Genomic DNA, 144,179 nt, shown 5'->3' with positions numbered 1-144,179 from the left:
AATATTTCTACACCAGCCTCCATTCAAAAATATTAGCATCTCTTTTATTAAATGGCAATATTTGGTTATTTCCTTGCTAAGTATTACCAACATGTAGGATGGACCTTCTTCAGTGTTACTGCCCATATGCAGTTCACCTTAGAACCACCTTATTTTATTCTCATTAAAAGCAATTAACTACATATGTAATATTCACCCTTCCCCGATAGTGTTCCTAGGCTCCAACATTTACCCACCAAATCTCACATTTAACATGAGAAATCAGGCTATTGAAGTGATACAGAACATTATCTGACTTTATAATAAATCTCTCAGAATTACTTGAATTTCCATTTAGAAAAGCATTTAGACTTTTCAATTTAAGTCTCTGTGGCTATTTGTCTTTATCTGCCTATATATGTTGTGGGTTTTTTTAAGGGTCTCTCTTCCAAACCACTGCACAGTACTACTTAACTACTCTGACTACCCGGTGTAAGGAAAAGGGAACAGGAACCTGGCAATGGTCAATGACTTTGCATCTCAACATGTTTGAAGATATTACACAGTTTCTTCAAATAGTGTTGTGAAACTGGACTGTTGACAATAATATAACAGTTTATAATGGCTTTATTTCTTGAAAATAAGTCCATTGCTAATTTTGCATGTGTCAGAACAAAACTCTCTTCTCGAAGCTTCATATAAAAACTCTGCTGACATTGAAGATATCCTGTGCTACTCAGAACCCTAATTCCCTGTGTGTATTAGGATGTCAAATTCCTCTCACATGACTGCCTCAAAAGAACGGACTGATTATGTGGGAAGTCATTGGTGAGTAGAAACAAGGTTTTGTGATAGAATATGAACACTTGTTATTTCTAACCAGTTAAAGAAACTAAAATCCTAGTATTTTCTTTTCATTCCCACTTAGAATATTAACTTGCCATGCAGAGTCCACTGCTGATTAAAAATATTAGTAGTGTTAGCACTGAAGACTAGCTAAGTAATTTGTCTTAGTAACAATTCATCCAAACCAGAAGCAAGAAGAGGGAACAATTTTAAAATTAATTGCCTAAGATTATGCATGTCAATCTTATGATGAATAGATGGTACTGAATTCCATGAAATAATTTAGTACATAAGAGTCTATTAGCTAGTTAGAAACCATGACCCCATTTAACAGTTATGGACCACCATAGCATCTAATCTATATTAGTTGATTTGTATATCCTTTATGATCTGAACCAGATCCCATAATGTCAAAAATCATAGCTATCACATTGAATTATAACCCATTAAGAATGCAGGATTGGCAAAATCAGATATGTTTGTCTCAAGAGTGAGCTCTGCTAGCATATTTACTCTACAGCAAAACAGATTCTGCCCATTGCATTTAAAAAAAAAAAAAAAAAAAGAATCCATCCCCAAGTGCTTTTAAAATGAAATGAAATGGAGCACGGGGTAATCAGTTTAAACTACTTTTAGTTGGCTTTTCACTGCAGTATGCATAAAAAAAAAATTAATTATTATTTATATTTTCTTTTTAAGAGCTGAATATCAGTAGATAACTTCTAACATTCTGTGCATATTTGGTTGCCCACAAAATTTAAATCAGCAGATCATTTTAAACTATATCATGCTTCTAAATCCCACAGCAACTGTAGTTACCTGTGATGGAAGAAGAAAACTATTGATTCTACATAAAAATGTGGTAGAAAAAAGAAATACATCCCTCAACTTGCTCATTAAAAAAACCAGCCAACAGTACTTCAGGACAAAGTATGGTGGGAATACATGACATACAGAAGTTAATCACAGAGCTTTAATTTAGCAAAAAATATCTTAAAACTATTATAATTATGTATGACACTTACATTAATATCTCATGCTTTATTCCAGAACCTCAGCTTTTTGGAGATATAAACTGAAAGAGATCAGCATAGTTTATTTTGGTATAGTAATAGGTAATATGATTCCTCCTGACAAGGTGCAACTCTACTACCTAAATATACCAGGCTAAATGTCGACATTTAATAGTTCCACTGCATTCTATTTTCACAGAAAAATCTAGTAATAACTTCTTTCCTTTTCCCAATGGCTTCTAATACTTGTCCAGATTGGGAATTTAATTAGCAAAACTGATATCACAGAGGCTGTTGATATTTTTTTATTTTTATTTCAACCCTACAAATCCTGATGTAGGTTCCTAACTAGAGGCAGAATGCAAAATTGTATTCAATTCCACGTAGAGTTAAATATATTAAAGTTCTCTCAGCTATCAATTTAAAAATAACAATGAAATTAAGCTGTCACAGAATTTGTAGTGTCTTGGACCTAAGCGACATGGGGCTTTACCAGCTTTCCTACAGCCTCATAGGTGTGTATATAAAATAACATAGAAATTGAAACTGCAATTTTTACTTGAAGAAATTTCTTTCTTATTTAGTATACATATGCTAGTTTTTTTCAGTGTATAGTGCATATTTAGTAGGTAAATACAATGTATTTGTATTTGGACAAAATGTATTGTATTTGGGCAAAAATGTGCACATGAATGAAGAAGAGAAGTAGAGATGAATACGAAAACTGACATAGGAGTGAATTAATACAATCATTAATAACCTTAACTATGTATATGGAAAATAGCAATCTAAAGACAGCATCATCAGATATTTCCGAATGAAATATGTATTTGAATGTATGCATACAAATACAAAATGCATACAATTTCTATGCAATGTATGTTCTTTTTAAAACAGGTTGCATGAAACTTCCAAGCAAGGAAGTTTAGCTCTCTGTGTGCTGTTTAGTATGGACACATCCACAGAGCAAGCTGCCCTTCTGTATGTAGTGATACCTTCCTGCTCCTCACAGAAAAGCAGGCAGAATGTTGTAACAGCCTTGGAGTCCCCTTCTAGTGTCCTTTGCACATAGAGCTATGATAACATACTTTCAGGATTCAGTTTCAGTAGACTGGGACTAGATTTGCACTTCCTTCATAATTTTTTCTCATGTTATAAAACTTCATATCCTTCTGGTAATGTGCTGATTTATAATACAGTTGCCTGTAAGACAGATCTGGAAAATACAGGTGGAGGAAGGCATATGTATAATTGCAGGGAGGGGCATATATAGCTAACGTTCTTTGACATTCTAGGCCATACCCACACACAGTAAAGGTTGAACCAGTGTGGCAAGTGGTTTTGCTTTTACAAATAGATAACTTGAAATCCCTACTACGAAGTAACCCTTTCCAATAATTCTGTAAGTGATCAAGAATGCAGTGTGCTGAAATTATCACCAAAGCCTAATCACTTACTCCCAAGTTTAATGAAGTATTTAGGCCCAAACTTCCCCTTAATTTAAATGGGAAATCAATGGAAGTTAGGAGCCTAAATGCTTTGTTGAATCAGGGCCTCCGGGCTCGATTGAGATTCCCATAGTGATCACTGGAAAGACTTCCATTAAGGCTCTGGATTGTGTTAATCACTTCCATATCTGTCTGTTGGTACCCACCTGGTTCATTTACAACATCTATTTTGTGGGCTTTGTTAAGGGCTAAAAGTGATACTTTCAAAGCATCTAAGACAGTCAGACACATAGTAGGACTTTGAGTAGGATCTAAAATATTTTCTAAAACCTTTCTAGTGCCTACTTGCATTTCCAAGTACATATCTACAGCAAAAGCTAGCACTAGTGATTAAAATACCCAAATCCTAAATTATACTTTCTCTCCTTTGTACTTCAAAACCATTATTTTAGAATTTCTATCTTCAGTGCAACCAAGAATTTGAAAAATTATTGCAATAATTTTTCCTACCACTGTGTCTGGTATCAATCAAAGACATTTTGAAAATTGGCCTCGTTTGTGAACCTTTCTAATGGAATATTTTTAAGATGTTGAGGAATCTGGAAAAAGCCAGATTTCAAATTTTTCACTAACTAGAAAATCTGATCAATAGAGATAGATGAATAATTAATTCTAAATAATATCTCCTGGTTTGTTACTTTAATCCTACTAAGTAATTAGTCAGTTTTATATTCCAGTATTCCCCAGCTCATACTAACTGGCTTCACTTAAATAATTCACTATGGGCCAAAGCTTGATTGCGCTGAAGTCAATGGCAAAAATCCCATTTTCTCCAGTGACAACAGCATTTAACCCTGAGGAACTGACCTTAAGGTTAATTAAATGTTTGAGAAAACCTGAGGTGATTTATAGTTTCACGCTGAAAGCAAGAAAAATTCACAGTTTTGTTAGGTTTTGATGTAAAACAAGATAAAATCTAGTGCTCTCAAGCTGAGTTTCACTTTCAGTTTTTATTTTCTTTTAAAATCTGAAACTCAGAGAAACTCAGGTTGAGTGAAATGCACTATGTGGATGGCACGCAGATTATTTTTTGTTTTGTTTTGTAACTCCTTAAGAAGTTGGACCCAGAAAGTTTCGTACACCTTTGCTTCTATGAGCTCCTTCACACATCCCTACTAATAATCAGTCTTTTTATTACAGGTTTGTTTTCATGGTACTTTTTTACTGGAACTACTGCTAGCAGTGCTGGGTATATTTCTTCAATGTGCATGTAAACAGTTATGAAAGAAGAAAAAAAGAAAGCCTTCTGTATATACTTTTCATGGAATGGATAGCATTAGTTAAGGAATGTTATATACTTGATTTGATTAATGAGTTTTGGGGAGATTATTTCTCAGCTTGATTCATGTGCTTAAGCACTGTAAAGTAATTTAGAAACTAATTGCAATGTTTTCCAGAATGTTATGTTGCTTACATTATCCTTATGGAATACAGAAATTCAAATCCATCCTCTTCATAGCTTTTTGATACACAGTAGCATGATTCATTTTACTAGAAGATAACTAGATTACACATGCAAATAAGTTATTCATTTAAAAATATTAAACTTTCTTCTGTATATGTTGTTAAAAATACTCAATACCAATATGTTAATATACAGATTTCTCAAGGCTTGCTGTACAGTTCTGCTATTTACTGAAATCAGGAAAATATTTTTTCCACTGTAATTGCATATAGAATATTAAAGATTAGACTTTCTATATAAAAATAATGGTAATTTTTCCTTTCAATTTCCTCAGCTAGTATCCATTCAGACAGAATTTGACTATGTGTATCTATTTGAGAGTGGAAAAGGTACTGCTATATGCAAAGTCTATAGGTGGGAAGGAGAATTGAGGGAAGTATTTATCAGCAGCTATACAAAAGAACACAAGCACTGAAATCATCAGAAGCTGTGTAAGCAAAGAGATCAAACTGAACGCAAGCTGTGATGTTGAATTAAAAGTCACATGCACAGAGTTCAAGACTTTATAACTTTCCTGATTTCATGAAGAGGCCTTTTCATGACAAAAAGAAGAAGAAAGCACCTAAATCAGCTCACCAGGTTGCATGATTCAGCTGATCTAATAGTAAGATGATCTTTGTCCTCAGAGCAAAATGTTGAGAATAGGAGAAAGCATGTTCAAGAATTGCTTGAACATCTCAGTTTTCTGAAGCTCTCTGTTGCTTGCCCATGCTCTAACATCACTGCTGTATTCTTCATATTCCGTAAAAGGGTCTGGATTTTTTTTCTTTCTCTGTGACCCTGACCAGGAGTTAGCAGAATGAAATCACGACCATAGACCCCAAAATGGATGACCTTAACAATGAACTAGATGTAGACACCCAAAACAAGAGAAAAGGTAATGAGCTCTTATCTTCTAGCGCATTGCTTTATCTCCTGTTCCTGGGTATCTACATCTGGCTGGTATTTTATATTTTTCCTCTTTCCTCCTGAAGGACATTTTTCATGTTCTTTGCCTTGAATTACTGACCTTTAAAAGAAAAAAATATATTTCAAGAGGAATTTTCTGAAACCTAGATATTGAGAGAGAAGTCTTCTACTGTCAATGTCCTTGATGATGCAGAACTGAGACCCAGGTTATGAGAGTAAAACCTGCTTTTTATAGAGACAATAGCTTTTTTGACTGTATATCCACTATTTAAACTTGGAGTAAGCTAATTTAAGGTTGCAACCTTTTTAAAAGAGTCTCTCAATGTCATGAGTTTCTCTATTCTTACTTGGGGCTGATGGGATGCTTTGGCCTCCTGTAGATTCCATGTCTGTTTTCAGAAATTCCATCGACCTTCAGTTATGTATTGTGGAAAAGAGGATGCCTCAGGAAGATACAGCACAGTGATCAACACCATTCATCATCATCAGTAATTACCACAAAACCAGGCAAAATGTAAAAGAGGAAGAATACTTTTGCTTAGATTCTTGATAATTGAAGTTTCATTACTAAGCCTTTTAAAATTTATTCTCCCTGGAGAACTGATTATCTAAATGCTCTGTACTCCTTGTCTTCCTTTCTCTTGAATTTTTTCCCAGTTGTTACATGGCACTAAAAACTTGACTCACAGATTGAAATCTGGGAATTCCAAAGAACTGGGAATCTATCTATGCATTATTAGGTATTTATAAGCTAACAGTAAATATTTTATATATATTTGGAGATTAGGAAAAGAGGAGGAATACCCTGGGTTCCATCTCATTATAATCCACATTTGAAGGCTTCTTTTGATATACATAAAGTTTTAGTAGATGTGTCTGAGTATAGAATTGGGCAACATATTTCACATTATTTTACACTCCTTTCCCCAGAAAAGTGAAAAAACACACTGAACCATCTTTGCATCTATAAAAAGACACTGGGGGAATCATTGATAACGTTCCACTGCTAACGACTACACTGTATTAGGGAACAAACTTTTCAAGTTTGTTTTTTCAGTTTATGCAATGTTGCAAATTAGTGCATTACTTAACTATGCTGAGGAACATAATTATGAGAAAATGAAAAGAAAGAGAAGGATTTTAAAAGAGGATTCAGTAGCCCAAGTCCCTAGTCTATGCTGTACCCACTGGTGATATTAGAAAGCATCTAACCCAGAGTGGAACATTGATGAGGTTTTTAGGCTTGGATAATTTAGGCACTATTTGCAAATCCTATTATGGGAACCCTTCTACTTGCTCTGAGTCAATTGCAGGTTTAAGTTGCAGCTGTTCAACAAAAGAGTATGAAATATTCAATTCTTAAGAGTTTACAGAAAAACTTTCTAGCTTCTGTCCCTTGCTCAGGAAGTTTATAATTCAGATGATTCTTTTGTAAACATTTTTGGAACATATATCAAATTTGAGTGTATCAAAGTTTTTGTTGGTACTTTTTTATTGAGGAATATGACTGTAAGTTTTGAAATTATCACTTTTGATGAATAATGAAAATGTTCCCATGTTATTCATCATTGAACCATAAGTACTGCTGCAGTTTTTGCTGTTGTGTAGTCATGGAGATGATCATAGCTGATCAGGCAGCTAAAATCTTTGGGTTGGATATGATCTTACACACTGAAAGCACTAAATCTGGGAAAACCTGACTTTTGCTTTCTGTTTCATGTTTAAAGCTGTGGAGTGTGATCAAAACCTGCACAGATTTTGACCCTTGGTACTGAACAGTGAGTTAAAAATCTGCCAATTTTGTTGGCAGATGGGGAACCCCTCTCCATTTGGGGGTACTGTGATCAAGTGGGTTTTTAACTGGTGCAGCACATCTTTATTTACAACTGTTACGTACTCAGCACAACTTGTAAAGTGTGTTTTTTCTAAAACTTTCCATGTGATACAGCTCTATATATTATATTACACTTATAAAATCCCACCAAACCCTTATGAATTAAATGATAATTAGTGGTTCAAAACACATAAGACATTAGGCCAGAAGTGTCAAAAATGTCATGAAAGGCCATAAATCATAGTATACTTGCATTGATCCCTTATATAGTTAGTTTTTAAATCATCTCTTTAACACCTTGTAAATGTACAAACAACTATGAACCCAAGGGAAACTTTAATATGTTTTTCATACATATTTTAATTTCATCTCAAAGTACTGGCTGCATAAAAATTAAGTCAGACTCACAAAAACTCATTGATTTCCTCTGGATAAAACCCATCTGTCCAAACTAATTTAGAACCTTTTTGAAGCTGTAAAGTTAGTCATGCAACACTGAGGTCATTATGGACATCCTGTACTGTAGGAACTCTAGTGTAATTTTAAGAAGGTAATTTTGTTATATTTACTGTATTTAAATACAGTGCTACTTTTAAGGAACAAAAGCCTTACTGTGTAACTGTATTGAAAGTAAACCAGAAGCTGTGAAAAGTGAGATCTGTTCTTTTCCTTGTGATTAATGCACCTTTCTGCCAAAATTGAAACTTCTTAACTGAGCTCATTTAATACAAAGTAAACGAATTCTGCTCTTTGGATTTGATCCGCTGGCTAAGCTCTATAGATAAGGGTCTAACAGTGAATAGCTTTCATTCTAAACAAAGGATGTTTTGATAGAAAGGTCAGAGCTAAGGTCTTTTATATTGTGATAACAGGAAAGGGAAATGACATATTAATGGCAATTCATGCCATGGTGGTCTGCTGAACATGGTGGATCCAAAAGAAAAAAAAAGTCTGCAGTGTTATTTTTTTAAGGACATCAGTTTTTAATTGGTCTTATTTTGAATGACAATTTCTTTCATTGCAGTTCGCAAGACAGAGATGCCAAAATGTACAACACTACTACCACAGGGAAGATTGAAAAAAAAATTGTGTGTATTGATCTGGATTCTGCTCTCGAACATTTTGCTGCCAACCGGAATATTAAGCAGGCTTAGCCCCTGTGAGTCACTCTTGTAACAAATGGTGATCTGCAGCTAATTTTTATACAGCAATGGACTTTAATTACATTCTGAATCACTTGAATAGGGCGAATATGTTTAAATTAAGAGGTTCTCACTATGGTCTAGGACACATACATCATGTTGCGTGCTTTATGTGCAGTGTTTGTGATTTTGGGAACAGAATTTGTCATAGCAGAAGCTTCATAGCTTCTGCAATAGAAAGCACAGGGAGTTTTAAAACATTTCTGCACATTATAAAAATGAAAGCTATCATGCAGTTGCAGGACTAATTCTACCACAGAAATCTTTATTCTGAGATAAACACAACAATGTGATTAGGCGAGTCAGTCACTTCAGTGAAGATACTCAAAACAGTTATTCCACTCCCCTTCCCAACCTCCCAACCCCTTCCCTTGGGGCAGGCTGCTTTATCTAGAGCCAGCTGATGTTATCTATAAGGCCAGCAGCTTCTTACATATCCACATTGAGTCCAACAGTTTCATGACATAGTATGATAGTGTAGATTCCCATGTTACCTAATGAAGTCTGAATTTAATAGCATTTCTTTTATCCTTAGTAGAGAATCAACACAGAAAACAGCAGGATCAAGTATTCCAGAAGCAGTGAAGGATGACAGGAGAACAGTACATTTTTTCTGTTTATGTCTCGCATCTCCAGAGAAAACTTCCCCTTGCCTGCTTCCCTCCCTTCTCCGTTGAGAAGCTTTCCCCAGTAGTCAGTCACTTTGCATGTCAGACAGCAACTGCTGAATTGGCGATGTTAACAGAAGATGCTATCCCTTGCTACTATATCCAAACACTGTAAGCTGCACTCTCCTTTTCTAAACTACCACAGCACAAATAATTCCATTATATTTGCTTGTGAAGGCCTGCCAAGCACTTCGATGACACCAGATAAATCTGAAGAGCATCACGTAGGAAAGACACCAGAAACCAAACAACCCCCACCACACTCATGTCTGCTATTTAAATAACCTCCCACCCCCAGACAGAAGATTAGAACCAATCTCATTACTTACAAATTGGGATATTGCATGCCATCTCTCTAGATAATCTTTGAGAGTACACATGCCCACCTTAGCAATGCTTTGTCATGCCATCTGGAAGCAGCTCTGTGAGAGTTCTTTTAAAAAAAATTAAAAATTCGCTGCACACAACTGATTTAAGCTCCAGCAGAGAGAAATGCAGGAACTCTAAAAATGTTACTTACTCAGGAGAGAAGCTGTGTGCTTCTAAGCCACGTAGTGTGAAGATAGTTACACACCTGAGGTGCACACCAGGTTGATATAACCCAGCTATTAGGCAAGAGGCAATAGGAACTCAAATAATAAAATCCCCCTTTCAGTACATTAGTATATCCCTTTGTCCAGTGTCCATTCCCTTGCCTTAGTGCAGCCCAGCTGGATCGCTGTGTTATTCCTGCAGGGAGTGAAAATATAGGACCTAGAACCAATAGCTTTTCCTGAATCTTGATGGAATCCCAGATCAAACTCTAGTCATGATGAACCTCATCTCCACATCTCCTCTCTTCCCAGTTAATAATTCTCAGAGATCTCAAATAGCAGGCACTACTATCTGTTCACACAATTTGCCAGCTATCCTGCTTATTCTACTATATTTCCTACTATTTGCCCATAGTACCTGGTATCTCCCTCAGTCTTTCTTACTATACCTTACAGTGGCGTGAAAAACTTATTTCAAATGGTTCTTACTTGGGCAGCCATACACTCTCATTTTACTAAAGTGTGATTGTAACATAAATGTTTATGTTTTTACTCAATTACATTAAATGGTATCCGAAAAAATAAGATATCAGCTAACATTTTGTTTTAGAGAAAGCTTTCAAATGAAGAACAATCTGCATAGTAGCAAAATATACGCTAGTGAATAAATGTGATATCTGCAAATTTTTTTTAGTTATAAAATAATAAACAGCTCTTTATGAGATAGTTAAATTTTGTCAGATTTCAATCTAGTCATGGAATGAAAACCATTTCCCCTTTTGTAGTCTGTTACCAAGTAGTAGTAACTTCTTTCAAAATCGGATTTCTTCCTTTTAATAGGTAGCTATTTAAGCACCATAGGAACAAGGCAGTAGTGTTTTCTAAAATGTTTTAAGAGTCTTCTGGATTTTCTTCAGCTCTCATTACAGATATGTAATTTAGCTCCTGCATCGGACCAATCATGCTACAAAAAAATAAACCTGATATGCAAAGTTTTTACTAGTGCCAAAGTTCATGAAAGTAAATGAAACTGCATTTATTTATTTGCTACTTAAAAAAATTAAGAGAACAGAATACTCAGGAAACATGATTTAAGATATGACTTGATTGTGAAATAACTTCTTGAATAACTGTCACAATTACAAATGATTGTGCAGTTGTAGGTGACATCAAAGACAAGATCGTTGTGAAAGTCAGTGTGTATGTGCGTGCAGCACTTCTTCTATAACTGTATTCTAGAAGACAGAAGAGGTATCTTTTGAAACCACACTCCTCTTGACTGAGCAACTAATTATACAAGACTGATTTGGATCAATATGCTTAAATGATGGACAATTTGTTCTTCCATGGTTCCCACTTCACTCTGTAAACTGGGAAGAGAGCATGCAGAGCTCAAGGGATATGTAAGTAATATTGTGCTACATAGAAGGGTGAATTTAATCCTCAGAGCTGACCCTGTCACTTAGAGACAGCATTGCAATCTTCACTCATCAAATCACTTTGCAAGTACAAACTAAGTAGGATTTTCTTTAGCAGTCTTTTCCACTAGCGAAGATTTCACTCTTAAGCTCTAAAAAAAAAAAAAAAATAAAAAAATCTAGTGGTAAAATTAATAATGGAAGAGTAATGTGCTTGTAGCAAATGTGTCAAAAAATGCCAACATTTTTACTGAATGGTGAAAAAAAGGTGGATTCATTTACCCCATCTTATTTTTCCTGCTTTTCCATACTTTTTACAGCACTCTCAAAAATTCCTGCCTTATGCTGTCCTATTCAGTGTTTCTTTGTCTCTATCTTTGAGGGGATAGTTCATCATAAAAAAGGGGAACAAATTGGAACAATACAATTGTTCCTTATATCTCCAAAAAGAGTCTTCTTATGCAAGGTCTTTTTTAAACATGCATCTGTCACACTCTATGAAACATTTTATATGACCTCTGTTTTCATATCTCATAGTCCTAATGTTTCCCAAGACATAACTGTGATATAAGAAGGTACTACTGTCTCTGTTACAGTGAGGGGAAATTAAAGTACAAAGTGGCTATGCGAATTGGCAAAATCACAAAAGAGGCCTATGGGGGAGCAGGAAATTGAATACCAGCCTTGTAGCTTAACCAGCGTGTCAGCCTTCTCTTTGAAAGAATAAATGGTCCTGGAACTACTGAATGGTTATTGAAATCAATATGCAAGAAATAAAAAATAGATGTTTGTTAGTTTTTGCAATATTTTTGCTCCTGAGCTAAGGTTTATATTTCAAAACTGATGTACTTTGAAATGACAAAAATAGGCAGATCTTCAAGCAGAAAAAGCAAAAGATATTAAAACTATATAATTCCGAAGAAATCAATGTAAATCACAGTCAGATACATATATTTATGTAATTTGTATGTGTGTGTGTGTGTATACACACAGATTCTATTCCGTAAGAGTTGTCCTCCTTCCATCACTTCTGACTTTATTGTTAAAGCCATTTTCTGTCAAGGCAAGATATGTTATTAAAAGTAACTTCAGAATTTTGTACAATGCCTTGATGACAAAATATGCCCTCTTGTTCCATGTTAGTCAATACTTCATGCGTATCTTACATAACTTTATCTGTTAATATTCATGACAGAATTAATTTCTATTTTTGATTGATAGGATTATAACAATTGAAAAGTAACCATAGTTTTTAGAAACAGATTCAGTATCAAATATCTTTCTAGTTATAAATTCCAAATGTACACACTTGCTAATATTGCATGTTCTTCTGGATCTTAATTTAACAATCTTATTTTAGTACATCATGGTTCTGAAATGCCACAACTGAAACAAAAATCAAGAGGCCAGAACATGGCATATTTCTGTATGACATTCAATGCTAATTATTAGCTATGTCGAGGAGGTCTAGAGCTTTTTATAATACTGAAGTCATTAGCCTGACTGTTTATAAGCTATTATTTAACTACAGCATAGCATTAAAGAGTCAGCTAGCTACATTTGCTACTCAGGGAGAGACATTTATCATCAAACAGAAATTCATACACTGTGGTTTTCCTGATGTTTTGCTCAGCTGTTCAGTAATCATTGGAAACCATGATTACTAAATCGTTTGTTAAATCCAACATAAAGTTTAATAAATTAGAGAAATATACTTTACTAAGAATTATATTGAACAGGGATAAGCCTATGTTCTAACAGTAATATTTATGCTCAGAAGGAAAGAGAATTTAGCAGTAGGCAGCTTCCTACTATGAAATGAAATGGCTAAATACAAAATAAAAGAAAAAACCTTCTACTTTGTCTTACCCTGATTTTACTTTTATGGCTAAAATCAGAAATACAGATAGATGAAATCTTAATGTCATTGCAATGAAAATGTTTTGAAACTTTATTAGAATTTCATCTTCTTCTCTCTTTGGGCCATTTCTCATCCAGTTCATTTCAGACAATGGCAGCCCTATAGTGATCTTCTGTTGACATTCAAAGAACTTTTTTCCATTGTCCTGTCATTCAATTCATCCATTTTTATGATTCCAAGGATTTGTTTACTAAAATCTAACAATTTTAAGGCTCTTCAAAAGAATTTGCATCTTTCTGAATCAATTTGTTCTGTTCTCATACATCTTCAGTATTCAGACATTATGAGAAAATTTTACAATATGTCATGAGTTAAAGCTGTAAATTGAGGATTAGATTTCCACCTGAGCAGAACCATTTGGGTGTTGCAAAATACCAGTAAGTTTTGTAGCTACATTTATTTGATGTCAGGAAAAAGGAAGAAGGATTACAAGTTGCAATAATTAGTATTGGAAACTAATCTTCACGTTAAACTCTAATGGAAATGAATGGGGGAGTTTTTGAGAGAGACTTTTAATCACCACTTTTATAAATAGCGAGCCTCTTATCACTGTCTCTTAAACCCTTCATTATTTTTTTCTTTTCAGACTTTTCCTGTTCTTTCAGACTTTGAACTGGTTCTTCTAGTACTAACAATGGACAGTTTAAACACACAAATAAAATCTAACATCTTTGAAAAAATAACTGGAAGGGAAAAGATCATACTTAGTACAATACACATTAAACTCACTATAACCTTGAGAACAAAATTAGTATGTGCAATGGCCATCACCCCAGTCCAGTTACCAGTGAATGAACTAGTAATCCCTGGAGTTAAACTCATGACTTTCTAAAGAACTTTAGCTAAGTGGTATTACAAATCGGTATCTTCTCTGAATTAGGGTTGTAAAGGATACATCAAAGTTGCCTGAACCTTAGAGCTCAGTAAGAAGTTCAGTTCCATGATAAGCCACGTTGGTAGAGGATAAGAAGAATATGATAGACCCTTGCAAATTTAAGTACCTTGAGAAGCTATCAAATTTGGATGAGTTAAAGTTCATATTAATGCACCCCAGTGGTAGCTATTTAAGTAGGTATTATATAGATATTCTATTCAATTATATTTTATCTTAAAAAGGTAACACATTTCTGATGCCAGAAACTTGGCATCATAACTGATAATACATTGATCTATACAGAGTGAGAATTTAACACAAAAGATTTAATGCCTTTAACACAAAAATGAGGAAGTATCAAAGCTTTTAGAAATGTATGAAAATTTTGTGCTACCCAATTTTTAATCTACAAACATTTTGATTTACAGGAATACTTGCGTCCTCCCATGTGTTAGAGGAATGGTTACTTTTTTTCTTCAGTGCTATTTATCTCATTGTAATAAAACAGTACATCCTCCCCTACTGATCAACATTGATATCATATCACTGGTAATAGAAGCTACTTCTGATGTGTACGGAAGATCAGTATAATCGAAAATCAATGATCTAAACTGAGGCTGGTTGTTCTATAATGTGGTTTATGTAATTTGATAATGCCAATCCTAATGGAGTTAAATATAATCCATTGAAATTTCAGGATGCGAGGGTCAATAGGGAGTGCAATGCCTCACTTCCCAGCAATTACCACTTATTACTGGGGCAGTGCTTTTTCTTTGCTGTTCTGCTTGCCTCAATAAATAATATTTGGAGACCCTGCAGCTGGAGTCAATAGAGTACAGTTTTATTGTCACAGCTTCATAGTCAGATCAATACCAACTCTTCTGAGACACAGGAGAGAACCACCACACGCCAATCTAATGAAACCATGTGTTTTTATGATTCTGAAATTATACATTTTATTCATTGCTCATGCTTAATGTCACTGTTGCTTTTAATAGGGCCCTTTTGACTAAACTTTTATGTGCCCCTCACATGACATTTATGCATACAAAGAAAGAGAATTTGTGTTCTGAAAATGAGTTATAGTGAACCAAAATTGCAAACATTTCCTGATTTTTTTCCTGATGCTGTCTTCAGTTACAAGATTTCTCTATGTCGCTGTTGCAGAGTTTGAGAATAAGCCAGAAAATAACCAAAGTGTCTAAGTGGACCTCATGCTGCAGTTCAAAATCCATTAAAGGACAATGTAAGCTTCACTCTCTCAGGAGTATGATTCTGGGCCTCAGAACAAAAACTGGTTAAAAAAATTGATGATTTTCAAACATGTCCAAAAAGATGTCTGCATCTTTATGAAATTTTACATGTGACAGCTTGCTCTGCAAACACTGGACTCAGAGGTTGGCTATGCAACTCTAAAAGAAGTTTACATAATTTAAAGGAACAAGTTCCATCAAAGCAAGCTGGTCTCAATTCAGGAACTGCATTTAAGATGCAAGTTAAATTCTATTGTGCAAACATCAGTAGTGATGTGAATAAGCATCAAGGAGTGTGAGCTGGTGTAAGGAGTTCTGATTTAAATCAAGAAGGTATTGATTGTGAACTCATTCAAGAGTTTGGAATCTTTTTCTTCTTAAGTAGGACATAGACTTTCCTACTATGCTGTCTAAGTAGATATAAATAGCAATGGACAATATTTATATTCTGACATTTGCACAAACAAGACAAGTGTTCTTTTTACCAGCCTCCTTTTTATCCTGCTTTTCACCACAATTGTGTATAAGGTGCACAAAAAAAAAATGCATTGACAGCTCAAAATTAAGACATCAAAGAGGTTCTGGAAGTATCAGAAGAAAAGTACAGCCCTTCTAGGTTAATGACAAATACAACATACAAAAAGAGTCAATACAAAAGGAAAGGTACAGAAAATATCTTTACATTGCAGCTGTTTTCACTAATGTTTGCTTTTAAATTACATGACCATTTTCCAGGAAATACATTATACCATGGAAGCAATTTTCTTTACAACTATTTTTCAACTATTACTTGTATTTTTTACATCTTGTGCCAGTGATGATTCGTCACAGGATTACAGAAATAAGGTGATCAGTCATTTCCATTGGGTTAACATAGACGTGCTTTCAGTGAATGCTTTGGGAACACCAAAAGCTCAATTTTTGCTGCTGGTAAAAATCCCACAAGATGTGTAGACACTGAAAGTCTGTTCGATGATTTAAAGTCAGGTAAAAAAGGTGAGGAAGGATTTCAGCATTTTTTTAAAACAGAGACCCTCTTTCCACCACCTTCAGGAGGGAGTTTTCCTTTGCAGTAGCATAAATATTTATAACACTCACCACCACCTGCACAATCATCCCCATAAACTGATATGCTCTCATAACTACTGGTAATGAAACGTGTTATACGCTACAAGCCTTTGGCAATGTGTCTATACAGTGCAGACGTTATCAAAACAAGAGCAATAGCAAGCTTACTACTGTGGCACAGCTATCGGCTATTTTAAGGTGTTTTCTTTCCCAGACAGACATCTCACATGCACATATGTATGTATACAAAACTACAGGAACCAGTGTTGTCTAGAAGCTAGGGCAGAGTCTTGGGATTCAGGTTCCATTCCCACTTTTTTCTGCTGATTTACTGGTAAATTTGGGGGAATCTTTTCATAACTCAAGTGGCTACTTGTAAAATAGAATACTGATACCTGATTATTTTATGTGCTTTGAAATTAACGAATGAAAAATAGCATGTATGACTTAAAGACTCTATGAATAATGTATTTATATTTGTATGTACCTAGGTTTTTAAATTACCAGTTTGGGGTAGACAAAATATAGTTACTTCGTTGTAGAATAACTATGCCCATTCTCTTTGAGACACCTAGAATATAATTGTTACCAAAGCAAAGTTACTTAACTACTTCAGCAACAATTTGGGACAGCTAACAATTTTTAAGGCATCTAGAATAATTTTGAGTTTGAATAATGTCAAAACAGAAAAATGAAAATTAATAAATGTCTTAATTTCAAATCTTTCTAGAAGGTATCATTATTTAAAATCATGGCTAAGACTCAAAATTATCTCTGTAATATATGAGTGGTCTTTGTGGGTTTGTTAGTCAACAGCCAGTTTATATAGTTTCAAAATTTTTATAATAGAACAAGCAGGATAAAATTCCATGTTTGCAATAAAATTTTGGCAGAACAGACATTCACCTTTATGTTCAACTGTAAAAATCTTCTCACTGTACATAAAAAATAAAAAGCAACTAGTTATGTACAATGAGAAAAGAATCTGGATAAAGATCATACAATAATAAAAGTTGGTCCAAAGCTCACTGAAGACAATAGAAGTCTCTTCCACTGATTACAATGGATATTGGATAGGATCCTAAATGGGAAAATTAAGGCATTCATCCAGTGAAGCACTTAAACATGAGAGTAATCTCACTTAAATCTCATTGAAAACCTCTTAGTTTTTATTTCAGCAGGATTAATTGCAGGGTGAGAAATGACTCAGTATGAGGAGGGGTAAGAGAACACAGGCTCTGGTGTCATATACCTAGACCAGATCTTTGTGTCAAGGAATGCAGAGTCTGTATCCACATCTTTAAATAGCCATAGAGGCTACTTTAGCCTAGCTGAAGTACAGTTGATGAAGTATTGCCAAGCTGAAGAATGGAGTAAGTCTCATAGCATGCCATTGCCGCCTTCACAGAAGGAGGTTGATCACTATGCTATGTCATGCACAAGGGATAGCTGTTCCCAGCCCTCCACTACCATGTTAATTCTGCTGCTAAGTTTGCTAGATCACTCATATAGGTGTTTGTTTCATGATGAAGAGCAACCAAGAAATTTGCAGGGACTTTCCCCATGAGTAGACCTTTTGACCATCTTTGTACCTTATTTCTTCTCTGACAATATGATAGGGAAGTTTTGTATGATAGAACAAGTTGTATCTTAGCAAGATCACACATGTTGGCAGGAGGGAGGCTATTATTTAGCTATGCATTACTAAAGGTGAACAAGAAAGCATGGCTTATTCCTACATAAAAATAATCTGTACTGTAAAAACTGAGGCCAAGATTAGGATATTGCTGTAAATATAAAATCCTCCACTTTCTAAAGAATATACCAGTGTAAGTTCACTCCTTGGTTGTCAACAGAAGTACACACAATACATGTAGACATTAGAGTTGTGTAGTATTTTCTCTTTAAACTGTCATATATAGGCATAGATTATTCAGTGAAAACAGGACAGCTAGAAAAGCTCTGCTCTGCCAATCCTTGTATCTCTGACATGCAAAACTTAAAGGTGGAAGTAACATAAAATGAAGGGACCGTACATTAATTGTTGAGAAAAGTAGAATCCAAGAGCAGAAGAGATACATTTTAGTGTTTTTTTTAATGAATCACAGGGCAAATGAGATTACTGTTGCATATGGAAGTGTTCTGTTGTTCTGATACTTTTTCCTAACAAAAACATTTTTAGGTGGAGAAATGCTTGTATATTTTACAATGAAATGTTATTGAAAATGCCTATGTCTTGGAAAATGAATGGGATCTTATATTGTCACTGAACATATTGAAAGGGACTAAAGACCATAAGTTAACTCCTTATGGTTCTCATTTTAAATGTTTCAAAGCATCACTAGAACTAGATAATTCATTACAATCCAGTGCAGTTAAGCACCTCATAAAGTTAATATTCAACACTTGTATTTACAGCACTTTCGCTTAAGTAGGTTTTTAGGCATGTTGTTTAAACCAAACTAGTGTTGACACAATTATTTCATTTTGCCTTGTGTCAGTATGAGATAATCATATTTTTCTTTATTGAATGCTTTCCCAAAGTCAGACCAATTAGTCGTGTTATAACACAATAGAGCAACAACTGAAACACCCCATTCCCACTGGAGAGGACATGGCACGTATGAAAGGACCAGAACTTTCCATCTTTTTTCTTAGTCCTCCAAGAAATAATGTCTCCCTTCCACTTTATAAAAAAGCACAGTATGGGACTGGGGCACAATTCCTTTTTTTTTCTTGAAAGTTATACAAATTCTGTTTTGCTATACAAGGGATTTAAAAATTTTCTATGCTTTTTATAATGAACACCAGAAAATAGCCTGCGGTTTTCATCTTCCTTACCCATGCAATACACAGAAGAGGAGAAAATATAGTCACACCAGTAGGTGTATAAAATATTTGCTATTGTCTTACCTTTCTCCCCCAAAATGAAAATATTTTGATAATGAAGTGATATCCAGGTTGCCTAGATACATCTCTTAGTTATTCCAGAGTCCTACTGCAATCCACTTCATCATTTTGCCTGTAAAATTGTAAAAAAAATATATATATTAAAAAAATCTTCCTTGTAAAAACAGGCAATAGTTCTGATCTTTATACTGTTTTTTAATGATGTAAACATTCCAGAAAAAGAATATCTTGATATTCTTTAAAATGCTAGCACATGATCTTGGTTTGGATGCAAATAATAATTTTTTTTAGTACTTTTTTTTTTTTTAAACTACTCTGTTGTTTTCAACTTTATCCATTGGCCTAAGAAAAGATATTGCTACTCCTTAAATATCCTATTGTGAAAAATGAATAGTAATAATGATGATAAAGTATCATTGAAATGCTTCTATCTAGGATTGTGTAAAATTATGATGTCAGAAAAGAAATAGAATGAAAATTTTATCTATACTCCATTGCAATTGTTGCTCCAAACCACAGACAATTACACATGATTTGAGGGTGTGCAGTTATACTAGTTCTGGAATTAATTCACGCATTGGTTTTTTTATGTATACTTTGTGATTCTGTTCAGTGTCACAAAATATATTGAAAACTCTTAACACCTTTTAAAACTCGATTCACTTCTGATGCAATAACAGAGATTGGTCCAATAAAGTAGAACGAAAATCCATTTGTGAACCTTTTCACTGAAGTATATTAAAAAAAATCTCCTGTTATTTGAGCTTACCTTATAAAATGTTTACATGCCATTAAATAGTACTAACATCTCCTGTGTAAATTAAATGGGCTGTGATGTTCCCTATGTCCTAAAGAGCGGTAGTACTTGAGGCTATAAAAATACCTTCATGTAATAAATCAAATGCTCTGCTCCTAAAACTGGAATTATAAAAATAAAGGGACATAATCCCTGCCTAATTAGCTTGTCTGTACCTGCATTGCTCTGCAAGCACTATAAACAAAAGTATGTTTAAACTACAGTAGCTCCTACAACTCAGCATATTTTAAGAGCTAGTACCTGGTGCAGGAGGAAGAATTTACTTTTCAGAATAATTTTGAGAAAAAATTTTAAAGTGTGTGTGCTAGTTTGTTAAAGATTTTTCCATCCGTATAAAAGGTAGCGAGTAGCACGGTTTGACAGCATGGAAGTCTGACACAACAGTATAAACTCAGAGGAGAGGCAGGGAGTGAAGTAAGTTGATCCTTTTCATGCTCACTTAAAATATTTGCTTTCATCCATTTACTGATGTGTAAGTGGAAGGCAGCCTAACCTGGCATGAAGGCAGGTACAAATGTTAAGCTGAACTAGAAACCTTTTTTCCCCTCAGTTTGCATGTTTCTGCATGCTCTCTTGGTTGCTTTCTTTGTTACATTCCTCTCCACTGAACCTTCTGCAAATAAAGTTTGCCAATGTGAGAGTTTGCCAAACCTTTCTGTTTCTATTTAGTTTCACGTTTGGAAATATTTTTGGCTCTAGTTGCATAGACAAGTAGTATCTTTAGATAAGCCTATTCTACAAAGAATAAAATGTATGTTGTAGTGTCTGAGGGGAGCTTACCTGAGCCATTTTACCTGCTAGAGCTGCTTTTCTGTCTACTACAAAATTGAGCGTTACTGAAAGTTAGCTAAGGGCTGGAAGAATTACTCCCGTCAGGAAAAGTTTTTGTATAGTGCATATTTTTTACATTAAAATATAATTTGACATTAATTGGATCGATATACAGTAGTTACCGTAAATAAATGGCACGCATTCTTGCTTAGCTCTCACCTAGACTGATCCTTAAATGAGTATTTATTGACTATAACCCCACAAGTTGTATTATCTCAGGTTAAAACTGTTCCCGTCTGTGCTAACGGTTGGTATAACAAAACGTTGTGGAGGCTGCAGGCTGAACTGCTCTCCCATTTCCTTGAAGATGAGCGCACAGGACAAGTGCTCCAGCTACGAAGCTAGTTTGTATTAGAATCCGAGAAAAATAAACTTGAGCGAGTAACTGTTTAAAGATGCAAAAAGATTAAATAGGTTGAAAACAAATCTCCCCTCTGCCCACCAGGGCTTTGCAGAATCCCTCCTTTTCTCTATCCTGCTTTCCCATCCAGCAACATTAGTGCCCTCAGGGCTTATAACAATCTCTGTGAGGTTCCCTTCTGATCCCTAGAAACCTCATCTTCTTCCTTCCATTCCCTACACTTGCCTGGGAGGCTGATCCCTCTCTTGGCCTTGCACTCCTGCTGTGGGATCGCCCATGCCAGTGGGCACTACGGAGGCACCTGCAGCCCCACACACTGCCGGCATGTGTTGGGCATGACTCTGACCCCGACCCTCCCTCTTCTTTCTGTGGACTTCCCTCGCAGGCCTTAAGTGTTTGGGGGGGGGTGTTTCCACAGAACAAACAATAAATTACAGACAAATAGAGCCTGAGCAAATGTTTTTGCCACCTAATCGCACGTGGTGAAGATGACGGTCTTTTCGGTGACATTTTTGCAGTGTTTTCCTGACAGTGTTAGTGAAGCTGTTCTGTGGTCAAACACCATCCCAGTACTTCTCGGCCACTCATTTTTCTAAAGAGCTTTAAAACCGTTAATGAGAGGCAGCTCACTTGATCTACCAGATGCAGAGAAGAGAGGCAGGCCCACCTACCATTAAAGTCTTGGGCAAGCCTCTTGGTGCCCCCCCACCAGCTGCAGCTCTGCAAAGTGGTGAATCTGCCCTGCTGGGTGGTAGTTGGTGGTGTAGCTGGAGCGTGGAGGAGGAACGCAGCCTGAAAGCAGTAGTTTCTCTGCTACGGTGAGTGTGGGGCTAAGCTGGTTTTCTTCCCATTGAGGCTTCTGGTTTGAGCAGCTCAGAGGCCGCTGTTGTGGGGGTGGTATGTGAAGGAGGCTGGCTTTGCCCCTCCTTAGCACAAAAGCTGAAGGAAATGCTTTGGTGATAAGGTGGTCCCTTCTGTCCTCTGGCTGCCCGTGGTGTGCAGGGTAGCTGCTAGCTACTGGGGCTGGGCTTGGTGCTCCCAGTGGGGAAGCCCGAGGGAGCAGACAGGAGGGTGCAGCTGGAGGCTGTGGGAGGAACCTCCTGGAACACCGCTGGTCTTGGGCAGAGCTGTGTCTGCCAGCGGTTACTCCTTTGTGCCCTAGTGAGAGAGAACCACCATGGTTATTTGCTGTGCTTGGTATTCTCTTCTTTCTGTGTTTTGTACCTCTCGGGCAGCCTGTCTGTGACAGGGTGTGTGGGCAGGGCCCCGGAGAGTCCTCCACGGTGAGGCCTGAGGGGCCGTCCTAGAGTCCGCCCTGGTGCACTGCTGTCAGGGCCCCATCCCCGCTGTGTGGGGAGGCTGCAGGCGGGCCCTGTCCTGCTCCAGGTGACGTGCCCAGGGGGTTTTTTGTGTGTATTCGGTGTAGTTCAACAGGGGAAGCAACATGCATTGAAGTTTGACAAGTGCCAGGTGAAAATAGCTGGCTTGTTCCTGTTTGAAATGTATAATTTTGCATTTTGTTTGGTACATAAACTTTGTGTGAGGTGTGCACTGCTGTTTAATTCCATGCCAAAAGGTGTCTGTGTTTCTTAAAAAAAAAAAAAAAAAAAGGTGAATGGCCTTTTGGGGTCTGTGCTAACATGTTTTTACAAGTCAGTTACTAGTGTTTTTCTACTGCCAGTCCAGTTTGAAGGTCAAATTAATTCTATGACACTCCCTTCCCAAAATAGGGCACAAGAACAGAGATATATGTTTTTCAGATTTAATTTGCCATTTCTATAAAAGGTACTGTTAATAACATACATGAATAAATGAATTTACAACTATAAATTAATACTAGGGTGGAATGGAAAATTTGAGGCCTTAATATCTTTTACATGTAAAAAACCCTAATTTTACCAGCAACAGGTACTAATTTACTTGTAAGCAAGCTGTGTTTATCTTTGCATATTGATGTTATTTGTCAAAAAGCCTGCAAAATATATATCCTTGATGCCCTAGCCCAAATTTGCCTGTGAGACTGCAAGTGGCAGAGGGGCTGCAGTGGTGTTTGGGTAGAGGCTTGTATGGGCAGGTAGGGAGAGAGGAAAAGGCCAGGCCTTTTGGCAGCAGATCAAGTCTGACTGGATTAATTGTATCGTGAAACTTTAACACATAATTTAATTGTACCTTTGTAAGGGAACAAGAAAACTGCTGTAGCTATGTTCTGAGTAGTACTCTTGGTGTGGCAGAACTTTGAATTCATTGATATTTTCAAAAAAATCTGAGAGGAATAATGTGCTCTTCTAAGATATTTAAGTTCCTTTTAGCTTAGAAATCATTATATGAGAAAAGAGATGGAGTCTTAACTACTGAGGTAACTTCAGAACTGCTTTCTTGCCCTGTGTGGCCTGATGTACATGTGTATGATGATAAATACAGTTGGTGAAAGGCATTATTAAATTTCACAAATGAAATCTGTGTCTTGGATGACCTGCATAACAGAAAACAGAGGAATTGGCATGTAGAAAAGCATGGGAGAAGTTCTAGAGGCCTTTGAGTTTGAAAGAGGTGGAGAGGAGGCAGAGGCATGGTTCTCTGCGTTATGACTTGGCAGCAGCTGGGTATCTGAGAGCAAAGCTAGGCTCTGTGGCAGCACACTTCTGCTGCTGTACATTGATAATGTTTTTGCTGTCCACCTGGATATACAGTGATACTTGATAATTTTAATGACTTGTTACATGATGCTTCAAACGTGATTCTCGATTAACTTACATGCCCCAGAGTTGAGTTGTTGTTACAGTCTTTCCTGCACGTTTTCCATTGGAGCAAAGCTGAGTATTTGGGTTGAATTATGGTTGAGATGTTACTAGCCAGTTCATTTCTAGTTCACTATAGAAAACCTGAGACGTCATCAAATTTGTATTTCTTAACGGGAAGTCACGTATTATTTTCAGGCAGATTTAATTGTTATGTTACTGAAAAACTTGACCTGTCCTCTATAGAAAGTTATAGTATTGTATCACTGAGTGGATTGTGGGAATGTGTATTGATGCATGGATCACAATTATTTTAATTCCATAACGTTATCAGCAACAGACATATGACTATAATAATGCAATTCTCTTTAACGCAGTCTGTAAAAACACATTGATTTTATAGCTCCCCAAACTGATTACATTAATATCTGTGCATAATTAGTTTACACATTACTAAATTACTGACAGATTAAAAGTGAAATAGTGCAGTTCATACATGGCCGCATAACTGCCAGAAAGGAAATTAATATGGATTCAAATGGTCCTTGGAGACCTGCACTGAAATAGCAGAAATCTATAAAGACTGCTTGCGTTAGGAAATTTCCATCACCAACATGTTTGTGGTTGATGCTTTGCTAAGTCTGTTAATATGGGTAAAATTTAGTACAGGAAATGATGTTTGAATGATGCTTTTACTGTTACCAGCTCAAGAATGTGTTTATTAAAAGTAAATTCTTGACTTAAATGGCAATTACATTGGATGTGAATATGAATTTTTAAATACCTTTTTAAGTGTTCCTAATGAAGTGGTAGTAGCATAAAGTAGCTACTCCTTAAGATGCATTTGAAAATTATATTGGTTTTAGATACCATAAAGATTGAGAACTTACTATTGGTGCTTCTCTCTCAGGCCAAACACACATTATTAGAGATCACCCCATATCAAAACTTGATCTGTTTATACAACCTCAAATGCTTCCAGACAATTTTCTATCTTTAGAAGAATTTTGACATAAGCTGTATGAACCAACTTTACGCACAATTCATCAACTGTCTACAGGCTTTTGCATACTGGATACATCTTGATAAAGACTGGGCTATTTGGATCACCAGTCCCAGCTATCATTATGGAAAGCATTGTAAAAGGAATTGGTTGTGGTTCTTACAGGTTGGTTGTAGCAGAAAGTTGTGCTAATGTATTGGTTTTTATTTTCTTTTTTTCCTCTTTTTTTTTTTCCTTTTCTTCTTAATCTCATTAGACCTATGTGGACCATGTCATTGAAAGAAAAATTAGAAGATAATTGAGAGGCTATGCAGCCAATACTTCTTGCTGTAGGCTTTGGTGAAGGCTGGAGGATGTGATCTCAGTGAATGGGTAGTGTTGGTTAGTTGAACACGACGGCAAGCGTGTATTGTGTTAAGCAAAGAGCTGCATCCAGATTTACTATTCATAACTGAATACAAAATGGAAATGCTAGCTGAATTTAGTCTCAGTTGTGTCTCTTGAGGCACAATACCCTCCAAGGTCAACCGGTGTGATGTGCCTAAGGATCTGGTTTCTTGGAAGTCTCAGTATTCATAGCTCCCATCGCCTTTAGCAGAAGCTGTGGATGTTGGTGGCTGACAGCTCTAAAAGTCATATTACAAAAGCAGAGCAAATCTTTTATTTTGGGGAAAGATTGCTGCTGCTTACCTACCTTACTCCTTCTTTATGCTAGTTCTAGTTAACCCTTTCTTCCTAAGCCTCAAAAAAAAAAAAAAAAAATTGTCTACATATAAAACATTTGGGAAGACTCATAGTACTAAATATGCCTCTTTTTTAGCATTCCTGTAGTTCTTCAAGCAGATTCATTTTTTTTATTTTAGAGAGGGCTTGTTGGTTCTTTTAGAAATGTGCTTTCTTTAAAATTAAACTTATAGAATCTTGGAATGGTTTGGGTTGGAAGGGACTTTCAAGATCATGTAGTTCCAACCCCCTGCCATGAGCAGGGACACCTTCCACTAGACCAGGTTGCTCAAAGTCCCATCCAACCTGGCCTTGAACACTTCCAGGGATGGGGCAACCACAACCTCTCTGGGCAACCTGTTCCAGTGCCTCACTGCCCTCGCAGTGAAGAACTTCTTCCTTACACTAATCTAAATCTACCCTCTCTCAGTTTAAAGCCGTTACCCGTTGTCCTATCACTACATGCCCTTGTAAAAAGTCCCTCTCTGGCTTTCCTGTAGGCCCCCTTTAGGTACTGGAAGGCTGCTGTAAGGTCTCCCCGGAGCTTTCTCTTCTCCAGGCTTAACAACCCCAACTCTCTCAGCCTGTCTTTATAGGAGGTGTGCTTCAGCCCCCTGATCATCTTCAAGGCCCTCCTTTGGACTCTCTCCAACAAGTCCATGTCCTTCTTATGTCAGGGGCCACAGAGCTCAATGCAGTACTCCAGGTAGGGTCTTAGAAGAGCAGAGCAGAGGGGGAGAATCACCTCCCTTGACCTGCTGGTCACGCTTCTTTTGATGTGGCCCAGGTTATGGTTGGCTTTCTGGGCTGCAAATGCACATTGCTGGGTCACATTGAGCTTCTCGTCAACCAACACCCCCAAGTCATCCTCCTCAGGGCTGCTCTCAATCCACTCATCACCCAACCTGTATTTGTGCTTGGGATTCCCCCGAACCATGTGCAGTACCTTGCACTTGGCCTTGTTGAACTTCATGAGGTTCACACAGGCCAACCTCTCAAGCCTGTCCAGGTCCCTCTGGATGGAATCCCTTCCCTCCAGCTCATCGACTGCATCACACAGCTTGGTGTCATCAACAAACCTGCTGATGGTGCACTCAATCCACTGTCTGTGTCACCAACAAAGATGTTAAACAGTGCCGGTCCCAATACCAACCCCTGAGCAACACCACTTGTCACTGGTCTCCACTTGAACATTGAGCCGTTGACCACAACTCTTTGACTGTGACCATCCAGCCAATTCCTTATCCACCAAGTGGTCCATCCATCAAATCCATGTGTTGTGGTTTAACCCCAGCTGGCAAGTAAGCCCTATACAGCTGCTCACTCCCCGCTGGTGGGATGGGGGAGAGAATTAGAAGGGTAAAAGTGAGAAAACTCATGGGGTCAGATAAAGACAGTTTAATAGGTAAAGCAAAAGCCTTGCACGTAAGCAAAGCAAAACAAGGAATTCATTCACCACTTCCCATGGGCAGGCAGGTGTTCAGCCACCTCCAGGAAAGCAGGGGTCCATCACACGTAACGGTTGCCTGGGAAGACAAATGCCATCACTCCAAATGTCCCTCCCTTCCTTCTCCTTCCCCCAGCTTTATATGCTGAGCATGATGTCATATGGTCTGGAATATCCCTTGGGTCAGTTGGGGTCAGCTGTCCCAGCTGTGTCCCCTCCCAACTTCTTGTGCCCCCTCCCAGCCTACTCGCTGGTGGGGTGGGGTGAGGAGCAGAAAAGGCCTTGGCTCTGTGTGAGCACTGCTCAGCAGTAACGAAAACATCCCTGTTAATATCAACACAGTTTTCAGCACAAATCTGAAACATAGCCCCATACTAGCTACTATGAAGAAAATTAACTCAATCCCAGCCAAAACCAGCACACCATGTCCCTCCAATTTAGAGACAAGGTTGTTGTCTCTAAATTGTGTGTGACAGTGTCAAATGCTTTGTACAAGTCCAGGTAGATGACATCAGCTGGTCTTCCCTTATCCGCTTCAATAGAGGGGACAAACTTGTTGAGCTTACTTTCTGGATGTCAGATTCAGCATGTGACCTTTTTTACTATGAGCTTAGAGCAAAAATAAAGGTCCGAAGAAAAGTTGTTAATGTATATTTCACCTGTTTGTTGCTGGTGAGAAAATCAGTTTATTGGTCTGTTGTGAATGAAAAGGGAGAGAAAGGGAGAAGGGCTAAAAGTAGACTGTGCTGCGACTCTTCAAGTAGCAACACGGTAAAGAGGGTCACATTTCAGATGAAGCACAATAAAAACAAAGTTCAAATGACAGCCACTTAGGTATCAAAAGATTTCATTGTGGATGTGTTACTTTCTTTCACTTGAATGGTAACAAATATGTGGATTTGCTAGATAGGAATTATGTCTAGGTTCATAATTTCACATGGAATTGCCTGGACATTTCACTCTGGGAGGAGATAGGTTTCATGTTTAAGATAACAATTTTAACGTCAGGATCCATTTCACTGAAGTAGTCGCTCTGACTCATTAGAACTGTATTTATGATTATATAATAAGTACTTCAAATTCACTAGTCTTTGCTGGAATTAATCACATGTACATGCCAATTTACTTTCTGGATTTGGAATTAAGATGGATCTGTGTGAAGCATGACTATTTTGTTTGTAAGTATTTTTTTGTAAATGTTTCCATCAGTTATAACTCAAGCAGTGAAATGCCATATGGGAGGTCTGCCAGATTTCACATAGACCATATGAAATGTGATTGGCAGACCTGTTCTATATTACTGCTGGGCTGTTGTATGTCTAGCTGAACTATCATGAAGCGCTTCTCTTTTTGCTAGCCAATGGAAGCTACTGTTGCACTTATTGTCACATTGGCCTTGTGGAGAAAGCAGTAGCCAAAATTTCTAGGAGGAAGCAAGGACTGTACATGGACCTAAGCGAACCAAAGATATGGAGCTAGGTTTTTACTATTGGAGAGATATTGGGAAGCAGAATGAAGATGAACTGTAGTTTTGTTTGCTACTTGGTGTTTTAAAATTAGTTTAAAGAATAGTATCTTCAGCTTTCATGGATAGCAAACTTATGCAAGGTAGAGCTGTTATCATTTGCTGTATTAACAAACACAACGTTATTCACCTTCGCTATTGGCACCAAATCAGCACTGTATTCGCATGGTATTTCAAGTGGGAAGGGACAAACTATATTACAAATGTTGTAACTTCCTTGTTTTAGGCAGAATTTTGAAACACCTGTAATGCTTAATGTGGTCTAGATATAGTTTGAATTATATTGTCAAATAAATTAAGATCTTTGTTCATGCAGGTGCACTTAATGCATAAAAAATTTAATGTGACCAGCTATCCTGTTTAAAACTACTTTGTGGGTTTTGAATGCTTTGTTTTGACAATGAGTATACCTTGGTATATGGTAGTGTTACTAAGAATTGAGTAATTCCTACTTTGTGATCATGTCCAGTAAATCACTCTAAATGTTATGTTTGGTATATTTTTTCAGAGTTCCTTTGATTTTTAGTGATACGGGGCTCCTGGAATTATTTTTCTGGCAAAGAGGAAAGTTTTGTTTACATATATTAGATATTTTAGTAGCAGGTATAGTGAAATAGGAGAAAAGATCAGATTAGTAGCGTTTTGCTTATTATGTTATCCATCTAAGGCTCTATAGGTCTGGAAGTTATATCTTTTGTACTAATAACATGGTTCTAAGAAGAAGGTATGTAAAAAAAAATCAAAACAGAACAGCCCCCCCCCCGCCCCCAAACCCCAAACAATTTTCCACTTTTCATTTATTATGAGCTTTACGCTGCTAAAGCAGAGTTAAGCTTGCTTAGGAGCTGGTCACAAAGACTGTTTCTGTTTAATGAGGTATGTGAGTGTTGGAAAAATTGTGAAACATTAGACTGCAGGTTCCATAGATGTTAATCTGACATTTTTACAGGAGTATTCTCTTCACTTGTCTGTATCAAACAGGTCTGTAACTAAGTAATTATTTTGTTTTAGAATTTCATTTGCGTCAGTACATTCTTGTTTTCATATAGTCTCTTGCAGTTCTCCATGTAAAGCTCCCTGCATTCAGATAGTTTGAGCATCATTGTTTTACCAGCTCTGCTGGTTTATTGACAAGTCTTACAACTTTGTGGGTTTTCTTCCTTGTATTAACTCCAGGAAACCTAAGATCATAAAAGGAGTTTCTTGCCATAAGAGGGCAAATTAACTTGGCAAATCAGTATTTCCTGCTAAGGTTGCAAAACTTTCCCAGATGAGATATGATTAACATTCTCATGGATGTCTTGGACTTCCAATTTTCTAATGTGCATGATCTTGAAAAGTGTGATGGTTAGCAATTGGATCAATAGTTGAACAATTTTTCCCATAAGAGTTAATGTATTAGATGGGGGCTATATACGTGGACTTAAGAAGTATGCACAGTTGAAATACATATGTGAAATGTATGCAGTGTGAAGGATGAAGGTGCAGTAGTAGACTGTCAGGCTTGTCAAGTGGAGGAGAGAGTTGCCTTTTAGTGGTTGAATTTTTGGTGCCTGGAGGTGCTGAATGCTTTCTAAAATAAAAATCAAGAGGTGATGTTCAATATTATGTAAAATAATAATACAGAACCCTGAAATTTGGGTGGAGATAATGGTGGAAATTAGTGCTCTTTCATGAGAGCTGCCATTATAAAATGTATGAAATCTTGATTCTTGTTAAATTGTCACTGAATTCAACATAGTCAATTTGAAATACTAATTGCTCATTTTGAAAGTTTATCAACAAAATTTTTTTTTCTTAATGACTTTTAGCCTTTTTAAAAAAAATATGGGGGGTTTATTTGGTTGGGGTTTTTTTGTTTTGGTTTTTTTTTTTTTTTTTTTTTTTTTTTTTTTTAGAAAAAGCAATTCTGCTCCTTAGAAAATCTCTCACACTGGCAGTAACTGTAGCTGCAGATCCACTTTAGTGGAAGCAATCTTGTTACCTTGTAATAGCTGCATTTCATTGCTGCTATCTTCCTCAGGTGACCTGAATGTGAAAATTCACCATTTTTGCCTAAATCACCTGCCACACTGCAAGATTCTTGAGCATGTTGTTAGTTCTAGGTGCTTTTTTAAATATGGGAGTGCAAATAGTCAGAAAGGAGCAATGCTTCTATTGGTATTGGCTTATCTTCCCTGGATAATTGTACATATAGGCTACTGGGCATTTTGGTCTTTTTGGAGACAGCCTTTTTTTCCTCTAACTATTGCTATTTGAAAGGAAGTCAAACTGGGAGATACCATTTGAAATGTGAATTCCTAGATTAATTTATTTGCCTTTCAGTTGTATTTTAGCTTTTTCATTACACATCCAAAATTCAACAGTGCTAAAAGTTTACAGAATAAGAACATTTCTTCACTATTACACTATTTTGGGAGACAGCCATTGTACAAAATAGCCTTGATCTGAAGATGTTAAGCAGGTGTGTGATTGTTGTCGTGAGTTGGGAAGTATTTTAAGGCTTTGTTTGTCTTCCATATTGGATATGGACAGAAACAAGGAGCATCATTAAAACACTCAAAGCTCTCTAATTGGGCACCCATTGAATAATCTAAGAGTGTGAAGAGTTTTCCAAGGGGAGGTCAGAGGAAACACTTTTTACTAACACACTAACTAGAAGTTCATTTTTCCTAGGAAAGGACGTAGGAGGACATAGGCGTAAAAGGTTGATAGTGTGACTAAGGTGATTCTTTGTTTTGTTTTAAGTGGGATGTAAAGTGGGACAATACTTTCTTAACCTGTTTTAGGAGAATGGTTATCTTTATTTTTTTCTTCTTGTTATGCTATAAAGAGCAAATGTTTGGTATTTACAGGTTTCTTTTCCATTTGACTTGAAAAGAATTACATCAGTGATTTCACAGTCTCTTTGAAAGTTAATCTTCTAAGGCAAAGGAACAGTTCTAAAAAAAAAAAAAAAGTTTTCTTATTTCTGCTGTTACTTAAGAATGGTGAGAGTGGTTTTCTGGCTTCTATGAAATATCCCTGCCTTACCAAATGTAGTTAATCTTTGTTACATGATAGTTTCATCATTTTTTGTTTATACTGGGGAAAGAGGACTTCTAATTAGAGAACTATAAAAAAATTATACAATGATGTCAGGATGGAAGCATGTTTTACAGATGAACATTTTTTAAATTAAGTTGTAGGTACATTCTTATTTTTCAGGAATTTCTGAAAGGGATGAACACTGAATATCAGGAAGTTGTTATGTTTACAAGTACTATGTTTTCTTTAATTGTTGGAGTAAACTTTGAAAATCTATTTCACTTTTTAAAAAGTAATTACCAACTTAATGTTTGGATTCTTCAAAGAAGAAGGGTCAGGTGAAGACAGTAAAATAAATGTGACCCAAGGGTTAGCTGGTTGGCAAAGCTTTGACTTTAATGAGGAAATTTCATAACTTTATCTATGAATGGATTACTGGGTTGCCTGCAAATATTTGTATAGTTACATGCAAAAATAAATAAGGAGTAGGGAAATTGTTTTGGTTCCCCCCCAGCCCCCTCTTGACTCTGCTTCATAATTGATACTTTGTGGGACTTATTTCAAAATTTATTCTCTCTTATATTACGTGTGAGATGAAGGGGCCTGATGTTTTTCTTACAAAAAAAAAATTAACACAGAAGCGTGCTTCTGTTTATTCAGTTATCAAAATTGCATAATATGGTCTGTGTAGAACTATATTTACAGCTGTTTGGCAAACAGACGAAGCAAGTTTGCAGCCTAAGTAACAAACTGCACAGACATAGCCCTCCATTAAGAATTGCTTGTGTAAGCATATCACATTTCCTGGAATGTAAACTACATTAAAAAAAAATATATTTTATATGTTGTAAATCTCATTAAAGCACTGAAATTAACCCAGGTATTTTTTTATATTTGCTTCTACTTAGCAGCATTTGTAGCAGCACTTTCAAATATATAGTTGCTTTCCATGTGTTTCTGCATGGTAATGAGCAAACATGAATACTTGTTATTGTACTTTTTTTCTTGCAACAATGTACTTAAAAGTTGTTGTGCAATTCAGACTAGTTCTCCTAATTATGCTATATATGCATCAGTAAACAACATGAAGATGCAAAATGTAATTTTAGGGGAACTAATTAAATTTTGAATGCAAAGCACAAAAATTATTTGAATGTTTTCAATAAAGTTGAAAATCCTACAAGCTGCTCCAGTTCTACTAAATCCCTACCCCTCTGAAACCAAGGAAATGAATATTCAATATTTTTTCCATTTGAGTCCCTTGACATGCTATTGATTCACTTTATTTTCCCAACAATTTCTGACAGATTTCCCAACGTGGATTACTTATGTGCTTTGATATTCATTTTGTGACTGCCTTTGAAAAGCACATAAAAATTAAAGCTGCAGCAAACTGTTCACTACAGCTAGAAACTAGTGAACATGACCCTTGGAATTAGTGTGTTTGCTACTCCTGGCATGTGCAATATACTATTTTCAGCATCCAACATACTGAGTATTAACTGAAGGTAGAAAGTGTTGAGGACATAGGAATTAAAGACTGTTTCATTGGCTCATGGCAACATTACTGAAAGAAGTTTAACATTCCGAAAGGCATGTTCCTTCCATGTTCTGTCTCTGCATGGTATATTTCAGTTATGTTTAGTCAATACACTTTATGTAAGTTTTAGGTACATAAAAGATAAATGAGAGAGTAGTAGTAGACTTTCGGGTAATAGAGTGGTATTCACATGAATGCAGGCTGAAAAACGTAGCATAAATCTGAAAGCAAAGACCTAATGCTGAATGAGTTGCTTGTAGAATTTCTGTGTTTAGAAGGTGGCTTTCTGAACCATATTTGTTGTTCTCAGTAACTGGTCTGAACAACCTTGTTAAGTGACATTGAAGGGGACAGGGTGCATTTTTGTTTTACTGTATGAGCACACACAAGTCTAAGATTTTTTTTAAAAACAAAAAAATGCCCCAAATCTCCCAAAATACCCACGAAGTTTGGAAGTATAACTCTCTTGACCCTGGGGTTAAGAGGGAGAATGCATGGTCTAGGCAAAATTTGAGGGTCACTGTTCCCTTCTCACAAAGTCTAAACACCTTTTTTTCTGCTATGGGCTGTCCATAGCTTGATGTTCCCATTTGCTAAGGGATCCCTTTCATGTGGAAGTAGGTCTTTTGCTGGCTCACTTTGCTAGACATTGAAAGGTGCAGCAGCATGTAAATTCTTAAAATTCATGAAGCTGGCCTGTTCTTGTCTTGCTACCAATGCTGGGGGTGGGGGAGAAGGTTGACCTCAACAAGTATGGTATCCTTACAAATGTCTGTCTTGAAATTTCTGCTGGTGGAGATTATTAGGTTTACTATAATAAAGGCCTGGACTAGATACATGGTGTTTTCTGCTCTGGGTTCAAATAAAATGGCTTTTTACCAAGAGAATTCTGATTCTTAGACCCAACCCTGTTCTTACTCAAGATCTCTGGAAATAAATGATGCGGTTAATCACCAAGAACAGTCAAATTTTTCACCCTTTGATGGGGCCTAGTCAAATCCCATACCTCCACAACAACTGACAACACTTGAATTGTTTGTAATTTTTTTTTACCTGGGTGACTTCATAAACCTTTAGCAATTTTCTTAATCTGAGATTAGCCTGGTATGATGCATGACATTTTGCTTGATTGGATAAATGTGTGCAAGCAGTTGAGATAAGAATGAGATTTGAGAACTGAGATAATTTCTACTTATATGCTTTTTGAGTTATTTTTCAAACTATTTTTTTACAGATATGGGAGTGTTTGTGAAAACACTGGAAGGGAAAGATGCTCTGAAGTTGAAGAACACTTATTAAGAAGACAGCAAAGCAGTAAGTCACGTACTTAATTTGTAGTGTGTTAATAACCACATCAAATTAGCATGCCTAAAGTAGCACCTGATGACCCAGGTCCACAGTTCTGGGTATACACATTAAAGGAACACCATTTCAAATACAAACCAAGATTTAATACCTGCAGCATTGTACTAGTTAAACAAACAAACAAAAAGAAAGGCCCCAAAATATACAACAAAACCAATCACAGAGTGTGAAGACAGTGTTTGCGTGAATATCAGGCCAGAATAACATTAAGCAGTTCTGTTTGATCCTGATTTTTTTAAGGCTTTTTAAGCTTTATCCTTATTGGGTTTGTGAACTTGGATTTTTAAAAATCTTTTTCTAGGTAGTTCCTTCAATTTTGGAACCAAACTCACTAAAGCAAATTAGGCCTTTGAAACTTGCTAATTCTCTTTAAGCTTCTTTATGAAGGAGGATCCAAACTGCATTCATTCAAATTATTACCTTGGCAATATCTAAGCACCTAATAGTAGTGTCAGTATTTAGAGTTCTACCTTGCATGTAATCTGTATCACAGTTATGCTTAGGTAAAATTTAGCTCCCAAGATATCATGATGATCATCTTGCTATATTCTCTATTTAGTATTCTAATGCATGACATATTCTAAATCAAAGAAGGAATAGTTTAACAACAAACACTTAGGTTTTAATCTATAAAATACACTGTTATTAAATTGAGAAAAGGGGAAGACCTGTAGGAATTCAAGGAGGGGAAGCAAATCAATTAGGATTGATATTTAATTTTGAAATTGAAATGCCATTTCTTTTCTGAAGAAATACATTGAATAATTCCATTTGTACAGTTTCTGGACTAGATTATTAAATTAAGAGATTGTTTTCCTGAAGTTCCTTAAAACATTCACTTCACTTAACAGTTTCATAGGAACAAACTCTTTGTCCTCTTTATAATAAGACTTTTCTGATTCATGATGAGAATTTTCTGGCAAGCCATCCTTTAAAGTCGTTTTAGTTTTCTAGACATCTAGATCAACTGATATTGACCAATAGCAGTTACTACTCTGAACTGGAAATGACTAAAAATGCATACAGAACTTCCAAGTTACATGGCTCGTTAATATTTTCTAGATTGAAGACATAGTGATGACTTCTTTTGGGCTGCCATGTTGGTTGTGTGTGAGGGTGTCTGTGCATCTATTCCTAAATACATTTTGAGTTTGGTCATTCCAGAGTAAATGTGATGGAGAGCTAGTAATCTTAAAGATATTTCTGTTCTGTGAGTCCTAGGAAAATAAACAATGATTAGAATTAAAAGCTTGTGTTCCACTGAGAGGAAAGGGTATAATGTAATCTCAGCCATTATTAGAAATCAGGGAAGACACATGAGCTATAAACCTTGGGACAAAACTCTGCAGGAAAGGAGGATTCATTAGTTTTGCTCCTCCAGAAACTGGTTGGCTTGGTCTGGAGTCACATTTACCTAAAGCAAAACCTCCTATTACTGTGGGAAAAGCCCACACAAGCAGCACAGAAACTGACCAGTTCATTTAGAAAACTTGACTATAAATAATATTGTCAAATGTGCATGCTATTTTGGAAAAAGATGAAAATATTTTGTCTAGCGTTTCTCTCTCTCTCACCTGTATGTTCACAACTGGTTATTCACAAACAAGCTACAGTTTTGGGGAGTAAATTCCTCATTGATGGTGTCAGAAAGTAGTTCACTTTCATGAATCCTGTGCTGGTGGGTTATATCTGAGAAAGTTTATGTAGTCCAACCTCCTGCTCAGGGCAGGAGTGATTTCCCAGTTAGATGAGGTTGCTCAGGGCTTATCCAATTGAATTCAGTCAATCTCAGAAGCTGGAGATAACAATCTCTTTTTCAGTGGCTGTTCTAATGATTAAAAGCTTAGTTCTAAGGCCTTCAAGAATTTTTTTCTGCAGAACTGCTACCTACCTACTTGGTCCTTAGCCTGCACTCCTGCATGGAACTGTTGTATTCCAAAAGAGGTCCTTTTCTCTGTGAGGGTTCTGTTGTCCCATTTTCCTGGCTTGATGAAATCCATTTGAATATAAACTGCTTCCATCCATGAGCAATCTAGCATTATCTGGAAACTTTCTGAAGGTACGTTACACCGTGCAGGTCATAGATGACATTGTTAGTTTTTGAACCACTTCACATTCCTCACCAGTTTCAACCCTAGTCAAACTTTGGTCATCCCAGTTCCATTCCTGCTCGCTCAGATGAAATATCACTTGGATCTATCATTTGGATATATGGCAAATTAGTCTGATTTGAAGAAGTAAACACTGCATCAATTACTAGGATCTGCTATGTTCCTACAGTGGGAAAAGCATCTCAATTAAAGGAGTCTGGTAAAAACTTCCGTTGTCATTGTGGTTTGTCCACAGACTACTATTCATCTTTGTATTCATGTAACCTGTAAAAAGAATTTGGGGAGATGGCATAGTTGTACCTCTGAATCATCTCCTCGTGGCCATGATTGACCATAATTTTGTGCTTGAATCTGCAGTTTGGCACAGTATGGTGTTGTGTATCTTCAAGGTTTCTGTTTCTGCTGACGCATAATTTGGGAAGCTTTGAATCTGAATCAGACTTGCTTGTTACTTCAAAAACATATGGCTAAATAGAACTGTCTTTTTATATTCAAAAGGCCACATCTTCTGGCTCAATTTTTTTTTTTTTCCTTAAGAGTTCTTGTCACTGGATTATGCATGTCCTTGATAAGAGCTATTCTTTATGGGCACTAAATAATATTCTCTACGCCTTATGCTTCTCAGGTGAAGATAGCAGCAACAGAGTCCAATATGTTGCCGGGGTGTATTTGATCATGTTCTACTTCACTAGTTAAAGCTGGGGAGGGGATTTGGGCTTAAGCAGGCCAGCCCAAAATTGAGAGTTGAAAAGTGTTCTTTCCAAGTATGATGTATCATATATGTATTTAGAGGAGTTAATACATATTAAGCTCAGAGACAGAAGGTATAAATTAGCATTCTGTAGACAGGTTTTAAACTCTCATGTACTGCTTGGGTAGTGTGACTTAAGTCTGTTCAGGAAAATGTCAAAGCATGGATGTTACATCAGAAAAACATTTTTCATTGTCCTTTCCACTTAGTATTTTTCTAGTTAGCAAATCTTAGAGAATTTAAAGATGGAATTTAGCCATCACTCAAAACTTTTGTTTTCTCATTTCTTGCTTTTTCATATTTTCTTTTTCATTTTTTTTAAATTTCTTGTAGTATTTGCTAATGTCTGTTGTAAGGAACTATGTTCTCCTTTCTTACCTTCTCATTCAGGTCAGATTTAAATAGCCAGTCATTAATTTAGCACAAGACAGGTTGTTCTTTGAGTTAGCTCAGCTGGTAGCACATTTATGTCTTCATAGGTGATTATACTTAATATTTATTTGAGAACTATTAATACTAAATTATTTTTGTGTGCTGATCTAAAACCAGAAAAATATTCAAAACCAGATTATTATTTCTGTATTTATACCAAAGCATTTTTCTGGCATGCTGTCAGAATTTTCTTTGAAGAAAATATTTTGAAAAGGCAAAGGTCTTTAGAGGCACTAACATGAATGGAACTGTTAAGCCCCTTATTTTTATGAAATAGAGTATCTTCAGAGCTCTTGCAGTAATAATCTTCGATTAGGTGAAAGCTTAAAATAGGCAAGGCATGAATGCTTTAAGATACTGTTCCATCAAATGACTAAACAATGTAATATATTTATCCTAAAAATGTCATTAGATTACCTAATAAGATATTGCAGTTTATGCCTGCTTATGATTGTTTGCATAGATTTTGGTAGGCCTGCTAATATGCTTAGACAACTGCTCATATATAACCTTCTCACAACTGTGGCAGTAGTTACACGAAAAATCAATATACTATGCTAAGATATTGAAAAATAGGATTTTCTACCAGTTAGATGCACACCATTAAGGTATAGTAAGAATTTAAGCTATCGAGCTTGCTGGGTAGGCCTCCAAGTGCAATCCTTGTTACTTTGCCAGGTTTTTCACTTTGTAATAAATGCTCATAGAAACTTGTAACAATTCCTCTTGTGACAATTCCTCTGTATTTTTGAGGTTAGACTGTTCTGACACATGGTGCTGCTGCCAGAGGAATCTGATAATCCTGCTCAAGGCTTTTTCTTATCTGTTACTGGACCACCTTAATCTTTTCCTATTTATACCAGTGCTAACCAGGATTATTGTATGTCTCCGTATCTTCAGTTCTATGGTATAGAGAAGTAGTGATGCATTGTCCTTTGGATTTGCAGAGCCTCGTAGAATCTTATGCTAGCTGCAGGAGAAGACAGTCATGCTAGTTTGATTCCTAGTTCACTGAATGGAAAAATAGGCTGCTCTGAATATTTTTTTATCTCAAATGTTACACTGGCTTAAATATGAAGTACTAAATCTGCTAACTGGAGTTATTTGTAGATGTAACAAAGGCATTTGACTATGAGTTGTTAGGAGGAAGAGGGAGAGGGATTCTTCTGACTCTTAATTTTTTTTCCCTTGAAGATGTGATCTAGCTCTTGCTGAATTTGGTAAGAGTATACTTATTTTACCAGGCATTGAACTGAGTTCTAACCACACTCTTAGCTTGGACAGCTCAGCAATAGGATTTCAAAGTAGCCTGTCCTATTATTTTGAAATGTGAGTTCTGCTAACATTGCTTACCTGTTTCTTGCTCATGTTGCCCAGTGTGCTCTGCATGTTCCACAAGCAGGCCAGCTGTTTATCGTCAAGCTGTCACAGAGCACACTGTGGCCAGGACCCCACAGTGGGTACTAAATGTGTAATATTTTTGGTATGCACATGTACCAGCTAAGGCCTCTACGCACCTCATGAAACAGGCATCAAGTAAACAAATTAATTTACAGGGAGCAGTCAGAGGTGTGAGCAGAATCTGGGTTTCCCATCTATAGTATCCTGCTACCACAGTTTGAGTGGTGTCACCGAGGAAGGACTGTCAGACCCAGTCCTATCATTTGTACTCTTACAGTGTGAGGGTGGTGCTTATACAAGCAGCTCTGCTAATGCTACAGTATTTGTCTTTAATTTTTACATCAGGTCTATGGCTAATGGTCATACATGAACTGCGTAGGAAAAAAGTTAACAATTCAGAGGTCTGGATAGTCCCATTTTTGGGGGGGAAAAAATGGGGTTTTTTTTGTGTTGATGTGGTAAACAATTCCAGTTAAAGTGAGACTGGTTGTATTTTCCTTTTAAATAGCAATAAAAGAATAAAAAGGTAAATTTAAACAGCTTCCTGACTTGCTCACCAGTCATTTCTCAGAAAATATTCCTAAGGCTGTTTAGCTTGTAACGACAGCATTCCAAATATAATTTCTTTTTAATCTGCTTGCATATGAAGCCTGGACAAAATAAAAATATATTCTTCATCAGTTATGTTTATACAATTTTTAATGTCCTTATTCATTATAACCTAAACTAAAATAACTGTTTCTGAATTTAACATTTATTAAGTAAGGATTAATCTAGGATAGAAACTGTTGTGACGTTCTTGCTTAAGAAAAAAATTCTTTCTACATCCAACAACCTCCTAAATTTCCTTCCAAAAGGAAAGGTATCTAGATTGAAGCAAAAAAATAATGCCCATGAAGCAGTTTAAAATGAGCACTTCCCTGGACTGGGACAAAGGAAATTCAGCTTTCTCTTTTTTCTTTTGAATAAGGCCCTCCTGCTCAGATTTCATCTCTGTATGATTTTCAGATGTCTTTAAGTACACATCTGATTCTCTGTGTGTGTGTCTCTCTCATTCTCTTTCAGTTTGTACAGTGAATCTATGCAGAATTCTACAAATCCTGTGGAACTAAGGTGAGTGGAATGTCGTCTTTTTAGATTTCAGATAAGAGGAAGAATAGTTGGACATGCTGTCTCCAAAGCCCATTGTTGACACCAGCAGATGGTGCTATGCAGCATCTTATGACTCCACATATCAACTAGAGTCATTTTTGAACAAGAAAACTACTTAAAGTTTCTAGTGCAATTCCTGAGCTGAGACAAATGTTTGTGGAATTAACTAGTGATTTCCTTTAAGTCTGGGGGACTATTTTACTGGGTATGTTTTCAGTCTTTAGATGTTAACATATGCCATATATTGTTTTGGTTTTTTCCTGATGGAATCAGGGGTACCCAACCACACTTAAACCAACTGTAACTGTTCATGTCACTTAGTAAAGGTTTGAATTTTCTGACAGAATAACTAATAAAACTTTCATATTAAGACCTAAAATGGTTTAGAAGAGAAGGAAATTCTGGGAACTGTAAGTAAAAACAGCAGCTAAGCATTTTATTTATGGAATACAGATGAGGGAAAGTTTGTTTTGTTTTTTTTTTTCCTTCAACAATAACCCTAGCTGTGTGAATAGCACAAAACAGTTGAAATATTCAATTCAATTATATACTGCATACTAACCGAGAGCCTAAAAAATATACAGTGAGGTAATGTACTCTGGATGTATCTTTTAGATAAAAAGTATCTGTAACAAATGAAATTATCTTGTATTTAGTTTTAAACTGTAGTATATCTGTACATTGCTCTGAGATTCAGTTATTTAACAAAAGGGTTAAGTAAAAATTCTGATGCAAGAATCAAATATGGAGCACTTGAATTGTAAATAAGATCGTTCTAAGGTTTCAATTTGTTATATTAGTCAGTGACAAGTACAACATTTTTAATGCATGCCATAAGATTAGTCTACCCAAAGCAAACAAGCAGTAGTCTGTGTGCATCTCCAGCAATTGGTTAGGGTTATATGTATGCAGCTTTGTTTCTGATAATGGATTCAAGTTCACCATAAATAAAAACAGGGTACATTAAGGAGGATAAATATCTAATTGCCATAATCTGCATCTAGAATTGAATGGATGTAAACATGCGAACCATAGAAACAATTCCTCAGAACAGAAAATAGCTAGTTGGATGATTATTAGCAAAGTATCTGTACTTCTTTTGTCTATTAAGCCTTTCCTCCTCAAAGATGGAAAATGTAATTTTTAGAACACTTTTTGGAAGTCATAGTGTTTGAGCCTTTTAAATATGAGGTGGAATTGTATTCTGTGGGCTGTCTACATTTTGTGACTCTGTAGTAAAATGCATCCTTTGTAGATTTTAAGATCAGTAGAGAGCAGACCTATGCTGTTAAAAGTTTTGGTATAATTTAAAAGAGTTTTCACATGCAGAATTTAATTTTAGTTCAGAAACTATATTGCTTTTTCTCTTAACACTTTAAAGAGTGAAATAATATTTTTATATCAATATGCATGAACAAGGTACAAATAGTATTTTATATTTTTTTGGTTATAAGCGATGTTTAAAAATGTACTGTACTTGCTTAGTTTGAAAAAAAAAGAAAAAAAAAAAAATGCAGAGTATTTGCTTTCAAAGTACATGATACAGACCCAGGCAGAATTATGTTTCTGCAGAGCATCCTGATTATTGAAACATATCTAACAGAATTCAAAACTATTAATACTTGGGTGAGCTGTTTGTAGGTGAATATATTGGTTTAGAAAACTACTAGGAAAATGTGACTTTGATTTGACTAACACAGACTGTTTTCTCAAGAACCAGGGGTTTTTTTTGATAACTGGATTACACATTTAAGTAGCTGCACTAACCTGTTTACTTATTTAAAAAAAAAAAAAAAAAAAAAAGCTGTTTGACAGCAAAAAATTCACTAATGATTTTTTTAAACAGCTTATACTGAAATGTATTTGGCTTTTAATAAATATACTGAAATATGTTTCTACCTTCTAAAAATGTGGGAGTCTTAGATTTACTTTGAAACATGTAAGACACTGCAACTACATGTCTTGTGTATTGAAAAGAATGAATGTGATAAGAATGTAGTATTGATAAGTTACCAAAGACAAGTATAGATTTGAAAAGACAGTTAAGCATAGTGAAAATGTTCAGATTTAGTATCTTCATGTCAGTGCTTTAATTGTCTCTTATGAAGCTGATAATTTTTTTTAAAGAAAATCTATCATTTAAACAGACATTTCAGAATTTGAAGCCTCTTTTTGAAATTACTGTAAAACTGTGATATTCACCACAAGTTTTAACAGTTTAAAAACTTCTAAAAGAAGAAAATGCTGACAAGTATATGGGTTAAGTTACTTTTGTCAGCTGAGTTATGTTTCTGTATAATTAAGCACTAGATTTTAAAAAATTAACAGTAGGTTTGCAGTATTATTGCTGCGAGATTAATGGATGAAAAATTGTAGTTAGGAGCTAAGAATCAGTATCACATCTTCAATATTGTAGTGATGCAGATGAAAATGTATTTCCAATATACTTATATAGGCCTGCTATCCCTGGACTGGAAAAATATATTTGCTGTCCACACGAAATTAAAACTGTCCATAGGGAGTGTTAAATCTTGTAAAGATTTCATTGCATTTATAAAAGAGAGATATTTCTAATGTTTCTTTTAGGGGAAAGTAAACTATCTTGCATAAGACAAACTTTTTAGTACATCTTTAAAACATTAATATTTCAGGAATATGTATAAATAACTTGTAAATATAAATTATTATTTTTGTGATAAACTGTGGTCTCATTTCTTCATGTATTTCCTATTTAATATCCTGAAAATGAGTATTGAAATGACTAACTTGCTTGTCCTTGAACTCATTGCATTACTACACTTCATCTCACTTCATCATTTAATTTGTATCGTTTCCAAATCGTAGTGATTATCATCTATTAGTACCCCTGGTGACAGAGGGCAGGACACTGTTGTATCAGAGTTAATAAAGCAGAAACACAAGCCTAATTACTATGGGAGGTAAGCCATGCTGGCAAGATTTACCTTTCACATAAGGTTTATATGTGGTTAATACTTACAAATAAAGATGGATAGATGGGCATCTATGTGTGTGTGTTTCTTTCTCAGGTTGAAATAATTCATTTTTGTATTACAATTTTTGATATATTATCCTTTTTTTGTAGGCTTCTGTGCATGTATTACCGTAATAGTTTTCAGATGCTTTATGTTCAGTTTTGAAAACTTAGCTATATATGGAACCTTTCATCTGAGTTAACTTAAATGATTATGCAAATACAGTGTAGATGCTCTCATGCATTGCTTCTACCTCTGCAAATTTATATTAAAAAGTATGCATACTGTATATATTAGCTTAAGATTTATTCAAAACTGGTCGGTGCATAACAAACTGAAAATACTTGTCATGATAGTATTAAATATAATGTGTACAGAATATTAAACATCATTTTATATGGATTTTTGATAGAGGGGTCTGTATATGTATATATTTAAATACAAGTATGTGCATGCACATATATGTAGAGAAATCAGTGTTGCAAACACTTTTTTTATTTTGCTGCCATTGTCTTATTACTCATCACTCAGATATACAGTGTTGGCCCACAGCTCTTATAAATCATAGTGATTTTAAAGATGAAATGGTTTAATCAGGTACTTCAAATCTCTACAGCTAATACACATATTTTTAAAGAGAAATAAATCTCACATCTGCAAATATAGGTGTATTTAATTTGCTGGATATTATGTGAATCTGGAAACTTTTAAGTCTTTTGTCCGAGTGGTATTTATGGTGATTTGTTCTGAAGTGATGCAGTCTTTATTCAATAAAAAGAAATACTCAGTCAGGTTTTTATGCTATGAGATTGAAAAATGTTATGGTAGTTTATACAAGACTTTATATAAAATGTTTTATTGATTGACTGTATGTCAATTTTAATTTAAGCTTTATGATTCAATCTGTGTCTATTTTTAATTTAAGTGGATTACATTCCGTAAAGATCCTTTTACTGTATTGACTTGGATGTACCATATTATTAGGTACTATGAGTTCAGCTTCTACAAATCTGTTAATACATAAAACCATAAGAAGCCTCTTATGTTCAAACCAGGTTAGAGTGAAGACATCAGATTATATTTGATCATGTAGAAGTGCCCTTAATCAGATTTACTTATTTCTCAGAGTGTTTCTGCAATTATCATAATTGTTGTGCTAAATATGTTTGTCTTTATATCTGGCTTTGGGCATAATCTTCTCTCTTGAAACCCTCTCATTGTGGGACTCAGATTCCTGCACAAAACCCAATTAATATTAAGATGACAGTCCCTGATGAGTTCCCAAGGAGCCAGCAGCTGAGCAGACTCTGTAACGTTCTTAAGTACAGACTACTTGAATGATCAAGAGCATCTGAGGGAGACATACAATTCAATAATCCCTTTCTCAGGAAAGTCAAGAGTCCTGTGAGATAAGAGTGAAATCAAAGGAACACATCAGAAAGAAAATGACTGGTATAGTCTTGTAGTGTCTCTATTAAAATGCAAAAGTTATGGATTTTTTTAGGGGTGATGGGAACCTTTTCTGTTTTATTGATTTCTTTTTATAGTTTGATGATTTCTCTAAGATTATCTTAAAAGCTTAAAGAAAAAAGAGACTTCATCAAAAGGTATTTTGTGTGACAGGAGCATACATACTTTTTGTTTCCATTATATTAACTAATACAACACATTTCACTGGTTCTTGTTTTTGAGACTTAAACTTATGCACTTTATGTATATTATATATTTGTTGTGGCTTTTATTCTGATGGTGACCCACAAATGATAAACAGGCATCATGTGACATACTCTGTAAGAATTGTTCCTTGGAAAAATGGAGTTGCAGAAAAGCAATACTGTTTACTGGGTTTTGTATGCATCAGAATGGCAACACGTGGTCTTTCCTGCTGTTCTCTTCTATGGTCTCATATCAACATCTAAATTTACTGTCTGATGGTAGCATGCTAACCTATTGATTTGTAATCAGAAATTGGTTTCCTGTCACTTTAAAAGGGAAGCGCTAAGGGGCAGTAAAAACAAGCCTGTCTGTTCTAGATGGAGCTCTGGTTCAGGCTCCATGCTGTACATTTTCTTTTAAAGAGTTCACATTTTTTTAAAAAGAAGATTCTACAGTTAGGCTGAAAAGGCCTATTACTTCTTATTTTATTATATTGTGCAGGGTTTGTGTTTAAATTGGTTTTGAATTCCTTCTTAACAAATACCTGTAATTAAGAGGGGTTTTTTTGGGTTTGTTGTGGTTTTTTGGGGTTTTTTTTTATGATTATATGGCTGAAGCTGATATTTCTAGAGGTAAAAAACACAAAACCAAACAAAACATCTCAATGCTGGTAAGTGTTCTTTCACTATAGATTTACATCATTAACAAAGTTTCATTATCTGAAACTTGTTAGACAGTAAGATAGTAAATGTTACTAAGTAATCAAAAATGCTCTTCTGTTCAAAAATGCTCTTTTATATCTTTGTTAGTGTTCCTGCATTGTCCCTTAGGTTTAAGTCTTATGTATTTCACTGAATAGACTTATTCAAATAGTTACATAAAGATTTTATTCAAAACCAGTGAGACTGTAATGGAATGCAGCACAAGCGCTTTCTAAATGCAGATTTTTTAAGTCTTGCTCATCCTCTGTTTTTAGTTCACTTTATTGTATATTATGGTAAACTTTGCAGCTGAGGACGTTATCCTAAGAAAGTCTGATATTACATTAGAAGTGCGACCTGCCAACATAAGCATTTTTGTTCGTTTTCCCATGCCAAACTAGACTAAATTATGAAGGATGTGGAATAAAATGTGCCTTCTAGGTTTTTTTTCTACCTAATTAACATTCAAAAGAATCAAAGAGGAAAAAAATGAATACCTAAATCATACATATGTATACGCCTTTTGAGCTTTATAAGAAAGGCAAAATAACCCCTTACTTGGTTAAAATCCAACTTAAGAGTCAACATACAAAGGTGACTGCTGTATATTATTAGACATATCTGTATTATGTGGGCACGTTACTGCTCCACCAGAATCTCTCAATAGTAATTATTATGCCAAGCACCCTGTTGGCACAATTACACTAAAGCTTTAATTAGTAGCAGTAAGATTAGAACCCCTACATGTTAAATCTGCAGAAGCAAAGCTGAGTGAAGGATTTAAAACAGTTTCAAAACATTGTATTGTCTTTATTACAGTCTTTATATTTCAGTAAAGAAGGGTTTTCTGTAAAATGCACTTAAAATAATCTGGTCCTGTCACTAAAAATAGGAAAGATAAGGTAATTGCAGTCAAACCTCAGTACTCTGCTTCTATCTAGGTGCTTTATATCTGAAGTGACAAATCCAGTGAACTCTAGTGGAAGTTATATGCTTCGAAGTTTTTCCTTCCATGAACTGATGGTTTTTTGGATGGATGAAAGTTTCCTGATGCCTTCAGTTAGTTATTAGTGACCATTGAGTATTCTGTGCCGGAACTTTCCGGCATGTGGCAAGTCTTATGTCAGAACTTTATTGGTAGCTAAACATGATCCTTGTTAATTCTCGCCTTTCTCAATTACACTCTTCACCGTTCTTCCTGTAAAGTAATGAAAACACAAAGTTCATTCTCCGGCTATAGCTTTATGGACAGTACACAAACACTGGGCAATGCCAGTGTGAATCTGTTCCCTTAGCAGGGAAGAAACAGTCAGAAGCCAGCAAAAACAATGTCAAAGGATTGATTTCACTATTTTAAAAGTTGTGGTCTTGCCACCTGTTCAATAGAAAGGAGATTTTAGCAGTTTTGAAATGACTAATGATGCATCTTCACCTAGATTTAGTATCTACTAAAACAGAGTTAAAAATATCTGCTTCTGTAGAACACTTTGTATATAAGATAAGATTTCCCCCCCACACCCCCTGTGTTGGATCTTAGATACAATATATTCAAGTAATGCATCAACCATTCACACTTAGAATAAGAAGAGAAGATTTGCATGCCTAAGGTTTTTTCCTCTGCTTCTGGTTCTTAGTATACTTTGTGTTTGAGGGGGAAAAAGCTGGTATTTTCTGGATTCTCTGTTTTAGCAACAATTTTTTTAGCTGTACTGAATTGTAATAATGATTCCTCTCATCAATTTAATTATTCTTATTTATAGCATATGCCAATTTCTCACTGAGAAAATGATTGTATGATTGCATTGTCTTAATGTTTATTGATTGTATAGTGCCACTGCCATTAATGAAGAAAGTTGGATGCAAAGCTAACTGAACCTGGTAAATATATTCCCACTCGTTCCAGTAAGATTTCAATTATGCCTCCAGTGGAAACAGACTTTATGGAGCTCTCCTCAGGCTTCCCCTGAGGGAAGGAGCACACCTTTTGTGGTTCTTATCTAGGTTACTTTAGAGGCAGAGTTATAAGCAAAACAGGAAGATGGGGACCCAGGAATTAATTTTATGAGGGATTTTGCACTTCAGCCCTTCTTTTTTTAGGATACTCTATTACTATTGCACATCTCACTAATTTGGTCTGACAAAAAAAGCATAAAGACAAAATTGGGAGAGAAGGGGTTGCCTACATTTAAAGGTTTCTACTACTGTGTTTTTCCACAGTAGAAGAGGGAGTCTTACATGACAGTACTATTCTGTTTTGTCAGCCCAGGAAGAGACATTAAGGTATTTTTCAGGATAGCTTCAGGCTGGTTCAGTGACTTGTGCTGCTGCAGAGAGAAGCACAGTCTCCATTACGTTGCACTAACTCAGACAGCCTCATATAATCAATCTAGTTAAATACCTTTCTTTGTAAATGCCTAGATGTTGAGGGCACAGGTGAAAATCATCAGTGCTCCAAAGGTATTGGGTTTTTATATGCATTATTCAGACTTAATTTATATACAGTCATTGCTATCTATAATATGTGGCAGACTCAAGAGCGTGCTGTCTTAGTTTCAATATTTACCCTGATTTTTTTTTTTTTTTTTTTTTTTTCATTTTTAGTCTCGACTTCAGGGAATAAAGCTTGTAATGCAAAATGAAAGTTATTTATGAATAGTAAAATAGCTGTCATGAAATAACAAGTTTTATGAATTTAAAGAATTTTAAAATTGTTGAAGTTCATGTTTTTCTCATTGTTAGTACTATTAAATGCATATTAGCATGGTCATTTTTGTTTAATGGAAACAAATAACAGTTAATCTTATTGGGAGGTTAAGTGGGTTTACTCTGTAAAGGGCAAATCCCAGATGAATGTTTTCTTTTTTAAAGAATAGCTTTAGTCACTGACAGATGGTCTCTGTCTGAGTCTGCTTGTAGACAGATACAGTTTCTTTTTACACATTTATGAAAGTTGTAGATACAGATATTCAGTAATATGCTGTTGTGTAGGACAAAGAGCAAACCTGGTGGATTGATAGGATTAGATTTCAGCACAGTGACATATGGTTGGTTTACCAAAGTGGACAAAATTTGAAAGGAAAAAAAAATCTGCAGTTGCATCTACTCACATAATGGAAGAATTTATATTTGGCCAAATGCCTCTTACAAAAGGCAGTATGATAGCTCTTATTTAACTCTGCACAGAGTTGGGTCTATCATTATTATGTCCTGAATGTGTGCATTTCTGGCTTTCAGATAACTCTACAAACAAATTGCCATGTGATCTTAAGTGCAGAAAAACAGTGATGCCCTAATTTAGAATATTGATTATTTGGTCCCTGACCCTAACCAATCAGATGTCAATATCACTTACATCTGTATTGCAAATTTATTTTATAAATACAACAAACAGCCTCCATAATCCTGCATGATAACCCTGCATTTTGCTTACCCTGTATGCTACATGTAAAGTTATAACTTCATTATAAACTTAGTCAAATAACTATAAGACATATTTAGTGGTAATTTGTCACACTAAAATTATTCATAGGTGTCTTGAGTAAGTCTGGTTATATTTATGTGTTATGCCATACCATGTTTTTTGGCAATAGAATTTGCTGGATTTCATAGATTTACTGTGTCTGCTTTTTTTTTTTATGACTGACATAGCAATAACCAGATTGCAAGGATATTTATGTTGTTTGTGGCTTAGCAAGATAATTAAAGGATATAAATTAATCAAGTGCAATTAATTAGAAACTTTATGTTCACAGCAGTCCTTCTTTGCATGTATAATTTATATGTATTGATTTCCTGGCTTTCATTAGCCTATAAGATAACAGCAAAAATGCATTAGAGAAGAAAATGTACAATTAGTGTGAGAGTGAACCCTGGCATAATTGATAGATCAGCACATGTTTGGGGCAAATATAAAGCTTTGTTAACTGTCATAAGCAGTTAGAATTGATAAGTGGTATTTCACTACATATCTCTCAGCTGATTAATGGTGTTTTTAAAGAGTCCTCTTAATGGGAAGCTGATAGGTTGGTTGAATTTACATTTTAATCAGAGTATTTATGATGGAGGTAGCCATAAGAAATTCATTGGCACAGTGGTAAGGACCTTCCCCTGAGGGATTTGGGGGAAGTGAAAGCATTTTAATATGGCTACTCACCTTCCCCTTCTTTGTGTGACCTGGTCAGCACATAGGAAGGGCAAGCTTATTTGCTATCAACTAATAACTTGTTGTTATTAAGGAGAATTTCAGTCTCTAATGTGCTAGGTAGTAAGGTAAAATGAGAACAACAACCTACAGAATACTTGCAAACTTATTCAGGAAAGACTAGCTCTGTTATCAACAGAAATCTTTAATGACTACTTGTGGATCCTTACTGTGTGAGCTGCTGTGTTTTAGTTGCAGTTTTGTTTAAACAACACATTCCTTCTAGACCTCTAGGCCCTTCTACTGTAGTAGAACTCTTAATCGAAACTTGTTTCTGATTATCTGTTGAACAAGGATTTAGAGTAGGTAGGTATGTTGGAATAGCCTCAGCCAGTTTACAAGTGGGGCTTATGATTCATTGTTCAGGTGTCCTTTGTTAAAACAACTGTTTATATGTTCCTTAAAAAACCCACATACATTTGTTACTTGCAGATAGTTCATTGCTTGTAACTAGAAGCTTTCATATAAAAATGTTTTCAAGCCATACTTTCTATTTTAGATTTTTTTCTGTTTTATGTATGCACAAACTGCTTTAATAGAAATATCTAGCTAATGCACATATTATTCTTATTATACCAAGCTTCTGTCTAGCAAATAAGCAGTTTATCTTACCTAGTTAAACTAGTCGTTCATATGGAACAGGAGAGCTAGACTACAAAGTATCTTGCTTTACTGTTTTTATTGACATGTCTCAGAAGTGAATTGGCTTACACACCACCTTCTGTCTTGATTAATTCTATCTGATATTATTTTGTACACCTGTTCCACAAAATGAACAGTAGCTGGGTTTATTTTGTACATAGTACGTTAAATAAAGTTTTGTAGTTTAGGTGTTTGGTTTTTTTTTTGTTTAACACTGCTAAATTAGAGTAACTGATCAATAAGACTAATTCATAGAATATTAAATATTTGGTACAAAAAAGGAAATGACATCTAACAGTGAAAATAAATTAAGCAACCCATGCTAAAAATGATAACTTATTTGTATGTCACATTAACCATATTGGATAAGAATTTTAGGCCATATATAGACACATTAGGTTTGCGTTATAAATGTCTTAATTATTCAGAGTTAATTAGTTTCCTTTTTTTCACAACTCAAAATAAATGAACGTTGGATGGGTTTTGCTATTCAGTAGCAGTAGCTATGCAGCATCACCGAATGACCGTTTCACAGACAGGGTGGAAATGGCTTATTCCTTTAGAAAGAAGGAGACAAAGTTATTATTATATCACTTATTATTTTAATGGAGAAATGAGGGTTTCCTACATTTGTGATTTAGATTGCCACCTCAATGCAAAGTTGTCTTTTGCATTGTGTCCTTGCTCAAGTCACATTGTGCCTGTTGCTTTACACTGTGTTAGGTTGGCTTTGTTGGCATTGCAAAGGTGAGAACTATTGTTTCATATCTCTGGTGGCGGCCACCAGGGAAGAGTAGTATCAAGCACTGCCTACAAAGTAATTCTTTTTTTTTTTTTTTTTTTTTTTTTTTTTTTATTTTATTTCTAGCAACTAGAAATATAAAGCTAGAACAAAATTACTTTGATATAATTTGGAATGAATAACATTTCTAAACTAAAGTGACTTGGTTGTAACCGTGCAGGTTTCTTTGTCCACAATCAGGAAAATGAATGCATTTGAGATACAGATCTAAACAGTACTCATATGATCTATGCTTGCTTTCATTTGAACTAGAGATTTCTTGTACTGGAACAATTCCCTTCACCTCTTTGCTGTTTTCTTTGATACATTCCATGCCCTTGTACCCATTAGTGACTGGTAGCAGTCTGAAATGGCAGGTGCTTGCTCCAGATTTTTGTATACTAGCCCTTTTCTCACATGTACCACTTGCCAGTCGTTGAGGGTCTAGGCAGCTCCTCTGCCATCCCTTGGTGGAAGCAGACCTCTGCAATGGCTGCCTGAGTGGCCCCAAGAAAGACTCTTTCTGGAAGACCACATGCTGGAGACTCTTGTTTCCCTTTTTTCCTCTTAAGAAACATTCTGCATATGAAATTTGTGGACCTTGCAGTGTAGAATTGCATGCTTCATACTGAGAACTCGCTTCCAAATGAACCAGGTTTATATGTAAAATATAAGTTACTATGGTAGTTAAAATTGAAGGTAAAAAAATATTTAAATCTCTCTATATGTAATTCTAAAATGAGTCAAATGAAAAAACTACTTTAAGCTATGGAATCTTATGGGGAATAATAAATGTTGCTTTGATTCTCAGTTTACTTTGAAAGTCAGATGTAAAATAAGATGGTTGTTGCATGGCAGGTACGTTGAATACATAATGATGTAATCTTGTTTGTTTTGGTATACTCCATGTCATCTTAAGAATAAAAATGAAATCTACTCAGAAAAAATATTCTAAGTTTTTTGTACCAAACTATGATGACATGTTCTTTTGAAAATATTTGACTGGATAGTTTTCCAGCTACATATGTATCTGTTTTATTTAAAATATTAGACAGGTAAGCTATGAGTAGACAACTCCAGAAATACAATTATCTGTTCACAACTGCTACGTTGTCAATGGATTGAATAAGCAAAGGTGGGGATAATAACTTTACCTGAGCAAAATACAGAAAATATCTATAATTCCCACTAAGTTGTTGCACATGTACTTTAGCGTTTTTAACTGAAAGATCAGGCACCTTCATTTTATAATGGTTCAGGTGCTCTCCAGTTTAATGCCAAGAACTCTCTGCAAGTGAAAATGTGACAGTATTCCAATAGAAAAGATGGAGTGGCAGTGGTGTAGTAAGGATGTGGTATATAAGTTGTTGATGTGAATGTATTAAATTAGTTTATATGCACCAGGAGAAGAGCTACTTGAGCAAGGTATTACTGTCTACTAACCACTATAAATTCTCCAGTCAATGGGAGCATGCATAGGATTTTACATGAGATTCTTTTTTGTTGTAGGATCTCCATCAGTGGCTGACTCAAGTGCAGCTTTATTCAGAGCCTTATACTGTAAAAGCAGTTTGAGAACGCTGCACTAGGCAGTTTGTTAGGTATGGGATACTGCAAACAGTACCTAAAGAAATATCTACCCGAATGTGATGGCTATGTTACAAATGTTGGTGGTGTTTTTTGCACAGACCAAAATTTGCTAAAATCTGTCTCCTATGCGGTAAATAGCAGCCTAACACTCATTTCTGAGACGCCGGACACTGTTCTAAAAGTTTTACTGGAATTTCAGTGTAGAATATGCTTCTGCTATGCCCTCTGCAAATAAACATATTTTGCCCAGAATTAACTGTCCAGTTTAATAGCTTACATAGATGTTGGCTTCCTCAGAGTTTTTACCTAAATTCTGTGTTCTCCCTAAAACAAAATATAATGAATGTTTCTGATCAAAGCTGCTTCCCGCACCTTTTATTTTTATGATAGCTGATTTAAATTCACAGGTTAAAGGAAGTAATAAGGATAGCACAACTCCATTGCTCAGGAAAACAGGCCATTTATTCTCAAAGAAAGAGGGATGCTTCATTATAAATACCTAATGTTTTAGTAATACAGAATTTGGTAAGTGACAAAGCAGCCAATCTAATTGGCCTGAATGATTGATTGAGCCAAACTTTCTGAGATTTTGGAAGACAAGGAAAAAACCAACAAAAAAACCCCAAAACCAAACATGCAAAAGAGAAAAGTATGTACTAACATGCAATGGAAAGGGATGTGGTACTTCAGGAAAACAGAAATATTAAGATGCACACTTAAAAAAAAAAAAGTCATAATTACTATTAGCTTTTTGTAAACAACCCTCTTCTAATACTGATTAGTTCTACAGATCTTGGTGAGATTGCTGGCAGTGGGCTTATGCTTTTATTTCTGCATATTAAGCTGTCACTTTGATACCACCTGGCCATTTTCATCACACATGAGAACAATAAAACATTTTGTTTGAAAAATATGACATGAAATGCAAAGTTGTTCTATTCTTCAGTTTGGATGTGTATGAAATGCATTGTCATGAGACAAAAATAGCAAAGTTTCCATGTATATTTAGCTTATGTTTGTCTCATCATGGTTAGTTCCAGTTCACAATGGAAAGTAAGAAATGGACAGTACTTACTTGAAATACCCAAGTGTGAACTTAATCCCATTAAGGAGGTTCCTTAATTCATCAGGGAGCCTGTGAGTGCTTCAGTGTGTGACTGCTACTTGAATGTGTTTGATGAAGTTATGAAATTTTTGGCTTCAGTGAACTTTACAGCATTGGAATTCAAGTGTTGAATGCTTTATATAAAACTGTAATGTTTTATAGAAAATTGTCAAGTATTGTGCAAGTTAGGACTGTGTGTTGTGCCCTTTAATGTGAATATCGTTAAGTTTTAATTTTTTTGTAGAATATTGAACATGACTGCAAGAGAAGATAATATCAAGATCTGCTTGTGCAAAGGTGAAATCCAAAATCTATTTGCCTTTGGATGATGAACTCAAATTTTGAAGAAATATCTGCAAAATGCTTGGCTATCATTATCAGATGTGGTAATTACCTCTTAATTTCTTTTTTGCAATGGTCATTCCCCTTTAATATGGAGGGAAATTTTTTTTTTAGCAACAGCTTTGTCTGGCTTGCTTTATATTTCCATCTATTTTTGTTCCTGGATTGCACCTGCTCAGTAGTTATCTAATCTTTCTTAGAAGTTTACACTCTCAAGTAAAAGCTTTGAAGTTTACACTGATTAGTGTTTTATGGCATAAGAGATATGTATAGATCCTTCTTTTGCAGTGTTAAAGCTATTATGCACCTGGTGAAAAGATAGGCATTAAAGTGCAGATGACAAACCTTTAAAATATTTAGTAGATTAAAATACTGAATTACTCCCTGCTCCATGTTCAAGGTCCTTAATATTACAAAAAAAATCTGCTAGTTTGGGTTTTGAAGACAAGGGCCTTTCATTTGTAGTTGTACACTGGCAGACATCAGACATTTTGCAAAAAGGTAGCAGACAGCTATAGAAAACCACTTTTTAACGAGAACTGTATTAAAATATTGCTGATTCTAGTTCTCTACCATAGTATTGCTTTCTGCCTTTTTTTAACGATTTGCATGACCGTTATTCATCAGATCTTCAGGCGGTTTTTGTTGGCAGAGAGCACTGTATTCAACAAACATCTTTGCAAGGTAGATCTGGTGTAATTTTGAATGTATAAGTCTGTGGAAGAGAGATGCTGTTTAAGCAGTTATTTGCATGCACTGAGAAAATAGAGAAATACAGAAATATAGGTTACCTGAAAACAACCATTTTTTCCTAATATTTAAAGGTTGATAAATATATATATATATATAAGCAAGCATTTTACTAGTACATAAGTTTGATTTTTGTTGTGCTGCCTCCTCTGAAAGCTAAGAACAATGAACTGCTTTTGTGGAGAACTGGGTATAACAAATACGAAAAACAAAATTATTATGTGTAAAAAGCATTAGGAAACTTAGTATTTGTTGTCATGAGACTTAGAATATACCAGAGCACAGCAAGTGTGCTATTTTAAAGATATCAGGGCTGACTTTTTAGAACTCAGATTTATGTTACTAGAAGAAGAATGTGAGGGGGAAAGTAGATAAATATTTTCAGGTGCAAAACAGGTCTTGAATGAATGTGAAATTAAAGGTGTGGAAAAAATTATCTGTGAATTTGGGATTCATTAATCACTAGAATCCACTGGAGAAAGATAGGTAACTTAAACATCAAAACATTCACTGTAAAGATTTTTTTTCCTCTATTTTATTTATATTTTAGGATAGCACAAAAATTGTACCCTTACCAAAGAAAAGATGACAAAAAGGCTGCAAAGACTCCACAGTTAATACAGAATAACATGCCCTTAGAAAAGCTTGTTGTTAAAAATCAGGTGAATTTAAAAATAGATATGGATCTATATGCAATCATTTCATTGGCTACATTTGACTATTATTTATCACAGTTTAATTATAGGATGCATAATTAAGTTGCGAATTTGAAAGATGTGCAGATGTTAGAATTCTCCTTTCATTAAGACAAACTCAGTAAACCAGCCCTGACCGTATGGAGCACTTCAGAACCTGGTCTATTTTACATTAAGCTGAATACAGTTCTACAAGCTTCCACCTATTCCCACGAGGTATGTTTGCTTCAGAAGTTGAGAGAATTGCGCTGAGAGTACTCCAGAGAACGTTGTGGTTAAGTGAGTGCTTTTAGTGGAATCAGTCTAGGTACCACCTTAGGTTCCTTTTTAAATCATTCTGTCTTCATTACACTACTTTTTTCTTTTCTGCCAGACAGGTAAATCTAAAATCACTTTCTTAGGCATCTTCTGAATTAAGAAGATTTGGTTTGAAAGCTGAGCTCTGTGTGATATTGTAACAGTAGCTGGAAATGACAAGAATCTTTTTGTTATTCAACATAGTAACAATGAAGCTCTAGTAAACAGTGAATGAGCAATACTAATTGTGTTCACTCTAAAAATCCTAGTCCTTTCCAACCCAAATGTAACATTTGAAACTTGTATCCTTTACCTGCTTTGTTCTGGAACTGAAGACAGATGTATTATTTTTTTAACTTTTTTTTTTCCCAGCACAAGCACTTTTTTCTGCACTTTTTCAGCACATCATTTGAAATGGTTTGATCAGACCACCTCAAATCAGAGCTTTTCTTTTTTTAGGCCTAAATTTGTGTGTACCTATATATGCCTTGGAACTGTCAGCACTGTGCAATGATTGTATAGTTGTTTTCTATGAATTTTGTAACATCTTATGCAAAATAGTAATAATGTTTTAGAATGATAAAATAGTCTTTCCTTGTATCCAAAGGCACACTTTATTACAGAGGATGATCAGTCACCGATGCCTGCAGTCCTAAGTTTTCTTATGAAAGTCCCAGAAGAACAAGAAAAGCCTCTTAAAAAAACCAAACCAAAACAACAAAAAAAACCCCAAACAAAAAACCCCAACCAACCCAAAACAAAACCACCACCCCCCAGAAAAAACAAAGCAACCCCCGCCACCCCAAACCAACAACAAAACATGACCACCACCCCCTGCCCCCCCAAAAAACCCCCACCAACCAGACAACAAAACCCAACCCCCAAACTCCCCACCATGTTTTCACATAATCTGGCAATCTGTGGAGATGAAGTTTTAGGGAAAACATCAAATACTGGGAAAATGTTTGAACTCAGGATATCAGCAAGAAGAGATTTTTAGTGCTGAGGCACTTAATTGGCCAAGAAGGATGAGAATGAAACAAGCTACTGAGAGTTCATCAGGCTGGAGCTCTCATGGAGCTAACTCTAATGGAAAAGGAGGATGACTGGCTCATGGAGGTCAGATAGCACAGTGAGAAGCTCAGTTAAAAAAGCTAAGAATTAAATGAGTTCAGGAAAGTAGCAAAGATTAGAGTCAAAGTAAAAGCTAAGATACTGTTCTATGAATGCCAGCTACCATAAGATTAAAGAAGAGATGAAGCAGCTGAAAACCTGCATATTGTTATGCTAGTGGGTGGTAAAAAGTTAAATAATCATATTGTTCTCCAAAAGTTCATAACAGGAGAAGGGGTTGAGGGAAAGGGTTCCTGTGGTGTGAAATGAGAAACCTTTTCAGGTCACTTGAATAAGAGATTTACCCTAGTGATGGGAATTCTGAAATATTTTTGATACTCTCTTGAGTTTATTAGTAAAGATGCCTTTAACTTAAAATGCAGTTTTGGGCTTCCTTAACCAAGTCTAAACTGAAGGCCACAAACTTCTGTGGAATCTTGAAGCCCAGCACGCTGAGCTCACAGAGTCTAGGTGCACAGACACAGGTTGTCCTTTGTACTTTAGTTGGGGTCCCACATACTTTGTTTTCCTTGTTTCTCAAATAGGACTTTTAAGAACTGTTGCTTCTTTAGAGTCTCCTGTGCTTTGCTTTAAAAATTGAGCATCTGTCTCAATGTTTGTGCTATTGTAGAAACAGTAAGGAATGTCAATGTGCCTTCTGGAATAAGCAGAGCAGGGCTTTCTGGAAACACTTGAATAGCATTAATTTGCACTAATAAACAGACTAGAAACCAATGTGGAATTGTTGACTGTTTCCTGTCAATCCTGGAATATCTTTTGGAGGTAAATAAATTTTGTTGCTGAAAGTATTGCTTGATAGTATTGCTATGAATATTTTTGGCAAAACCACAGGAAGCTGTATTATGCAATTAAAAAAAAAATCTGAAAAAATACTATTGTATGTGATAGCTTATACATTTAAAAGACTCAGTATCTTTGAATCATATTACTATTTTGATAATTCATTTAGAGTAGAAAATACTCTCTATATCTGATGATTAAATTCACATTTATGTTTTCTGTAATAGGGGCAGCAGCAACAGATCAGTAGAAATTTTAGATGATACCACTGTTCCATATATTTCAATGTAGAAAGAATTTATATGGATATAAACTGTTTAGAATTCTGTCATGGAAGTCTGTGTAAGTTGTCAGCTTCTCAAAACAGCTTGTTTATGACAGTTTTCCTGGTCTTGATTGTCATCTCTATTGTGGTGCTATAGTAGTTATGGAAGTGGGGTATTGTGTTTTCTATCATAGTTGCTGAAAGTGCTTGAAATAATTAAGCTCAATGGAATGATGTTTTGAAAGCAACTTTGGTCAGCTTTGACCCTTGCATGTACATTGTAGCTGGGCAAATATTTATATTAGCTTATTTGCGATGGCCTAAGACTGACTGAAATCTGACATTGATGTTAATGGAAGCATTCATATGCTCAAGGTAGCAAAACTCCAGATATTTTGCTGAGTTGAAATGGGGGGGTAGGGCAGAAGTCACATCTACAGTATCTATGCAATTCAGTGTGAAAAAGTAATTTGTTTGCACAAATCTTCAAATTTGCATGAAGAAATATTTTGTTACATTAATCTTGTGCAGGTGTTTTTTAAAGATCACATTGGTTTCTTTGTAGATTGACTTTTAAAGGTGATCTGTATCTTGAAAAGCTTAGTTGATAACTTAAATGTACAGTCTCTTTGGAAGCAATTTATATATGCATGGCAAAGTGAAAATGGGTGTTTGATCTTCAGTATTAGGAAAGTGGGCTTAAATTAGGATGTAGGTCAGATTTCACTGCAAAGTCTCTCTAACTTGCAAATAAATCCATATCAGTGAAAATATTTAGTAGACAAATTAAGATCTAAATGCAATAATTTCTATTTTAAGACCATCTATACAATTTTTGCTTAATAAAGCTAATAAAATTCAAATGTGAAAACATCCAAAATACCTGGGATTAAATGGAAGAAATTGAGACAGTTCACTGAAATACATGATTCCTGCCTTCTGTTTTGGGGTATTACTATTAGATGTCATTTTATATCTCAATTCCATTTATCCTAACATTAGTGGAGTGAGATTTTTCACTGACTTCAGAGCTTTACTGATGCTTGGATTTCCTCCAAATTCCACTAGTTTAAGGTAAGACTTTCTAGGAAAAATCCCATAGGTAAATATTCTTAAGGAATGGATTTTCTGTTGGGGTAGAACACCTTTCCCTAAGTATTGACAAATCAGGAGACAAACATGCTTTGAAAAAGAATGTATTGGATAAACTTAGTTTTGTGTTTTGGGGTGAGGGTGGTTCTGGTTTTGTTTTGGGTTTGGTTTTTTTTTGTTGTTTTTGTTTTTTTTTAATATATGATAGTGTTCACTGGAAATTGAAGTGAGGTATATTCAGTGTGCTCAGACTGCAGTTTGATCTAATCAGGGCTTGGACTAAGAATATAGTAAATTGTCAATGCAGGACTTTTGCTTTCATTTACACTAATATAGAGTGTCTCATTTCTGAGAAGTAAATCACAGTGGCTTCAATACTTTATTTTCCATCTTGTATGTAAGTAAACTGCAGGATCAACTGGGAGGTTGAATCAATCTGCTATTTATTACCTCGAAATGTGACACCCTATTTTAAGTGCCTTATTCCCTTATGATTTAGACCAAGTAGTGCATTACGTTTAAACAATATAGAAACCAGCTTTACTGTTAGGGGATTTTTCACTTTAGATGTGATGGATTTACATTTGTAGAAAACTTTCAGTGCATCATTATGTTATTACATAAAATGGAGTTTCAGACTGATATAGAGAGAACAAGGAAAGTAATTTCAATTACTTTTTCCTGTCATCTAATAAGTATTAATAATTCTATAGGGGTTTTGCTAGGACTTTATTTAAATACACAACTATTGATCAGTTGTTTCATTTTCATTTTTTTGTCTAGAGCAGTTAGACATTTCTTAGGTAATTATTTTCCAAGAAAGCCGTGGCTTCTTGCAGAGCATAGGGCATTTCAAACACCTTCCCCCAACTGGTTCTTGTGTTTTAATACCACTTTTCTCCATTAATTTATGCAAGTAAAAAGGTAAGGTTTATTGAATTATTATTGTTTTTCATGGAACACTTTCCTGTTCTTCCAACATTATATTCTGGGGCCATATACTGCTGTGATATCTAATAATGTTAACTTATGTCATTGGCTTTTTCATTATATCTTTAAACTGAATTTTCATGTGTTGACCTACTTTTTAAGGTACTGATGGCAACAGATAGGGAACTTATTGTCACATTAAAAATCTTACAGATTTATACAGAATAAGAAGAGAGTAAAACCCATAGTAATGAATGGCTGAAGAATTTTGACTTCTTGGTCAAAATCCACATGACTTAGTTGGGATGAAAGTCTTTCTAATTTTTTTTAATGTCTCTGCTCTGATTTTCCACTAGCAAATTCTATTTAACTTCCATCAGCTCTTGCTTACAAGATCAGTGTTATACCTTTGAAAATATTAAACTGGTCAAATTAAGGAAAGATGTTGAGAATTTCTCATGCAAATGGAAAAATAACCCATTTTCTCTACTTAAGCCTTTGGACCCCAAGTCACAATAACACTTGAACATATACTTTTTATTTCAGCATGTTAATGTGAAGTTTTAGTGAAGTTTTGTCAAGTCACAATGACTTTTTTTTACTACGTACTACTTAAGAACAACTTTTTTTTTTATGCTTTCCATTTGTAAACCTTAAGAAAGTTCTTCTGCATGCACTGTTTGCAGCTCTGATCTCTGGTGGCTTCTGTTGTCTTGGAAGTATATCTTATTATGTGGAGTAGAAATTTAATGTAAGGAGGAAATATACCCCCACTACCAATTTCTTTCATGTATTTAGCACTCAAGAAATACCTGCTATACAGGAATAGTGGCAAAGGGCTAACTATTTTATTCTACAAATGACCACAGCTGATTAAAATTTTAGCATAGAGGTCAAATGACTAGATAAACTATATTCAGGCACACAAAATTGTAAAGGTATCTTGAATCATTACCTGGTACTTGAATCGGTTTGCTTTGACTAGCTTTTTTCCCCTCCCTGTTTTATTACAGGCGTACTGTATGCTCAATAGTAAAGAGAGAGGAAAGCATATGGCCTCCTGTTTGAACTTCTGTAATTAATCCTTCCAAATACTATTTCCTTGGAAAGTTATTTTTAATTTTATTACAGTCTGTTCTTGTATTCTCCCACACAATCACTTGGGCAACATTTGTATCGATGAAAACGACATAAAGCAGCTCTTAACTAAAAGGAGACTGCTGTTTTACACAACATGTAAATGATTAAGTGATAGATTTTTATTACTGTTTGTGTGTAGAGTGCACTACAGCATTTGAGCATTAACCCTCCCCCCTGCCCCAAATCTGTGCAGTCCTGCAGGATGTGTTTAGGATTTTTTTTCTGTTTAAATTCTGATGGCTTTTTTTTTTTTTTATAAAGCCTTTTAAAATGCTAGTTATTCCCTTAGAGTATGTTCATATTTCTGTATATGTTGTGTGGGTTCTTGCATTCATGCAAAATAAATTCCTGCAATGTGGAATTGGTAAGAAAGAAGCTAAAAGAAAATTATAGACATGTGATGGAGAAATACTGGCAAATGTCGTAATAAAAGCTGATCAGGTGGGTTCCATTCCAGTCAGTAGCTTATACAAGAAAAAGAATAAAAGAAAAAAAAGTCTGTCCATTCTTAAAGCTTCCATTGTTGCTTGCCTACTTACAGAATTACAGATGTGTGCACTGAGCATGGTGCTCTATTTATGGGCAAGATAGTGGATGCTGCAACCCTTTAAGGCAATGTAGGGGAGTAACATTGCAAATAAGACCATATGATGAGAGAGAGCAGCAAGGATTATACTTCTGAATATCTTAAAATATTTTCTAGAAGTCCATGCAATGCAACCAAGTTGAATTCTGTGGTATTTTTTCATGTAACAGAGAATGTATTAAATAATCTTGATTACAAATGCCTATGAAGCATGGAACGGTGACAAATTAATAATTCACTTTACAATGCTTTCTAGATATTTTCTGAGATTGTCTTTAAATGCAGGTTGAGAGTAAATATTCCTTCAATTTAGTCTTGAAAATAATTAGTGTTATTCTAAATTTCATGCTTTTGGAAAACTTATAGTAAAATCCACCCTTTTAAGATATCCCACTGAATGTTTCTTTTGCCTCTTCCCCTCCTCATCCCTATTCATTTCTCATAAGATTAAATAAGGGAGCTTTCTACAGCTCTATTTGCTTGAATGCTGTTGATTTTAAAGGTTGTAATTGGGAGCATAATTTCAGTTAAGAGGTCTACTGGCAAGAAATAAGACTGAGTAGAAACAGTGGACATAAAATGTGGGTTTATTCAGATAAACTAAAGGGTGAAAGCAATGTTTAAAAGATACCTCTTAGCAACTTAATTCTTATTCAAGGATCACAGTAAGATCACATTTCTAGAAGTGTGATCAAGGTCTGCCTCTTGGGAATGTCCAGTTGTTTTTGTTCCTTGAAACTGAAATTGTTGCATTGTACCAGAGAGGACAACACAAGCTTGATTTACATAGGCACAGTCCTCATTAATTCAGGTGGAGTATTAGGTCAGCAGCTCTGCAAAACCAGGATTAGATAGTGCCATGTCTGCAAATTCAGTTGCTGTTTTTCTTCGAAGTTATGCTTTTCAATTCTGTCACATATAAACAGTAGGTTTAAGTGTAGCACTTCTTTGTGGCTAAATGAAGTTATGCTTTTGCTGAATAGTAATGCTTTTTTTTAGCCTACATATATGAATTATAGATGTGAAATGGAGCTGTCTAAATGTCAACTTTAAAGTCATGTGCTTAAATAATATTAGTTAGCAAGGTTAGTTCATATATTTTTAAGTAACATTGATTAGATTGCATAATAGTTTACAAAATTATTATAACTACTTTTTTATAAAATATGCATGTGAACTAGCTAAGAAATTTTATGTTCCTTAGTTATGGAAAAATAATTCTTCTAGCTTTAGTTTTGCATCATTCCACAAGATTGTGGTGTCCTCGCAAAAGTCTGTTAAATCTCTGCCATAGTAGAAAACTTTACAGCGTTTCAAAGCAATATTCCATTTATTTAGGATACACAGATGTCCCCAATTATCACACTTACTGAGAGCCCTAGTCTTTGATGTCATTCATGTCAAAGCATATGATGTTGTCACAGTCCGTACTCTAACCAGAAGTAGATATCAAGTCAGCTTCTGGAATTGTCAGGCAATAGTAAGATTTTGTTAACGCTCTAAGCTGTCTAAATTCTTTTCATTTTCATTACATTTTATGAATATCCCTTTAAAATGGGATTCATTATAGCTATAGTGTTGTAGATTTATGGTAAATTTGCTTGTCAAACAGCGAGCTAGATCTTATTGCCCCAAGTGAGGTGATCTGAAGGGCATTGAGGAGATATGTTCTAGATCTTATGAATTATCAACTGCTTGATCCCTTAGACAAAGGAAGCACTGCTAATTCTCTGTACTATTAAATAAGTGAGAGTCTCAAACTTTTAGAGAACACGAAGTGTAACTGTGGACTTCATTACTACTGTGGATGTTTAACTCTACAAAAACTCAAAAGACAAATAGATAAATTTGCAGAAGAAAAAACACTCCCTCATCAAGGAGTGCTGATGGAATGAAATTGATTTTGAAGATTACTGGTGTTAAAAAAAAATGTATCATTTTATGCTTTCCAAGAGACAGTCCTCATTGAATGCTTTCTGCTGGTAAGTGTTGCGGAAAGGATCAGTAATTTTTTTGGGTGGCAATTTGTATGTGGGAGCTGATTTATTTGGATGGAAACAAAAACCAAGCAAACAAAAACCCCGTGGCTCTTCAGCTTGTATAGGATCAGTGCTTTTGAGTTACCTGCTTGTCTTTCAGTGAAACAAAAGTACATACATAAAACTAGAAAAGTGTTTCTTAGCATAAGCATTCCCTTTGTGTTTGAAGTGCAGATGGGTAAATATTCGTCAACTCTGAGGCCTGACCTCAAAACTGTAGTTTAATAACTAACTATAACTTTAGTAAATTCCATCACAGTGATCTCTCTAGTCTGCTATGTCACAGAAGCAAGTCTAGCATTTCTTTATTATCTGTCCTTCAGGATAACTTTGTTATTGCTCTCCATGACACTTCTGTCTCTTGAAAAGGTTTTTTCTTTTCTTGTGCTTGGATTCAGTTTAACTCGCACCTAATTTTCACACTGCAAGAATAAGAAAGAGATAATCTTCATACACTAGTTGCCTTCTGTGACTTGTAATTTGCTAGAGAAATTAGATGAAGGGAAATAAGTCTTTAGATTCAGATCTTGAGAAGCTATGTGCCCCATTCCTAACACTCACCAACAAGATTTTTAACTGATAGCAGGAATAGAAGACAGCACTGCATAACTTTTCATGCATACGTGTTTTGCTTATGCTCTCACAAGTTTAATCTACCTACAAAATAGATGATGAATCTGGCTCTAGTTACAAGCAGTGGGAGGCTTTACCTTTAGCAGGTGAGTCATTACAACATAACATTCCACTTTAATGCTGTTATGCACAACCTTTTTTGATGTTTTCTTATGATGTATGGGTTGTGCAGAATTTATGAAAGAAGCAATTAAGTGTGTCGTACCTGTGAATCAGGATTATATTTAAAAGCATGCTTGTTTACTGGAGTAGTACTATAATTATTTTGAACACTCCCACCTCTAAGACCTTAACATATAGATAGAAGATGTTCTTTTACCCTTTAATAGTTCTTTGCCCTTTCTTTCTGCTAGTACACTTTTTCTTTCCATTATAAGCTAGCATGAGTAAAACACTGAATTCAGCTGACTCTTGTAGCCTGAGACAATGTTGCAGGATGACACTTCTTTACCCATCTTAATATTGATTCTTTAATATGCTTAGGTTAAAGTGAACTGATTATAGGAAGCTGATGGGTGCTCATTGGTGAGATATTTTATTAGTAAAACAGCTTCAGTGGCTTGTGAGTTAACAACCTTACAGGAGATAAGGCATAGGTTTATATTAAATGCAAAAATGTAATCCTGTATTAAAGCCTTTTGGAGACAGAGGATTCTTGTGGCTTTGCTTTTAAAATACTTCCTCCAGCCCACCTAATACAGTTAGTATTGTTCTGTATCGAAAGACTGTTTTCTGTAAATTGTGGGTTGTACTATGCCATCTTGAAATGAGCTGTCAGCTGTATGATGTAGAAACTTATTGTCATTCAGGGAATAGTGCTTAACTTGTTTAATAAAAATGACCATTGTTGGTTGAAGAGCACAATATATTTCTTAATCATTTATTCTAAAATATTTAGTTATAATTTGTAGCTCTAGTCTGCAGTGCAGTTGCAAGATTTGCATTATAAAGTAAAACATTCCAGTTAAAATAAGATTTGCTCATAAATGATTCATTTGGCAGTTATTAAATCACATTCTAACTCCCACCTGCCGTAAGGAGTTTATCAGAGTACTTTAATGGCATGGCAAACAGCTGGCTGTCTATTAGCCATTTAAAGTTGGAAAGCCACTGGCCAGTTTTACTATGTTAGATTTGTTCTTTACAGGGAGTTATTTTACAAGCTGGATGGTGTTGGAAGGCATTTTGTTTTTAGTTTATGAATACTTTATTTCTGTGGTAAAGGAAGGATAAACGAGGTTTGCATACCAGGAAAAGTTTTAGTACCACATAACTAGATGAAGTGGCAGTTAGATGGCCAAAGGCCACTTCAGAATTAATGTGCCGTTTGCTCTTGCTGTAAAAAAATCCTAATCTGCTTGTCCTTCCAAAGCTAAAAAAATGAGTTTTTTACTTGGGAGTTCAGCATAGGATTGGAAGATGGCTCTGAAGCCATCAGATGTGAATTCCCCTAGAACTATGCTTTGTCCTCCTTTAGTCTGGTGCGTATGGTGCATAGTTATGTCTACACTACCACTGTGTCTTTTTTTCTTTTTTTTTACATATGTCTGAGTACAAGCTGAATGTCAACAACAATTTTGAGAAGTACATGAAGCATGTGCACTAGCATCTCTGTATAGTGCATGTAGATGTCCTGTGAAAAGACAACAGTATCTTTGCCACTGAAATGAAGAGTAAAGTAATTGTCCTAAAAAGCAGTCTGTAGCTGAATAATGGAGCATATTTTGGTTTAGGAGTTGTTGCTTTCCTGGATGAAAGACAGACAGGAGCATATATCGAAATGTTGGTTCTGATCAGTACCAGGGTTGATCATATGGTTAAACAGAGCAAAGATGTAGAGTATTTCCTAAGACTTCAGCTCTTGGTTGGCTTGTAAATGGATGTTTTTTCTCTTTATGCATAATGTCTGGGTTTTTTTGATGGGAATGCCAGAAAATTGGTGGGTATGTGTGCCACCAAGGCAGTTCACAGAGCCCTGGGATTATAACTGTACTGTTTGTAATTTTGCAGGTGTTTAAGAAATGGAGTTTACCTCAGTGTACTTTGCAGGTAATTTGTATTGGTCTGGAGTTCACAATATACTATAAATAAGAGATCTAGCTTATATATTAATTCCTCAGATAGTATCTGCACATGTGATTTACACTGTTGCTCCCCTGGGTGCAGGCAGAGTCCCTAAAGAAATTGCTAGGGCTCTGCAGGGATGCAGTGTGCTATCTATAGAGATTTAGATTAAAAAGTAGATTCCAAACAGACTGAAGAAAACAGATGCTTGATAAATTTGAAATAGTTTATGGATAACACAGATTTTCAAGTGTTAGAAATATAGGCATTTATGTTTGCATTTCTGGGACAATTCTTCAATGCTGTTCTGAACTGAGAATTTTTCAGAGCAACAGGAGAGCTGTGTATGACCAACTCTTCACTTTTCTTCCTTGATGAAATTCTTCGATATCGGGAAGAATGTATTGCTGCTTCTCTCTGTCCCTATATACAGATATTGTGCTTCATTCCATTCTGGATTATTTTGACTTTTTTTGTGCTCAGACAAGTATTTTTTTCTTTTTTGTCTTTTGGGTTTGCTGTTTTACTTTTTGTTATATTCTTGAGGGGAACTTGATCTGAATTCTGGAATACTGTTTACATAAGCATGCAGTCAAAACTACGTACCTGTATGTCAGGCATGTGGCTTTTAAGTATATGTTAGGTAATACATAGCATAAATACAATAAACAATTTGAGATAGATTGAGATAGTGTCTTTATAATCATGATCCTTTCCAGATGTAATCCTTAGGTAAGATTCACACTTCCGTGACTTGACCACTGATAAGATAATAAGGAGAATTACACTCAAAGGGCCTACCAATGTCACTTAAATCAGTCACTTGTTTTTAGCATAAGCTCTGTAGAAACAGAAGGACTCTTACATAAGAGTCATTGCTAAACACAGTATTTAGTTATACATGAGACACATTCAGGGAAAATCTCAGGTGACAAAGGAAGATGCTTCAGACCATTAATCCCAATATAGTAACATGCCATATACTGACAAATATATCCAAGCTTAAGTAATTAAATCTTTTTTTGAAGACACACTATGATAAGGAGTAAGTGTCCTGAGCAGATTAAATTTCTTTTTCCTCTCACATACTACAGTTCAGCAGTGATCATTTGAAAGCTGGTCTTTCCTTTCCCCCTTCTGCTGCTTTTTTCTTTTAAGACCACTGGGGATTGCTTGAACACTTATAGTGCCCTGGGTATAAAAAATAGACACTACATTCTCTGTTCTCTTAAATACAAATTTAGCACCTACCATTATTTGTATGCCACATTATCACCATTATTTAATCTTGTTATCTTGTTTTCCTTTCTGTATATCCAGTTTCTTCAGGATGACAGTCTAAATATGCCTTTATTTAAAACAATAGTATCCCATCCCTTATATCCAAAATCTTTAGTTCAAAGAAATTAAAAGAAATTATCACTGAAACTGTTGAATGCCTCTGTCTCACCAACAGAATAATTCCATCAGTATTAGTATTTGTATTTAAGAGAGTACTGAGACTAGTTTAAAACCCAGGAAGTTCTGTTTCATTCCATCTAATTCATTTTGGTTTACTCTTGTATAAGTCAAAAGATCAAGCCCAGATCAGTGTCAGTGCAGCTCTGATGTTTTGTGTCTAGCTGTGTTCATGCATTTATTACAGGACAGACTTTCAGTTGAGCCAAGCAGGCTCTGGAGAATTCTTGTTGCATTGACTTTGTGAGAAAGAGTTAGCTATGGGGTTTGGGTTTTTTTCTACTCTTTTTTCCTACTTCTGGGTAATGGCTTCTTCTCCTCTGCCTGAAAAAGTAGTTGCTTCCATTTTTAAGAGGTGCTTAAGGGCAAAACTCTGCATCTGATTGCACATACACATTTGTGTTCAATTTAGTGTTCCTTGCTTTTTACATCCTGCATTAGACAGGTGAAGGAATACTGAAAGGCAGCAATTCTGTACTGCTAAAAGAAATCTGATTTTTAACATAGGCATTGATGTCTTTATGGAGAAATAGTCAATAGTTTAGATTCCACTCCTTTTTTTTAAAGATTGTGAAATGATTGCTGGAAGCATTGGTGTTTAAATATTCTTAAAAGTGTTGTTTCTCAGTACTTACAAGTAACTGGGAAATGACAATGTTTTAACACAAGCCTCTGCTTAACCTGCAAGCTGAAATGTAAATTTAATGAAGAGATGAAAATGGGGGACTGTTTCCCTTTTTAAGTGGTGTAAGGTATCCTACCAGTTGCACCTGCTTAAATTGCTTCTTTTCAAGGTGGACACCAGATGAAGTGGAGTACAGTCTAAATTTGGGGCGGGGGTGGCAGGAAGTGTTGCAAAATGTGTGTGATAGGCTTTTCATGAAGGTGCATAACCTGGTTCATAAGGTTTTCAAACTTTTTTGTTATTTCTGTCAGATGAATAAATGTTAAAACCACTATGTGATACAAGTAACATAATACTTGTCATTATTGCCAACTGTTTGGCTAGGTTAGCTCTAGACAAAACTAAAAGATGAGAAAAGACTTTTTAATTTATCCATTGAAGGTCATGCTTCTTTGAGACCTTGCATGTATCATGCTATCTAATATATTGCTAATTTCCACATGTAATATGGTGAATTAAATTCTACTTACGCTTGTATTGGGGTTTTTTTTGTGTTAAAATTGTAATTTTAGTATGTTGTTTCTATAGCTTTCCCAGAATGAGACAAATACTGGAGACTGTGGGGTCTGCCTCCTTGGAGATATTCAAAAGCAGTCTAGATATTGTCCTGGGCAGCTAGGTCTGCATGGCCCTACTTGAGCTAGGGGACCAGATGACCTCCAGAGGTCCCTTCCAAACTCAGCCATTCTGTGATTCTGTCATTTACCTTGAAAGTTAGTTAGATGGAGCTAGAGTATACAACTATAAGCTGCTGTATATAGGTACATGGCTGTTTACAGTATAGCTTTATTTTTTTCTGTGCACTGTGGGGGGAAGCAGTGTTCAGTGGTCATAAAGAAGCTCATAAAAGGCAGTACTGCAGTTGATCCTCAATACAGTTGAATGATTTGATACTACTATGAGTTTCTCCTACTGAGAAGTAGGAGAAAATATCACAGATGAAGACATTGATTTTTAAAGATGGAATGGCATGCTTAGAGCTGTTACAGGTAAGAGATCAAAAATAGCCCCAGTTGAAGATGCTCCACTGGATGCATGAAACTCTTTTTCTTCAGTTTTAATAGCATGGAACCTAGATTGTCAAAAAAGATCTCAATCAAAACTAGATGTATTGTCATGTTTTGAAACAGGACATTAGACAGGACCTATTTTAAAAACAAGCCCATAGCAATTCTGCGATGTGTAATGCTATTTTCAAATGCACCATTTTTTTTCCTTTCTTCTGCTAGCTAAGATGTCGTGTCTCCTAATAATTTCCCATGATGTAGTCAAAGAACAGATTTAATCCAAAATCATAGCTAGCACAAATAATTTCTCAATTTGAAACAAGTACATTACTACTGTGGAATGGAAAAATAAAATATCTAATTGAATTAATGTAGGCACTGTGTCAATGATACAGCCATTGTGATTAATGAAGATTAATTTCCTTCAGAATGAATAGTCTATGTAACGGCCTACTCTTATCAAAGATGAAAAATATCAATAAATTCAGATTTCGTAGAGCAATATACAGTCTGAATAAAGTACTTGAAAGTGTAAATTGCCATTTGTTATTTACATTTTTGCTACTTGGGTTAGGTTGTACCTTTAAATGCCCTTCCGCATAGGCTGCTGTAACTGGTTCTAGGTATGCAACACTGAATTAAGCTATTACTCAAATTATTCCACTGTAATTGAAGGAAATGACTGATGAAAATGACTGATGAAATGGGAGAGATGTCCCATCTCTTCCTGTTTGTGAACACAAATGTATGCTCCTTGTCAGAGCACTCTGCATGCTTTTGGGAAGGCAGCCAACAGTGTGTTCCTTTGCTAAAAAGAGCTATTCTACCACTACAGACTGATTTCAAAGTGTATTATCAGTTAGGCTGAGATGTTGTTGAGAAAGCAGTGAGAAGACTGATTTATGTTTTATGCGTAACATAAATGATAGGAAATGGACGTAAGTTATTTGCCTCAGTGTATTGTGCTATGAAGGTATTTGAGCAAATGTTTCTATAAAATACATATTTGTGCCAAGTAAAAAGCAGCAAATGTTTATAAAAAGAACTTTATAAACACTTTATCTTATTTTTAAATTTTAATTTCTCATTGTAGTTTATCATAAAATTATATAGTAAAAAAATTCTTCTGTGTCTTGCAAACTTTTTGAGTCAATGATATTAACCTTTAATTGAGAAAACCTAACAGATTATTAGATTAAGTAGAAGATACTAAACATTTATCGTATATATTTATAAACCCTTTTATAAACATTTTCAGATTATTTTTTTGAAGAGACAGTCACACTATGCAAGTTGGTACTTTAAATTATACCTTTTTAATTTATCTTTTATCACTATTAATAGCTGCAAAAGGAAGAGTATGTCTAATAAGATGACCCACTTCCCATTCTTGCACAACAGTACTCCATAGAATTTCACAACAAAAATCAGTCAATGTATTACTGAAATTGACTTACTACATTAAAGAAATGATGAGCATGTTAAGAAGCTTAAAGATTTAGAACCTGTGTCTTGAGATCCTTTGTTTTCCATCTAAAATTTCTTAATCAAATATGAAGTTGCTATCTGCAGCTAACTAGATTTAGATTGCTAGTTACTGAAGACCCATTAAAGGAAAACAACTTTGGTATGAATTTTAACTTCCTGGGTTTGCAAAAGGTGATGAAGCAGTACCTGTTCTTCCTGCTAGTTTCAGCAAGAATAAGCAATTATCCTGTTCTGCATTAAGAATATTATTAAATCCATTGATCCTCTTAGCGATTCAATAATCTGGATAATCATTTTAAATTTAATCTTTCATGTCATAAAGAGATGTCTAGGCTTTCCAGGTAATATCAGTATACAAGGTTTTTCTCTGATATACTGACGTGAGATGCAAAGGGAGATGGATGTTGATCTTGCATAACCAAAAGGATTATTTTGCAAAACAACAACAACAAAAAATCACCTTGGAAAGTAATTAGGACTTGCTGCTGGGTATTTGTAGGATTCTTTTCCTTTCCCCTCATCCCTCTACATACCATTAAAAAAAAACTTTGGAACTTAAAATACAAAGAAAACAGTCAACAACAACAAACCCCCCTGTTATGCTATACATTACCATATACAGTCTTAGTCATGGTGCTAACATGAAGAACTGCTTATCTTTCCATAAATACTTCATTGTTGTTATATATATTTTTTAAAAGGTGCAATTAGGAAATATTTTTTTAAAATATTCATTTTGTATTTAATGGATGAAATTACTTCCATCTAAAATATGTTTTGTTTGTATCTTTATCTGAAAGGAATACCCAGAGTGCTCCTACTGTATCTTCTAGCCTACAGATTGTCCAATTTAAATAAATTCATTAGTTAGAAATAATAATAAAAGAGTTGATATATTATTCATAGCAGTTTCCATTGCTGTTCTATGATGCCAGAAATTATAAATGTTTGAAAATTGCTGGGGGAAAAAAAATCTGACAAGGATTAGAATGATAAATTCTCTTGTCTTAGTTAATGTTGTCTACATTAGGTATACATACATGGATGAAATTGCTCTGTATGAATTTATGTCTCTGTGTTGGGAAACCTAGGCTTATTTTGCACATCAAACAGTATATACTCACAGGGTTAAAAAGATGTTGATGATCCTAATCCTGTTTTATTGCTTGTTAACTGGAAGACTTAATATGATTAGCTCAGGGGTTTCCATAAGGATTCAGTGGTGAAGGAGCCATTTTATGTATACAATGTTAGAAAATAATGCCCCACTTCTGCTAGGAAAAGGCTTAAGAGTAGAACAAAAGCAGTATTGTGAGACAAAGTATTGGGAAAATAATAAGAGACTAAAATTTATGCTGATAAATGTAGAGAAATTATATGCACTGGACCAGGTTCAGACTATGGGTCCAGTTCTCATGTGCTGCTTTCAAGTGTGAAGGGGCTGTACCGGCATGGAGCTAAGGGCAGGTTAAGAATAAAAGTGTTTACTCTCTCCAGAAGTCCTAGTTTGTACTCACAGCAGGCTGTTCTGAGACAAGGCATAGGAGCAAAGCTTTCGGCAGTGGGAAAGGCTCACTGAATTCAATGGTATGGGAATTCAGTACAGTGTTACTGAATGATGCTTAAAAAGAATTGGTTAGGAAGCTCATCAATTAAAATTGTAAACAACTGAAAAACGTTGTAAAATCAGCAGTGAAAGCTGCCTGGTTCTTTTATCTATACTTGAAACATGGGTATGAAAGAAGAATCTTCTCTCCTATGCTTCAGGACTTCAGTACCACAACTCAACCTGGGTTGGTTTGTTTTCCTCCAAGAATCTATTGCAAATGCTGCTGCAAAAGAGCTTTAATTTTGGAATTGTCTTCTCATGTTGTTCTGAGAGAGTGTCTCCTTCCCAGAACATCAAAATGCACACTGACTTTCCAATGGCCTCATTCTTGAGGCATGTAATCTAGTTTCTTTTGTGCGAATCTCACTTTTGACTGTTAGCTTCACAAGCTGTGCTTGTCTTTTTTAAAGTATGTCTTTTTTATTAAAAAGATAAAAAGCTCAGATGAGACAGTGGTTATTTCATGTGTAATGAGAGGAGGGATGAAAGGCCTGTGCTTTTATCTTGAAAAAAATTAGCAGATAAATTTTTGGTTTTTCAGCTCTTTTGCAGATACAATGAAATCCAGAGCTCAGTTAAGAGTCTGTGTTACCTTATGGAGAAAATATCTTGTCTTCTTTCTCTGATGAGTTAACTGGAAATAGATTTTGTTGTGTGAACACCTGAGCATTCAAAGGGTTGTTTTATTTTTAATCTAAAGCCAGGAATATGTTGTTGATATGGAAAACGTTATCCAAACTAAAAAATATGGTCACCAAAATTGCAGGTTTTTTCTAATTAAATTGTGGATGAAGTAGAGAATAATACCATTAAAATGTTTGGAACACTAGAAAAGAATGTTCAGTTTCAGAATGGGGGAAACAGAAAGAATGAAGAAGTGAAAGTAAGTGAAGTTGCCTCAAAAAAGGCAAATGTCTTTTCTGTACTAATTGTGTTTGGGTATTGAGGAGATGGAATTTTGTGGCTCTCTGTTGACTTCCACTATTAGGTGAAAGGGAGCCAGGGATTTTTTTTTAATAGAGACTCTCCTGTAAAGAAAGAGGGAAACAATAGCTAGCTGTCACAACAAGCTGATATATACCTTTGATCAGCCAAATGAATGTTGCAGGCATTTCTTATAGAAAGGAGATTGCTTATCGATCTATATCAAAATATGCATGCTAATCCCAGGCAGCAGAGAGTATTTTCAAGTGGAGTTAATAATCTGATTGCTGTCCTGTCTGGTGCAATTCACTGAACTCGGAGCTCTAATCAGTCTGGGGTCTTGCAGTCAAATGTATTTTGCTGTTTAAATTTGGATTTGTGACATTGATTGAGGAGTCCTTGTAAAGGTGTTGACAAATCAAATTGTTTGTTCCAGTAGTGTTTTGCTAGAGATCAAGTCCAAAGTAATAAGCAGTGAATTTGTTCATTACTAGTAGGGTGAAAGGAATGATAAAATTCACCTGCATCATTATCACAGACATAGTATCAATAAAAGATATGTTTTGAGTGAAGAAAAAGTACTAGTATTTGTGGTTAAATGTGATGAGTGATGAAAACTAAAATACAGCACTGTAATTCAAGAGTTACTTAATAATAGCTTGGAGGAAAATAATACTCTTTTTATAACAGCTTTTATAAAAGGAGAAGAGATAAGAAAATAACAAATTTTAAAACTTTTTTTTGTTTGGTATTTAAATGAGTTTCTCAGATTAAAAAAAAAAATTAGTGAAAATATACAGTTTACAATGCAAGTGTTTGAATCAGTCTTATTCATGTACTGTAGCTGTGACTATTCTCCATGCATGTTAATTTTGGTTTAGTTCAAATACTGAGATGTATACACTGAGATTTGTACAGCATTCATTCAAAATATAAGATTTTGCACAACATTCCTTGAAAAAGGATTTTGGAGCAAAGGATAACAAACTTGTCCTTTTTGCTAAGTCTTTAAGTGGGATTCTCAAATACTATATCATTTGGTTAATTTATATAGTATTAATTGTGCTTTGTTATTTGATTATTTTCTTCAACAGTTTCTGCAAGAAACATGTTTGCCTACAATATTATTCCTATGGCTATTAGATTTTCTTATATCTTCTAAAAACTGAAATTCACTTTAAAGAAGGGAAACCATTTAATCTTCACATCTTCCATGTGTATGTGGCAAATACCCGATTAATTTGGTTATTTTGGTTCTTATTTTGAGTAATGTGAATTAAGTTTACATGTGACACTTACTTCTGGGTTGTTCTATATGAAGTATCAAACAAGTGAATCTAGTCAGTGCAATAAAATTAATGTTCACAAACTTAAGCATCAGAACTTGTGAGTATGAGAATAGCTTCACGTGTTCTGTATTTGTCCCAATCAACTGTAATACCTCATGCATGGAAACTGAGTCTGTGTCTTCCTGCTTAGGTCTTGGCAAAAAGAATATCTAACTGAACATTTTTCTGGCAGCGGTAAAGCACTGCAGTTTCCCAAACGTGTCCTTTTTGTCTCCACTTGGAACTTTTGTCTGAGCAAGATTTAAGGTGTTTTAGATTGGTCCAGATTTGATCACTTGACCAAACCAGAGCTGATGTAATAGTTCTCACTATGTTCAATTGGATGGTCTCTATCTGCAAATCCTGGCATGCGTGCACTTAGCTGTCCATTGTACACATCCTTGGATGCCCTACACTTGCTATGCATTTGTGGTTTACTTGTGTGGAGCATTGCCTCTATTGTAATGTCTTATAACTAAGATGTATTGGTGTGCAACAGCCTTACTGGAATTACGTATTTCTTTCTAGTACAGCCTAGACAAAAGAATAGTAACGCTTTTTTCAGTGAAATAAAATATTTATAAAGCTTAGTGAAATGGTTAATTTTACCAAAGGTGAAGGGGGAAAAAGGTAGATTTTGCTAGGAAAAGAAATGTGAAAATGTTTTAAACTTTTTTTATAAGAAGATTTTTTTTAATTGGCTCTTTAATTTTTTATCTTTGACATTAGAATTAAACATTGTCATATAAACATTAAAGTAACTCACTAAAACTTGCTAAAGAAACCTGATGGAAGTTTTTTTATTTCATATCATATCATCAATATAAAAAATGTTTCTTAATTCTTATTTTAAAAGAAATTTTGTACTAGAGTTGTTCAGAAATTTTCCTTTGGTGGCAGATTTGGAGTGTTGAGATTTATCCATGTTCTGTGATGGAAAAAAAAAAAGTCAAAAGTTTTGTTTTTTTTTTTTAATTGGGTTTATATACACTAAAATCAAAACTAACCTTTTGAGAAAGTAAAGGATTTGTGCTTTAGGGATGGTGGAAGCCAAGCTCAAGGTTTGCTTTTCTAGAGCAAAAGTCTCTGTTACAGAATTGGATTGAAAAGTATTTAAATGTTGCTCACGTCTGACCAGCTTCTTGGTGTGTCAGTCTGTCTGTGCCATGAACCTTTTTAGCTAAACATTTTGTCAAAATATCTGCCAAATATTCATGCTCTGATTAAAGAAAGAAAAAAAAAAAACCAAAACCCAAAACACAACAAAAAAACCCAACCCAAACACCACACTGTGTTTCAGCTTATTTTAATCAAATTGTTTCATTCACATGTTTGTTAGCTGTCCAGTAGGCCATCTGCTGATGGTGTCACAAAAATAGACTGGCTTAAGAAATTAGTATTCTTGGGAATTTTTATGGTGTCTGAGTAATCACAGGCTCATCCAGGTTGGAAGGGACCTCCAGGGTCTCTATTCCAACCTCCTGTTCAAAGGAGAATCAGCTACAAGGTAGGCCAGGTTACTCTGGGCTTTGTCCTATGAATCTTAAACTTTCAGGGATGGAGACTGCACAACCCCTCTAGGCACTGTCCTCATGGGAACAATATTTTCCTTATATTCAGTCAGAAGCACCCGTTTCAATGCATGTTCACTGTCTCTTGTTCTTCCACCACATGTGCTGGCTAAGTGCCTGGCTTGTAATCTCAGCAACCTCCAGTGTCAGACTTGGTATAAATTCGTGTCAGTGTCAGGTGGGTTATTAGCAGCTTAGAAGCAGACTGTATAAGCAGGGTTATACCACAGGACTGGCATTGGGGGTTTTTAAGGTGGGGGTGGTGTATAACCAGAATCCCCAGGTGAAAGAGAGACAGGGAGGCATACTGGGCTGTGGTTATAAAAGGATGCTGGCACCTGGCTTGCATGTCCCCCTTGCTAGGTCAGGAAGATTGGCCATCCCAATCCCAGAGGCTATCCAAGTTCTCAATTGCCTCTTTTTCTCTATGAAAACAGTGTCCTAGGAATGAAATACTTTAAAAATATCTTTTTTTCTGCTCCAAACCAAAAGGTCATGATAGAAAATGGCATGACAAACAGCAAAAAACCAAAATACTGGAGTTAGTAATGGATTATTTTTCTTGCATTTTCTAATCTTTCCTGTAATTGGGCTTTGAGCCCTTTTTATATTTGGGCTTTCCTCCTACTGGGCATTGATTTAATGACTAGCCAAATGTTATTAAACATTTTTCCTTTTGGAATATGATTATGTTCAGTTTGATAGACTGACCTTTTTCTTTTTTCTTGTTGACATGCATGTAATTTGTCCCATCAAACATATTTCTTCTGATGTTTCACTATTCTTTCTGTTCCCCTATTTAATTTCAGTGTCTAGGGCCCCCTTCTGTTTCAGAGAACGGCAGTGAAATGCCGAAGACTCTGCAGTCTGAAAGCATTTTTTTTTTTAATAGTGGTAACTTTTATTGTTGTTGTTGTAGCCAAAATGTTTCTCTTCTCTTATATGAAGGTCTCCTAGATTCAGTGACATGGCTAATTTTGTTTTCTTTTTGTATCTTCAAGTAGTCCCTCACTCTCCCACCCACATACCCGTTGGTTTTTTTTTGTTTTGTTTTGTTTTTTTCAGGAGTTTTGTGTCTGAGAATCATGCCACATCCCACACAGTCCTTTATGAAAAAGAAAAAATGTAAACTATATAACCCTTCCAGAACATGTTTCGAAACCACAGCAGCCATCTGGTTTTCCAGAAGGCCTGCTGTTCTTTTCATGTTTGGAGGAATAGTTTGATAACAAACTTGTCTAATAAATATAGAGCTGAAAGACAACAAATAAGTGTTTGCTGTCTCCTGACATTTTTGATGTTTTCCTAATTTATAACATTAAAAACTGTTAAAACAGATGGGTTTTAATATATTCCCCTGTACAAACACATGGCTTAAGTTGTGTACAATATCAGCGTGTTGGATTATGCATACTCTATCAGATTTCACTTCATCCGTTTATTCTGAGTTTCTCTACAAGAACAATGTTTAACTACTAGCAAGCATTTTTTTGTAAAAGTAATCTGTTAACCCTCATAAAAAAGATGAATTTGCACGTAGTGTAGTGTAATCATTAATCATCTGCATAAGCAAATTGGTTTATGATTGAATTAATGCTAGAAGATAACTTTGATCAAGTTGCAAATATTTCTTTGATGGTATTTTATATTAACTGGATTGTAGGAACTTCTCCTTAAACCCAACATAGAATCATAGAATCATTTAGGTTGGAAAAGACCTTCAAGATCATCGAGTCCAACCATTAACCAAGCCCACTAAACCATGTCCTGAAGTACCCTGTCCACTTGCTTTTTTAATATCTCCAGGGATGGTGACTCAACCACTTCCCTGGGCAGCCCGTTCCAATGTTTGACAACCCTCTCAGTAGAAAAATTTTTCCTAATACCTAACCTAAATCTCCCTTGCCTCAACTTGAGGCCATTTCCTCTTGTCCTATCTCCAGCCACCTGGCAGAAGAGACCAACACCCACCTCACTACAACCCCCTTTCAGGTAGTTGTAGAGAGCGATAAGGTCTCCCCTCAGCCTCCTCTTCTCCAGACTGAACAGCCCCAGTTCCCTCAGCCGCTCCTCCTAAGACTTGTGCTCCAGGCCCCTCACCAGCTTGGTTGCCCTCTGAACACGCTCCAGCAACTCAATGTCTTTCCTAAGACATTGCCTGATCTGATTAAATGCTGAGCTGAAATTTGTCTTGAAATGAACAATAGTGTATCAGTTTGAAAGCCCATATCCATCACTAGGGAGTAGGAATATGTTAAAAGATGTGGCTAGTTCACCAAACTAATTTGGTGCAAATTCCATATGTGCCTATGCACCTTACTGTTCTCCTCAACTTCAACTCATTGAATGCATGGTTTTCCTAACAGCTCACAAAATGTTGGAATGAGGAGATTCATCATCTATTAGTCTGAGTGAAGGCTGCTGTCAGAGATAAAGGGAAAAGAGTAGATGTTATGAAATCAAATTCAAATAATCTTTCCAGCCATTAAGATAACAACATTCACCTATATTTTTATGAACTTTCCACCCATATAATACTGTGGCTTATAATGTTGGAGAGCTATTAATATATTTAATAGTTCTAAGCAAACTTCGAGATCAGCAGTGGAACACAAGAAAAGATGTCTATGCCTCCCTACTGCACTTCATGTTAAAACATGGGGTAGATGCTCTTCTAATTTGAAAATACCAATGTGTAGAGTCATACTGTGGCTTGCTTTATTTCTGCATAGCAAAAAAACCAATAAAATCTCTGATTCTTGAATTTGCCCCATTTTTTAGTTTTACCATGGGTTGAGCATTTTAAATGACTGCTACCTTCTAGAAGGTGATCTGTTAAGTTCTGTAAATATGAAAAGAATTTTCCTACTTGAGAGTGAGGGGGGGCACTCCTGTGGGCTGAAAATTCTGGCTGTGATCCAGCAAGACACTTAAACCACCTGCCTAACTGCTTGTATGTTTAATGTTAATGAAGTACTGAACAAGTTTGTGATCAGAGCAGTCAGCATCTATTGAAATCATCAGAAGGTTTGTGTAATCTAAAATAATAATTAATCTAGTCTGATTTTTTTCAAAAAGATGTGTTCTAGATCAACTTTGAAAAAATTGGGACTATATAAAATGGCTGTTTTCAGCCTCATTTATTTTGCCTAAAAATGAGGTTTTCAAACAATTTGCTATCTTAACTTTAGCAGTTTGACTCTTTTGTGTGCTAACAAAAAGAAATATGCAAATGAACTACCACTTTGCCTTCTAGCAAAATATATTTCTGCAAACACTTGACTTTATAACGTACTTCACAGTTTGTTCTTGTAATTAGATGTTAAATCTGCATTTCACTTTGACTTAATTGTTGGATTGTGTGAGGCTGTTTATATTTGCATTTCCATTTAATATATCTCTGTGTCCACCTAGATATTCACCTACTGTACATTAAACTTAGTGTGGTTTATTTTACAGGAAGAAAAGTTTTCATATATATAAAAACTTGAGCTTCTTCCAGTATCCTTAAAAATCTGTATGTACAGATATTAGTTTGTTACTTAGATGATGATTAAAGAATGGTAGGTAAGAGTTTTGCCTATGTAGCCTAAAGAATCAGAGTTTATGGAACTTCTGTTATTCCTGATCTCAAGTTGGTTTAGTGAATTAACTTTGAATGCACCAAAATGCCTTTTAGAAGGAGAATACCCAGGATTGTACTTGTAACTTTCTTTTCTGAAATTTTTTTTTTTTTATTTAAAGCTCCTGTGGAAGGCCTGATTTAAGGAAAGTGCTTAAATATGTGTTACTAAATCTTAACTATAAAACAATTCCAAAGGAACTGTGTTTTATGGGTATGTAGCTGGCTTTTTTTTGGAACAAAATTGCATCAAGTTTTTTCAATTGCAGTAGGCACTTCGGGTAGTTAATGCTTGTCAGAAGAGTTTGAGAGTTTGGGATTAGCACTGACATAATCTCTGACATGGAGTTTCTAGCTGTGAAGGGTTGGAGAGGGACTTCCCATCTGACACATTTAATGTGCTTAAGTATTTTGCTCGATTGTGTCTATAGTATGATGGACAGAACTGAAGTCTGCAAAGTGAAAGGTGCCTAATTTTTGAAGGTAAACTTTGACATAACAATTTGTGCAAGATGTAGATCGTATTGGAATTTAATTTTTCATGACATTGGTGCACATCTCAGTTATCTACTTATACTTATGTGTGTTTTAAAAAGTCTTGTCACTTCTAAGACCTTGTCCCTCAGCCTGTACCCATGCAAAATTCCAGTAAGTATCAAAAGGAAACTTTTCAGGACTGCAAGTTTTGTGATCTTAAACTTTATTTTCTCTCTTCTGCTATACTCTTAAAAAAAAGAAAACAAACCAAAAAAACAACCAACCAACCAAAAAAAAAAAACCCCAAAACACCAAACAAACCCAAACAACCAAAAAACCCAAAACCAAACAAATGAACACTCCACCCACCCACCTGACAAAAAGGTGCACATATTTAAATCATGCGTTGGGGTTGAAATAGGTAAAGCTGTGAAAGTTTGAGTTTTAATTTGCCTTCTAACCTTAAATGTAAATTAATATTTAAATGTTACATGATTGGATACCTATTCATATTCACATATGGGAAACTGTGGGTTGATACTAAATTTCAGATTCTGAATGTTTGGGAAAAGGTAATGCTTATGTTTTCATTGTGATGGGAGAGGTTTTAATTTTCTTGTATGCCTTTTTTTCTCTCATGTTTTGAAATATTGTCAACTGCACAGTCCAGTGGATGCTTAAAGTTATTCTGTGGGTAGGAGTTTTGCTAGGTATGTGTTTACCACATTTATACTTAATGTGACCATACCCTTTGTGTGCACAAAGGTCTGGTTTGTATGTTCTTTGCACATTTTCTTTTTTTTGTGGGAAAATGTGTAATTATCAATCCATAACTAGCAGAAAGAATATATTATTTCCTAAGCAGTGTAGCTTTGATTTTAAATTATTCTGTAAGTTTTCATAATTTGCTTTGAAATAAACTGTGAATGTTTTTCTCAAATCTTCCTCTTTACTTTCAGTTGAGTACAAAATTGTAACTGTTCTTAATTGTTGTACGCAGAACAAATCTATAACCTGTAAGCTGGCTCAACTGGGGTTTACATTATAGACCACCAGCAAATGTAATTGTATGCTGTACACTTGATGAAAAGTACAATATATATCCTCTCAGTAAGGGTTCTTTATTATAAAAGGGCTAGGTATTGCTTGGGTATTAACTATACTGTACTAAAACCCATAAACACCTTTTTACACATAGAGTACACACTTCAATGCAACAATCAAATGCTTTTCTATAAATAACAAACTTATGGAAAAAGAGGCCTTTGATTGCTTTCCAAGAATGCATTGAAACCTTAGAAGGACTTTATTTGATTCCAGGAGTTGAGTGCTAGTTGGTGTGTATCAATATCAGGTGTCTCATAATTATTAAAAAATAAGCTTTTATTTTAATATCGGAATCAGTGTTGTTTACAAATGGGATTTTATCATACTCTGATAAACTTGAATAATTTTCAGGTAATGCTCATATTTTAACATTGTTAGTGCACAAGAGGCAAGTTTTTCTGAAAATGTAATATATACCTACTAAACACACAACTAGAAGTAGCGTGTCAAATGAGGGGGTGAGGTTTGGAGGGCAACTTTTCTCTGGCAGTTACTTGAAGTCTATTCTGTGCTGAGCTTTGGGTGAAGTGTCAGACTTTTTCCTCTACAAATAATTACTGCGGAAAAAAGCCTGTTTTGTTTTATGCCTGGAACAGGTGATGCCTAAATGCTAAGTGCACATTTGGTTGAATGTTAGATGGTAGCTGCTTGTGACATCAATCATTTAATTTCATTGTCAGTCTGAGTAAACAGCAGTTGTTTTGTCTAAAGGTGGGACTGAGTTATGTGTGGCCTAACGGCATGGCAGATGGAATGTGGTTGATAGTATGAATACTATCATCTAGCTATTAACATACATGGTACAGATGGTAATTTGTAACCAAGTACATAAAGCTGAAAACTACAGCAAAGTAGTGTAGTCCATGAAAAGCGGTTTGCTTGCTTTGCACTGCCATATACATGCTCTTTGTGTTTATATGAATGAATGAAAGGTGGCTAGCAATGATAGGTTTCTTTATAGGAATCCTACTCATACACAAATTCTAAAGCTAAAGGAAAGTAGTGTAATTATTTCTTTAAAGGAGATGTAGAAATCTTTTGCATAGTAAAATATAAACTATTTATTTATCCTTGAGAGCTCACGTTTTTGCAAAGGCGTCTGTTTTTCATTGAAAATGTATTTTTGCCAAACTGTACATCTGGGAAGCTTGAGGCACAAGGAAGTTAGCAACTCACATGAAATGATAGCTTGACTTAGATTAAGAGTCTTGATTTCATAGTCTCGGTGGTTTGCTCTGGTTAATCAATCACATTGCTTGCTTCTGGTTTTGTAAAGCATACAACTGAGAAATAAATTTATATTTTTGTGTTTCATATCCTTATTAAGGAGTACCACTAGCTGGAAGAACTAGTTTGGCTGATTTGTATTTTACAAAAACATACTGGCTTCCATGTACTTTTGGCTGACTACAGGAAAACCTTTGTGGTTTTACAGCAGCTGATTTGGAGGGTGAAAGAAGCATCAGCTTCTCTGCCTTTTCCTTGAGGAGTGCCTTTGAGCATGGAAGATGTGGGATTTCCGTTTTCTGTGTTCTCAGAATTTCTCGTGTCCTTGTTGTAGTGTGTCAATAATGAAATAAGCTTTGGGGCATATATACATACACTGTATCACTACTTGGGAATGTGCAGGTTTCCAAATTGCTTCAAGGTATCGATTAGCTTCTTAAAAGCACCTATAGGCAGTCATTTTATTAAAGACCTAACTCCTCAGGGATACAAGATGTTGTCAAAAATAGAATAAAATTGTTTTGTTACAGTGATTTCACTTCAAATTCTTTCATTGTATGTACTGTGACTTCATTTGCAAAGAGCTGACCACGGTATTTATTTTAGTACACGAATCCATTCCTGAGAGAATTGGTTTTTTTAAGGTTTTTGTAGCTTCAACAGCTTTGCTAGATGTCTAACACTTGTTAAGATATTTGAATAGATGATTGATTTGCAGAGAATGACACTGGATTATGGTATGACTTTGGTCAAATAACTTCCTGTCTGTCTCTTTCCTCTTACTATCTTCAATGTTCTATAGTAAGATTATAAACTCCTTCAAGCATAATGAACTCATTTGAACTCTGTTCTTGACTGCGACTTCTAATTGGTCAGTCTACTTTTCTGCATTATAGGAACTTTTCTAGAACCAAAATTCTGTTTTCAGGTCCATGGACTTCCATGGAAAAATTTTCTTTCTAAGGCCATTCTAATAAGGAGTGAGCATCTGAATGCTCATTTAGTACCTGAAGTAATTTGAAAGCTATGAATGTACTGTATGGATTATTTATAAGGAGGCAGCTGAGAAAAGCAAACTTTTTTTCTAATGGGCTTATGTTCATTACCCTGAAGGACAATAAAAAAAGTCTGAGAATCTAAAACAAAAGTGAAAATTCTTGATTGATAGGTAGATGTCCAAAAGAAGCCTTCAAACTCCAGAAGAAATATAAGGAGATTGGGGAAAAAAAAATACATATTATCTCTCAAATGTCTCAGTCCTTAAAATGAAAATATTGGTTTTAGGAAGCATAAGCATATTTAGTCCTGTTTTTTCCTTCATAAGTAGGCGGAATCATGCACACACACAATAAAGATTACAAAATCTTGTATAACTGAATTTAGCTTTTTGTATTTGTTTCTAATAATGGTAAAAATTGTGAGTTTTCATAAGCTACCATAAACATTATTTGATGCAATCAAGTCAGGGTGGAGCTTTCTGATTTTCAGTCTTATGTTACTGTAAATATTTAATCAAGTTTTAAACATTAAAGGAGCACTTGGGCTTTTCTTATACTGTTTTCCCTGTAGAATTGTAGATCTTATTAAACACATTCGTTATGTTGGTAGGGCACTTTTAAATGAATCAGTCTTAATACCCTAGTTCTTCACCTTTGAAGGAATGAGTTCAAAAATCTAGCTCAGGTCACAAGGTAAATTAGCTTGGTAACCCTAGCACAGGCCCTTGTGGATGGACAAACTGCTCCTTGCAATTCTCACCCCCAATAAAAAAAAAAAGTCAGTGTTTTCATCTTTACCTAGCACTTAAAAAGACATTGGGTTTGCAAGGTACAGACATGTTTTGGCATTAAAGATAATTCTGTAATTGTATGTTCTGTCTTAAGGATCCAATTTTTATACAGGCTTTAAAAACAAAAACAGACTTGAAAGTTTTGCAAAATCCTGTAGTCATCCATGTTCTGCTCATAGCCTTATTTATTCTGATAGAATTCTCTGTCTTTATAGCAGACTGCAAATCTCTTCAGTCTGATGATAGCATAGGGTAGAGTATCATTGCAGTCAACCTCTATTAGTTTTTAATTTTTTAAGTTTCCTATACTTCTGGGTAGATAAACTTTAATTATATAAATCTAAATTAAAAATAAAATGCTATGCAGAAAGCTATATAATTTTGCTTTTTTTTTTTTTTTTTTTTTTTTTACATTATTACAGGTATATTTTTAAATTCTCAAAACTCATCCATCTGGAAAAAGTAACTTTAGTAATTCATATGTTTTTGAAGACTTCAGTGAGGTTTTTTTCCCATATTAGCAGTTTACTCTAAATGCATTCCTTTGATTTATTTTAATCTTTCAGTCTTTATACTTTCTGCACTACTGCTGTTTAAACTGTGATCAATTTTGTTATTTCCCGTTTGATTATTTTCAGTGGTAATTTTTTTTTTTTTTTTTTTTTTTTTTTTTTTTTGCATATTGGGTATATGTTGGTGTAGTCAGGTAAGGGTTTTTTTGTTGGGTTTTTTTTTTGTTTTTTTTTTTTTCTGTGGGTGTTGGGTTTTTTCCCCAAAATACCTTTTATAAATACATATACATACACACAAGCACACATACACACAAGCATGTAAATCCTTCATATGGGTTCTAATAATAACATATGTTGACTAGCCAACCTCCTGTCTGTGCTTGGTAAATCACAACTTGCCCTACTTCAAGTCATTCAAAATACTGCTATGAGCATCATTTTTCTGGCTCATAGCCTTAACATTGTGTTTGCCTGCACTTCTGTTTAACAGTATTCACACACCAATAACTGTTGTGTTCAGAAATTTCTTGTTTTTCTGTTGAAGGATCCCTTAAGTTTTTCTGCTTTACCAGTGGTTTCTTGTAGAGTTGTCATCCCTGACTTTATCAGGAATGGTGATACCCTGTTTTGTTGCAAACTTGATGCCAATAAGTTCTTTTATCCTTTCCCTTAATTCTTCTTTTCATACTTTCTGTTTTTCTCACAAAAATCTCCAAATACTAGCTACTATGTTGTCCGACTTTCCTCCTACCTGTAGAAAAAAAGGAAGCTTTGAAGCTTTTTCTTCTATTATGAGATTGAGGGAGGCAAAAGTGTATTCCTCAGCTGGAAATTAAATGGTAGATAAAGATATTAGGGGAGACTCGGTTCAGCTAACTGCACTGGAAAGTAAGTATTTCTGTCCTTGGCCCACTAAATAAAACTATGGAACCACCTCTGAAAATGGTATTTTGAGATAAATTTTAATGATCATCCCGTTACCTTTTGTGCTCTTATCCACAGTACACACCTGTCATCCTGAAGTTTGAAAGCCCTCATAAGAAGGGGAACTTCTCTTTGCTTGTTTCTACAGTGCTAAGTGCATGCGAGTTCTTGCCTATAGATTCTGTTCTAATACTTCATGCTAAGTTTTTATTGATTTGGAGTTTTCTTTGTTGCAAAACGGCTGTAAAATAAGCTATAATAAATGTGAGTTATTTGGATGGATTCTTGACCTTAACATCTAGTCATGGTCTCAAGAGAAAAACCATATGGAGAAAATGTAGGCATACCTGTAAAATTGTACCAATAACAGAAAATTAAACTGGTAGTATATTCATTTGCAGTTTATTTCTAGCTTTCTTTGAAGTTCTTAATTTTATGTAGTTGATGTAAAGACCTTTTTTTTTTTCCTTTTCAAATGTGTAACTCTTGAAAGAATGCAGAAGAAATAATTGGCTTGTATCTATTCCGTACTGTAAACCACAACAGGGTCTAATAATATTCACAGCCAATAAATAATGCAAGAGTGGCAGGCTGTACTACCCTGTTTAACAGCAAAGATTTTGGGAAAGCACACAGAATCTTAAGTTCTTTCATTATTTTTGACATTGATTTGTCATTAAGAAAATATATTAGTTCAGGTTAAATTGATCTGAAACATCCGTTAATATAGGTGATAGATTCCTTGTTTTTTTGTTTCACTTCCTTGATATCTCAAATTAAGCAATGCAGAAAAAGCTAATTGTATTGAATATTTTTCTGTGATAAATTTTGTTCTGAAAATAGGACTGGAGATCTACGGTGACACGTAGATACAAGTCTGTATTAGGCTTGCTGCTAGTAAGGTTGGGTACAGTTGACATCATCCATCTATAAAATGGATTAAACATTACTTACCAAAATGTACCAGAATATAGTCACAACTATGTTTAGAGAATTAATGACCCCAAACTGCAGAGAGGTGCTTGGATGGAAGGGGATATTTCTTCTCATCCTTTTTGATATCCCACATAGATTTATTTCTTATACTGTTACTTATCCATATAATTTGTGCCAGCTAAAACTACTTTGTGTAGTTGAGAATCTTCAATCTTGAGTTTCTGTGGTTGAGAATCTTCAAATACTCTCATTTTTACAGCTGAAAGCAGTTTTGAAGTTCACCATTTTCCCAGAGCAGATTTCTTTCTCTGTCCTTTCACTGAACTCTTGTTCTGCTCCTTACCTGCTTTCCTCAAAGAAACAATTCAAACCAATCATGCTGTCCTGAGATACAAGACATGCTTAGCTCTTTCACATGGGGATGCAAGTCTTACATTTCATATGCTTCATTTTGTTCTTTGCAAAATGGTTATTTGGGGTTTTTATTTTTATTTTTAAGCTATTGTTAAAGCTATATCGGTCATTTATGTTTCTCCCCACAAGAAGTTGTCTCAATGAAATGGTACAGAAAGATGAGGCAGTAAGTTATAGTGAGTTATGTAAAATGTATGGTATTAGAGTGTTATATACAAGTATGTCTATGCTGTCCAGCATGTCTGTATTTGAGGTGCAGATTTCTAAAAAGGGATTCTTTGAACAACTCCTTTTCAGTGTCTACTTTTATAAGTAATTTGCCTGTTCTAGGTTCAGTTCTGTAGGTGGCTTTGTTTTTTGCTGAACGTAAAGCAGACATGAGAAACTGAGAAATATTCCTAATAACTATCAGTCTTGGAAGAATTCTGTACTAGCTGTGAACAAGAGCTCTGTCAATATCTGAAGAAAAAAATGGGTATAATGAAAGTGAAGTAAAGGCAATAATATTTTCTGCTAAGGGTATTTTTCTATTGATACCTTTACCCCTGCTTGTTTTGATTATAGTGTTATGGTTCAAGCATCAGCAGTAGAACACAGAGAGATACTATAAGGGGCATTCTTTGGATCTTAATAACTTCCACGCTTAATGGGTGGAAATCAAGATGGGAGAAGGAATATGCTTTTATCAACCCCAGGCAGGTTGTGCTTATCAGCCATAGTTAAGTTCAAAAAAAAAAAAACACAAGCAAACAAACAAAAAAACCCAAAACCACCAAAAAACAACAATTAAAAAAAATTGTGTAGGGCAATCTTTATTACTCTTAACTGCTGTTCTTAGTAACCAGAGCTAGCAGTTCTTTTAGAGCTAAGAGCTGTGTCTTATTCAGTTGCATGGTAAATAACATCACACTCAAACATATATCTTCTTTCATTGTTTTATGGTTTTCTTAGTATATTTCTAGGTATAAATCTTCATTTGGTAGGAAACTTCTTGAGGTTTGTCCAATGGTTCTAAAGTAAATCTGTTGGCACTATTTTATTCAAGTATGTAAGGTAGACTTCCTTCAGAAAATATTCCTCCCTAAACCCAAAGATGTAAACAGGAGGATCTCAGACTCCAGTTATACCAAGATAATGTTTCCATGTTGAATTTAGCTGTAGGTTAAAAACGGCTGCTTTTTATTTTACTCAGCTTAATGCATTCTAAAAGCCTCTAAGGAACAAAAGTAAGGAAGGAAGCACCATGCTTACTAATAACTTCCCTTAAACTGAGAGGATACAGCCATGAATTTTGGACTGGGATAGTGAAGTCCTATACTTGACATTCTGGACCATGTTATAAGCGGTTTTAATAGGCCTTTCATACTATGGAGGACATTTGTGGAATGTCAAAATTTCTAGATGTTTCATTGTAATTATTTAACATCTGGGCATAAAAAGCTATCAAACTTCATAGTTCATATTTCATGTTCATATTTCAAACTTATCAGACATGGAGATGATCCATATAAGCCTATTCAGATTCCTCATACTTCTGCCAGGTAAGACATGGAAGGAGGAATACTCAGCAAGTTTAGAGTTCTTTCTGGCACTCATCAACTACAGTTACAGTAAGACTGGAAGCATGATGTAGCAACTTATTAACTTTGATTTAAATTAATTTTGGTACCAGTAGGACTGTGTATGCATTATGCATATACTGAAGTTCCTCCCTGAATGAGTGGTTTTGATATTGCAAAGGTAGACTGGGAGTAACCAGTTACAGCAAGAAGAAAGAAGACAGAAAGAAGTGGGCTGTCAAAATAATGTAGCTGTTTAACTTATGGCAAAAATTTGCAGAATTTGTTGAATTTTCATTGGTATACAAAGATGTAGAAATTTGCTTAATCTTGACTAAACAGATCTTACTGTACCAGTGCTGAATTTTTTTGCATTTTGGTGTGATTAGCAAAAAAAACAAAACCAAAAAAACCAACCAAACAACCAAAACCCAAAATAAAACACCACCCACCCCCCAACCCCTAAACCACCACCACCATTCCCCCACTCCCCCCGCAAAACCCCAACACACTTATATCTGGAAAGTGACCGTATTTCCTAATTATTTTTCTAGATAATATATAGAGGACTTTTTTGTACTAGAAAAAATTTCCAGTGGATTTTCAAGACATTAGGAAATATTTGTAAAACCATCCATAGTACTGTAAAAGCTATGGAAAACATTTCCCAACATCAGCAAGCTTTCATAGAGCAGATTTTTCAAGTACACTTTTGAAATGAAATAATTAAAATGCATCTCTCCATTCTGTTACCATTTTATTTTAAATCAAAGAATGTCATATTGACACTTCATGATTTTTTTTTAATAATCTACCATTTATAATGACCATGTTTAATTGCTCTAATTTAAAAAGGCGCTATCTGATTGCCTGCATGCATATAACAAAAAACGTAATTGTCTTGTGCAAACCACTGAATAGATTTAGGAATCTTCAATAACAAAATTACATTAATAGCATATGCTATTAAAGATGATTGATGGCAAAATTGGAAGCATACTGGTTTTACACCACACAAAAGAGTACAGTGCTTTGAAGATGGTTCTGAGAGTGTCAACAACAGTACAAAGAAGAAAAACAGTGTAATACTAAAAGTCCCACTTACTAAAAAAAAAAAATTGATTGGTAGTGGAGTAGATCAAGTTTTATTTTACTTGAGATGACAATATTTCTCTACTTTTTCTGAATATTTCTTGTATATGGGAATACATATTTCAATATATATTGTGTTTAAACCTGTTTAAATACCTACTTTATCTCACAGAAGAATAAGAAGCTTAACTTATAGCCAGGTTTTCAGACCTAACCCCCCTACCCCCCAAATCTCAATTCCATATTACCTCTCAGTTGGTTTAATCCATCTTTTACTGCATTTCCTACTGTGAACATATAAGTGAATATGAGTTCCATTAATCAGTTTGCAACCTTCTGTGCCTTGAAAGCCTGATTCTGAATTTAGAAGAAATCAAAACTCTTTAGAAAGAAGAATATGGGGAAAATGATGAAGAACGTAACATTCTTAATGTGCAAGTTGGTTTGAGAATAGCTTCCGGTTTTATTGGTAGCATGGTTGTAATGTGAAGATCTCTAAAAACCTAAGGTTTAACAGCAGGCACATTTTTAATACATATATTACTTCTGCAAGGACATGAATATAAACTATATCTACCCTACTGCAGTTTCACATTATGCTTCTGATTTTTTTTTTCTAATGCCTTTTAAAGTAGCATTTATTTTTCCATGTCCTTCTGAGATTTACACTGCAAGTTTTAAAGGACATTCGATATCCATCAGTTTTCTAAACATTAGCACGTATTAATTTTATATTCATATCTAAAGTAATTCCTGGAAATGGAGATGGCTTATTTATCAGGTGCCTTTAACCTCCCCCCCCCCCCCTTTTTTTTTTAAATCACTTTGCTTAGTAATAGTGTAGTCAGGAATACCACAACTCTGTGAATGGATTCCTTCATGATCACAATTATTCTTATATTGCTCATTTTTCAGATTAATAACTTTTGAAAATGATTTAACTAATCTTTTGTTGTTGTAAAAATATTTTGTATGTATCGTACATACACTCTTTGCGTATGAAAATATGTTTATGTGGAGGGGGAACTATTTTAGAGAATAGCTGAAATGCCTTTTTTTTTTTTTTTTTTTTTCCAAAGCTGTATAAATATTTCAGCTTTCTCACACAATACCTACACTAGTGAAACATCCCTTTGCCAGTTTAGTATTGGTATCTGCATCAATGGTGGTGGGAATGTAAAGACAGTTTGAAAAAGAACTACTATTGTAATAAAATATTCGTGTTAAAGCTTCTGAAGTGTTCTTTTGATGCCTTCTACAAACATTTTAGTTACAAACTTTTGTTCATGATTGCTAGAGGAAATTCCTCAGGGTTTCTAGTTCTGACATATAAAAGTTGTGGGAAGTGGCAATATAGGTCAGAGCCACACTAAAACCAACTTCAATACAACTGGCTACCTAAAGCTACCTCCAAGTTCCTCCTCTAAGGATTATATCATCTTTCAACTTTGCAGACATCTCTTCCTCTCTGCCCATCTCTTGTGTCTGGAGTTTATCGATGGAACAGAATTTATCTTGTTCCCTTGTGGGCCATCCTTATGGGCAAGTCCACCCTGACTTCTCTCTTTTTCTGTCTACTTGAACTGATTAATAACTGGTTAATGGTATCTTGACAAACACAAAGTATGGTTATTAAGGATATCTGATTCCTACTATATACTGGCTGTTTGTCATACTATATTGTCAAAACAGAGATTTATATTTTTCTTTTACTGTACCTTTCATGTGTAAATGCAGAAATTAGGTTTGCTGAGTTCAGGTCACTTTTTGTACAATAATTTGCACAATGTATCATATTTTAAATGATAGTTAAACCTAAAACTGAGTCTAAGTAGTTTATTTTTTAAATTTCCAATGTCTCATATTGACAATTTCAGGCTAATGAAATTGTTACAAACATCTAATTAAGAATGCGACTGTTTGTTTTTCATATGTAATGCATACCATTACAATATGTAAACAGACATTTGTACTACTTGGAAAATAGTTAGAATTAATAATTGGATTTGTACTGGTGGATACTTCTAGGAGCACAGATTTAAAGTGACTCCTTTGTTTTTGTCTGTTTTATTGCTTCATTTTGTTTCTTACATTCTTAGATAATTGTCTGTGTGTGAATCAAATATTTTGCATGTAACAGTGCATAATGATTATGAATATGATAGTCCTTTATCAGAGCTCAGCCTGCTGCAGTTCTCCATTTTAAGACTGCTTTTGTCCAATCATGAGGAAAATGAGCAAGTATTCTTACTTTGGTCCATGTGAGTTGGATTCTTTCTCTTAGTTTCTTTGTGCTTTATTTTTGCATCTTATAATGTACATAAATAATAGTTTAATAAAAATTATTTGGGAGGATTCAGTTGATATTGTGACATCGCTCATCATGCATATTATTAATACATCCTCAAGAGAATTTTCCATCTGTCGTAGTTACTGCTGAAAAATATTATTTTTGGTTTCTTCAGAAAATTGTTTTGTTCTGTAAAAGACTTACTGGTGATCTCAAAGACACACAGAATCCTTTCAGTTTACCTATACAGTTGTAGCTATATTTTAATATCTCATTAAAAGATTTTAAAATATTTTGAAATAGAGGATTTTTCTTTCTCTGGCAGGCAGGTGGAGGGGTTCTGCCTGCAGAACCTGCTTTGTCAGCATGAAACAGTGTCATAAATTTTTATTGAAATGAGCTCATTACTTTTAAATTTACCATCTCTTTAGTGATTCAAGGGATAGTTTTCAGTTTTGAAAAACAACCATTCAATCACTTAAATATATGCGTTATTATTAGATGTGCGAGTTGGCCTTTCCAAGGATGGTATTAAACAAAAATATATAGTTGACATTTAGACTATTGTTGGAGCATAGTTTCTGTGATTAATTAGGACCAAGAACATTTAGGCACATGTTTTGTCTGCTGATTGGCTAGCTGTTCCCTTTTCCACCCTGCTTCTTCCATCAAAGTATAAACTTTATTCAGGACATGCCAAGCATCTCTTACCTATAATTAGCATTTCTCTGAATGTAACAGATTCAGTTATCAACTTCGAGGAAATATACCTTCAGGTGGTAGAGTTCATTAAATGTGTAACTTTTCCCATAGCTGCACAGTACATAACATTTTTTCAGCAATATGGTGAGAAAAGTACTTTTATACTAGTAACTTGCTGACAACATTCGAAGTGAAAATTGCCAGAGTTCTTGAATCTTTACACATTTCTGTGACTGATCATCATTTCCTTAGAATTCCGGAGACTTGTGTGAATCATGCCTACAGGGTACATATGTTAGACGTTAACGAGAAAATACTTCCCAGAAATCAAATGTAAGATTCTTAAAGCTTTTGAAGTGCACCTACAAGGTTGAATGATTAGAGCCTTGTAGAACAGAATAAAGAAATAATTCATTTGAGAACTAAGAAGTCAAAATGACTTTAGTCATCAAAAAAAGTACTTGTTATTTATCAAACAAAATAACTGTTACTGCATAAGTGTAAATCTGTTTTAGGTGATATCTACTCTAGAAATGCTTGGTCGTTAATGTACATAACTAATCTCTGGTGATATGTCCTTTCAGTAATTTATGTGGATACAACAATCATATGCTCTTAAATGCAGCTTAGAATAATATATATGTGCAATAGCTACGCAATCAGAAGAATCGCAGTATTACGTGTTCATCTAAGTGCATCAGTGAAATGAAGGTTTAATTTTATATTCAGTGCAGATAATTCCTATTGTATGTATTACTGAATTCTTCCCAGCTACAGGCAATCTTATAAACTACTCAGTTGTAAATACTTTTATGAATTTCTTTGTCGCTGTGTTCCAGTCTCCAATTAGTATTTTGGTGGTCTGTCCTATGTTAATATTTAGTATCTTTTTTTTTTTTTTTGCTATAGGATTCAGCATAATACATTCAGTGTAGTCTTTTAAACTTTCAAGCAGACCATTGAAATTAAAACAAAAAAATCCCCTAGTAAAATATGCATTCATATACGTATGTAAAATTAGATTTTATGATACTGACAATTTGTGCATTATGTTAGACTTTAAAGTAGGTCTGGTCCTTACCCAGGGCTATATTGCTGCCCTTAATCATGCTATGTAAGACTTTTTTTCCACAAGTGGACTAATTAAAATCAATACACACAAGAATTTACCTCATTAGTAGGAGTGGTGGAATAAGGCACTACCTTGTTATTCAAGCATGGGTATTTAACAGACTCACAAGATTTGAGTGTGTTGAGCTTCTGGTGCAGTCACTCTAAGCATTGCTAGTATATATGGCAGGACTACATTAAGCTGTTTTGTCACCGCTTATAATAAAGGAAGAAAATATGATGTTAAGGATACTATGGTCACTTTAAAAATGTACCTGTATGTTTTCTGGTTCCTACAAAATTCTTAATACGCAGAACTATATATTGCTTGTTTGAATGTTCTTGCATAAGTTTTGTGAACACTTAAGAATGCATTAAGACAAGCTGTCAAAGAGTAAGTGGGTTTAAATATAGATGCAGCTGAAAACTGAAAAAAGAATTGTAAGCTTGCTGAAATGACACAGTTAAGATTTTTCAAAACTTATCAGTCACTTTGGCTGTGTTTTTATTTGCAAACAGAGTTATAATAGTCTAAATTTTGGAAGAATGGTCAGCATGCACTTAAAGTCTATTCAAAATGTCACTAAGAGGATTTGCTAGGTTAAAGGACTTAACTGAAGGTTGAGGTCTGATTTTTTTTTTTTTTTTTTTTTAATGTATAGAAGTTGGCCACTGATCAGGACATCCTCCTAAACTGATGCTTTTTCCCTGTAATTAGGATGTCTTAGTGTTCGCAGGACTCGAGCTGGGAAAAGTGAAATCTTCAGATAAATGACTATCTTTAACAGAAATTCTACAATACTAATAACTCAGAATTTCTGAATCTAAACAGTGGAGGAAAGCTACATGATTAATCCAAACTACTACTAACTTCCAATTTTTTTAATCAATTGGGAACAGAAGAAGACCTCGTACTGATTACTTAAGCCACACAGTCTTTCAAAATCTCATTTTTCCTGCATTACTTTCAAAGTGTTCTACAAACATGACTGGGGTACTGGGGGTGGTATTGGTATACTTTTTAAAAATTCGTCTAAATCTGGTTATAGATATCCAGTATACTGGATATGACTAGGTTGTGATATGCTGTTACCTTTCACCTTGCGTAGTCATTTTTCAGACAGCCAACTGTTCACTGGTGAAAACATATGATGTTTTTGTTACTCAGGTTAAGGACACAATCTAAGTGTTTTAGAAGTTCTCTGTCTCCAGCACTGGTATTCTGAATGGGTACAGAAGAGCAGGTTATTTGAATAGGTGTATAATTGCCATGTGTTCTTCATGTTTAAACCAAAACTCCAAAATGAGTTTGGAATCACTTTAATTCATTGCCAACCTATTTTCTTAATGAATAAATTCCATGATCTTTTCTCCTGTTTTTAATATTCTCATGACGAGAAGCATCTGTAGCTTGCTTGCTACTATGAATCGTTAAACTTGGTTAAGTGTCATGGGAATAGTAATTGCTACTAAAAAGTTGCATCAAATTTTAAGGCCAGTGGTAATATCTGGATTTTTTTTTTCCTTTGGCCATGCATAGAAGACTGTTGAACTAAAACAAGAACAGGAATTCAATATTTATTTTTATGCAGAAAAGATAAAGTAAAATTGCAATAGTCCTGAATTTAATTTCTTATACAAAAAAGATCAGTGCCTTGGCATGCTCAAGTATTATAGGATTATGTTACAATTCACTAAGTCATTCCTTTTCCCTAAATGGTTCATAGTTTCACTAAAATGTTTTGTGAAAATTCTCTTACCTGCTTCCTTCACCCCCATCCCCCCAAATTTCTGGCACAATTAAAAGAGTTTGTCAGATACATTCTTTGAATGCAGTGTATAGGTAGATATGCCATATCAATTTAAATGCATAGTTGCTCCTATCAGAAATCAGATATAAAATATTTCTACTGAAGATGAATAATAGAAGCAGCTTTTGAAAAAATGGTGAAAAATATCTATCCAAAGAAAAAACCTGTTCAAAGCCAAACAATCTACACAGTAAGATAAAATTATGAATTTTTATAAAAAGGTATACAACACTTGTCTCAAATATGAGGCAATATACTATTAGATACAGAAAAATGAATTTTATATTGTATTACCAGACACAGCTATAATACAGTAGTTATGTAAGGAATAATAGTACTTTCACCGTGCAGTCATAAAGATGGGGAGCGTGAGCATTTCTGCTTAGGTAGGTACAGACTTTGCTCATTTACGATGTAGTCTGCATACATAAATAAATGTACAGACACACATATATATATATATATTTAAAAAATATATAAATAAAAATCTTTATGAACATACACCCTGTTTCATATTTCTCCTAAAATAAATGTTATGTTAGTGTCACTTGCTAGTGCAAGAGGTGAAGACCTCCTGTAGTTACTTCTGATAAATCTTTCAAAACTTTTGTTTTCTTATTTCTTTGAAGACTTATTTTCTGATTCTAGTATTCCTAAATGAAGTTCACACCAAATTTGTCTTTAAAAGCACTGAGGAAGGACTTCTAAGCAAGTTTATTTTGCTTTGAAACAAGCCAAAGTAGTCCTGTAGTTACTCTTACTTACTCATCAAATAAAAGAACCTGTACTAGCTAAAGTTACATCCTTGAGTGATTCACAGGAAAAAAAAAAAAAAAAAAAAAAAAAGAATTCAGACTAATTTCTGTAACTGCTTGGGAAAGCAAATATTTGTTTCATTTACCTATGGTTTAGTATATTTTTACTATTACAGACATTTAAGGAGAAGGGGCATAGTGTAAATCAGCTGGTGTTGCTTAGATCAGTATCTTGAGTCACTGAAACTCATTTTATACAGCCTGTAATCTCTAATCTGGAGGTTGTTGAATTTGGTGGAGGGGCTTAAAGACTTTAGTCCTCTATTAAATCTGAAAGCTTTGTAGCAGATGATTGGTAGATTCTATATGTTCCCTACCAGTGATCATCTACTGCTATCGTAACTATTGTAAAATGCTCTAAAACTGCTCAGCTAGTTATGAGGTAGCTGCAGTGTTTATAAAGAGGAACCTGTAACATAAAATCATTTTAGAAGATAAGATTTCTGTGAATGTCATTGTCCTTTGAAGAACATCAGACTTTTGGAAGCGTGGGCTTGCCTTACATGAAATAAAGGCTGACTTCTGTCTTAACACTCCAAATCACGTAAAGCTCTCTGCGGTGCAAAGGTGAATGTAGGTTGTCTCAGTCTTTGCACCAGCTCACTTCTCCTTTTATGGAGTGGTGACAGGCGAGATGGTTAATGCACTTTAGTCTCACTGTTTTGAGGAAAATAAATATTTGTATGATATTGTTAAACTGGTTTCTTCCTTTAAATTGTTCAGGAGACTAGAATGTGAGATTGAATAACACTGTTGACTAAAAGTATTAGGGGAAGCCAACGAGGTATAACAAACTTTTGTCAGGACCTACCATGAAGATTAGTCTTTCATAAAATAATAATTAAAAAAGAGTCTTCTACTAAAAATCATATACAGTAAGGTTAGGTGGTCTGCATTATATAGGAGATCAAACCTTATCAAGACGTTTTCTTTGTTAGAAATGTGAGACACTGCTATGTATGTAATGGAGGCACACCTGTACAGACAATGGCAATTCCCTTGAGAAGCATTAGCAAGCTTCTCAGTCTGTTTTATTTGAGCAGTGATAATTCTCAGCCTACCCCCATCTTTTTAAAGGACCTGAAATCTTATGCTGAGTGTACAAATAAGACAGTGTTGATAGATAACTGGAGCATTAGATCCTTTTGAAAAGTGAGATTTCTATCCTTAAAATGGGATCTAGCACCATCTTCTATTGATGTTTCAATAACTTCTATTTTAGATTGAGATACAGATATTGTTGTGTTCTTGAGTATCATTTTTATGCATTTAGAACTGTCATGTCATGGAATATATTTCACATACATGTTGTAGTATTTCTGTCAAAATCACCCAGTGTGCAGCTATAAAAAAATCAACCAACCAAAAAAACCAACAAGTGGTGCCTTTTCCACAGTGTCTTTCACACACACACAAAAAAAGAAAAGCTTTGAACATCTTCATGATTGTAAAACTGTTGAACACCTTAGTGATTGTGGAAAGAATACCAGGCAGGAACATGCTCATTTCACACCTTCTGTTAAGCACATATATGAAAAAGTCATGAAAGATTTGTGGGTGTGATCACTGTTGTTTAAAACTGGGGTCATAGAGTATAAGAAAATAAATCTTAAATAGACTTATTGTTTGGCTTACAGGTACATTTCATATGTTAAGAAAAATAGTGCAACTGTTGGTGCTCTGATCAAAGCGGATTCAAAAACATAAGGAGCTATAAGAAATACATATGTTTAAAGAGTCTGCAAAGTTGTTTAACTGAATAATGCCAACCCAGTTTCACTACATTTAAGACCAGCTGTTAGGCACAGTCGTGATGCCAATATAAAATCAACATATGTAATCTTGGCCAAGTTGGGTTTTTTCCCCCCTCAAAGAGGATATTTGTGCCAACAGCATATGCTGCAAAAGGACTAAAGTACAGTCCCATTACCACTGCAGGGTACATAATTACATGAATTTACCTAAATATGGAAAAATTGTAACAAATAATGGAGGCTTGGCAGATATTTTGGTTTCACATTTGGTATTTGGCATAACACAGTGTCCTGTTTAATTCCCATTGCTGCTACTTAGTGTTTCCTTTAATTGTGGAGCACATGGCAGCTCTTGTTCTATTTAATTTTCTCATAGCTGCTTTTACATTTTGGCTACAAGCACATTACATGAAAAACCATGTAAGCATAGATTATACTGTACTACACCCTGAGGGTATAGTGTATAAAAATAGTCATCTAATGCATAAAAGCTTCTTGCATATAGAAGTTAATCAGTATTTTAGAAAATAAGAACAAGATACAATTCGTATGTATGCACATATTGAGAATAGTTCTAGTGTCCCAGATTGGCAGAGGTGAAGGAAGGAGGGAGAAGATCTGTTCCAAACCTCAACTAGTAGCTTTTGGTTTATCTGGCATCCTTTTGCATCTGCAGTCTGGGGACTAATGTTGCTTTCCTTTTCTATAACAAATCCCTTATTCCTGTTGTTTACTAAATATGACTTCCCATGTTTTAGAATGTTAACGAAAATCCTAAAATTTGTCTAAGATTTTCAGTGACCTTGAGGATAGGGTCAGGGATCTCGTGAACATTTAAAGCAGAAAATTAAATACGCAGTTCAGTGCTACATTGAATTTAAAACATATGCATTGTTACAAAGTGAGGTTTTTGTTTGTTTTGATTGAAAGGATTACCATATAGATATATTTTGCATGTTGCATTAAGCATGTTTTTATTTTTCTCCCAAAGTTCTCAGATGTCTATAAACATTACATCTTTCTCAGTGTTTAATACAGAAAAGGTCTTATGCCAACTGGTTACCTCTTTTTTTTCCTTTTTTTTTTTTCTTCTTCTTTTATCTCCATATGTATCTCCATGCAATCCTAGTGAAAAGTTGTGGTGTAGTACTTACGGGATATAGCATGAAAGTATTCTCAGTTGTAGGGTTCTGTGAGCCCCATTAACTGTTTTACCCTTTTACTGGTGTGTTCAGTAGTGCAGATCTGTTTTTAAAATAATTTTAAACTGTTGTGAACAATTTCTTGCCATTTCAGTTGCATGGAGAGGTTATCATGAATGATCTTTCAGCTTGTATGGACGATGCTACGAGCTCCTAAGCAACCAGCTAATAAAGTTTGTTAAAAACATTCAAAACAGACTACATTACAACTCTTGGTTGTTTTTTGGGGGGTTGTATTTTGTTTGGTTGGTTTTTTATTATTATTTTTTAAAAAACTATATTACTTGATACAGTGATCAGGGCAGTCTTACAAAGTAACAGAAAGCCACAGAATAGAAAATGCGATCATATACTTAAATTTCCTGTTTGAACCAATCTGAGCATTTACAAGACAAAAAGTTGACAGACCTCTGCAATAGTTTCATGTATTAGACTTCGTTTACTCACACATGAGGACTACAGCAGATTGTAGTCGTGTAAGATTGCACTGCTCCTGAAATTAATGTCCAGTAGGCCCACCTTGTACAAAGCCTTGAAAGAATGAATGGAAAACAGGCATAATAACTGAATAATTATGACATCTGTTACTCCAGCACCTCTTAGTGAGAAATTAACTGAAGAAATAACAGGTTCAAAGATATGTTAACACTTCAGTAGCATATATAACTGAAATATGAGGTGAGGGAAGGGTAATGGAGATGAAATTGAGCTCTCCAATAATTATTTGACACACAGGTAATTGAGCAGCTATCCAGTGCACTGACAAACACTTGTAAGGAAATGCATTCATTGCCATGTGAGATATTTTATGCAGAATTTTTTTTTTTTGGTAGTTCAAATTAATAAGGGTAATTGGGAAATGAAAGGATTATTTTTTAAAATTTGAGAAATAATTCTCAAATATAATGCCACCCTACATGATAAATGGAAAGAATCTCACATACATTTTGTCCTATAAATAGCTTGTCAGGGGTGTAGGGATGTATAAGTAATCACATTAACTTTGAGGTGGCTTGTCAATTTGGAGATCTTGTGTGTTAAAAAAAATTACCAGTCAAGTTCCCTATGTACTACTAGCAGCTTAATCCATAAAGAGCCAAAGATATCTTTTTCTTCTTCATTATTTTGCTTTAAATAACTTGTGATTGTATTTACTGATTTTAGTTGGAGAATGTCTGCATGCATATCTTTCCAGAGTATAAGAAATATGAAGGAATATGTAATCTGTGAAAAAACAGTAAACCTCATTTAGAAAGGTTATTGCACCTATAACTTCTTCTCTCAGTGCTCATTGATTAGAGATTAAACATTATCCTTTGTGCTATTCAGATTGGGATTTTTAATTAGGATGTCTTTATTACACAGATATACTAAATGCTAAATTGATTTTTGAGACCTTTTGAAATAATGGCACTACTTCTGCAAAATGAAAATCATAATAGATTATTGACTTATACTTGGCTTTTGGTTCAAGGGCACATCTCCAATGTCAACATTTTCAATATCTTTAGTTTCATGCAAAGAGACACTCATAATTAGGCTTATATTAAAAGTTTGTGCCTATTGACTAAGTTTTTATTAATGACGGTAGCATAGCATTGAGTGTCCTTGAATTATAATAGCAAGCAATGATGCCTGTTGTTGATGTGTAAATACAACATAAACTTTCTACTTGATTATTTTATTTAAGAATTTGTATCCATGCAAACAGTATGATAAAAGCTATTGAAGTTTTTTTAGCAGATGTTTACTTCAGTTGGAACTGCTCTTAGATAAATAAATTGTTTCTGTACAGAATGTATTAGGTGCTTGGGTTTTATAATGGATGCTTAAAGTAACTTTCAGGGTAGACTTTCTAAACAGAACTGTAGCCTTTCTAAGCAGGCAAATAGCTTTGTGTATTAGTGCCTATTTACTTAAATTAGGTCCAAATATAGTTCTTAATCCTACTTTCGTGATCAGACCCATTCAACCTTTGGTTTTTTGTAGACTTCCACACAAGCTTATCTCTCTTGCTATAGCCTTTTAAATTCTAGTATTTATGATAGCTTTTGTTTGTAGACAGGCTGCAAATATGAAGACTGCACCCTTTTCAGAATATTTTGAAAAGTCCAGCTCAGCAACTGCCAGAAGTACGTAGGAGTCGAGAGGAATCAGGAACAGAAAAAGTGATACATGGGAGGAATTTTCCATTTCTTTGAACTAATCCTTATGAAATTCAAAAATTTCAAAGGAGAAGTACGTATTTTGCTTCTTGTGACTTATTCTATTAATCTCCATTGAGTTGTGAGAATGTTTTATGACAAATTTTATTAGGATTGTTATCATCTGATTAAACTGAGATTAGACTGGACCCAGTTAACACTTGCTGGTTTCCTTAGATTTGGCTGGTTGCATGAGCAAGTTTACTTTAGCAGGGAAAAACTTTTCTACGTTCTTTCACACTTAAAATCAAAGAATCACTTTTAGAAAGCAAATCCTTTCTAGCAGTTTGTTTGCCTTGTCAGAAAAGATGTTAAAAATATCTTAAAGAAAAGACCTCAGCAATTCCTTAGTTATGTCCTTTTAAAATATAAAAAATAATGTACATTTTTATTTTAAGCTATACATGTCATATATACCATATTGCGTTTGAGTACTTCTGATTAATGTATATTTTGTTATGTTTATGTAACTTAGACTTTAGTCAGTGTTCTTCTGAATATCTTAACAAAATCTTATGTTTTGGAGCAATCTAGTTGAATATTATCAAACTTTTCACACAATATTGAGGAAAGTCACAGGAAGCTAGCTTTAAAAATGTTCCAGATCAATGAAAGCCTCCTTTTATTATTTTTTTTTTTTAAGTAGAAAAACCAAATGCCTCTTCATATGTCAAAGGCAAATGAAAATGTGAAAGGAAAGATTTATTATTCTTTTAATGATGCAAATGACCTTGGAGGATAGGTTGAGCCATTACATGCTATAATGACAGGTATCCATCCTACAACTGGAATAAGGGGGAAAGATGTACTATTAGTAGTCTAACTAAAAATATGGAAAGCAAAATAAATCAGCACAACTATGTTTAGTAAAGATCTCTGTCTTAATAAAGCTGTATTCCTATTATGTAAAAGCATCAATAGAACCAACAAAGATCAGAAGACATAAGGGTACTAACAGGGGAGAAAGGTAGTTGAGAGCAGAAGTTCTGAGAAACTCAGAACATGGTATTAAGATGTAAAAGAACTCGGTCCTCATGTTGCTAACGTGCTAGAAGAAATCATGTTATCGCTTAAATATGGCATCGGTGGCCATAGATGGGCAGATGCCATAGAATGGCATCATTGTTTTAAATTTCTCAGTAGGATAAATTTGATTTCTTCTTGAAGCTAATCTGCTATTAAATCATATCCAAATGTGGATGAACAAACGTGTTATTTGTCAAGTATTTACAAATCCAACAGAAGAGTTGATGTTGACAAATTTATGTAGTAAGATTGGAAATCCTCAGAATATGGACTGTATTTCCTAGTAATTTTTGATAGTTGTTTGGTTGTTTTGAAGTTTCAAAACAAGGAGAAAAGTCTCCCTGTAGCCAACACTATCCAGTATCTGTTTTGAAAGGGATAATTAATCTGTGAGGTGGAACATGCACATAAACTTAACTTCTTTGTGGCTATCCAAATCAGTCTGCTCTGGTTTTCAAAGCTTGTAACTAGGCAACGTCTTTCATTGTTCAGGGTGTTCTTCTTCTGTCCCTGGAAGAGCTTCAAAGTGAGTTTGCCATGAATCCATTTTCTACCTACCTTCTTTGACAGTTAAATTTCTTTAATTTATTTAAATTTATTAAATTTTATTATTAAATATTTTTATTATTTTTTATAATTTTTTTATTATTAAATTTATTTAATTTATTTAAATTTTAATTTATTAATTAAATTTCTTTAATTTAATGAGGCCTGCATTTTAGTTTTTGGGCTCAGTGTAACCTCCATATGTCTGGGGAAGATTAAGATGTTCATTCTTTGGGGATGTGTGTTGCAAGAATAGAAGGGGAGTTAACATGTCTGCTTACCTTTTTTGTATATTTTCCCTATGATCAATGTTGGAGACGGCACGTCAAGTGAGGGACATCTGATCTGACTCAGTGCAAGTGTTCTCATGGAAATACCTTTAATTTAACTTGTTGCAGTCAGGCATGACAACATCCAGTGAAACCCTAAAATGCTTCAAACATTACATAGCATGAAAGAAGTGTTCTCATATCCAACGGAGTCCTTGGTAGTTTAAATCCTAGTCATCCTTAGAACCTAAGAATTGAGGCCACAGAATGGGCTCACATCTGAGACAGTTAATTTATTCCTGTTCACCTCATGGGTATCAATGCTTCCTGGCCAAGTGCTTCATTGGAATCCTGAAGAACTGGTCCTTGTTTGCTACCACTGTTCCATGTTGGTTCCTTATAAATTTTGACATCAGAAAAATGCTAATAAATTATTCAGTCTATCTAAACCTGTAAGGAAGACAGGCATGGGGTGACAGGGACAATAAGTAGGTTTTGTTAATATTTAGCAGTTAAGGGCTCTCCCTCTCAATGTGCAATTGCTTAGGTAATGCCAAGATGGATTAAGACAGTTTGCACAGTTACAGTTATCAATAATCAAAGGTAAACCCCATGATCAGATAAATGGGAAGCTGGAAGAGAAACACTTTAAGTCTGACTTTTAATTAAAATTTTTGAAGTGCCTTCTTTCTGAAGTGAGATGTGTTCAAACTCTTAGAGATGTAGAAATCAAGGTTGAGGGGAAAATGTCACTTCTGTCCGTGTTACTGAGAGGTGTATAGTTTCTGCCTGTGTCAAGGGTTAATAGTAAGTATAGCATCTAATAAGATACCTTGTTGCCCTAACAGCTCTTCTTGAAAAGGGATCTTTGTCATCTTAGAAAGAGAAAGGCATGGAGGATAACAGTGATAGCAGTTACCTTTCTGTGTAAGATAGCTTTCTGCCTATAAAATTTGTTGTTGTTGACACAGTCTTACATTTCTACGTAGGTGAAATTCTGTGTATACTGTCAACTTCTTACCTATTCAAGAGCCAGGAAGCATCCCTTCTACAACTGGGATTAAAATGCAGTGCATTGAAAGTGTATAGAAATGCTTTCCTTCACGTGGAACAATTTGTGTCTCCTCTTTGCTGGCCTAACAAAATCTAGCCTTCTTGCACTGCTGCTCTGGGAGAGAGTGTCTGGAGAGAGAGTCCTGGCTTTAAACCAGCATTAGCTAGAATCACTGTAAACCAGTCTTCTCCACAAACCAGAACAAAAATTGAATCTGACTTGGAAACAAAACCACAGAGAATATTTTCATCCTGCATGTCTTCTACAGTGGCCTTTCTGATTCGAACAGATACACTATTAAAATTAATTTCTAACATGCACCTGAAGTTTGAAGTTACAACCAAATGATTTCATATTTACAGTTGGACTCAAAGATCTTAAAGGTCTTTTCCAACCTAAATGATTCTGTGATTCTATATAGGTAGTGGTCTAAACCACAAGTTCAGATCTACAGACAGTTGAAGATATATACAACTGTGTTAATGTGAAAAACTACACATTTCCTCTTACTAATACAGAAGCTGTATTCTATATTCCTTTTTTAATTAGAGTGTACTAAAGTAAAACAGTGGCCTAGAAAAGAGTGGAAAGTTTTGTTGCTTTTTTTTTTTTATTAAACACTTAGAAAAAAGCATAATTTTTATTGGGAATAATTTAATGTGTGATGTCTTTGCTGTGATTCAAGTACCAACAAACGGTTGACGTGTATTTTAGAAGGATTTCTGATAACTTTGAGGGTAGTGGCTAAGTATTCTTGAATAAAGCTGTTTCATTTGTCAGGGATGGATTAAACTTGGTTTAGATACAGGGCTTTTAAGAGAGTTGCCTATTTACTTATTCTTTTTACAACACACATTTCTTGAAGCAATTTAATCATATTTTGTATAGTATTTACCCTGAAATAGCTACAAAAGCAGGAGACAGATCTTTGCTAGTTTGTCAATGAATTTCCCTATTTGGTAATGGGAGTTGATGTGATTACATGATGCAAAAATGGAAAAGATCCTAAAATACAAACCACAGAATCACAAACTAAAATGAGGGCACTGTTTACAGTTCTGTGGCTTTCTTAATCTATGACTAATAGTCATCTAGAAGAAAACTGGCATGCTTACTGGTTGTCATTTACAGCATATCCTACCAACAAATTACATCTAGTCTTCATCATAGATGACTAACATAACTGGAACTATCCCACAGCAGGTGTATTTGTCTGAAATAAAAGTACATGAATTCCATATGAATTCACTCACTGACAAATAAAGGCTTATATTACCTTTCTTCAGATTAAACCAATCTCTTTGCAGTTGCATAACTGTAAACAGTTTGGAGGGGGGTGTTGTTATATTTTTCATAGTTCCAGTAGAAGATGATTCCCTGAGTAATTTATGCATTTTAAAGGTGACTAATATTCAAGTTCCTTGCTGTCACTATTAATAATTTATTAGCATTTATTAATATGTAAGTACACAAAATATGTCTATCTCAATATAGAAAGGCAAATCTATATAAGAGATAGGTATTTCTTAAAATAATTATGTATAACACAGTATTTTAATACCGACAACTCTGAAGAATTTAGCAATGATCCTGTGCACATTCATAGCTATTACTTTCTTATAATTGTGCACATGTAAAATTACAGAATGAGAGACCACTGATACCAAGGTTGATGTATTTTTCCACTTTGTATATAGAGACCTCAAGTCAAGATAAAACAGCTTTTTTAGAAGGTTCTGAAGAAGAAAATGCTGTAGTACTGTACTGAATGGTAAGTCATGGAAACACAGGGATGAAAAAGAAACTAACATAATTCAAGGAATATTTGAAGAGGTACCACTAACAATAGAAATGAAGGGATAAAATAATTCTTCACATGCTGTAAATCCAATCATGGCTACGTAGAATAAAAACTTCCCAAATAACATGTCAGTTTTATTGAAAGTAATATTACGTTATTTCATTTCACAAAGGTGCCTTGGTAGAGCAGATCAGCAGGTCAGAATGCTTCAACTATTCTACAAAGACAAAAACTTTGGAAAGAGGGAGGGTGATTCTTCCTGCTAGTGGAGTATGATATAGAGTTCAAGTCTGCTGGTTATCTTGGTAAAAACTTTCAAGTATTCAAGTATTTCAATTTTTATTGTTGGGCACCATTACAGCCTCTGAGATCAGAAGGCGGTCAAGGATGAGCTGCTGCATATGTGCTTATAGAACTTTCATGTACATTGCCAACTGTCAGTGACAAGGGACTCCAGCCATTTTACAGTTTAGACTAAAATCTTAGCAGCAGTTTCAGCAATTAAAATTAAAACCCAAAACAAAACAACCCCCCCCCCAAAAAAACCAAACCAAACAAAAAAAACCCCACCACACCCCAAACCTGAAATGAAACAATTAACTGCCCAAGCACTAGTATATGCCACTCTGTTGATAAAAGGTAAAAGATTGAGATTAAGCTGAAAGTGACATCAATGAGCTGTTCATGTTTAATGAAGGATGTTCCCAAGTACTTATCTGAACTAGTGTTCGGACTTTAAATAGCACCCAAAACCTTTCATAGATGAGTGTTCATTTTTTATAATTATTGACCTTTGAAGTTGAAGGTGCAGCTTCATAAAGAATTATAAGATGTTATTGGTATATGAAAAGATTTTGTGGAAATGTTTCATTAATTCTTATAAAGAAACCCTTTTCCTTAATTTTTTCATTAACTTCAGCATTTACTTGCAATTACAGTTGTTCACTGAATACAATGGCAGAAATTAATAATTCATGGCTTTTGTGAAGGAATACAAAAAGGGATATTTATTCTATCAAATACAGATTTAAATGCATCATTTTTAGTTGAACAAGTATAAGTAGTGGGGTCCGTTTACTCTTTTTTTTTTTTTTTTTTTTTTTTTTTTACTATATTGGATGAGTGCTATACACATGAATGCAAAGTCTAGACCTGAGTGCATTGTCCACCAATGTGTTCAGAGCACATAAATGAAAAGTTCACATTCAGATTTTCTGACTTAACATGCATGAAATATTCTGTTTAAGATTTATTTTGTAGAAAGCTGGTACAGATTACTTTAAGAATTTGGGGATGGCCAGGGGAGTTGTTGGAACAACCCTCCAACAAGTATATCACTGTAGGTGGTGTAAATTTGTATCTAGTTTACTGAGATCTAACTTGTTTGATATTTTTTCATAGGCAAATAAACAGATGAGAGAAAGCATTACTATATTGTCAACGATGAAAGGTCAAATTCTGAAATATCAGGAGGCACACACAAAACAGAAAATTGCAGTCTGAATATGCGATTTATGGGAAAGTATGGGCAAACCATGCATTGTAGAACATGAAAAAAGTTATGATCAGACTAATAAATAGCTCAAAGATTACTAAGTGTCCACTTTTCACTATCAGTTGTCTAAATCAAGGTATTTTTACCTAAACCAAGAATTTTTTAAACATAAAATTCCTTAGAATACTCACTCTAATATTAAATTTCTGATTTTGATTAGCATTTTTTATTCCCAGTAGATGCCTGGGTGCAGACCCACAAACATTTTTAGACATCTGACTCCTGTCTTTGGGCATTGCTTGCAATCAAATGTGTCTGCTTTTGTTTTCTTAAATAGTTCTGTGCATACGTATACAAAATAGTTTCTCAGAATCTGTCTTAATGGGAGTTCATAGGCACTCAGTGGAAGTTAGTGGAAGATCCTTAACAGGATCTTAAAGAGGGTGATGGAGAAGTATTTCCAAAGTCAGTCACTTTATCTGCCCAATCTAACCAACCTGAACAGCAAAGACTGTCAATTTGACTTCAAATAATTATAATATACATTTTTGTATAGAGAGTTTTAGTCTCTGTAACTATATTCTCAACTAATCTTGTTTTATGGTTTTCTGTAAAGTAATAATAAGCTTAGTTCATTGAAAAAAATTTGCTACACTTTATCTTTCAGAAGAATCAACACACAGTATTATGGGAACTGCATATGTTTGAATTCTGAATTAATTATATTAGATATAGCTGACTTTCACATTTTTTGTCAATGTTTAAGCTAAAAGTTTAAATGCAAGTCATAGCCAGAGAGCCTAGGTTTGAAATCTTAATGAAAATGCATCTGTAAATCCCTTTGAGACAAATGCAATTTTTTTTTTTTTAACAAATGTAATGTTAATTTATCTCTGTGAGTTGAAATAATTACTGAAATTGAAGGGGGGGGGGGGTATAAATCTGCACCAGTTCTATTTTAGAGAAGGTAAAGCAGGATATCTCACATTTTCTTTCCCCAAAGTCTTTGGTAACGTGTTTCTGCATTGTGCTGTATTATTGATATAATGGGCTTTAGATCAACATAAAAATATGTGAGTATAGAGAGCTACCTGCAGGATGGGGCTCTTAATTCATTTGAAGTAAGCATACTTACTTAGGGGACAACCTGTGAAGAACCCACCAGTAAAAATAAGTGTAAAATTCAAATTCATATATTGGAGAAGATATAAGAAAACATTCAGGAAGTCAATTTTACTAAAACTAGTTTTAAGTACTCAGAACAGGAAGCCATTTGCCACGGATGTTAGATCTTTCTAATGACTGTCTAACTAGAAACAGGCTATCTTAATTCTCAGCCCCGAGCAAGTACAAATGGCCTTGCTTCCAGACTTCATTACAATATTTATTGCGATTTGGATGGAAGACTTTTGACACCATAGTCATAAAAATTACAGGGGACCACTTATCTGTGTTTGATATGAGACAGAACGTAGACCTGAAAGTTCCAGTCTCCAGTAGGCTTTAACATTACTCTTTAATGGCTTTGATGGCCAAAGACCTCTCCAATTCAAAAGCTAGTGGTAGTCCAGTACATTTCCTTCAACTGTATAATTTTTCCTCTCTTTTGAAGAAAACTAAATGTGTATTGTTCCTATTGATGGCAAGAGACATGTAGCTGAATCTAAGCATAACTAAGCAGGCAGCAAGTGCAGTTTGTAATTTCAGTTTAAAAACATTTCTGTAATATTTATTATGTGTTTTATTATTTAGTCCCACAAAACATTGCTGAGTATTATAACTTGTTCTAAAAAACAGAATTACAATTGTTCTTTCATTATCTTTAGAGGTTCCTAAATTTGTACTGTCTTTAGACGTGACCATAATACTTTCTCTTGTTGGACTTAAGTATGGTGAAATCTATCCAAATAATAAATAAAATAAAAAAAGTAATAATGTTCTGACCATAACATTTTATTGGACATCTTCCAATCAATATGAACTGACAAATTAATATATATGTAAATATATATTCTTCTTTTCTAGTTCAAGAGAATACATTCATCTTCAGATATATGTATATAGCTATAAATGTGTGTTCTTTTTGTATGCATACATGTAATAGCAATAGTGACGAAGCCAGTTTTTAGGGATGAGTAAAACATTGAGGTTTCTACCTATAATTCTGTAAGTCATGGCAAATTGTTTCCATTCTGCTAGTTTTAAGTAGTCAAAGATATCATAAACCAAGAGGATGTTACTTTCAAAGCTCTCATACACAGAATATATTCAATTTTCGTTTCTGGGCATCCTCCTTATTTTCTTTGTTTGTACCTCAAGACACATGCTTTGTAAGTAAGTGTATTCTTTTAAATACCTAGACTACTTAGACTAATACATGTTTATGATCTTTCACCGCTACCATGAATCTCTGTGAGAGTTGATGTAATGCTGTGATGCAAACAGAGAGAAAATATCTCAAGATAGGCCTGAGTTGTTCCTTTCTCTAACCGTCCTTTTTTTTTTTTTTCATATTATCTAGCTCTTGAATTACAAGAAGAGAGCTATTTATAGCGGTTTTCATACCATTTGGCTACAGATATGTTAACTATTACTTTCTAAGATATCCTAAAATTTTCAGATTTCCATAAAATTGAGAAGCATGCTCCCTTGCTTTTACATTCAGATTCCTGAGTGTTATTTGGGAAATTATTGTGGACCATCTACAGGATCATTACTAGGGATCTGCCAGAATGTAATTTTCTGTACTACAAATACTTTATAATTTTCAGACAAAACTGGTGTTTTTTACAAAATGTGATATGTAAAGAGACTGAGCAGGAAATTAATAACCACTTCTTTCATCATTATAATTTTTGAAATTTGCATTAATCTGGTTTTTACAAGCGTAAAAATTAGTTTTTGCCAGTACCTTGTCTGCAGTTCCATCTACACTACAAATTCTGACAGGTTTTTACAAAGTAAATAGCTCAAACTTCCATAGGAACATTTTCATAAGTTAAAATTTTTTGTATTTATAAATGTATACCAGATCTTGCATGAAATACCATATAAAGCGAAGACATTTTACTTCATTATACTTGTGTCATATCTGGTCATCAGTGCAAATGATGATTTTTGTTGTTAAAATTCACTTATATGAGAATTAGGACAGCCGTGTGTCATTCAAACTATAAAAATAAATTACTTATTTTGGCCTATTGCATGTTCTATTTCAACTTCGGTTTATACTGACTAAGAATAGAGGTGGTATAACGTCAGTAGAGAAAGCACAAACAAGTATGATAATAGAAAACAATGAATTAACTTTCCCTTTGTTTTGTTTTCTCTCACATTTTCCTACATCTCTCTATTACTTCATGTCTTTCAGATAGAGTTTAATATTATGTTCCTTATACCTAGGCAACATTAATGATAGTTTAACATGAGTTAATCAGGGACTATTCATTCAATCAATTTTGGAGAAATATTTTAAGTGCCCAAACCTTAAAAGCAATACACTTCCTGTTCACATAAAATTCAAATTAATGTTTTTCATTATTAAGATGACCTATATTAATAACAACTACAAATTTGGTGAAGAGCACATGTGATCAATTTCTAGTTTAAGGCTGGAAGTCACCAGTATATGTTCCACATATACATAAGACAATAAATATTTATTCACTTATACAAATGACTATTAAATAGCAGAGCCAGAACACTATGACTACTGGTGTGGTGAGGTTAAAAGTTTAAAGTTAAATTTTTTGACCGTACCAGATTAGCATCACAAAGTTTGGAGTTGTTGGACTTGGTGTTTGGCATTGATCCATCCTGTGTTTATCCAAACATCTCACACTGACCAATAACACCAGATTTAGATTATTGAACAATGGGAACCAAATTATTTCATAGTTCATCTCTGAAGGGAATCCCTTGCTGTTTCTTTAGTTGAATTCCTGAGTTAATTCTCATTTTAAAAACAAACTAACTAGGCAGTTGATACTATGTAAACTAGGCCTAGTCTGTATTCTGTAAGCATCTTTGGAAGCTTGTTATGCTTCATTTATACTCTGAATTTGGTGTTTACCTATCCTGAATGTGCTGGTTTGCTGTTTCTGTTTTTTAAAACTACCACAAATATATTAACCTTACTTACCAAGTATTTTATTTAATCACTAAAGCTGATTTTTATTTCTGAATATAACGAGATGTTATGTAGTGTTTTAATAGATCTCAGACTGCTCTATAAAGGAAAGTACATATTCTTCCTTCTTCCATGTGGAGCAACTGAAGTGAGAGGAAGTGGTATTAGAGGAATTTGGGAGTAATGCTAAGATCTAATTAATTCACACAGTTAAATTAGGAACTTAGAAATACTGTAGGAAGTTTAATTAGTGACAAGAAATGCTCTTTAAAGTAGGCATAAACAAGGTAGGTATTTCAACCAAGTTAAACATGCTTACAATGATTTTGAAAGACCCGGTGCATGGCATCAATTGTAGGCAAGCTCTGGAATTTCTGACATTTAAATAGAATCTAAATTAGTGTAATTTTAGTGGGAAATAAGGTCATATAGTATCCAAAGTAGAGAATCCTTTTGTTCAGAAATAGGCAGTAAAGTCAACGATGTAGTTTTTCTTGAAATAAATCTACTAATTTGGCTTGACTGGGATTTTAAAACTTAATATTCAGATTGCTCTGTTTTGAACTGGACTGCTCGTTCTTCTTCTTTCCTCTAATGTGATTTGGAGAAGCGTTCAAGAATTTGTCACTAAAGAAATATTTTCATCGAGTTAATAATTAATGTTCACATTTTATCACATTGGCCATATCTGTTATTACAGTCAGCAACAGGACTACTACATATACTTGCTCCAAGATGCCTTTTACTTAATTGGTCAGCAGGATTAAAAACATTCTGATGTAGTGAATGTATTTAATGGCCTCACACCTCACTTCCCATAAAGCTGTATTTCTATTCCTGTTCTGCATCCTTTTAAAGCACTCACCCAGCAATTTACTGATGTAACCAATTAGACTACAAAAGAGGTGAGATTTCAGAAGCTGTTTGAGAATTACTGGCCCCTTTCAGATCTACAGCAAAGGAAGCTTATTTACAATCTTAATTATTATTATTTTTCTATGTTGTTTAAAAGTTTGGTTAAAATTAATTTCATTTGCAGTAATTTATTCCAAGATGAGAGTTTAAGTGCAGCTAAGGATGTACACAGATGTTTTGCCTAGACTTTTTGAGAACTGAATTTCACTCACACTAGTATTTGCCTTGAAACAGTAAATAAATATGTAGATTGTCTCTATAGTTACATAGTAGGAAGACATTTTGTTGATGAAATAGTCAGTTGGATAACACTTCAGGGTCTGGAATATTTAATTCCAGTGATCATTTTCAGTTTTTTCCTTTATATCATTGATTACTGATTATCAACTTCATGAAGTAATTGCACGTGTCACTTATGTTAAAATCTTCCAGTGCATCTTTCAGCTATATCACATTTTAAAATGTATGAAGGTAACATAATGTAGTTCAGTGTCATCCCTAACAAGCGAGCGAGAGAAACTCTGTTTCCTAAAAGTGGCAGTTTCTTCTCTCTAGGCTTTGCACTTGTAAGAGATTTTACCTTTGGCTAGTTCAGTCCCTTTCTTCAATTTTAGTGATAAAGTACTGCAAAGTACCTGCTGTTTCATAGAATAAGCATTATAATAGTGTTTAGAATAAATGGCTAGATAAGTGACATAGCAGAATCTTCATGGTGCTTATCTATGACTGCTGAGATACAGTTGTTGTAATGTACCTTTCTTTAAGTACATTTATCATTAAGTTGCCTAATCTTCCATATAAATTAGATTTCCTCAGAGATTTGAAGTGTATTTTTAGTAATATATTTCTCTCCACACTTTGCTATGCACAGCTCTGATGTATATCTTAATTTTGCAATAAACTGTAATGCTTTTCCTTCAATAAACCAGGAAAATAATTCTGGGAAAAATATCTGATACATACAAACATCAGCAGAAATGGTTTCATAGCCGTGTTTTTTCCCTTGTTGCTTGTGTTTAAAATAAAAACTTAGTATTAATTACACTTAAACTGACTCTAGTATTATATTCCAGAAGAATTTTAAGGACTAACAGAAGATCCTTTCTAATAGCCTGGGAAAGTAAAGGAAATGCAGGTGATTGAGTGATCATATTTCACCAATTCATTGAAAACTATTGAATATTATACTATGAAGAAAATAGTTTTCTCTAAAGAGAATTTTGAATGAAATATGAACATTCAATTTTGTGTGCAAACAAATGAACCTGAGGTACTCTAAATTATGTAATCTACACCTTCTTTCTGCTTATTCATTGAAGGTCATTGAGTCACAAGGGGGATAAAATCAGGTGGTTTTATGTTGCAATAGGCTGTTTATTTGTTTAATTTTAACTGACAAATCCAATAAAAAAATTCAAAAGTTTCGTTAATAAGAGTAGGCCATAAAGGGTACCTAGCTATAGTCAGATGTTCAAAAAGTTTCTGATTACTAAGCACACGGCTGTCTATCCTACTAAGTTTGCAGCAGTTCTTGTTATCGCCTGTGCAGCATTTTGGCAGTATGTACAATATCAAAGGCATCATCTTAGTTAAATTATGCATAACTGACATTGTGTTAACTACCAATTTTGTTTTCAGCAAGAGTAAAACTGTGATTTTAGTAGTAACTTTCTGTGGAGCCCTCAGAATGAGCTACAGGCAGAATTACTTTAATTGATCATATCTTTTGTTTCTGGTTAATACGAAGTGTGTATTATACCCAGACACTATGCTTTATCTTTGACTTGTGCTTCTCTGTGGTCTTGCTCTATGCATTGCATTTATATCATGTACTTTTCTTTCAGATCACATGAAATGCATAGTGAAATTTTAATGGGGTAGAGTGAAAACAGGTGTAATCTTAGCAAGAATTTTGAAAAGATATGTGTTTTTAAAAAGTGCGGTTTGGGGTGGGTACAAGGTGTGCAACATCTTTCTAATGTGTGAGAGGACTATTAACTGTCTCCTGTCTGCAGAATTGTCTCCTTTGGTTATCTGGTTCTAAATGTAGCCATCTTTTCAGTGCTATTGCTTATGCCAGGGACTTGAATGGTGTCTGGCTATTCTCCAGGTCTGCCTTTCTTCTGATGTGCCTCCTATCAAATACGGTTGTGTGAAGTCCAGTAATATTTCAGTTAATTTAACTTGAACTCCTGTATAGACAAAATTGCCATTTAAAGGGCTGATGCTCTAGATAGTCTCTTAGTCCCAAATTCTGAAGCATGTCTTAAAAAGTTACCCTAACAAGTTCTAAGAATCTGTATCATGTTAATCTTTCTTGAAGATGAAAGAGTATTTTGTACTTGTATTGTTTTATACGGGGAGGGGGGGGGGGCGTGGGTGGGTGGTGGTGTTTTTGTTGTAATTTTTTTGTTTATTTCTATCATTTGCTACAAGCCAGTGTTGAGACAGGATGTGCCTAGGTGATATGGATTGTGATCTGTGTTATGATCTGGATTAGTAAGTTTCCATGTTGACAGTATTAAGAAGGCATTTTCCTCTATGTGCCATACATCATATTTTTCCCATCAGATCTCTATCAAGTTTTGTATCATTTTGTATTGCTCCTGTCAGTTGTTAGTTTTAGGTGTCTTTAAACCTGTGTTTGAAAGGTGTTGATCAAAGTATTCATGCAGGAACCTAAGCAGATGCTTTACTGCGTTTTATTACAACTAATACCAATCAAGATCATCACAATAATATTGTAGACCCTTCATAAACAAAATCTGGAGAGAAGGCTAATTTTCTAAATAGGAATATTTGTTGTGAGTGAATCAAAATTTTTAAACCTGTGAATAAGTTCATATTGTCTTAAACCATATGTACTTAATTGTATATTTTGCCTGTACAATCCATTGCCATGGTAAACAGCGTAGTCTTCAAGATAATTTTTTCTCAAGTTAGGTCATAAGCCAACAGTCTGACTTTTGAAAATGTGCCAAATTCAAAGAATAAATGTCATCTCTGATGTGATAGTTAAGGTCTGTCATGAAGCAGAAACCTGTAAGTAGTGATTCAGTTCTGTGTTTTCTTTTCATTCTCCAAACAGCCTCTGTTTCTAGTGGCAGATTTAATGGTATGATTTACAGCTCTAAAAGACCTTTATCAGGGCCAGAAAAATGACAAACAATAAATATATGGAGCATTATGTTAACAGCCACCACACAATACCTTGTCAGTTACAGCTTGATAGTGATACATTTTAATTTTGTCTTTCATAAAAAATCTTGGCATGTATGCCTCATTTGAACACAGACTTGGAAGTCAAGTGTGTCATCCAACCATGCAGTTTATCACCCTCTATATTTTTTGTCCTTTTCATTTAATGTCATCTCTATGGCAACAGGCATCACCCTGGAAATAATTTTCAAAACAGCTTATTTGTTTGAGGGGGACTGACTGAAGTTCAAAGATGTTTGTTTTAGAGGAGTAGGTTTAGTTTATGTTTAATAATAATTCTGAGGAGTTTCATGTAAGCAGCACCAAACTGGATACAGAGAGAGATTAGGAAGATATCCTTGCTAATAAGCTTAATGTTTTTGCATGCTGCAGAAACTAATAGTAAGAAGAAAAATGTGACCTTTGAACTTCCATTTACCCCAAAACAGGTATCCCTCTGAATAGACTAACATATGGGTCCTTTGTGGGAAGAACCTGGAGCCATCACAATTGTGCTTGCAGAGTGTTAGAAGTGCTACTACCTACCTCAGAAAGGAACAGACTTCAGTCTTTCTGGAATTCTGTACATGGTCCCTGACCGGAAGTTTACCAAGAGCTAAATACAGAGGAAGAATTTACAGTTTGGTCCATTCTGGTTAGGAATGTGGTTAGGGTTTGACTCGGTGTTACTTATTTTGATTGGTACGGATCTAAATGTGTATTTCAGTAGAAACCATCAATACAAGTAATAGCAAAATTTAACCTTTCATGGACAACATCTGTTTGAATCTGCCAGTGGCCATATTTAGATGTCATAAGTTAAAATCCTAGTTAGATGATACTAACAGTGTCTATTTTCTTACATAGATAAGTAGTACATGTTGCAATTTTGTCAGTCTTTTAAATATCATGAATATTTAACTGGATGAATCCTGCAAATAGCATCTGCAAATGTTGAGTGCCTACAAAGATTTAGAGTCCAAGGTGTTTTCAGAAAATCAAGTGCAGAATATTTTGAAAGGAACAGTGGATTTTAGAAATTAGTGAGTAAAAGACAGCATGTAACCAGAAGATAAATAAGTCACAATAACTCATGTAATACTTGCTGAATTTCACAACTTTCTTGTAAGGTAACAACGTTTTTACAAGACAAGGGTTGTACCAAGTGATGCCAAGTTTGGTATATTAGATGATAGTGGTCTGCTTGTGGCAAGTACAATGCCTGTTTGGGGAAGGGCTGTGAGCCTCAGCTGCTGCTGGAAAGTTGGGGCTCCTCTGGTCCGATGGGTGTACAACTGGTACAGCCCAGTGCAGTGGCACACAATGGGCTTGTCCCCTGCTTACAACAATTGTACTAGGAGCTGTATTGAAGAAGACATCTTTGCACTGGAGGTGCATAGTTCTAGCTCACAGGAGCCACCAATGAGCCACGTACCTATCTATATTTTGTAGAAAACAGAATTTCACGAACTGTTCCAAACCACAGATTGAGTTGGTGATAAGGGTGAAGAGGCCTTTGTGCTTTTAAATACTCTTCTTCCTAAAAGCTTCCTACTTTAAGTAGGAATCTAGGACAATTTTAATGACAGATAAATAGGTGTTGACCTATGAATTCTGCTTTGTTTCCCATCTTCTTTAGTGTACTGCTGTGAAGCAAAGTTAATTAGGAATATAAACCTTGATTTTTTTTTGTTGTTGTTGTTTGGTGGTTTTATGGTGGGGTTTGGGGGGGGGGGAGTGTTTGGGTTTTTTTGTTTTGTTTTGTTTTTTTACAGAAGAGGTAATTTTGCTATAAGACTTTTCCTTTAGACTATACCCCAACTCTGAACATAGAAATCTATGTGATTTTTAGTTGAATTCTATAAAATGGCAGATGAATAATTATATTGCTTTTTGTTACTGGTTTATTAAACATTTTTTCACTTTAAGGTAAATTACACTGTTTCCTCTCAGATTTCTCTAAATTGCATGATGCAATAGTTGCATATATGATTTTTACTATTTCAAGGGCAAGGCTAATTTATTTGTAAAACCTCTTTAAATAAGAAAATTCCATCTTAAGCATAGGGTGGCTTTCTGTTTGCTTTAAATAAAGTGTTGGTGAGTGTGTGACAGGTTTGCTTTATGTTTAGCAGTTATGGAAAAGCCTTAATTTTTAAAATCCTTTTTCCTTCACTGTGATCCTTTGCAGCTCACAGGGCAGTCCAATGTGAGCAATGTTTGCCATCTGCAATTTAACACTGAAGTCTTGTAAAGTATCAGATGTGCATAGTCACGGTTATGAGCACCTGAAGTAATGATTAAATCAGCCTCCAAACTTCTAAATGTTACATTTAAAAAAAAATAATTTTTAAAAAACCCTCAAGAAATTGAAAACAATTTCATTATCAATAGCTGTTGTCAGACTTTAATAAATAATTAAATAAAAAAAACTGAAAAAAACCTAAGAGCCTCATCGATACATTTTTTTCATTGATATTCTGCCCTGGAAAAGATGTAGAAGAAAAGTTGGTCTTCAAAACTCATTCTTAGTGATGCTGCTCAAAGACTTAGAGGAAGGAAGTCTGTAATTCTCCTTCCAGTACCAAACAGGTAAGTGCTCACAAATGCACGTACACATTTCCCTTTCTTAGCACCTGGTAAAGGGAACTTTCCTTCAAACCATACAGTGCATGAATTCGGGAAAAGAGCAGATGAAAGAAATTATAGCAACTTTCCACATCATCTGGGTTGATGGCTGTTACCACTAGCAGCTTGCTGTGGAGAACTGTTGCAAGAAAGGGATTATATGGAAAATGGACTAGGAAAGATATGGGATAAAAAGCAACCCCAAGGGAAGACCTCCTTTTTGGTATTTTGCCATTACATTAACTAATGGAGTTTAGTGGTTTCCTTCCTTCACCGTAAACAGACACACACGCATAAAGACACATGTATATTAAGACTTCTAAAGGAAGGGGAGGAGAAGTAATTTTTCTTTGCAATAATTCAGAGCATATGGTAAAAAAATATTGTTTGTTATAGCTCATGGGCTTATGATGTTTAAATTAAAATAGATTTTCCTAAATAAAAATAGTCTTTATGACATATGGCTATTAAAATGGTACCATTCTGTTTCTCGGCATTGTTAAAAAGTAATGTTTTTTAAATGTTTTATACCACCTTGGATTTTTGGCTGGCATTCAATGGAACTGAAACTTGCCATTCAGAAATTTAAAAAAAAAAAAAAAAAAAAAAAAGCAGCATAGATATAGGGTATCTCTGTAGCCCAATTACAGCTTCTCAGTATTTCCATTTTGAGGATTTTTCTGCTTCCTTTATAATTGCTTAGAAGATTTTCTTTGTTTTTTTAATTTTTCTTTGCATAAAAATTTTAACTCACTATTTAAAAAAAAAAAAGAAAAATCAGCAAAGAACAGCAAGTTGTGAAATGATGGCAGGGAATGTTCTTGATGATGTCAACTCTCGTTAAAATTGAGCAGATTGTTTCCACAGCAAACATCTAACAAAGCAGAAATCCAGGTGCTTTCCTACTTTCCACTCACCTCTCCTTTTTTACTTCTAAGTTTGATTTTATTTTCCCCTAAAAAATTAATTATTCCTTCATTAATTTGCAGAATACAAAAGAATTGGATAGGTACTCTAACCTTGCCTACACATTTGGGAAGAATATAGTAAATAAAAATAAATCTATAAGATTTTGTGTCCCTGTAAATGACAGTATGTGCTATAAAAGTACAATAAATAATGAATATAGCCTCTCTTAATGTTCTCAGGGCCAAAAGTTCAGATGGGCTGAATATCTGAAGTTCCTACTGATTTTAACAAGTGTTGAATGCAAAGCATTTCTGTTAAACAGATGCAGCTTTTAAATTTTTGTATGAATCAAGTTTTTTCTGTCCAATTTATTTTCTTTTTATAAGCAGAGTATTAAATATAATAATTGATTTAATAGCTTTATTTGAATGATGAGAAGATTCTTCATCTTACATTTTTATATGCGATGTGCACATAGACAAAATTTTAATGCTTTGCAGTCTTAGCTTTGCTAACACTAAAATTGCAACTGTACAGCAAAAAAAGAGCTGGTATACTTTTAATAAAAATTTTTGAAATTTGCATTTATGATACTGGGACACAACTAGCATTCTAGCTAGACACTGTAACACTTGTGAAACGTTCTGTTATTAGAATAAGGCAGAAAAAAGAATGAATGTTAGGATTCCCAAGTAGTCATTAATCCTCTTTTGTTTGACTAATTGAAGAACACCTCCTTTCCTGTTGAAAATTTATCAGTGAAGGAGTGCTGAACCAGTAGTTTACAATGCATTCACCTCTCTAATTAGAAACCATACCTGGGCTCCCCTTTTTTTAGTATAGTATTCTAAATCACCAGGAAACCAATCAGGTGACCTAAAGCTTTGCATTACAGGTGTGCTTTTTGGATCGTGTTTTCTCCCCAAAAGCCTTCTGTGTGAGAGCTACCTGCCACGGAACAAACCTCAGAGACAGAGAAGTTGTTACTTTTTATCTTTATTCAGACAGATGGAAGCTCAGGTAAAGGGACAGACTAAGACGTTGGCCAAATACAGCCTTGGGAAAACTCTCTGTCTTGATCTGACAGGTAAGATATTAGAGTTTCTCAGGCACAGATTTGGCAGGCATATTGGCTTATATAAAATCCAATGTTCATTCAAATGGATTTATAGTAAATTTTTACTCTGCACCTGCCTTTCTGGTTCTTCAATGTGGGAAACCGTTTTAAGAACTTAAAACAGGTTGGTCTTCAAAGCTAATTATTAGCATGCTGCCCTGAGCATTATAATTAGAATTTGCTATAGAACAGGTGATTTTTGAAGACTAATCCCCAAAACTGCCTCTGGCAAATTTTCATTGAGTCTTTGATATCTTCTTGAAGTGTGAGTGCAAACAGATCTATTCTTCAATTTTACAACTGCAGAACCTGATGACTACAATTTGCCTAAGCAGAAAACAATGCAGCAAAACTGTACCAGTAAAAGGGAAGCTGGGGTATGGCCATACTGAAAAGGTAGACTGAAGTGTTTGGTCAATGATGAAAACTGCAAAGGTGAAACTCTTAGCATGTACTTTTACCTTTCTTTTTTCATAAGAAGAAACAGTCTTTGAGACAGACTGCTTTGTGCACTGTACAAAAACATATAGAAGGGATGCTAAACTTTAACAAAGCTAGATGATAACCTGCCAGAGGGGGAAGAAAATGGGAGGAAAGAAACTGGATGAGCTTCAGAATAATTTCCCCTTTTCCCAGGGGACAGGTTCAAAACATGAGCTGTTGATGAGGAACTTAGAAAAATTAAAAAGTTTGGAATCTTGCTGGCAAACTGAGAAACCTGCAAAAACAATTTCCATTTTTACTGCTTTCTTTAATAATTTTTCTCTTTTTTTAAGCCACTTAAGGCATGTATTTTCTTAAAATGCTATTTGAATGGATTTCAAATTTTGAAATTTCTTTACTTTTGCTGTAGTGCATTTTCCATAATTTTTAAAAGCTGCTTAGGTTCACTGGAGAAGATATGTACAAGATGAGATGAGTCTGTTATGTAGAAAAAAAGAGGAGAAGGAAGTACATGGTGGTTTTTTAAATGTCTACAGACATACGCTAACCTAAAACAGTTTACGTTGTAGGTTAGAAAAAAGTTGCTAGTCACACAGGGAAATAAGATTTTATGATAAGATTTCACTTAAAACCAAGCTGTATTCTTAAGATTAACATAAAATTTTAGAGCAAATTATACACAGCATACGTTGTATTTTAGAACTCTTACTTGTAGAACTTTTTTTTTTTTTTTTTTCAACCTTGATTGCTGTAGGAGCTATTTTCATACAGAATCACAGTCAGCTGGAAGTAAGTACAGCTCTTTAAATAGCACGCATCTTAGATCAAGATATTCAAGTAGTTAGCTGTGGTTTTAATCACAATGAGCTTGAGTCATCATTTATTATGTTTTTATGTTAATAATTTTGTTCCCTTAAAAAAGCAGCCTGTATTTCCGTGAAATAGTGCTAAATAGTTACCATTTTTCCTTCATTGAAAAATGATAGCTTCTTGAAGATATGGCATGCATCAGGAATACCGATAGGAGGGAAAATGTTATTTTGGCTCTAGTTTTGTTTACAAAAATACACTGTAAAATAATGAAATTTGGTCTATTTTGACAGAAAAAAATTACCTTTTTTAAAAAATGCTTTCTAAGTAAATAATCCATTCTTAATTAAGTCTAGTTTAAAGTTAGTTCCTAATATTGCACTTGCACACAGACTTCTTTTTAATTGTCATAGTATTATACCAGCATAGTCTATTGATGAAAAAACACTTTATTGGTAAAAACATCCCATGCCTCTCATGTTGCTTGAATTTATATTAATACAGGTATTATGCTCTGTTAAAGGAGCAAAACAGAAATAACAATAACAAATTGTTCTATAAATGCCTTAAACCTCCAAAAGTATTAGGATTAAAAATTCAGTCAGGTGAAAAGGCTAATCAAACATTCCTATATAAGAGACCAGACCCTGTTTTAGCAGATGCTTAGGGTTTGTTGTTTTGGGTTTGGTTTTTTTTGGTTTTTTTTTTTTTTTTTTCCCCCAGGCAAATGCATAATATGTTTGTAAGTCCAACATTATAATGTTGTAAAATAATTTTTCAAGTATTTTTTTGTGTCAAAGTCAGTTTGAGCCTTAATCCATAACCAACCTGGATTAGTTTATAACATCAATATTTGTGTATCCATTTGTATTTTACAGCTAAGAACCTGGTTGTCGTCATATAACTAAGGACTTCACTATGTTATAGGTGGAAACTGGGGTTTTAATAAAGAACTATACTTGCACTTCCGCTTTCATAAAAAAAATTTAGCATGTTCAGAGAGATTATAACTTGATTAATAGCTTGCAAGATTTCTGTTTCACAGAATGTTCTTTACTCGCTGCTAGCATGTGATGTCTGCATAGTCATTCTCTGTGTGTGCATATATAAAAGTAGTCTTGGCATAAAAAAGAACATACAGAAATGTTCATAGAACAAACTGTAGGGATTTTGTTGTAAGTATGAACAACTCCTCTTCTTTACATAGCTTAAAGAAAAACATACATTTACGTAGATGTAAATCATAGGAACAGATTAATGTCTTAATTCTCCTCTAAGTCAAAGCTGCTTTGCACAGCTTTACTTCCTACTGTTGCTGTAACTGAATGATTAAAACAATTTACCTCCCACTATACCCAGTGAGGAGTGCTCCCGTGCTTAATGCACGTGGTAATGGCACAGACAGTACCACTACTAAGGAAAGTGTGTGATGAGATCCTTCCTGCATCTCAGTCATGGTAGCCTGCTGTAATGATACTGTGATTGATGGCTTCGCTATTATACACTGGGAACTAGCCCAAATTTGTGGGCAAAGTAGTGAACAATGGGCATCTTTGTGCCTTTTTTTTGTTTGTTTGTTTTTGTTGAGCCATGTTTAACTTTTTCTTGTGTAGTGAGTGGGCCTGGGAAATGCTGGACAGATTTAGGTGAAACAGTCTTTAATTTTAAATAGAATAATCTTGAATTTTTTTCTCTCTCATAATAAAATCAAAGCTAAGATCAACATCATCTTTTGGGGCTGGGGGCGGGGGGGGGGAAGGCAAAGCATTCTCTTGACTTAGTTGTTTGTGCTTGCCCTGGATTTTGCTCAGCAGTAATACTTCTGAAATATTGTGCAAGAATTTAGTTAGTCTTTAGATTGTGTTCTGACAATCCTGAACAACTGTAATTCAGCAAACTGCTTGATAGAAGACCATGAATAAGCCGTTCCCAATGGCCATTTTTTTCTTTTGTTTATTTCTGTCTGTAAAAGAAAATCTACAAAATTGCATCAGAATATTATTTCATAATGTAGTGGACTGGTTGTAACCTCCCTGTTTCGTGGTTTTCATTGTTTAATTCACTGCAGTGAAACATTAACCTAAAGACTTTGAGACTCTGTGTTTGGACTTGTGGAAGCTTCTGTCATTGCGGTATGACTATTTAATAGTGGAAGTTTGGAATATTTTTCAGATAAAGAAGTGGGTTCTCTCACTGTCATTTAAGTGTTTTGATATAAAACAAAGTAAACCAAGGTGTGAAGCAGCCCATGCAGTAACAGATTTATATTCAGCTATCAAAGTTTTTCAGTGAAGGAACTTCCAGAATAGAGTGGTTACATTATATTTCTAATGCCAGTATCATAGCAAATTGCTCTAGCAATAGTGAAAGAGGAAAAAATTGCTCTTTGTCAATCTATCCATAGGCTTTGTTTTAGCAGCTTCTGCCTCTGCATAGTAGGAAGGAAATAACATAGAATACGTATGTAATGTAGAGTTCTGAATAAGCAAGCTCAGGTCTGGAGACCAACTGCAGTATACTGTAGCAGTATGTTTTCCTTGAGGATAAAAGCACACGCATTGTGGTTTATACTGCTTCTTGTATCCAGGCTAGCTCAAGTATCTCTGCTCAGTACTGTCTTGTACTTGATAGACATAACCATTCCAAGGAAATGTAGAGCTCCTCTAAATATTTGGGTAGTTTATGATCAGCGGGATCCAGATCCTAGTTCGGAAATACTGAAGGACTTTGAAGGACTTCTGACAGTCACTAGGATTTACTTCAAAATAAATAAACTGTTTTGCAGAGTTGATAAATCAGAATTCAGATTGGAAGGAGAAATACTTCTCATTGTTCTCCATGGAAAAGGAAGGACAAATTAATTTCAAAGCATAATTTTATTCTACTTTTTTCACTGTTGCCAAGTTTTACTACCAACATAACCAACGGGGCTCTTTAATCATGGTATCACTGTCTGTGGTAAAGTCCCAGGAGACTGCTGAACACAGGCTGTCTGGCTGCTTTCTGGTCTTTATTTAGAGCATATCTGTGTATGATTATTTTGCAGTGACTGTCATCTAATTTGAGGTTCAGAAAGGAAAATTCTTTTTAGCACTGAAATATTAATAGTGCAGCAATGACTGTAACTCAACTTGCAAGTATTTCCTGCTTTTTCTTGGATTTTTCTTAATGTATCATACACAGAGGAGAAAATCACAGTATCTTTAAGTGTCTTTCTAATGCTAACCTTATACTTTCCTATATTGACTCCCGCCAGATGTTCCCCAACCTACCTTACAACTGTAAATTTAACAAGTGGAGAATTGTGAAAAATGTTAGTAATTGCACTGTCTTGCATTTCATTTTTGTGTGTGACTTCTGTTCTCTTCCTTCTACTTTCTTTTTTTTCCCTCCACCTTGGGTTTTTTGTGTAATATGAACTTTCACATGAGGGTAGTAGGTTATGATTCAGTTTATTTCACTAGAATATGGATTTGTTCTAAAATCCTATGGACTCGGAGGCTCATGGGAGTTGCAACACATACTTGCCAATCTGGATGCATACTTGTGGTAGACTTTTAGTTACTAGTATGAAAAATATATTTCATGTACATAGATTTTTTTCAATCACTGTTTTGTTCCATGAAGCAGTAGTTTTCCACCATAACACTTGGCTCTGTACTGTATTTCCTTTATGGTGGATAATCTAGGTGATCTACATGAAATGTCTTTTCCTGTCCTCACTCAGCAAAATCCAGACCCAAATTTGAGATTTTGAGGCAGGTTCTACTGAGATGAATTTGTATGGCTCTATTCACTTTTGAAATCTGCTGAAAGACACCACCTTAGGATCTTACCCACAGAAACCTGCATTACTTATGTATTTATGCTGCACAGAAAGGCAATGGGCAGGTATATATTCATGGCACATATCAATTTGTTGAGTCATCAATCCTACTCTTTTTCAGGGGAGGCAAATGTCATGTTTTTTTAAAGATGCATTTCTTAAAACACATCAGTTCTTTTGGGGAGTTCTGGTGGCCTTTGAACAGAGATGAAGTCTTGCACTTTTAGGTATGTCTGCAGAGAAAAGGGTATAGAAGACATAAGACACTGTAGCTTAGTAATTTGGTTGAACATCTGTTATATAAATGATAATGAAGCCAAATAATTTTTCAGGTTAATTCAATATAACATTGAAAAGAGTGTCAGAGAGTGGAACACACTATCAGTGTATTTTTTTCATGGTGCTAGATCCTTTACAGTTCATCATAATTAACCTTTTATGTGCCTGCTTCCTTCCTGTAGGAGGATAAAGAATATAAAAAGAAAAGTGTTTAGGTTTTATAAATATGGGGGTGGATGGAGATGGAACTGATTTTTTTATTAAGATGGATATTTTTTTGAATCACAGATATATGAAAAGGAAGCCTAGGATGAAATGAAATTATCTGAAAACCTTCAGATATATCATGTTATATGTATAAGTTCTTATTCTCTGCACTTTTAGTCCATTTGCAGTACTATAGCACTTTGTAGGAAGGTGTGTTTTGTTCTATCAGGAAAGCTGGTTGGTGCTGAAAACAGCCTACAGGTGCTTAATAAGCCTTCACTATGAATTAAAATTACAGCTTGAGATAAAGTATTCATTGCTTTTTAATTATGATTTCAATTTACATAAATTGTTATCTCTTCAGAAAATATAGTCATGTTCAGACTACTGTCTGTGCTGTCTTCTGAGTATATTGTTAACGTGCTGAGTGGAGGTACACACATGTTCCATGAACTTAAGTTTGCTTTGAAATACCTGTAATTAACCCATTCAAGTTTCAGTGCTCTGTGTATTACTGAAATTTTAAAAATAGAGATTTATTTTGGTTTTAGATGATTCATGAGTCCCTCCCCTTTCAACCCTAGATGTCTAAATTTCAGGGTTTTTTGAAAAGCTGCAGAATGGAAACTGGCATAAACAGATAGTGTAGGCCAAGAGTTAACGTACAATGCTGCTAGTGCTTCCAATGGGACAGCAGTCATACCCCTCCTTCTGATAAGTGTGCTCTTAACAGTTGTTCATGCCCTGGTTTGCAAGAAAAGAAGAAGGGGTGGAGGAGAACATTTCAACCACCTCAAATACTATAGTTCTTCTGAAGTACACATCTGAAAAGCCCATTTACCTTTCTGAGGAGCTCAAGTGGACGAAACAAAGGTATTTTGTCTTCCATTCCATAGCTGAAATAGTTAATTGTAACACTAAGGATCTAATCCTGCTGATATTAACAAAACTCGTAATTTCTCCATGCAAACAATCAGTATTCACTGCATAGTGTCTCACCTTCCTGTACAGAAACCATTAAGGATATACAAAAGATGCTTTTTTTTTTTTCATAGGCAGAGGAAATCCCCCTTACTGTGTTTAATAGGAAATTTCCCAATAATGGTGTTTTGTCGGTGAATATAGTAGTTTGTTGTAACCTGATTTCTCACGTTTCTCACTTTTTGACCCATTTAAGTATTCTAATAATTAAACCAAAATATTTTTTTTTTATCTTTCTTTATAATTCCAACTGCAATGTAATGATGAGATTTGTTGTATAGATCTCAAAAGCCTATTAATGCTTCTGTGTTTAGAAGGTTGGGGTGCTAAGGATTAGATATATGCAGAGAGTAACCCCAGCAGACATTTGTGACCACTGCATTTGCTCATGTGCTCAAAACTCAGACATTAAAAAGAATTCTCTTTCACTGTTGGATTTAAAATCCATTGTGTTGCTTTGGACTGAAATGCAACAAAAATATATTTGATCTGCATATTAATTTCTGACTAGTTAACATTTATGAATGGCAGATTAATAGCTGGAAATTTAATTTCTTTTTCTTCGTAGAAGTATGTTGTGGAAATTTGAAGCAAATTTTTTCATTAATTTATGAATTATGTTTGATAGGTTTTTTTTCTTTGCATCTGTCAGTTTGTAAACTCTTTTTCAGATAAAGCATTGTTTACCACCTCCTCTGTCTTTTGTTTTCCATGTTGAAATAGTACTTTGAGGAGCTTACAGAAGAAACTTTTACAGCTAGCAAAATGAATTATTGACAATAATCCATATATATGTGATACAATTGGACAAAGGCATGCTGCTGCTCAGAGCAAAACAATGACTAAGTAACACATTGCTAGGAAATACTACCATGATCACCTCATGAAGACATTTGGAGATTCATAAAAAACCAAGCAAACAGATCTCTCGCTAGCCTTTTGACTAAAAGAAAGTAAAGAATAACTGAATGAGATCAGAAGCAGAAAGTTGAAGTCTCTTTCTTTCAGAGCAGGAGGGCATACAGAAGGGACAAGGGCTCCTTAGTGATTCTGAGGGAAACGCAACGAAATCTGAAGACCGCTGGTGAAAAACTGAGTCAGGGAATTGATTTTGGCTTCAAACATTTATTCAGGTTCTGTGTATTGTGCTAGTTAGAAAGGGTGGTTATGTGGAAATCTTTAAACATTATTTTATATTGCTTCCAAGTGTCAAAAAAAAAAAAACAAAAAACCAAACCAAACAAAAAACCGAAACCCAAACCAAAAAAACACCTTGCTTTCCTTGGGAGAAGGTTGTGAAGCATCCTCTTTATTTCTGAAGGCTGAGATAGTCTATTTCTGTGAAAGGACAACAAGAGAGACTTTATGGTCAGTGTGTAAACCAATGAGGCCAAGGAAAAAGGGATTTGATTGTGATCTTTGCTGATTAGAGTGGGAGAGATCTAAATTTTGGGACCCAGTTACAACAGGGATATTAGTATTTGGACTGTAGGAGAAATGCAGTAGTAATAATGGTTTCTTAATATCACTGACACCTGTTTTGGAGAGTCATTTAATTATTTCTCACCTAGAAGTGCACAGTGATATTATTTTCAAGTGACTTTGTCTCCATAAGCACTAGATTCTTCATGAAAGACAGTACACAGTCTCCTTAAATTACTGTAACTTGAGTGTTCTTAAATTACTGGAGCTCATTCTGGAATCAAGCCACCAACTCTTGGGGCAGACAAAAAAAATTGCTGGCCAGAGGCAGGCATTACAATATGTAATATGTTAGTGTGCAACTGAAGGTGGTGTTGGGGCTCAGAGCCTCGATTCACTGTTTCCCAGTATCTGAGCAAAGTCAATCTCAGCTGGCCATTTACGTTTTGATGATCTCAGAAAATGCTGCCCCAAACTGTCTATTCCAGACTTCTGCCTGAGATTACTCACATCTCAAGGCGCGAAGGAAAAGAAAAGTGTGAAGGCAGGAAGCAAATATGTATGGGTGTAAACCACCAGTTTTGGTTTGCACCAATGCAATTTATGTACTGGGAAATGTAGATTTGTTTCTACGGGCTGTACCACAGGCCAGAGGTAGGCTGCTTAGCTGGGCTGGTAAATTCAAAAGCATCCAGCACAGCTTACTAGAACTCACCTGACAATGCCGTTTGAGAAATCAAGACTTCCATAATGTCTGCTTTTGCGGCTAGTGGTGTATTTCTTGTATTGCATAATACAGCTGAGCAGAGAAGGTCCTTGCTGGCTCAAAACAGTAATTTAAGGTTGTGTGTTGGCATGCTATGGTTCTATACTGGTACAACCTCAAAGTACTACACTGTGTGAACTTGCTGGCTTTTGTGGCCAGTAGCTTTGGCATCTGTGTTGTCACACAGAGTTTAATATAAAGAACATGTCGGAGATTTAACTGCTGATAGAAACAGAGAAGGAATGATCCTTCTTAGATGCTTGTAGGAGGAAGCATAAGAGATATTTTTATGAGCCCTCTCATCACCACCGTACTAGGCTTTTAATAAGAGGGTATAATTATTTCTTTTAAAATATTGTTTAATTCTATTTCCATTGAACATTTTTATCACATTATCTCTGCTATTCCTCTATTATTTCATTTACATTCCTTTAGATTACAGTACAATTCTAGAATATCTAACAGCCAGTAAATGTTGTTCACGTCATAAAATAGGATTTGAGCCATTAGCTTATTGCTTGGCAGCACAATATATTGTTATTCATAGCAGCTTATACATGCATATAGTAAATTTCAGCATTACTTGTTGGCTGCAAGTTGATTCTTGAAGATAAGGCCATTTGGTACTGAGTGCTTCAAGGCAATATGTTTTTAAGTTGACTGACCTCTGAGAAGATGAGTAAGCATGATCGTTGTGAATTCCTTTTATCACTGTCAGTTTAATGAATGTAGATGAAACCTTCATCATTGATGCTGACATTGAGTCTCAAGAGAGATGAATCTAAGTCCATTTCAGATGACTGCTTACAACTGTGCTTTGTTAAGACTTACTGCATCTGCAAATCATTGTACTGGTCTACAAGTCTTCCTGCTTTAAGAGAAATCATCTTCTAATTTGTGATATCACAGAGATCATAGGGATAGGTTTTAAAAGGGTGCAGATTTTCAGTATATATATAATTTTTATTAATACCATGTTAGACTAAATCATCAATATACCAGATAAAGTCACCATTTACGCATTCAACAGGGTGAAATTATCAAAATGGAAGGATGAAAGAATTTCTAAAGGAATGTATAGAAGAGCAAATGTGGGATCAACAAACTCTAGTTACAGTGGTATTTAAAAAAAAATTGTATAAAAGAACAGTAGCAATGTGGTTAATTAAAATAGGGTGTAAATAAACAAGGAGATTTAATGTTTATGTTTACCTGGTTTTGTAGCCTGGTCTATTTGTTCAATAAACAAAATGTGAAGTGCAATTATTTTATTTTTTTTTTAAATTATGTGTGATTTGATGGTATTTAGTCAGATGAAACTGTGCAAGAAAGCAGTTAGACCGAACAAGTCAGTGCTTTTAAACAATACAGTTTATTAATATTTTTCAAAACAAAGTCAATATAATGTAATGTAATTGTACTCTGACAAAGAAGAGAAAGAGAATAAAGATGTATTGCAATTGCAAAGAAGTGCAAGCAAAAGAGGCAGTTTGGTGATTGGTAGATCTCATCCTGGCAATTCTTGCAGCTTTCAACTTGGTGGTGGGTAGATCCCATCCTGGCAATTCTTGCAGCTTTGTTTTGTTCCTGCAGTCCTAATAAAAAGGTCCGTCACTGTTCCATTCTCCATACACAGAGGGAAGGATTGTCCTAGGAAGAATTTCCTAATTCTGCAGTATCTATGTCTGAATTCTGCTGGATGTCTTACGACATACTTGGCTGGAGGTTTTTATGCAAAAAGTATGATTACAGGCAAAATTATTTACCTTAGTTTGCTGTGTTGCTTATTATGTTGCTGTTCATTGGTGGTGTGTTTAGGCCTGGAGTCTAGACAGTGATATCTGCAAGTCCTGTTTTCTGCATTTACTGCTAAAGCTTAGAAAAAGAGACATTGAGAACATCTTAATATGTTAATTGTGTTACATGCACAGAGTTAGCAAAGGAGTTCAAAGAGCAAAAGGAAATTTACTTATACATCAGAAATTACAGTAACATCAGTTACTGTGGCTCTGTCCAGCAGTGTTTTGGGTTTTTTTTCAGCTTTGTCTTGTTTGGTTTGTAAATGGCATTTTGAAGCTATGTTAACTCATTAGAAAAGGTCCTGTAGTAAAAGCAATGCGCACGTTGCTATCAATATTGAGACCTAGGTAAATCCATTGTACTAAATCTGACCTGTATTTGAGTAAAAGCAATCTGACTGAAGCCAATTTTGCAGTTGTACTGTGTCCCATGTTAGCTGATGTGCCTCCTAAGTTCCAGTTTAATAAGGCAAGTGATCATGGGATCTTACAAGCTTTCATTTGAGGAGAAACAAAGAATGGTCTTCTTGATCCATATGATTACAAAGAAAGAGTTGTGACCAGAATGGACCCTAAGTACTCAAATAGAGAAAGCAAACTAATAAAACAATTTATAACATATTTCATAATTTTGGAGGTCTGATTAATTATTATCTTTTGAGTTGACAGTAGTATGTCTTTTGCATAGCAGTTAAACAAAACTCCTGTATAAACCAAAGATGTAGCTCACTGGTTCAATAACACAAGCAGCAGGCTGTGAACAAGTAGGAAATTTAACCCATTTTTATTTTGTATTGAAACATATCACAAAGAAAACTTTTATGCAGAAGGGTTTGGGGACATTTCTATATGTTATGTACTAACTGTATATAAAAGTTCAGATTTTCCAGAGGTTTGTTTTGAACTGGGCTATTGGAAATTCTTCAGTGGGATTACACGTGCTTGTTTACTAAAGGTTTGCTAAATTAGACAACATTTTGGGGCATGCCTCAAGAGGTTTTTCATTTGTGTTGGTTGGGTTTGTGGATATCAGTGGCATCTGTTCACATCTCTATGCGCACAATAGGATGTTGACATTTTGGAGGCATAGCTAGAGTACATTTCAAAGCATGTAAAAGCTAGGACAGCACATTGACTAAAGCAAAGTAACAAAGTTCTTATTGTTTGTTTCAAGTATACTTCTGAAAGAAAGAATCTGTTGACATTAACAGGCTGAGGAATTTATAGTAAATCTCATAAAAAAATCAGTAGCAGGTTTGGGCCAGTTTAGATTTTTCTGGGCAGGAGGGATGGTCTTGGGATGATTAATGTATCTGAGAAAAGTGCAGAGCAAGATGTCTTCAAAAATATTTATTTGGAAATATTTCTCTGGACCAAAAGATGATGGGGGGGCGGGGGGAGGTCGGGGAATTGGAGGCTTCAGGAGAAACCCCTGAGTGCAAGCTGTAATTATCCTGACCAGTTTCAACTTTTCTGGATGCTTTCCAGGATGAGTTTTAGCTCATGTTTAAGCTATACTGCTTAAAGACAATTTGAGTTAGTTCTGAGTTACTGTTGCTACAGTGAAAACAAATGGTTGGTTAGTAGTATATTTGGAAGGTTATATTTTCTGTAAGAGTTGATAGAAGAATATCCTCTGCTTTGAATTGTTAGTTTGCTTTTATTTTGCACTATGTTAACTACATTGCTTTTTGAAATGTTGCAGTACATTTAGTTTAAATACGAATGCAGCTTCAAGTTGGTTGTTGGTTTTTTTTTTCCTATTTGAGGATAAGGATTTTTTGAAAAAAAAGAAAAAAGAAGAAAAGAGTAAACAAGAACTTTTTTTTTTTTTTTAATACAGGCTTTTTTGAGAGCTAAACTCCATCATATTCTCCTGCCAAGAGTTACAAAACTAAAACTATTTATTGCTTTTTTCTGTTGCCCAGGTTCTGTGGCTTTTGAACTAGTCATTTCTCCTTATCTTATGGTGACTTTTTAATGATTGTAAAAGTACTAAATAGTTGAGCAGTAGAATATTAGTTCTCAAGCACAATAGAAATGAGCTCTAACAATTCAAATTTAAAGCCTAAAAGAAATCAAAAGTAACGGTGTTTATATTAAATATGTATATAATTTCAAAATGACTGATTCTACCTCAAAATGAGGTGAACACATTAGGCAAGAAAGGCATTCAAAACAATAGACAAAAAGAAGAGACTTATCAAAATTTTCAGAGTTTCAACATCATTCTTATCAGAGTCCTTTCCTCTTCAACAGTGTTCCTGAGGACATCATCATATCCTTTGTATTTGATATATAATATTACACATTTCCTTAATGCCCACTTATATGTTGGAAATTCACAGCAAGGTCTGCACTGTTCTTCAGTGGTTCAATGTCACGATGATTAGGAGCAGATAGTTTGCATTTTTTATATTGAATAAAAATATATATTATTGCCTTCAAAGTTTAGTGGCAGCCACTTCTTATACTTGTACTGTCATTTACCTTAATATTATTGTTGTCATTACAAGAAGAGTTCAGTGTATAATCTTTATTTTTTGCTGTAGTAGACAAATCTTCAAAAGGCTTTTATCGTAGGTGGGTTTTTCTTTTCATCTTGATCCTACCTTACCTTTTCTTGTTATTTCCAATGTCACTTTCAATCAATTCAAAGCAAGTTTTGATGCAATCCGGTTTTTGCTTGAACACAGGCAGTCAGACACAGAGGTTGAGGGATTTTCTTGGTATCATCTTGTACCCTTAAAAAGTTCTTAAGGAAGATATTTGATCTGCTTGGCTGCTATATCTAGTGTTCTTCTTTCCAGAACTGTGCTTCACTTTGTCTTCAGTGTTCTTTGTCAGTGTATCAGAAAACCCCCACCATTACTGAGAATTCCTAGATTGATCCAATATATAATTTTTTTTTTTTTTTACCAAAAAAGTCACATGTTTCATTGAAATACTTTGAATGGTGATGAGCTTGTTTATTTTGTTGCACAAAATAACCTTTGTAGCCTAGATTGCTTTTCATATGCCACCCTAAACTACCATTGAACTGAAACAGTCAAATATTAGACATATCTTATCCATTAGCAATTTATTTGCCAGAATTTTAGTCTTTCTCAAATTCAGTATCACGTTTATTTCTTCAAGCTGACTTCTTGTAGGCTGAGAAACTGTTTCCTCTGAGGGTTGGTATTACATTGCTAATCGTGACAGAGAACAAGTGACCTTTGTAATCTTACTTCTAAGAATGCATCTACCTTAAGTGCTCAAATAATTCCAGTGATTTCATGTTATTTACTGACTTTAAGCATGTGAATACATGATTTTTCCCTGCAATATAGTAGTAAGAGTGTATTGTATGCCCTCCATAGTTTTTTCATGTACCTTATTCATATTTCCAGCTACAGAAACAGGGTGAAAACATGACATCTGTTTAGGGCTTGTCTGCAAAAGTTGGAATGGTTTGTTTGATCTGCAAATAGGTACCTCCCCTGATGCCTCTTCCTGTCAAGATTCAAGGCTCTCCTGTTTTCCAAAATAAGCTTGATTAAATATTATTTGACAGCTAATGCTTTTGCAAAGTGTTGTTGTTTTGTGGTGATAAGTGGTATTTTGGATATTCTAAGAAGTGAGCTCTATAATTTGTTTTAATCTTGTCTCCAAGGATATGTAAGAGTAATTCTGCAAAAACAGTTTTTATACTTTTAGGTCATAATGTGTAGCTGAAAGAAACATATATCTTAATTTCAAGAGAATCTAATTAATAAAACATTTTTAAAACAAAAAAATGTAACTAATCAAAATAATTAGAATGTGCAATAGCAAAGTGCAGTTGTTCAGTGATACATATTAGCTAGAAAAAGAATAATTATGTTTTTTCTGAAACTAACTGGCAAAACCCAACTGCGCTCATGTTTTATTAAAAGCCACTTTCATTGCACTGGCTGTTTTGCCTGAAAAGTAATTTACATTTCCATCTGCAAGTACTTACTTATAAAATTCTGAAGATAACTTCCAGTTGTCAGTACTTTTATACTATAAACTTTTCCTTGGTACATGCTGAAAAATTGTATGTCGATTAAACGTGCTTTAAATATCTATCTTTGTTAATTTACAAGATTGTAGCACAATGTGTTAATGAGATTTGCTAAATTATTTTCTGCCAACTTACTTTATTTTGGCACTCCCTCTATGCCCTTTTACAACTAGATTTCTTCACATTTCTAGTATACTGGTTATTTATAGTTCCAGCTACAGCATAGCTTACAGTTAATGGGTGAAGTACAAAAATAAAAGTTCTAAAGCAGAAGTACAAAATGGCAAAGCTGGGCCCAGTCCTGATCTATGCTAGATTTCAGCACAATTCAACAGCAGCAAACAAGCTATTTAGCAAGCAGGTATAGAACAAAAATGGTTGAGTAACACAATGGATTACTCAGAGAAGCTGTGGAGTATCCAACTCTACAGACTTGCATCAAAGAAGGTCTTGCTCTCTTTTCTCCATTTTGAAACAGTTGACCTGAATAAGCCCTACTGAGCTCACCCTCCATGAATAGTTTGGGAAGTCCCAGCATCCCTGGGATAGGACGCTATCATGTATAATTTTAGTTTGGGACTAGAATTTAGATCTTTGTAGGATGTTTAGACAATTCCAGTGGTTTTTGTAGTTAGGCAAGCTAACCATCCGTCATGATTTTTGTCCTTTGCACAGAGCAAAAATATTGAGGATCTTACCTGAAATTCATTAAGAGTTGATCAGTATGCTTACCGTAGGTGGCACCTATCTTTTACCTAGTTTCTCTATTTCTCCTGAGAGGCTGGGGAGAAGAAGAGGAAGCTCATTTTTTAGAGTTTATGTCCAGTAGTTTTTGCTCCCTTTGTTTGCCAGAAATATTTTCCTCAGATAAGTCACTGAACAGACTCAAGGCCACTAAATGGAAACACTTCCAGACATTTATCTCTGAAATTAAGACAAGATTTTAACTCATTCATTTAGAAACAACTTATGAAGTAGGCTTACTGAGGCATGGATATTACCATGAATATTAACATGAAAATGCTTCAAAAAAGTCTTATGCTGTTACGTCATTGCTGGAGGTTTTTAAAGTCAGTGGCTTAGAGCATAACTGATCCTTATTTAGGCAGAAGGATAAATTGGATGAACCTGTAGAGACCTTCCAAGTTTCTGTTTTCTGCAAAAGTGCATAGAGGAGTTATTTGGACCCGGAGTAGGTTGCAGGAACATAGATACATGAACATAGTATCATCATACATAATCGCCCATGAACAAAGGAGGGGTTAGGCTAATAAAGTTATTTAAGCATGGAAAGCAAGAGACTGATGGTTCCTGTTACACATTAAAAAAGTGTATGATGGTGATATTACCATAAAAAGGGACGTGTCTTTCTATATAGGCTCTAGATGACAAACAGTACTCTCGTACATGTTAAATGTAGTCTTAAGACTGTGTACCCTTTGTACAAAAATTTATTACTGTTATGGATTTTTTACCCGATGAGCAGTTTTTTAAGTGATGTTCTAGTAATTTAAATTGTTTACATTGGGAAACAGATAACTACAAAGTGCTAAATTATTTACAAAAATAAATTTATGAAAATAAATTTTGAAATGCTCTCTAAGGCACAAGATCAAAGTAACACAAGTGCCTTGAGCTTGTTTTTTCTTCAGCATTATCTGTTTGCATAGATCACTGCTGCCCAGAAGGGAATAATTTGCATTGTGCTGCTCATATGTGAGAACTTGGGTGAAGATTGGCACATAAGCATCCCTTAACAGATTGAGGTCTTTGGGACCTTGAGAAGCTTGCCAGATCCATGTTTATTGCTCACAAATGTCACTGAAAACAATTGTGATCTAATTATTAACCTCGCACACTTCTCAGTGAAGTGCTAACAGGAACGTTTGTGAATCATACATAATGAACTATGTAAAATGAGCTAAAGTGATTTTTTTTTTTTTTTTATTTGGTTCTACAGAAATACCACTGATTCTAAAAACTGAAAAGTAATAAGGGATTTTCAAGTGCCCTGTGTCCCACTGGAGAATGAAGGAGAAGAAAAGCCATCTTCTCGCTCAAGTTGGTTTGAAAATCTTAGCTTAAAACAGAAGGCATAATCATGAACTCTCCAAGACAAGCATTTGTTTTTGTCACATGGAAGTGTTCTGGATTCACAATTGCTGCTTTCTCTCTCTCTCTGTGTCTCTCTTTTTCCTCTTTTTTTTTTTTTTTTCCTCTGAAGCATCTCTAAGAATCAACATTCTGTGAAATGCCTGGTTGTTTCTTGTTACAAATTTTAAATCCTGGAAGATTCAAGTTTGTTGTATTTATACATACTTAGCATTGAGATCTTTAATTTGGATAAGGTTTCTTTGCATTTTGGTGACACAGATGTTTGCTTCCATTACTACTACTATAGCAGGAAAAAATATCACTATTTGTTCCCCATGTTGTTGTTGTTTGTCAGACAAGGATAAATTTATTATATTTACTTACACTGAAATTTTTTTGCCCGGAGTAACATCTTTGTGGTTTTTAGTCATGCAGGTATTATGTCATGTAGGGAGAATGAATGTTTGGAAAAATCCTTAGATTTATTCTGAGGAAACAAGGCTTGTATGATTTCACTGCTGATAAATATTCTTAGTTCAGTCTGTCTCTGCCTTGCTCCTAAATTTGACTGGATTAAAGATTACAAAGATACTGGTTTAGTGAAAATTGGCAGGTTGGTGAATTAGCAGCTCCACAGAGGGAAAGGTGGGCAGACGGAGCATCTTACCATTTCTGAGTTTGCGAGTATTTTGGTCTTTCATTGTGCGTTTACTGGCCAACTCATCAGTACATGTATAGCTTGTGGTTAAGTACAGTATGTGCTGCCGCTTGCCCAGACAAATAGGTAACAGGTCTGTGGGAGGATATTGGGCTGGGAATGAGTACTACAGAAAGGAAAGTAGTGAAAATCAGACTGGATTCAGCTGGAAGTAGCAGGGGTAGGGAAGGGACAGATCAGGAAGTGGGTATTCAAATTCAGTCCACCTCCCTGTTTAAATAAAGTGAAAAGTAACTTTTGGTGAAAGTATAAGGACAACATACTGCACACTAGAAGCTCAGTGATATTCATAGTGGGGTCACAGCCAGAATAAGGTTGCCTTAGCTAAATAAGGCTAGATTGAATGTTCCCTTAATTTCTTTAATATAGTGAGATCTTTGGATGGTAAGAAGCCAGCTTTCCACTCATTGTCTCTGTATCATCTCTGGTATATCAGAACCCTTTCTAAAGGGAATGATGGGATCTCAGAGCATATTACTGGTTTGAGTTCATTAGTTGTATAGAAATAATTGTTTCAGGTCTTCATATGCAGCTGTATTGTAGATTAGTTGCAGAAAAATAATTTGGGGGAACAGCTTATACTTTTGGGTAGCCTTTCTTTCTGCAGGTAAAAAGTCATCTCTTCTGTAAGCAGACACATTCTTTTGACTTAAGTGACTACACATACTCACACAATGAATAATTTTCCGTATTAGGACTTAGGGTTTCAAAGGATATAGAATCTAATTTTACCTAATAAGAAAACATAAACTTGAATAAGCAACTGAAATAAAATATCTGTTTTGAGAAGGGTACTGTATATATGCTTTTGATACTCTATCAAACTGCATTTTTGGTGGTTTCATCTCTGTATTTTGTGGTTATAGCTTGCTGGTGGGCTGTTCATTTATACCATGAAACAGCTTATAAACTAGCTTTTCATTTTATTGCCTTAAATGAGCTGGGTTTCAAACTCTGCAGATAATTAGATGATCACTAGAAAAATATATTGTTTCTTTTCTGAGTTTTTAGTCACTTTTAAGATATGTAGTGTATACTCAAAAGTAAACATGTATCAATGTCTAAGTAGCACAGCTGCACTTTGTAGGCATAATACAATAAAATAAAAACTTTAAGTGGCTTTGAACCATTGTCCCTGTTTGTTTTACTCCAGTCCATCATGGGACCAGTATTGCTTCCCACAAAATAAGATAATTTTAGAAGCTATTTTCACAATGGGCAATCAAAAGTTGCTTAGCAGAGGTGTTTCTATGGTTTTGATGGAAGGGAGGAATAAATAACCTTGAAAATTGTACTTCCACCTGCTTACAATGTAGCTTTGGGATACAACACAAAACAGTATACATGCCTGGCTGAAGCTGTTCTAAAATGCTGGGGGTGGTTCTGACATTATTGGTGCTCCTTTGCTCATGTATGTGTGTATATATATGTGTTTCTGGACTCACGACAAAGAACTTCTTTCCCTACCCAAACCCTATGTTGTAAAAATAACTATATAATTAATAGAAAGCTGGTGGAAATTTTAGAAAAGCTGTCTCCCAAGATAAAGCTCAGCAAAGACAAGACTCCAAAAGATAAGTATAGATCAGATAGACATATTTTAAAAGTTGTGTAAGTTGTAAATTATTTTTTATATAATTTTTCATAAGGAAGTTGCACTTTATTTAAGAATACAAATGCAAAGTGAGAGTACCTTTGCAGATGCATGTCATCTACATCAATATATATTTATGTTATGAAGCTATAGAAATGTATGATACTGAACATGTTCATAAACCTTTTGTATGATTTAAAACAAACAAACAAACAAAAAAAAACCAAAGAAACAATTTCTCATTATGTTGTTTTGCTCTAAGTACTGTAGAATTTAGTAAGCATTTCTGTGGAATTATTAAACTGACTTAATGAATTCCATGGCATGAATTAGGGTTTGTGTATTTGCAAATAATTACTGTGGAACAGATTTATTTTCCTCTCTGCCTGCATCTACAGATACATAGTGAAGTATATCCTCTTCTGAATTCTTTTGTTGGAGCAGCTCTGTCTTGAAGTCAGATTGGGTTCAAGTGTATTTTACTTTTGATTTGAGATCATACAAAATTTAAAAGATCATTAAACATGCAAGTTTATGCAAGCTGGGGGTGGGGGGGGGTGTTCTTTATGAAGTTGGTGACTTGCTCCTACCATATGGGGACTTTCAAGCATGTGTTTCTCTGGGTACTTGAAGGCAGTAAATAAATGAAATGGTTGTCATATTGCATTTTCCAATCGTGATACTAATGGCAGTTATAAATGCCTATTGAAAGCCTGAACTTAACTTTTAAAATCCAATTTAAAAAATTTAGTTGTCTTTCAAACAATAATGTAGCAGGTTGGTTTTGGCTGGTTTTTTTTTCCCCTCCAAGGACATCAGATGCAGCATGAGACTGACAGACTTCTGATGAGTATCACTCCACTCTGTCACTTCTGCAAACATACTTGGATGGCCTGTTGCAATAGAAGTGGATTCTGGTTACAGCTCAGTTCCAGTGTATTTCCAACTTGTGAAAAGTGGATTTCCTGATATCAGCTAGATCATGTGCTTTGTGCTGCAGCAGGACTACACATGTGCTGCTGTGAAATGTGAAATCAGAGCAGAGCTAGACCTCCCCTGAGAAATACAGGCTATAAATTGTAAAACCTTTAAATGAAGGGCTAGAAGAAAAAGGCTTGCCTTAGGTTAGGGTTAATTGGTTTTGGTACAAAGAGTTTTATGTCCATAACTTACTGTCTGTCTATCTGTCCTCTTCCTGATTTCTCTAATGTTGTTTTGCTCTGGGGCAAGTTTGTATTTGTTTTTCCTGACAATGATATGGTTGAAGTCGAACTGTTATTCAGCTGCTATGAACTTGAACTTATTTACTCGGTATTTATCAGATCTTTGCCTTGAATGCAGATTCAGTTTTTTCTAAAAAGTTTACTTGCTGAATTAAGTTTCTTCCCCTCTTCTAACTTTCTCTGTTTCAAAGAATATTACTTTCTCCTTTCACATGAACAAGTCGCATTGTTTCATGAATTTCTTGCAAAGTTCAAGTACTGCAAATCTTATTAACACAAACATTAAAATGACAGAAAAGTGCCTGGAAAATAGCAGTTTACTCAAATCTTGGTTAATACAAATAACTTTTAGGGACAGATCTGCTGGTAGTGTAAATCAGGACAGCTCTGTTTTCTTCAGTGTGGTAATACTTGACAATTGACTCTAAAGTATGGTTGAGTTAATTCTTTCCATGAACCCAAGAAACCTACAAGTGTTTTTCAACCTAAAACATTCAACTGGTCTGAAACAAACAAATCAACAAATAGCCTTTTTTTTCCTTAAAACTTCAGTTGCCTTGGCAAAACTATGCCCTCTGACAGGTCCACTTAAAAGCAACTCAAGCTTGCTGAGAAACATGAGCTCTTCTGTGTAAATTAGCAGGCTACTCCACAAAATTTAAATGAAATGGTGCCAAAAGATGGTTAGATCTCTCTCAGTAATGTACTGACAGTCCCATAATTTTTTAGAAAAGCACCAAAATTTAATATTTGGGAAATGTTACTGATAGGGCAGAAATCAGGTAAGTCACCATTACTTTGTGCTATGAGCCAGAATTATCCATTATCATCCCTTGAAGTCACTCTGTTTAATTAACACTGGCGGAAGCTGGCCCAACATATTAAAACTGCAACATGTTAAAAATGGAAAACATTCCTGAACACAGCTCCAGATACAATAAAAATATATTTGTAACTACCCTGCATCTGATACCTCACTTTTATCGCACTTTAAGGTGGTTTCCGATCTCACTTATGCCCATGTAGTCACAGGAGTCACTTCTGCTTAGTACAGATGAGACTGAGATCAGAAACAGACCATAAGTGGGTTGACAGCAAAGTGGGAATAAAATGCAGCAGGCTACAGTAGACTGGTTAAGAAGGCTAGAAAGTAGATGTATCACCTGTAGGAAGAAAATGGTTTTCTGTTGCCCTGGAGAATTAGGATATATTTCTGCATCTGCCATACAGGCTACATGGCCATGTCCATATAATGCTGTCAGATCATGTTCAAGACCATATTCAGAACCAAACTCATTGATTGTTCCCTGAGCTTTTATACATCCACTTTATGTCTCATGGCTTGCCAGATGGAGAAAATTAGATGTGCGTTTGGGGACTGACTTAAGTTTAAATATCTGGTCATACAGGCAGTTTGAAGGCAATTAACTTGAACTAGATGAGGTGTGGTGTGCTTGAGTTCTTTTTTGGCAAAACTAATAGTCGTACTATAGGCATAGCCCACAGTGCCACAGAATTATACTACAATGCTAGACAACTCAATTTATGAACATTTATTATTTAGTGTAAGCATCTTGCCATAGGATTTCACAGTGCTATCGAATGCTGAATGTCGTTGTAGCTTAGAGCCTATGGGCACACATGGTACTGTATACTGCAAAGCTATTCGAAGGAGTTAAGTCTTAGGGTTTCCAAAGTGGGCACTTGGAATTACTGAAAACTTTTGACCTTAGCTTTCTCTGCTGCAGTTTCCTGTTTTTAAAAGAGGTGTAATAATACCTATGTATTTGAAACCATCATTATAAAAATAAATGCATGAATGCTTAGGAAGGACTCAAAATGCAGTGGGTGGTCATAGAAAAGCTGTTGAGAAATTAGCAGCTCACTTGTCAAGCAGGAATTACAGAGTACATATTAAATAAAGCATCAATTCATATGTTGAAAAAGGAGGTAAAAAGTAGTATAGGCTAACATTTCATTTGGTGGTCCTCTTCCACTGTCCTGTGGAGGGAAAAAAAAGGCAAAAACATTGAAGACAGTAAAGACTGTAGATATGGTTTAGATATTAAAAGTCTATTTTCAGCCTACCAGGACAATTCATCTATCCTGTGCATCAACTCCCCGTAGTCATTTCTGGTCGAGGCATCTTCCCCTCATTTCCATGTTCCCTAGGATCAAACATAACTTTGTTTGGAGGACTCCCAAGCTCAAGAGAGATGAGTAGCTGTGTCCACAGTTAATTCC

At 34.9% G+C, this 144,179-nt stretch overlaps 1 long non-coding RNA gene across 1 annotated transcript; it reads left to right on the top strand.

The window, feature by feature from the left end:
• The first annotated feature begins 45,748 nt into the window (after positions 1-45,748).
• LOC115345615 lies at positions 45,749-140,244 on the top strand. The gene is made up of 3 exons (XR_003924888.2): positions 45,749-45,944; positions 54,539-54,680; positions 138,267-140,244. It is a non-coding gene; the product is annotated as an uncharacterized LOC115345615 (long non-coding RNA).
• Positions 140,245-144,179: the final 3,935 nt, after the last annotated feature.

This window comes from Aquila chrysaetos, chromosome 9 (genome assembly GCF_900496995.4).
Source record: "Aquila chrysaetos chrysaetos chromosome 9, bAquChr1.4, whole genome shotgun sequence".
In the NCBI taxonomy this organism is placed as follows: domain Eukaryota; kingdom Metazoa; phylum Chordata; class Aves; order Accipitriformes; family Accipitridae; genus Aquila; species Aquila chrysaetos.
The sequence above is the reverse complement of the archived record's forward strand: the minus strand, read 5'-3'. Positions and strand labels throughout refer to the sequence as shown.